Here is a 144,179-nt window from a genome sequence, read left to right on the forward strand (position 1 = left end):
CTGTGCCGCTTTGTCCAAAAGGAATACAGACCCTAGTAAGTGTGCCTGGTACCCCTGGAATCATTATACTGTGGTATAATGGTTAGTGAAATATACTCAGAGTCGAGGGTGGATTTCATGCTCTTTATTCAGCTCATAGTGGTGAGGAGGAATGAAAGTTTCCCCAAAGTATCTGCTTTATATACATTATTTACACAATGGGCTGCATGAGGGGTGTGTGTGTCTAATGACTTGCACTCCTGTCACATGATGGGCATTATATTATTTTCATGACGCTGAGACACGAGTCTATTGATAATCTTGGCAACTTTCATGCCACCCCTTCCCATGTAGACTCAGGTTCTTCTGAGGTTTCAGACCTGGGCTGTGTGGTGCCTAAAATCTTCTGTTCCTGCACATGGCGCCTAATGTTGAGTGCCTGTAGTTCCTTATGAACACACCCAAACTAACAACCTGCCATTTTTTTTTGTACTCTAGTTTTTAAAAGGCATTGCTTTTTTTAGTCCATCGCTTTTCCTTTCATTTTAAAAGTGGTACCTAAGGTTTAGTCCAGGATGAAGCGGAATGGCAAGTGAATATAATTAGAGGTTCAAAGATCCCGATTATACACTTGTGTACAATGTGTAAGTAATATTATGTTACCAAATAATGGAAGAGAAGGTAACATTTCAACCTGGCAATTATTTTCTTACGATACATCGGAGCCGCGGTGGAAGTGAGGCACTTAAAGGCAAGGAGAAAGGGTCAAAAATGTCTGGGCTGCAGGAATGTTCATTGTAGCAATTCAGATATTTAGGCACCATCTGCTGTGTTAGAGTTCCCCATTCACACATGTATGTATGTCGCTACCAAGAAATCATGCCTGAGAACTCAAGGCTAAATACTGTATCTGAACTGATTCCACTATTAGCTATTAGCTGATGTGAATAACCTGAGGTGGTTGATTCATGAAGGCAGTTTAACACGGGCAACTTATCTCCTGTGGAACATGCAACTGTGAGCTAAATGTGGAATGGAGAATAAATATATTTTATATTGTCTGGTGTGTTTTTAGTGTGTATCAGTTTTCCTCCATCCATCCATTTCATTTATTTCATAAAATGTATATATCACTTGATTGTAAAAGAAACCTCAAAGTGGAATACAAAAAGAATAAAGCAACAAAATAATCAGCAAAAAAGAGAGAACAATTTAGTAATTGTTGATCATTAAGCAAACAGTCTGTGAGCACCTAGAAAGGAATGCTGTGATCACCAATAGTCAGCATGGATTTCTGAAAAATAAGTCATGTCAGACTAACCTGATCTTGTTTTTTGACAGAATTACAAGCCTGGTAGATGAAGGGAACGCAGTGGATGTAGCCTACCTTGATTTCAGCAAGGCATTTGACAAGGTGCCCCATGATATTCTTGTAAAGAAGCTGGTAAAATGCGGACTTGACTATGCTACCACTCAGTGGATTTGTAACTGGCTGACTGACCGAACACAAAGGGTGCTCATCAATGGTTCCTCTTCATCCTGGAGAAGAGTGACTAGTGGGGTGCCACAGGGTTCTGTCTTGGGCCCGGTCTTATTCAACATCTTTATCAACGACTTGGATGATGGACTCAAGGGCATCCTGATCAAATTTGCAGATGACACCAAACTGGGAGGGGTGGCTAACACCCCAGAGGACAGGATCACATTTCAAAATGACCTTGACAGATTAGAGAACTGGGCCAAAACAAACAAGATGAATTTTAATAGGGAGAAATGTAAAGTATTGCACTTGGGCAAAAAAAATGAGAGGCACAAATACAAGATGAGTGACACCTGGCTTGAGAGCAGTACATGTGAAAAGGATCTAGGAGTCTTGGTTGACCACAAACTTGACATGAGCCAACAGTGTGACGCGGCAGCTAAAAAAGCCAATGCAATTCTGGGCTGCATCAATAGGAGTATAGCATCTAGATCAAGGGAAGTAATAGTGCCACTGTATTCTGCTCTGGTCAGACCTCACCTGGAGTACTGTCTCCAGTTCTGGGCACCACAGTTCAAGAAGGACACTGACAAACTGGAACGGGTCCAGAGGAGGGCAACCAAAATGGTCAAAGGCCTGGAAACGATGCCTTATGAAGAACGGCTAAGGGAGCTGGGCATGTTTAGCCTGGAGAAGAGGAGGTTAAGGGGTGATATGATAGCCATGTTCAAATATATAAAAGGATGTCACATGGAGGAGGGAGAAAGGTTGTTTTCTGCTGCTCCAGAGAAGCGGACACGGAACAATGGTTCCAAACTACAAGAAAGAAGATTCCACCTAAACATTAGGAAGAACTTCCTGACAGTAAGAGCTGTTCGACAGTGGAATTTGCTGCCAAGGAGTGTGGTGGAGTCTCCTTCTTTGGAGGTCTTTAAGCAGAGGCTTGACAACCATATGTCAGGAGTACTCTGATGGTGTTTCCTGCTTGGCAGGGGGTTGGACTCGATGGCCCTTGTGGTCTCTTCCAACTCTATGATTCTATGATTCTATTCTATGATTCTATGATTCTAGTACCTTCCCAAAATAATTAAAATCAATGATAAGCTGAAAACCAGATTAAAACACATGTCAATGTTCTACAGGTCTGGAAAGGCTTGCCTAAGCAAAACATGTTTTTAGCAGACGTTGCAAAGAGTACAGTGAAAGCACCTGCCTGATGTCAAACTAGGCAGGGAGTTCCAAAGTGCAGCTGCCACCGCACTAAAATAGCCCTTTCTTACAAATGTAGAGTATTATGTGATAACTGTAACCACATAATTACATAATTTTATTGTTCCGTGGCTGTGCCATGCGGAAATTCGATCTTACCTGCTGAATTGAAGCTTGGCTAAGCAAAATCTCTCTTCAGATTCTCTGCATTTCTGATAAGATTTGATTCAGCAGGTAAGATCAGAGTTTTGCAAGGCCCAGCCATGGAATAATGAGAAAAGCTCTTGGGCCTGAGAAAAAGTAATCGGTATACAATATGATCAAAATACAGATCAAGCGAAAGAGTGGATGAGCCCTTACCCCTCCTCCCTAGGACTCTATGATTCAGTCCAATAAGTGAAAGCAGCATAAAGCTGAGCTGAAGTCTCCTCAGCTACCTTGTCCCCTGTTGTGGCAGTTGGCACAGAAAATTCTAGATCTTCTCCCTTTGGCTCCATTGTGTAGGGAATTAGCATGCATGCCGTGCCGAAAACTAGTCTGGGCAACTCCTTGGCATCATTTATTTATTGTGAGGAAAATGAAAAGGGGGATGTAAATGTAAGCAGCAGGGGCAAGGTGGGTGGGGGGAAGAGAAGGGGAAACCTTTTTTAAAAAGCCAATGGGGAATAATGCTCAAGGGAAGATAAAACAGATTCCTAACTCATCCAGAACAAACTCAGTTTCCCGTGACTAGTATGTTGCTGTTTTTTACCCTCGATCCTCTTAAATACACTTCTACCTGACGTACCACATGGTTAGTAAGGGAGCAATGCCCCTCTGCCTGGCTCAGCGAAGCCCCATGTTGTGAGAGGCTTCAACCTCTCCCTCCCCACTTTCTTCCTCCCTGCCACACTGGTTTTGTCTGTGAGTGTCTGGGCAGCCAGTCTGCACTTTGTGGCAAGGTTCAAGCAGACAGCTAGACACGCAGGCGAGCCGTTCTTTGAGAACATGGCAGAATGCCATCTGCCGCTTCAGAGTATTTCCCCCCCTCCCTCGCCGTCCTTGCACTCCTTTCCAACTCTCACACACGCATGGTCCTGGCTTTTGGAGACATGCTTACCAACTGTCAATTAGCAGGCCTCAATACACTGGAAAAGAAAAGCAAGCTGCCTCATGACAATGATGGCATGTGGTGTGTGTGTGTGTGTGTGTGTGTGTGTGTGTGTGTGGACTCTGTCACCAACACATTTGCCATGAAACTCGAGCCTTAGAAGGTCCCTGACCTTAAAAAAGAATCCCAGCCTCTTGGTGCTTTCGATGACCTCCTCTCCCTCTCTGCTTCGTGCTTCATGAAAAGCTCCATTGTGATCATTTTACGCAGCAAAGAGATGGTGATGATCTCATAGGTCTGGGTGAAAAGGGACCGTCGCTGCTCAGTGGAGTGATCTCATTGGTGTGCTGGGACTAGGCAAAGGGAGACCATCTGCAGAACTTTTAAAAATAATTATTATTGGTGACCGTAATGGGGGATGTTGTGTGTGGCATTGCCTGGCTTTTCCCTAGTTTCTTTGGGCACGGGAAAAGCAGGGTGCTGTTGCACTTGGGAAAAGGTTCAGGTGTACAGGTGAGAAGTAGGCCAGCCTCTGGCCAGAGATGGCCCAAGGTATTCTGCTGCCTAAGTTTCCTCTCTCCTCTTTGTCCTTCATTGTTTCTCTGCTGATATAAAAGAGCAGCACAGGAACAAGTATGGGAGAAACTAACAAATGACAACTGAGGGCCCCTGGGGTTCTTAGCCGAAACAAATGAGAGAAAATAAGAGAAAATTTAAACATATGGACATTTTGCATTGTGAAGGATTGATTTGAGAACAGACACCCGAAGGCATTATGGGATGAGGGTTGAGGAAGGTATCATGCACCAGACCAACTCTACAGTCCAATTTGTGGGATGACCAGCCTCATATAACCAACATGCTTAAATCTAACAAATGCATTAAGGAGTTAAGATCATAGAGTAAGCTGTCCTGCCAGGCTTAGATTACTTTGAGAGAGACTAGGTAATCAAGCCTTTGTTTACCGCCCCCCCCCCCCCCCCGACTACCAGAGAAGCTCAATGTTTGAGGAGGTGCTAGCCAGTTTCTCCAAGCTCAGACTGCATGGCTCTCACAAGTCACTCTTGACTTCCCATACCAATAATTTAGGAAGCTTCACCACTTTGAAATTAAACGAAGTTTCACCGTCTGTGCAACCTTTCTGACTGATGTATGGAAAATGAGCCTGACCTTTGGAGATTTGGTAAGTAAACAGTTTTTAACTTACTAAATGTGTGGTCTTTTCTTATGTTGGGGGAAGAGGGTATTATCTTTGGAACTCACTTGGAAATACATATTGTAAAGGTCCATGCTTATTTCCATGCTTTACTTTGCTGTATATTTTGCGATTTAAAATCTCTGCTGTTGTTCTCTCACCAAAGAGTATTTGCCTCAAACTTGGATCTTGTCATCCAAGGAATTATCCTTTTTATACCTACTTTTTACTTTGCCAGCCAACACAATGTAGAATGGAGCTGATTTCAGTTGACTTAAGTATGTTTAACTTGCTTGGATTGCATCTTAGAGTCCTGAAAGTGACCTGCTTCTTTGTTCCACCAGTAGCAGAAGTTGATGGAGAGTGCTTTTTGGCAGACAAATCTGCCGCCCATCCCTTGACCATTATCCCCTTTTTTCCAGGAACAATAGAAGTATGTTTGTCCAAGATGAAATCTACAAAATGGGCACTTAATAAGATCTTCACATCTGGCCAGTTATTTTCTTTTTCTAGTTCAAGGTAACAAAAATAAAGAGATAGCCTTTATGTTATGTTATTATTTTTTTACTGCCAGGATTTGCTACTTTGTTTCCTAATGGTTGTCCTGATTCCTTGTTTTAGGGCAAGAAAATGATCTAAATAAATAGATTTTGACAGGAGGCCAATTCTGCTGCCAGAATTACACTAATTAAATATGCATAATTCTCTTAATTAGAAAAAAATAAAATAAAGACCAGATTAAGGTTTCTGCTTGTACAATTGGTTTTCCTTCATTTTGGAACTAGATTTCTTTTCAGGAAAAGATGTCTATCGGCTAAAGAAACATTTAAAAACCCAGCTGGAGTTGAGCAAAGTCCTTGCTCAGCAGAGTCCAAATGTGTTTATGTGCCAAAACATACGTTACCACAGGAATTTTGAGATCTAGGTCAGAGATTCAAGCTTCAAAACATGTTTCCAGAGTAAGAGCCCATCGGCTGATGTCTGAAGAACGCAGTAACACCAGGGTGAATGTGGTAGTAACTTTCCCAATTTCATTGCAACTAATTTATGATCAGTGAATAAAATGGAGGGCTGGGTTCCACCTGACATGCTCAGGCACTGTCTGAGACAGCCAAATCCATCCTCTTTAAACTCCAGACGATTTTAACAAACCTCTTCCAAAGGAGGATGGTGTGATAAAGATGAGCCAGCCTCAAGAAACGGACTTGAATGTTAGCCACAGAAACTGTTAGGCCAAGAAGCAATTTGACTGAAAAGCTTTTGTGGCTACGCCAGCAGCCACTTCAGCTACTAATTGTTTTTATTTTATTTTTTCCATAGTTGGTAGCCATTTTCACACATTTATAAGCAAGGATGGTCTTCCCCATCCCCATAGCCTTCCCCCCCTTTTAAAGTCTAAAGGGGGAGAAGGAAACCAATAATTAGTGATAATAGTGCTAAAGATGTATTCTTGGACAGAAGGCTTTTTGTGCAAGAAACTCTGCATAGGCATGCATAGATTTGGCTCACGTTTCCCCTGCTCTAAATTACAGCCATGTCCTCAGAGCTGGCACATGCTTCTTGGGAAGCAGAGAGGCATATAAACAGAGGGTTCCCTCGTATGGGATGTTGCCCTGGTTGACCTGCAATGCCCCATCCAAGGCAGTTAACGCTGCTTTTAAAGGGTGTGGGCATGCACAATTCATTGCCCCACAAAGCACTTCAGAGCCACATAAAGTATGTTTTGTGTTCTCGAGCTAAGGTTCTTCTGAGCAAAATGGTATACGAGTGGATGCTTCAAGAAATTTAAATGGCCCCCTCTGGAGTGCCATTTGTGAGGTACTTTCAGAGAGTTGTTATTGGGCACGGCGACAGATGGGGCAGCAGGACAAAAAAAATCTGAAAAGCTTCTGTGCCCTAGTTCCCAAGCCCACCGTAGAGCTTTCACATACCATGAGTAGTGGGTGGAGCCAAACTGGTGCCCTCCAGATACTGTGGACCCCAACTCCGCTCAGCCCCAGCAAGCATGACCAGTGACCAGGGAGGATGGCAGCTGTAGCCCACAAGTTCTGGAAGCCACCACATTAGCTGCCCTGTGCTACAGGACTCATCTTGGGCAAGCCCTAATGGTAATCTGGAACAGGGACCATGAGACCATCTATGGAGTATCAGTTCTATCAGTTCCAAAGCCATGTTTGGTTGGCTCAGGTGGGAGACTTTTGAACTCCCTACCTAGAGAGGTTTCCTCTTGTCCTTCTCCTTGTTATTAAGTATTAAGATCTTGCTACAGTGGTACCTTGGTTTTCAAACGTCTCCGTTGACTAACGTTTCAGAACTCGAACGCCGAAAACCCAGAAGTAAATGCTTCCATTTTTGAAAGCACCTTGGAAGTCGAACAGCTTCTGTTGAGTGTTGCTCAATTATCTCAATTACTGTATTTTGTTGATAAACAAGCCCCCCCCGTAGAGGCTGGCCCCTCTCACTGCTCTTGGAGCTTGTTTTCCGGTAACCACCTCTGGCTGACACCCCGGACAGACCAGGGAGATTTTGATAGGCGACATTTCCCAGTGTGGGTAAATGCACCCCCCCCTCCTTCTGCTTCCCTAGCAGGGAAAGGAGATAGTCAGAAACGTCTATTTACATCCTTTTATTTCTGACTTCACACCACTACAGAAATCATGTCTGACCACTTCAAACTTCATCTAGCAAGTGAGACAAACTTCCTGTACGTACGCAAGAGGAAGGTCTCAAATTACAAACTTCACAAAGACTTTTCCAGCCTGTGAACTTCCGGGAAACTTCTTTCCCACAGCTAGCCATATCACATGATGTCAACAAGCTGACTGTCTGCAGCTGCGATGTTCTCATATTGTAGCAATTACCGTATTTTTCTGTCTATAAGACATCCCCATGTATAAGACGCCCCCTATTTTGGGGACTCTGATTTAAGAAAATGGGGGGGGGGAGAGATACTATCCGTGTATAAGACAAGCCCAGATTTTGAACATTATTTTAGAGTAAAAAAACCATAGTCTTATACACGGAAAAGTACAGTAAATTTGCAGACTGCCCTTTGCGCCTCGGTTTTCGAACGTTTCGGAACTTCAGCGGTCTTCTAGAACAGATTACGTTCAAAAACCGAGGTACCACTGTATTCTGGAAGGCTTTTGGCCTTTATAGAGGCAGGATCCTATAGCTTCACAACATACATTAATTACAATCAATCTTGTATTTTACTCTGGTTTTCCACTCTGCCTTCTTAAATTATCATAGTGGGCTTTAATGGTTATTTAATTGCTGTTTCTGTCCATCACTGTTTTCAAAGGATTTTGTTATTTTTGTAAGGTGGCTTGTATCATGAAGAAAACCCAGGGTATGAGCATTTTCAATAAAAAATAAAAGTTCTGAACAGTAAATAAAAGTGGATACATTTTCCTATGGTATTATCTAGCCAGGGCAGACTTCTTGTGCTTAAGGTGGACAGTCAACCACCCAAGGTAAAGTGTCACTTTAAGACGGTGCCTCTGCCTGCTGATTTCAGCAACTGCATGCTCGCCTCTGAGGGAGACAAATTTGTGCAAGCCCTAATCACGACCTCTTTTTACTTAACTGTGTTATGCCATCAAAGTTCTGTGTTAAATGAAACTTGGCTTCCTGCCAGCATAATGCACAGAAAAGGAAGACTATAAAGTCAAAGCTGGGTTGGGACTCAAAAGGTCTAGCTTGAAGGGCTTCTGTGTCATGTAGAGGGGGGAATCCCCCTCCCCACACAATTATCTCCCTATGTTGCATCATGGTTCATCTTTTATAGAACTTAAGGCGATCCATGGTAAAAACTGAGTGGGATAAGGAAGAATTTCCACATGCAGATATCTATGTCAGCCTCTAAAAGCTACAGATGACAGAGAGGCTTGGCTTGCTACTACAGTGGTACCTTGGGTTACATACACTTCAGGTTACATACGCTTCAGGTTACAGACCCCGCTCACCCAGAAATAGTACCTCTGGTTAAGAACTTTGCTTCAGGATGAGAACAGAAATCATGCTCCGGCGGCGCAGCAGCAGCAGGAGGCCCCATTAGCTAAAGTGGTGCTTCAGGTTAAGAACAGTTTCAGATTAAGAACGGAGCTCCGGAATGAATTAAGTACTTAACCTGAGGTACCAGTGTACTACCTAGAGGCAGGCCCATGCAGAGCTTGCCTGAGGCCCGGGGCAGGCAATTTGTTAGACTAAAGTTATAAACTCAAACAAAAAAGCAGCCATTCCCTTGTGAGAGCCCCAGCTGGCTTAGTGTTGTGAGGTCAGGGGCAAGGAGGAGCGGAGCCTTCTGATGGCATCTTGTGCAACAGCCTCTGAATCTGGCACTGTATGTAGCATGCAAGCCATAGTCTAAGAAGCTGACTGCTCTGATTGTATAGTCTACCCTGGACCAGCACTTCTGTTCTATCTAGCGCATCGTCTCTCCACACACCTGGAATTATTCTAAGAAGATAATCCTCCTCCCCACTGAGCAAATTGCAAACTTCCATTGGTAGAAGACTCTGCATTTCTTTGTAGTGGTAGCTCTTATCTATGGGTCCTGAACTGGCAGTACAAAGGGGAGGAGGAAGAGGATCCTGGCGAGGGGTGTAGCCGGGACTGGGACACACCAGGGCAAGCTGGGGATGGGGAAGGAAGTACTCACAGAGTGACGGAGGATGCCTAGAGGATGGATGTCAATGCACTGGATCCAGAGCAGCAGGACTCATCACCAGAGCCACAAACACAGAGGGCTCAGAGGCGCAGGGAGCAGCGGGAGGGGTGCTTTTGGAGGCTGAGGCAGGCAAAAGCCCACAGCCCAGCTCCCTGGCTGGCCAGGTGGGGCTCACTAGCTCTGGAAAGAGGGCTGTGATTCCTCAGCTGGAGGAGGCTTGGAACAGGTGAGGGTCACCTGCCTCATCAAGCTCAGATGCTGCAATCAGCATGCAAAGTACACAAGGGAAGCAGAGCTGAGGTGCTGTGTCTGTTCAACTGCCCATGAAGCTGCTGAATTACAACTTATCACCAAACTTAAAACCATGGAGAAACCTGGTCTGAACAAAGACCTTGGATTCTTATCTCATTATACATGACAAAGCCATTTTTCACCTTTTCACCCCTTGCTTTTTCCTGTAAGACCTATTGCAGTCGTTAAGAGTCGTCAACAGGCTCATCACAGCTATCTGCCAATCACCCATTCCCACCACCCTTCTGAGTAATACCCCTCCCCACCTTCTCACTATATAGAAGGGTCTGGAAACTTCTGTTTCAGTGTATCTGAAGAAGTGTGCATGCACACAAAAGCTCATACCAAGAACTGACTTAGTTGGTCTTTAAGGTGCTACTGGAAGGAATTTGTTTTGTTTTGACTATGGCAGACCAACACGGCTACCTATCTGTAACTGCAACTGCCCATGTTGATGGACCTTGGCTTGGTTGCTCCTGGACCTCTATGGGACGGTACTTTGGGTATCTTGACTGCTAGAATTCAGATTTAGCTACTTTGTCGGAACTCTATATATATATATATATATATATATATATGCAGGTTTTGGTGTCCTCGGGTGTCTTCCCGTGTAAAAGTTGGGGTGTCTAGGCGACGTTTCGACGAGGTCTCACTCGTCAGATGACGAGTGAGACCTCGTCGAAACGTCGCCTAGACACCCCAACTTTTACACGGGAAGACACCCGAGGACACCAAAACCTGCATTCCTGTACCCGTGAAAATCTACGAAAGCAAATATATATATATATATATATATATATATATATATATATATATATATCCTTCCAATAGCACTGAAACAGAAGTGTGCATGCACACGAAAGCTCATACCAATAACTAACTTAGTTGGTCTCTAAGGTGCTACTGGGAGGATTTGTTTTGTTTTGTTTTGTTTTGTTTTGTTTTGTTTTGTTTTGTTTTGTTTTGTTTTGTTTTGTTTTGACTATGGCAGACCAACACAACTACCTGCCTGTAATGAGCTACTTTGATTGATCTTGGACTTCATTTCCTGACCTTTGCATGGATTGACCCCTGGACTTTGAACTTGGCATACTGACTTGCTACCAGGTAGGCCAGGGGTTCAGGACACCCTGTAGCAGAAATCCACAAAGAGTTGTGAATCTTTAAACCTTCCCTCAACTTTTGGTGTTAAAAATGACTCTAAAAGTTAGGAGAAACTGCGCCCACCATTACTGCCTTTTTGGTGCAATGCTTTCAAAGGTCCCTTTGTTAGTGTTACATCAAGGGAGAGCCAATAAATAAGTTATCCTGAATGAGGAACTGCATGGCATCAAAGCCTTCAGTCACTCAACACAAGCAGAAAGGATCACACTCGGAGTTCTGTCTCCCATCTCCTGCTGTATTAGTTACTGGCCCTGGGTGCTAATTTCATTTATTTTTCAGCTTTCTTCCATAACGGAACCTAATATGACATACACTGACCAACCTACCTAGCTTTACCAAATGCATGATGTGCTCACAGACTGTTAAGAGGCATCTATATCAAACAAGCAGCCACCTGAGCACAACAGCCATCTTTCCTGGAGCTGAGGTAGCTAGGCATTCATTTCTTTTCAACTTTGGGACCTTCTTCTTGTACTGGCTCATGTCTGGGGTCATGTTTCTTGACTTGCACAGACTGCTCAGTGGGCTGCCTTGCTCTAAATCAGGGGTCCCCAAACTAAGGCCCACGAGCCGGATAAGGCCCGAGGGACCCGTTTATCCGGCCCGCAGCGACCCCTGCCATCCCCCGCTCTTACCAGCGGCTGCCCACTTCCAGGTCGGGGGAGCACCACAAATGGCTTGTGCGCATGCGCGTTATTTCCGGTGCACACCCAGGTCGGAGGAGGCCCTGTGCACATGCGCACAAGCTATTTCTGGTGCTCCTCTGACCCGGAGGTGCGCTGGAAATACTGTGCGCGCACACGTATGGGCACACGCTCCCCTGCACTCCGTGTGATCGGCGCTGGAGACACCGGCCCGAGGCGCGGTAAGTTTGCTGACCCCTGCTCTAACTCAAGCCCTGACTTTCCCCTCTTGCAATGCTCATGGGAGTTGATCACCTGCTCAAATCTGACTGCATGCTTTTTGATTTCAAGTCCTTGTCCTTGTCCTTGTCCTTGTCCTCTGAACTTTGACTTTGGACTACAATCTAGCATTCACTCAATCCTGACTTAGGTACATAATGGTTCTTCTGAACTGCTTCTTCTGAAATATGTCTTATTCGACTCAATGCAAGTCAAGGGTTCCTTTCCCTTAACTGTGAATCTCTGAAAAACAAAGACCAAAACAAGACACCAGGTCTCAGTGATAGAAGAAAATGAAGAGAACCTTTGATCCAGAAGTTCTAAATATGTACAAAAAACCTTTTTTTTACCATTGAGTAGACAGAGCTTCCTTTTGTTTGACTCCAACATTCACTTTCCACAAAAAATGTTCACTGGCCAGGGTGCAACTGAAAACAGCTGGGTCAATGTAAATTCTCCTGCTTGAATGGGATACTGACAAGACGATCATCCTATTGTCTTCCTTTACAGTTAGGCACCTGGTATCTGAAGCTGTGGCCCTCCAGTCTTTAACTCCCATCAGCCCCAGGCAGCATGGCCAGTGGTCAGGGATGATGGCCACAGGTACCCTATCCCTGATCTAAGGAGCCTTTGTCTTGTTCATCGACTCTCACTCACAAACTTAATTTTCACACAGTGGAAATCATGATTAGTTTGGCCCAACAGAAGGCTGTTTGGGAAGCTGATTTTATACTCACTGCTGCAATGCTGTGAACAAGGGTGGGAAGAAAAGAGTGGGTGATCCTTCTGGCTTTCTGCAAAGCAGGTGGCTTCCCTACCCCACGTCAACTGCTGTCCTCGCGGTGTATTTGACACACATCTAACAGCAACAAAATGACTTTCACTCCCTCAAGCTTCTCTTCAGGCTATTTTTGAGTACGATCCTACGCACTTACCCTGTTGATGGCTGAGTGCAGGGGGGCAGGTAGTAGAAAGGTGCATTGTTGCCTCTCTGATGGCCAGCAGGCAGAGAATGCCAGCAGAGGAAGCAAGAGGGAAGCTCTCAATGGGGTCATTCAGGGTGGGCTACCGGTAGATCCAAGGCCTTAAGGAGTCTAATCTGGTTGGCCACCATTAGAAAAAGGACTAGATGGACCACTGGTCTGATCCACCAGGCTCTTCTTCTTTCATAAGAAATGGCTAGATAGATACAGAGAGATATGGATCATGGCCAAAGGCATATATAAATTCAGAAAGCAGCAGTGGGATTGTATAGGATGCAGAGTAAAGGGAAATGTATAGTCTCAGTCATGGCTGGTACAAGCTGACTGGGCGTGGAATGCAATGGTAAATCCCTGTCTCTCCTGCTCAGGTTCTCCATGAAGGTCAGTCTGCTCCTTCAACCACCCTATAACCACACCAATGTTTATTTGCTGCCCATGAGGACAGCAAATATTCAAAAGTATCTCCCCTTTTAATTAGCATTATGGTTGTATTATTTAATTAGCCATTATTGTTGCAGGACAGGCTTCCTTTTTTGTATTTTAAACTTTATTTCAAAACCAGATTCATGCGATTGGTGCTTGCTCTCTCCACACTGAGCTGCTTTTCAGCAGAGCCAAAGGACTGAAAGTCTCACTTTTATTCAATAGCAAAGGGTGTTTATTAATGTGTGGTTCACAGCCACCAGCCTTAATATAAATGCTAATAAATAACTGTCAGGGTAATGAGTGCTATTTGGCTTCAGGTATCACCCACAAAGCTTCTAGGTAATTTTTGTGCACAAAAAGGGGGGGGGGACATTCCAACTTCAAGAAGCTGCTGCCTGAGGCCCACTGAAACTTGGCAAAAAGCCTTCCTGGGACAGTTCACAGGGCAGGACCAGAGACAAAAATCTTCACTGCACAATTCACCCATGTTTTCGGGGGGGGGGGGGGAGGGAAAAAACATTAAGGCTACATACACAATTTTTCCTCTTCACTCCTTGCTGAGGATAGACCAATAGATACATCAACATCTGTAAGATATGTGTTCTATACATTTCAACAGGTTGCCTATTTTCTAACATTTCCTCCTTCAACAAGTGGCACCTGGCTGCATCCAATCTTCTCTTTCCCACACAGAGGGAGCGTGCTTGGCTACTACCGTATCCTGCTTGGTTAACATATCAACTTATTTTTCACCAGACAGAAGCTGGGGGTGGGGAATAAAGAGTGTAAAGCTAAAGGTAAAGGGACCCCTGACCATGAGGTCCAGTTGTGGACGACTCTGGGGTTGCAGCACTCATCTTGCTTTATTGGCCGAGGGAGCCGGTGGTACCTATTTATCTACTTGCACTTTGACGTGCTTTCGAACTGCTAGGTTGGCAGGAGCAGGGACAGAGCAATGCGAGCTCACCCCGTCACGGGGATTTGAACCGCCGACCTTCTGATCGGCAAGCCCTAGACTCTGTGGTTTAACCCACAGCGCCTCCCGTGTCCCAATAAAGAGTGTAGGAGCAGATAAACTTGGATCCAAAAACTATGACTGTGTCTACTTCTGTTTGTTCTGCATCCGGTGCATGCCCACAGCTGGGTAGGAAGAGTGTTCACACGTTAGCCACAATCTGTATCTATTGTGTCATTTCTTACGAAATACTGCATTTTGATGTGTCCCCGCCCTCTATCAGCTTGGATTAGTGTCAAGAAAAAGAACAGTGTAGTTGAATTTGAAGTTGGTAATGTGTACAAAGCCTGTGTTAGCCACTGTTTATCATCAGTACCTTATCCACTTGATTTGAATGGGACTAAAGTAGGGGTGACTAACCTGTGTCCCTCTATTTATTATTATTATTATTATTAGTAGTAGTAGTAGTAGTAGTAGTAGTAGTAGTAGTAGTATTAGTATTTTTATTAATAATAAAATGTATATCCCATTCCTCCTCTCAAAAGGAGCGCAGGGCAGCAAACAACAAGCAATACAGTGGTACCTCGGGTTACATACGCTTCAGGTTACATACGCTTCAGGTTACAGACTCCGCTAACCCAGAAATAGTACCTTGGGTTAAGAACTTTGCTTCAGGATGAGAACAGAAATTGTGCTGCGGTGGCGTGGCAGCAGCAGGAGGCCCCATTAGCTAAAGTGGTGCTTCATGTTAAGAACAGTTTCAGGTTAAGTACGGACCTCCAAAACGAATTAAGTACTTAACCCAAGGTACGACTGTACAACAATCTTTAAAACCCACTTTAAAACAATTCCAATACTAATGCAGGTGACAAAAATACAACGGAGATGGTGCCTGTCTAACATTTAAGGAGAGGTGCCATAACAAAGGCCCGATTCCTATACTGTGCAGAATGTACCGCCTGATAAGTTATTTGCAGGAGGCCCTCACCTACAAAGTTATCGACTGGGTATGTAAGAGGTGAGATGATTTTTCAGGTTCTTGGGACTGCAACCAGCCCTGGCCACTGGGAGTAGTTGGGAGACCAACAACATCTGCAGGGCAAAAGGATGACATAGTCTGAATCTAGTCCAAAAAAGGCAGGGGGAACCAATTCAACATTGACTAGTCAATTCTTTCATGGCTGCAATTTCAGAACATTCAGATCCACCGAATTCTGTGCCTCCAGAGAACATGCTGGGAGTGGAGGTGGAGTGAGAGGCTCACAGACAGAAGCTGTGCAATGTTTTCAGTCGCTAGATTTTTACATTCATCTGATGTTTACACACACGTTGGCCTGGTTGACATACAACTCTAAGCCATGATTTATTTAATCATGCAGAAATTATCTTGTGCTTAAGGAAGGGTGATGGGTTCACACATAGCACCAAGCCATTAAAAAAGCAAAAAAGCAAAAACAACAGCAACAACACAAGAGGCTTCAGAGCGTGTTTTCAGTACAGAAATCCTAGCTAAGTCACTGAACAGGGTTCACACTTAACACTAAGCCATGGTCTAATAAGCCATAGAGTAGCATTATGTGTGAACTAGGTCTGAACCTTGTGAGTAGAACCATTAGTAGTTATGTCGGCTCTACAGAGCATATGAAGTGTTAATGTAAGCCTTTGAGTTGCACACAACTCTTCTTTGTAGGTCATCAAAGCAGAAAAATAAGAAAACTTGTTCGAAGCTGAGGCAAATAGTGTCATCGCAGAAGAGCCATCTTGAGTTTTTCTGAGAAAGTTGCAAGGAGGCAGCATTGAGCAACCAGATCTGGTCATTCAATGCAGCTGATCTCTGCAAGATGCACAACACCCATCTCAAACGCATCTGTGGGAAGAACTGAAAGTTGAGCATGGAATGGTGCAGTCCCACTTAGGTGAATGCTGGCCCATGAAACTTCAGACCACAGTAAGTTTTGGGGCAGGCATAGGCAAACTCGGCCCTCCAGATGTTTTGAGACTACAGTTCCCATCATCCCTGACCACTGGTCCCGTTAGCTAGGGATGATGGGAGTTGTAGTCCCAAAACATCTAGAGGGCTGAGTTTACCTATGCCTGTTTTGGGGGGTGGGATGGGAAGAGACTTAAGGATACCAAACACTATCCATTTGTTTCCATGAATGGATCCAAACTTACATCATACTACAGTGGTACCTCAGGTTACGTACTTAGTTTGTTCCGGAGGTCCGTTTTAACCTGAAACTGTTCTTAACCTGAAGCACTACTTTAGCTAATGGTGCCTCACGCTGCTGCTGCGCCGCCGGAGCACAATTTCTGTTCCCACCCTGAAGCAAAGTTCTTAACCCAAGGTACCATTTCTGGGTTAGCAGAGTCTGTAACCTGAAGCGTATGTAACCTGAAGCGTATGTAACCTGAGGTACCACTGTAAAGATGTCTTCAGAAAGAGGACTGTTGATTTTTTAAAGAGGCCTTAATATTATGTGATGATGTATACAATAAATGGAGTATCCAAATAAAACAAAAAAGAAGGAAAGAGTCATAGGGTTCTAGGCAGTCTTTTGTTTTAAACTGTCCCAGTATGACGGATCCTTCTACTTGGAATACATTATAATATAAATAATCCTGCAATTCTTTATTTCATGTTATGGCAATGTATAGGAATGCTATACATGCTATAGGTCAGTGTTTCCCAACCTTGTGCCTCCAGCTGTTTTGGACTACAATTCCCATCATCCCTTGCCACTGGTCTTGCTAGTCAGGGATGATGGGAGTTGTAGTTCAAAAACAGCTGGAGGCACAAGGTTGGGAAACACTGCTATAGGTGATGCTACCTCTTAAAAGATGGTCTATAGCAGTGTTTCCCAACCTTGGGCCTCCAGCTGTTTTTGAACTACAATTCCCATCATCCCTGACCACTGGTCTTGCTAGCTAGGGATGATGGGAGTTGTAGGCCAAAAACATCTGGAGGCCCAAGGTTGGGAAACACTGGTCTATAGCACTCTCAATATTCAGCTCCATTCTGCTCCCGTTTGTTTTAAACACCCTGACCTAAAATGCTTTGCTTAACTGTTTGATGTGGAACCTGTATGTAAATCTAAAATGTGTGATTTGCATAGTTAGCTCTAAGATTTACATGCTGCCCCATGTGAATTTGATTTCAAAGCAGTTTATGATCACGTAACATCACATCATTTGCTGTGAGCATGTATATACAGGCATGTTCACCCAATGTATATGTGCTCGCAAGTATCCACTGCAAAGGGCTGCCCAGCAAGTGTGTACTACATGCACTTTCAGGGGCATGTATTTTATGCAGATTCTACATTAAAAATTTCAGTTAGTGTCTCCACCCAAGAACTTTGTATTGAAGCGGTCCTAAAATGGAGAGTAAATCTGCCTTGTTATATGTGATAGCTCCATAATCTACTCGAGTATAACATTCTAAAAAAAGATATATTCTGGTACCCAATACAGTTTGCAAAAGCAAGCATAATATTCTTAAAAGATTTTAAGGAAAATGTGTACATGTGTGTGGGAAGTGGGGGAAATCCTCTGAGATAAACATTCCATTTCTGGGTTTCCAACTGAGCTGATAAACATAGATGTCCAAAAAAGCCAGCTGTTCCCTTTCATCTGTTTGAAGTGCAGCTGGAATAATGCCCACAGAGCCTCCACCAAAATACTTTCTTTGAAAGCAGCTTGCTAATTGTCTTTCAAGGGATTAATTCCACATACACACAAAAATGCGAAAGGGAGCAGATGCCACCTAATGGACATTGGTAGTATAGCCTTGCTATACTAGAGTCCCATGGACTGCAAGAAGATCAAACCTATCCATTCTTAAGTAAATCAGCCCTGAGTGCTCACTGGAAGGACAGATCCTGAAGCTGAGGCTCCAATACTTTGGCCACCTCATGAGAAGAGAAGACTCCCTGGAAAAGACCCTGATGTTGGGAAAGATTGAGGGCACAAGGAGAAGGGGACGACAGAGGACGAGATGGTTGGACAAGTGTTCTCGGAGCTACCAGCATGAATTTGACCAAACTGCGGGAGGCAGTGGAAGACAGGAGTGCCTGGCGTGCTCTGGTCCATGGGGTCACGAAGAAGTGGACACGACCAAACAACAACAAGAAGTATAGCCTTGCACTGCGTACACAGGACTAAATCACAGTAATAATTATGACATTGACAGTATACGCTGCTCTGAATGGTTAATGTCTGTTGAGAGTGTATACACAAACAAGCAGAAACAATTGTGGATCAGTTGCTACGAATGTAGAAGTCATATTGCAACACAGTCTCCTTGTTTCAGACACTGCCTAATTTTTTTAAGTTTCTCTATGGACAAGTAGAAGTCTACAAACACGACTAGGGATATGCATTTATAATACTCTAGCCTAACAACCGTGTATATTATGTGATTACAGAGTTCTAGACCTTCTCAGGATAAAACTCAGTAGAGAAAAAATCACATATTTGTGTTTGCCGTATGGTAATTTTGGAGTTCATTTTCTATTTTCAAATAGAAGTTATTATTCTTAAACTATACAGCTCCTGTCTTCTGCTACATATGATTGCTTTAAGCCTACAGGTTATGCAGGTTGAGGAATGCTGTGAATAAGTTAGTTTCCAAAATCCATCTATTTAAAATACTGTTTATTTGTGATTTAACATTAATTAGCATTACATCTATGAGCAATTTCCAACAACATTTATATATTTTTTTCCACAGGACACAGAGTTGGCTGGCTCATTCTTTATGCCAAAGCAAGTAAATAGAGGCATTAGCAAAAAAAAGGTGCAAATAGTTCACGGTTGCATTTTTTAAAAAATATTTATGCACATTGCATTCATTTAGATATATTTTTTAAAAGTTATGAAAAGCATAGTTCACAGGTTACTGTTTCTACATATGTTGTAATACAACACAAAAATGTAGAACATAAACGAAGTTAAGCAACTTATAGATTTCCACTATTTTTTTTAAAAGAACACACTGATTCCAGTATTTTGAGATATCTAGAATATCGTTTCCAGAGTCACTCCAGCGCTGCATTTTCACACTTACACAGTCAAAGCTAACCAGCCCTGCAACATGCTATAGTCAATTTTTTTTCATGCCAAACCACAACCCAGCCATATTTTAACAATCTATATACGGTATATATTTCAACTGGCAATCTGGGAGTCACATTGATATTTGAGGTGTATTTGCTCTTGTGGCTACTGATGAACAAAGGCTAGTTTAAAGGCCCTAGGCAAATTTCCATGTTTAGCGTGTATTTACAGGTTTGAATTTTTCTTTCTGAAGTTTCAAAGCAAAATAAAGCTACCAGCAAAAAGGAGCAAGTGGCAGGATCAGCGCCTATAGCGCTTGACTAATTGGATCTAAGATTCCTTGAGAAGGCAAAACTCAGATTAAAATTATCCCATTAAAATCAATGATAGCAAGGGGAGAACGTGTGGCACTCCATATGAAAGCCTATACATTTTATATGAAACGGCCGTTCCATTAATTTAATAAAAAATACCCCAAAATCCATACCATATATTTTATGAAAAATAATCCACAAGCTACTATTCTCTTTACCTCCAACCCCTTATTCTTCCCATTTCACTTTCCCTTTTTCGGTTTTTGTCTCCTTCATTTGGTTGTGGGCTTTTCCAGAGGATCAGTTGATAGTGCAACGTAGATGCAGTTGCTTCTAAGCTGTTGCATAAAATCTAGACTCCATCCCTTGTGGAAGCACTTTTGCCATGGGCATTTTGCATTTTCCTGCACCTGGGTGGCAATGTTCACTTGAACAAGCAATCTTTGCCACTGGAGTGCTCCCGGAATGTAGCTGCATGAGTTTTACACTCTTCACCCGATGGCCTTGACATTCTGACAGCATGGTACCAGCACTCTATATCTGCAAAGAGGGAGCTCACAGAGGACTTACAACTGAGTGTCTCAAGGCAAAGAGGGAAAGAAACCCCTTGTGGCTTCATCTTGACCAACAAGTACCGTATTTTTCGCTCTATAAGACGCACCAGACCACAAGACGCACCTAGTTTTTGGAGGAGGAAAACAAGGGAAAAAAAATTCTGAATCTCAGAAGTCAGAACAGCAAGAGGGATTGCTGTGCAGTGAAAGCAGCAATCCCTCTTGCTGTTCTGGCTTCTGGGATAGCTGTGCAGCCTGTATTTGCTCCATAAGACGCACACACATTTCCCCTTACTTTTTAGGAGAGAGAAAGTGAGTCTTATAGAGCAAAAAAAACGGTAAGTCCTCAAGACTTTGCTCTGAGAATTTAATTGGACATGCTGCAGAAGTAACGCAGAATGGCTAAGGGACATACTTGGAACTGATCTCCTGGATAGGCCATATGTTAACAAGTTTATTTTTCTTCATTCAACAGCAATACCATGAGGAAAAAAATACAGTAAGATTTAAACCTGAATCCAGTTAAGTTTATACGCTTTCAACACCCAATAATCAGAGGTTCTGGATTCCTGAATTATATTTAAGTATACTCTACACCAAGCATCCTTAAATACATTCTATTGTTAAATGCTTGGTTTACATGCCTATAATACTTTATACTGAGTGGTATACAAAAATTTCAACGTATAAAATTCTTTTTCTGTTTTGCCATAGTTAAACTAAGTTATCAATGTTAAGCGTATAAAATCCCCTTTATTGAAAAATAAGGGCTTTCTCCCTGCCCCCCCAACTGATAGAATAAAAAAAGTTTTCAAAAATTATATCTTACTAAAATGAAGTATTTGGCAAAAGTTATTATCGATGAATGCAATTTTTACAGAGTCTGTAAAATTCCAAATGCAATTCCTTTTACAGTTTTCCCCTCTTAATATTATGTGCCAGTGTATCATAAATGACCTATGGTTGAAAAGGTGAGGTGAACAGCACCCTGTGAGGCAGGGGTAAAACAACTGCTATGGTCAAAATCACAATACTAAGAAGTATCATCCAATTACAGAGTGAGGCAGTAGATTAAAAAAACCAACATTATCTGATAACTCAACAGCTACCTTAGTGACACTGTGCTGAAGGTCTACTAATTGAGAAAACTCTCCATGTGTAACCATAAGGGTATTTGAGATTACAATAGTGCTATATTGGAACACCTGCCAGTGTTAGTTTGTGGTGGACCTATTAAGTATTTCAAACCCTCATAGTAATTCTTACACCAACTAATTAAGAGATGAATTCTTTGCTTCATTAACATAACATTGTTTCTATTTAATTTTATTTTCCAGTTCTGCTTTTAGGTTAAGGCTCATTTTTCTGCACAACCCTACCTAACGTGACTAAAACGTGAACTAAAACATGGGTTTGAAATGTGCAATGTAGCCTCGGAATGAACTGCACTCAGGCTTCCACCTTCTCCTTCTTTTTGTTCTTTTTTAGGAAAGATGGAGTACGGAACTTCTTCTTCTTCTTTGATGGTGATTTCGAAGGAGAGCCCTCGGGGGAAAGGGTCTCCTCAATTTTTTCAGAGGCCTTAATGGTGATCTCCACATTCTCTACAGTACTAGTGGTTAACTGGCTGACTCTGTGTGCAAGATCCTCGTCCACATCATGTGAATCTTCTTTGCCATTCATTACAACAGCCGGCATCTCCAGAGAGACGAGGTTAGCATCCTGTTGGTAATCATCATTTTCTGTAAAAAAATAGAGAAAGCGAACGGAGGCATTTTACTCTTTGTTATACTGATGGTTATGCAGCAATTCTGCACAGGTCTAAAATGCAAGCAGCATATCAGGACACTGAGAGAATAACTAGTAAAGCTCCCCTCGTTCCTCTACTAGTATCTTGTTTTTGTTTAGGTATTTATATCCCACTTTCCCAGGCAAAATAATCTACAAAGCGGTGTTTTCCTCTTGCCCCACGTTTTATTTGAACAAACAAGCCAGCATGTAACTCATTAGCTATTTTAATTGTAGGATGTGTGGAATCAAGGTTTTCAGCTTCGTCCTAGCCACAACTGGACACTTACAGACAGTATATCTGAATAGAATGTGATGCAGTGGCAATTCCAACAGAGCAACATCATAGACTGTTATGTTAGCCTTGTATTATGAGCCAATGCACACATATAATCCTGGGAAAGAAATGCGAGTGCTTTCTCCAAATGATACGAACACAAATTGTTGCAGGAACAGGAGATCAACATGATGTTGAAACTGTCTCTAAGTGACCTGTTCTGAAGAATGAATGAGATTATAGGTAAACCTACCCTATTTAGAGAGAAGATATTGGATTTAAACTTCTGATAAATCCAGAAGGATTCTTAAAAGTTGTAGCTCAAGAACATAAATCATAGTCTTCACATATTGGCAAGATGACTACATTTTCCTTTCCTGATCTAAGTAAATAAAAGTAATTGGCAAGGAAAGGTCTAACAGGCTCATGATACTGCATAGGACATTACATTGTATACCTTCTACTTTTTCAGGGACATTTTGTGGGGACTGAGTTTGAGAATTAATTTGTGAAACAGATGACCCGTCATCTGAGAATAATTCCTGATCAGCATCTGTAGGACAAGAGCTTGAGTTAGTAAAAGCCATGCCAAAATGAAATAAATGCAAGGAGATCAGTGTACATTAGTGCATACAAAACACAAGCAACTTCACTAGTACTGACCTGATTATACTAATGTTAACACATATAATTATACTAATTTCATCCTATTAGTAACCCAAATTTAGTAGATTATAACACACTCTAGATGGTCCCAATTATTTAGAAGTATTCCATGCAAACATATGTTGGTTACTATACAAAATAGACAGAACAAACTATGCAACGTTAGTGCTGAAAATGCTAGTGTTAGACAACAGCAAATTAGCAATTAAAGTTCCTTATCAGATGCTTTGAATGAAGATGGGTGGAAAAGCTTGTTGTAATGCAATATTTTTACCTTTGAATCTTTATGCTTTCAAAAATAAGAAATGGGCAAGTTAGAAGTTTGCTAGCAATAATATCAAGATTGAAGACAAGAGAAAATACTACTGTCAGACTGTTTTTTCTTATGATTTAAAGATACTTACCTTTTACCCTGCTGATTGTACTATTGTCCTGATACTAATTTCTAAGGCAAGGACACAATCCTTTGTTTTCAGATGCCGACATGCACTTATAACAGCAACATGAGAAAGCAATACAACTATGTAACAGAAGCCATCCTTCCTTTCCATATAAGCCCTTTTATAGGACTATGAAATTTAACAAGTGTCCAGTTTAAAAATTTACCCAAGACTATTAGAAGCAGTGAGAGTAAAATTAGGGCTGCCATATGTCTGGATTTTTCTGGACATTACCAGGATTTCAAAGGTGGAATTGACATCCAGGGGGAATTTCTGAAAGGTGGCACTTTCTGGAGGATCTTAGACAATTCTGAGAAAAGCTCAACAACTTTTGGGGTGTCCTGGTTTTTACTTTTTAAAATATGGCAACCCTAGTAAAATAGCATGTTCAAAGGGTTTGGTGGTGAAGGGTAAAAAAAGATGACTGGCCAGTCCTAAAGAAACTGCCCTGGCCCCCTTGGATTGGAACAACTATTGGCCAGCTGTAAATACTCTCCTCCTTGGGGAAGGTGGTTCAGAGTGCAGTGGCTGGGAAACTGCAAGCATTCTTGGAGGACAGATTATTTACATCCATTCCAATCTGGGTTCAGACTTGGCCATGGGACTGAGTTGTCTTTGGCCACCCTTTACAGTAAGACAAGGGGAGTGCAATCTTGCTCCTGCTTCTCGATCTCTCTATGGCTTTCAATACTACTGAGCACGCGTGGATTGGCTCCATGGAATGGAGTGACCCCTGATCAAGTCAAGATTAGATTCCCTTAGAACTACAAATCACATTGATTCATTTCATGTTTTAATATCTATTGATCCAAGTAGATTCAAAGGGGCAGCATAACATTCAATATTTTACTGGTCATAACACAGCATAGCACTACAGAGAAGGAAGTTGTGAGAGATAAATTCTTGCCAGAAGAGATTCAGGCCTTTAAAAAGTGGAGTTATTGAAGCTGCCATTGTTATTATTTAATGTAATGGCTCTTAGTTTAAAAATTTAAAATCATTTTAAACTTCACTAAATCTTTACCTGAATATTTTCCATCACCAGTTTATCAGAACACTCACCATCTACTCCTTGTTGCTTGCGTTCGATTGTCCGCTTGTACTCTTCCAGTTCCTTTTCAGTGAGATGACTGAATGGGTTGGGAGGGGCTGGTGGGGCATGCTCATCTTCTTCAAACTGCATTGGCTGGAAGAAAAAAATAAAATAAAGGGAAGAAAGGCAATACAAAAAACAAGCACATTAAACAATTACAAATGAGCCTATTGCTGTTGATAGGATCCTTCAAAGTAAGAATCTGAAAGGGGTGCAGCATTTTCAAAAACCATCAGCAGAACATAGAATTGTAAGTTGGAAGGGACCACGAGGGTCGTCTAGTCCAACTCTCTGCAATGCAGGAATATTTTGCCCAACATGGGGCTCGAACCCATGGCCCTGAGATCAAGAGTCTCACACTCTACCAACTGAGCTACTGTATTTTTCTGTGTATAAGACTAGGGTTCCCCCCTAAAAAAATAATGTCAAAAATTTGGGGGTGTCTTATACATCTCCCCCCATTTTCTTAAAACGGAGTCCCCAAAATTAGGGGGCATCTTATAGACAAAAATATACGGTAATTGCTTCAATTACTAGGTTAGTGAACTTACAGAAATGGTCTTTAATCAATACCAGGTTTTAGTCAAAACAAACTTTAAAGACGGCCAGTGTTGTTTTTTAAAGAATCCTACAAATTCCATAGCAGTTGTGCACCTGATCTCATAATACATGTATGTATTATAGTTAAGATGAAAACAGGGGAACAATCCTATCTTCAGTGAAAAATCACATAACATAAATTATTGCTTCTCTAAAAACTCTTTACAAATATTTTAAATAGGACTCATGGCTTTAAAACCTGCTTCTACTTTGTATGAAGAGTATTACAAAAGCAAGGAGAGAATCATATAAAATGTGGTGTGACTAAATGCTGAACATGCTTTAGATCAGGCTTCCTCAACCTCAGCCCTCCAGATGTTTTTGGCCTACAACTCCCATGATCCCTAGCTAGCAGGACCAGTGGTCAGGGATGATGGGAATTGTAGTCTCAAAACATCTGGAGGGCCAAGGTTGAGAAAGCCTGCTTTAGATGTTATATGCTTAACTCAGACAATGGGTAACACTTACAGCACTGGGCTTTTTATCCACTACAATTCCAGCAAGCAACTGAGACTGTGGACCTGCAGTTTTTAAGTCATACCGATTTTGCTCCCGAATCTGGAAGGGGGAAAAGCAGAAGGGTTTTGAAAAGCCTTTTCACAAACACACTGAAGTATCAGGAATCTCAAACTTCATATGGGTCACAGAAAACAAATACTATAGTTAATCTAGTACTTTACTGTTATTTGTTTTCATTCTAGTCAATCTGCTCTAAAATGGTTACAAAGTCATTTTAGAAAATGACAATGTCAAGTGTATTTACATTTTTGCTTCAACACACATGAAATATTATCTATATCCAAATTGTATGCCATTATTAACCTGGTGTTTTAGTCTTCCTTTCCACATACAGTAGTTAGATTTAGGAATCAAGAGTAGCAAGTTTGATTAAAAAGCAGGGAGTGCTCAGGAAATACATATACATTTACAGCGTTGAATTTTCTCTTAGCTGGAAAATTATCAGTCTGCTCTTCTTTAGTTCCAGAATATCTACTATGACCCAGCTTCAACGTCAAGCCTCAGCACTGCTGTAGTCTAACGTTATTTCTCCTCCTTTGTGAACTGCAATGCTGCTGATTATGTTGTCAGTAGAGTACGTGTAAATCGAGATAGAACCTCTGTAATGATTCTCTATCTCCTGTTGCACCAAGCTGCACTGACAATACAGCTCCACAGTGCACAACTAGGGACACAATGAAAGTTAACTGAAACATAGCTTCCCACTTTGACACTCCTCTACCTCAAGTTTGCCAGAGAAAGTTGCATGCCTAGAACAGATAATTCTTTTCTAAGCCAATGTCTGAGTGACACTGCCATACTGATCTTTTCCAAGAAAGAGTGATCTCTTCTGAACTAAGTTGACTTGCTCAAGATAGTGGCAAACTCTTTTGATTACAAGCAGATGTGAAGTAAGAAATTCCCAGAACTTCTGCACGAAACATTTTGTATCTGGCAGGACAATAATTTCCCAGGGTGGAGCTTAAATGAGTATGAAAATAGAAAAATGAATTGGGGAGTGAAAGCAGCCAATAGTCTGCATTTACAAAGAGCCTCTTGTCATTATTCCTCATTGCCATTGTTAAATACATTGGCTCACTGGGAAACAAGCAGGCAGAAGAGCGTGAGGTTTCTGGCTACCACAGCAGGCTATTTCTTGTGGAAACAGCTAGCTCTTTCTAAAAACTAAAAAAGAAGGAATCTCCAAAATAGTGTAATGTTAAAAATAGCACAGAAGAAAATTCCATCTTAAACATTTTTCTTCTGATCAAAATATGGTTTTCAATGAGAATTTAAAAGCAATTTTTCAGAACCAAACTAAGGACAATTTTAGCAAGTTCTTGTTGCACTTAAAGCTACTTTTAAGCTACCAGTAATATTGTATTATATTTTAGATGTTACTGAACAGTTTTTAATGCTTCTCAAACAAGCGGAGTAAGTTAGGTACTGATTATTTTCAAGAAGCAAATAAGCTTATGTCTTCAAGAAACCTGCCTTGCCTTGCCTTACCTTATTCCTCTTTTCCAGTACATCACTTGGATTTGTATTCATCGGAACAAACTGGTTTGGATCTTCAATTTTGATTGGAGTTCCTCCACTAAGCTTAGATGAATCTTCAGCTTTTATCCACTTGGAAAGAAAAATAAAAATAAAGAAGAATGTTATTGGAAGCGAGGATATTGCAATTTAGTAGCTGGTAAAGGCTAGGGGACATTTCAGGACAATGGGGTTTATATTAAATTATCCAAGTGACCTAATAATAATACATTGCCATGCCACTTAGCTTTTCAGTATATCATTTCATAAGGATATTAATATGTGTAATGATCCTTTAGCTTGAATAGAATTTAGGTATTTTTAATTAAGTACCTGAAAAGGACCGACATTTGAATACTGACGTAGCAAGGATACTTGCTACAGTACTTCCACTGCCAAAAATACTATGATGAAGGTCTGAACATCCACTGTGTTTCTTAATTACCTGGATAACTATCCCTCCTAACTAGGTATTTTTATCGTTCCTTTCAAGCAGGACTTCTCATAATGAAAATTGCTGATAGATAGAAACTACAAGGCATTGTTGCATTTGTTAAGCCACCACTGGGTGGAGCTGATCTTTTAAAGTTGAATTTATGTTGTGGTCGGATGCCTTGCATAATACTTGTTTTTCATACATGTGCTCTGGAAATTATTCATTTTATTTATTCATTTTATTAAATTTATATCCTGTCTTTCCTCCCAAGGACCCCAGGGTTGGAAACAACGAAAACAACTTTTTTAAAAAATCCAATACGGATGCAGACTGGGGAAGGCTCGCTGAAGAAGGCAAGTCTTCAAGCAGGGGCTAAAAACACAGCAGAGATGGCTTCTGTCCAATATTCACAGGGAGGGAATTCCAAAAGGTGTAGGTGCTGTCACACTAAAGGCCTAATTCCTGCATTGTGCAGGATGGAGATCCAGTGATAATGGTTTCTGCAGGAGGCCTTCACCTGCAGAGCACAGGGTTAAGACCATCTTTCATGTATCCTGGTCTCCAATTATATAGGGCTTTATGCATCAAAACCAGCACCTTGAACTTGGCAGGGAATTGAAGATAATAAAATACCATATCTGGACAGTGCACAAGAATACTATTCTTTTTACCACAACACAGAATCATAGAACTGGAAGGGTTCCTCTTTTTGAAGATGGAGACAACATTTGCCCGTCTGATTATTGACAGAACTGCTGTCAAAATATGCCATCTGCACTTCCTTGTTTCTCAAAGTAGGCTGGCTCTTTCAAAGTTGTAGCTCATTCATGGAATCCACCACAGAATCATAACTTCTATCATACAGGTCACTGTATGGGCCTATTCCCACCCCTTTTGGTATATTCTGTCCCCATCACTAGGGAGCTGCTTACTGTGGTTTTAGTCCGGGGACTTGTTTCTCCATTCCGGGATTCTTCAGGAACATCTACTTTCAAATATGTATTTGGAGAATTCAACCATCTTGTCTTCTCCCGCTGCTGCTTTTGTGCTAGGAATTTGAGAGGGGAAATTGGAACTGAATCGTCATCAAAGGAAAAGGCAGTCACGGTGGCTGGGATCTCAACATCACTCTTGTGCCTGGGCTTCTCCCTCACAAGAGGCTGTCGATAAGCATAGCCTGTTCTGTAACCCTGTGCAAGAGGGGAAAATTTTTTATACACTGTGCCTGGACAATAAAATCTTTGGCATGAAATTAATCCTAAAACATAATTAATTTTCAAGTGGAAATTTCAACCTTGCCCCCCCCCCATCCCAACTCAAACTGTGACAATATATGTTAACAGTTTCAACACCTTTGTATCCTAACACTAAATGCCAAACAATTATTTAAAAAGACTGCAGAACAAGTATGGTATGGCAGCACAGTAGCTCCACATCATAGGCCCCACAGAAAGTGAGTAAATCCTTATACAGAGATAGCAGAGACCGATAAATAAAAAGTGGGTAGGAGATCAGAGATTTTCTATTATAGACCAAACCACTGCCTCACTACCTTAGCCAATCAAGTGTGTTCTAGTTCACATGTAATGCTAAACAAAACTATGGTTAAGCATGGACACACAAGTGTGTGGATACTCTCTGGAAAACTCATTGCCACGTAGCTCCTCCTCAGTCCTGCTGCCAATGGGCTACTCAGAGCTCAACCATGGTTTAGCTTAGTGTTATATCTGAACCCAAGCTCCTGGTCTGTGTCACTCCAGAGAAACCAGAAGCTGTAGCCAAGGTTTGCACTCTGCTTACCTCTTGAGGTTTGTCTGGGAGGAGTTTGTCATGAGCCTGGATATAAATTGAACTTGAATGTTGGCTTATAAACCTACTTTATGTTGATATTTCTTTTTCAGGTGTCTTATTTACAGGAAAAAAGTGACAGCAGGATTTCTTATGGAACAATCCCATGGGGAGCAACTTGTTCAAAGTACTGAGAACTTATAGATTAGACAGATGAACGCACCAGGTTGTCCAGCATTCTCATCAGTGCTTCAAACTCCTGTTCGCCAACTTTCCACTTGAACTGAGAGGCCATATTAACTCCTCCTCCTCCAGATGCTACCAGATTGTGTGTGAAAGGTTTATACTTCTGCAAGTCTAGGATAAGAAGATTGTCTACGCCGCCTGCAGCCAGTGCATGTACCTGTGACATAAAGGACTCAGTAATTACAAATTTTTCCAAGTACTATTTGAAGGGTGAATATGTAGCCTTCTTGAATTTTCTGGAAAGAAAATACATGCTAATATTCTTCTTTTCAATATGTTAACATGTACAAACATGATAGCTATCTTGCAAAGTGTATTACCCACTACTAGATACTAGGGCAAGGGCTGTGTAACTTCTGTGTACAGCCCACTGTTGGTGTTCCTAGTATATGTTAAACATAGATTTCATTTTCTCTCCTGGATTTCCAGTAAGTAGCTGTTAGTAGCAAGCATCCTATTAAAACACACAGAGACAATATTTTTAAGAAGCCAGCATTTATATAGCATTTAAAGTGCTTCACATCTCTCTGTCTCTCTCACCTGTGTTTCACAAGCTATTTGCACATTATAGATGTAGTGGAAAGCTTCCTCTAATGTCTCTCCGAGCGCTACTACTCCATGGTTCCTCAAGACCAGCACCTAAGGAATGGAGACACTTGTAAGTGACAGAAACTGAGCCAGACTAGAAACCTTGAACAAAAACATTAACTAGAGTGGAATACCTTACAGCTTGGCCCAAGAACTTTCTGGAGTTGAATTCTTTCTTCTGGTTCATCCAGAGAGCCTTGATAATTGTAGTATGCAATATCTCCTAGAATGAGAGCCTCCTGAGAGATAGGAAGTATGCCACACTTCATGGAAGAAACCTGTTTCAAAGAAATAATGCTTGTGACATGGAACGAACGTGAAAACTCTTTAATTTTTCAAGTGACACTGAAAGTACCTGTTTAATAACTTTAGTTTGCAACTATTTGAAAATCAGGAGAACAAGGATTCCTACCTAGTTGATAACAGACTATCAATAGATTGTGGGACTTTTATGGATGGATTGCCAGCATATGGATTTTGACGCAAATGTGGACAAGGCAGATGGTTTCAGAATTAAATAGTTCAAGTAAATGGGGAGTTCTAAAAAAAGACCAAGGGTTGTATTTAATGGTGTCCCTCTACTCATGCAAAGCTCTTTCATCCAACAGATGTTTCTGCCAATGAAGGGTGTGTGTATGTGTGTGTGTGAATGTTGCATATTCATACTCAGCCCATAGGACCGATCATTCTCATCCCAAAACCTGTTCTTGAGGGTCAAAGGATACTTCAGAACAGAATAGAAGGTGACATAGAAGAGAATGAATCCCAAAAATAGCCTCCATCTCTATTCTGCAGATAGGAACCTCGTTGCCAATGAAAAGAAAACACTAGATACTAGTTATGACCATTTCTGGACTAAGATAACTTGCTCTCAGTTGTCAATGCTCTAATCACCTCCTATCTGGACTACTGGGGCTGCCTTTGAAAGCTGTCTGGAAACCGCAGCTAGCGTAGTACATGGCTGCAAGACTGGTTAAGGGGGGCAGCCTGATGGGACAATGTGTTACCAGTCCCAAAAGTGCTGCACTAGTTGTCAGTGAGTGACCTGCGCCCTATTCCAAGTGTTAGTACAAGGGTCTAAATACAAGGGTCTAAACCAGGCTTCTTCAACCTCAGCCCTCCAGATGTTTTTGGCCTACAACTCCCATGATCCCTAGCTAGCAGGACCAGTGGTCAGGGATGATGGGAATTGTAGTCTCAAAACAGCTAGAGGGCCGAGGTTGAGGAAGCCTGGTCTAAACTATCAACGATATTGGGGCTTTGTGGATTCTGCTTCTGCACACTGCTCAGTACTGATTGGTGCTGATCATACAGGGCTCCTCAGTTTTTGAATACTTTCCCTGGTTAGCTACATCTGTCGCTTTCATTTTAACATTCAGGGAGGAATTTTAAAACATTCCCAATTTACCTAGGCATTGGATGGCTGAAATACATTGTACCTGGAAACCTTGAAATTATTAGCTGTGGTTGTTTTCAAACATTTTAATTTTATTATCAATAGTATTGTTTTGTTGTTTGAATGTCTGGAAAACTTTGTACTTTTCAGCTGTGCTGTACATGCAGCTATTTGTTAATTTGATGCTTCTATAATAATTTGCTTGTTTCATCCAAATACTGAGTCTGGATGAGCCTAACTCAAATTAGAGAGGCACAAATACAAGATGGGTGACACCTGGCTTGAGAGCAGTACATGTGAAAAGGATCTAGGAGTCCTGGTTGACCACAAACTTGACATGAGCCAACAGTGTGACATGGCAGCTAAAAAAGCCAATGCAATTCTGGGCTGCATCAATAGGAGTATAGCATCTAGATCAAGGGAAGTAATAGTGCCACTGTATTCTGCTCTGGTCAGACCTCACCTGGAGTACTGTGTCCAGTTCTGGGCACCACAGTTCAAGAAGGACACTGACAAACTGGAATGTGTCCAGAGGAGGGCAACCAAAATGGTCAAAGGCCTGGAAACGATGCCTTATGAGGAACGGCTAAGGGAGCTGGGCATGTTTAGCCTGGAGAAGAGGAGGTTAAGGGGGGATATGATAGCCATGTTCAAATATATAAAAGGATGTCACATAGAGGAGGGAGAAAGGTTGTTTTCTGCTGCTCCAGAGAAGCGGACACAGAGCAATGGTTCCAAACTACAAGAAAGAAGATTCCACCTAAACATTAGGAAGAACTTCCTGACAGTAAGAGCTGTTCGACAGTGGAATTTGCTGCCAAGGAGTGTGGTGGAGTCTCCTTCTTTGGAGGTCTTTAAGCAGAGGCTTGACAACCATATGTCAGGAGTGCTCTGATGGTGTTTCCTGCTTGGCAGGGGGGTGGACTCGATGGCCCTTGTGGTCTCTTCCAACTCTATGATTCTATTCTATGATTCTAACTGATTAAGGGGATAATTCACTGGGACAACCGATCTCAGTGATCACGGGTAGGAGGAGGAGTTACGCTAAGACCAGACCATGTCATTACAGAGGAGGCAGGTTTAGTCGTTGTCTGAGGACTATCCCTGCCTCTGGGTCTGGTCCTGACCGGATGAATACTAGAATCAGCAAGGGATACCCACATGACCTGAAAGTGTTGCTGTGCAATGCCAGGTCAATGATTCATAAGACCACTGCCATCCATGACTTGATCATGGATGGAGGACTTGACCTGGCATGTGTAACAGAGACTTGGTTGGATGAAGCAGATGGGCCTGTCCTTGCCGCTGCTTGTCCACCAGGTTTCTCTTACGCACAGCAACCCAGGTCATGTGGGCGGGGAGGGGGGGTTGCAGTGATTTTTAGGAAGTCATTAGTTTGCACCAGGCGTCCTATTGGGAAGACCCAGTTTTCTGAGTGCATGTTCTGGAAGTTGGGCAATAGGGGCAGTACAGGATTCCTTTTGGTGTACCGACCTCCCCGCTGCACCAAGGATTCCCTGCCCGAGCTGCTTCAGGTCGTGGCGGATGTTCTCCTGGAGACACCTAGCTTGGTCGTCCTAGGGGATTTTAACATCCATGCCGACACGACCTTACAAGGGGCCGCTCGGGACTTCGTGGAAAGCATGGCCTCCATGGGGCTGTCCCTGAATAAGTCTGGCCCAACCCATAGCCGCGGACATGCCTTGGACCTGGTGTTTACCTCTACGGATGTTGGTGATCTGACACTAAGTAATAGCGAAACGAAAGAAGTGCCATGGTCAGATCACTTCCTGGTGCAACTGGACTTCTCCGCGACCCATCCCCTCTGCAGGGAGGTGGGACCGATTCGGATGGTCCGCCCCCGCCACTTAATGGATCCAAATGGTTTCCAGAGAGTGGTTGGGGATGCTTTATCCCATGTTGATGGCCTTTCAGCCGATTCCCTGGTGGCCCGCTGGAATGTGGAGTTAACCAGGGCTATTGACTGTTTGGCTCCGAAGCGCCCTCTCCGATTGCATGAAGCCCGGAGAGCCCCGTGGTTTTCCACGGATCTGAGGGCAATGAAACAATCGTTGAGACGGCTAGAGCGCCGGTGGCGGATAACTCATTCTGAATCTGACCGGACACGGGTTAGAGCTCAACGTCGAGCCTACCAAGTGGCGATAGCGACGGCGAAGAAGACTTTCTTCACCGCCTCTATTGCATCTGCAGAAAACAGCAGCAGGAGACTCTTTCAGGTGGTTCGCAATTTAGCGGAACCACCTGTAACATCGGGGCCCAGTACGGGCCACATGTTCTCCTGCAATGATTTTGCAAATTTTTTTGCAGATAAAATCGCTCAGATTCGGGAAGAAGTAGACTCCACCGTGGGAGCAGGGCCGGGGCGGGAGAGTGCTAGAGTCCTGTCTGGTCAAGTTGTGTGGGATCAATTTCAATCTGTTACCTCCGAGGATGTGGACAGGCTGCTTGGACGAGTGAAGCCAACCACCTGTCTCCTGGATCCTTGCCCATCCTGGCTTATAAAAGCTAGCCGGGAAGGACTGGGCGATGGGCTTCGTGGGGTGGTGAATGCTTCCCTCCGTGAGGGAGCCTTCCCAGACCCGCTGAAAGAGGCGGTTATTAAACCGCTTCTTAAAAAACCATCTTTAGATGCGGCCACGATGGCCAATTATCGCCCAGTCTCAAACCTCCCATTCTTGGGCAAGGTGATTGAGCGAGTGGTTGCTGAACAACTCCAGGCACGCCTGGAAGAAGCGGACCATTTGGATCCCTTCCAGTCGGGATTCAGGCCTCATCATGGGACTGAAACTGCCTTGGTCGCACTGGTTGATGATCTCCGGCGGGCTAGGGACAAAGGTGAGAGCTGTTTCCTAGTTCTGCTGGATCTCTCAGCGGCGTTTGATACCATCGACCATGACATCCTTCTGGACCGTCTTGAGGGGCTGGGAGCTGGGGGCACTGTCATACAGTGGTTCCGCTCCTTCCTCCTGGGCCGTGTTCAGAAAGTGGTGGTGGGGGATGAGTGTTCAGACCCCTGGCCGCTCACTTGTGGGGTGCCTCAGGGTTCTGTCCTCTCCCCCATGCTTTTCAACATCTACATGCAGCCGCTGGGAGCGATCATCAGGAGGTTTGGGCTGGGTGTTCATCAGTATGCAGATGATACCCAGCTCTACCTCTCTTTTAAATCAGAACCAGTGAAGGCGGTAAAGGTCCTGTGTGAGTGTCTGGAGGCGGTTGGAGGATGGATGGCGGCTAACAGATTGAGGTTGAATCCTGACAAGACAGAAGTACTGTTTTTGGGGGACAGGAGGCGGGCAGGTGTGGAGGATTCCCTGGTCCTGAATGCGGTAACTGTGCCCCTGAAGGACCAGGTGCGCAGCCTGGGAGTCATTTTGGACTCACAGCTGTCCATGGAGGCACAGGTCAAATCTGTATCCAGGGCAGCTGTTTACCAGCTCCATTTGGTACGTAGGCTGAGACCCTATCTGCCTGCGGACTGTCTCGCCAGAGTGGTACATGCTCTGGTTATCTCCCGCTTGGACTACTGCAATGCGCTCTACGTGGGGCTACCTTTGAAGGTGACCCGGAAACTACAACTAATACAGAATGCGGCAGCTAGACTGGTGACTGGGAGCGGCCGCCGAGACCATATAACACCGGTCTTGAAAGACCTACATTGGCTCCCAGTACGTTTCCGAGCACAATTCAAAGTGTTGGTGCTGACCTTTAAAGCCCTAAATGGCCTCGGTCCAGTATATCTGAAGGAGCGTCTCCTCCCCCATCGTTCTGCCCGGACACTGAGGTCCAGCTCCGAGGGCCTTCTGGCGGTTCCCTCACTGCGAGAGGCCAAGTTGCAGGGAACCAGGCAGAGGGCCTTCTCGGTGGTGGCGCCCGCCCTGTGGAATGCCCTCCCATCGGATGTCAAGGCGATGGACAACTACCTGACATTCAGAAGACATCTGAAGGCAGCCCTGTTCAGGGAAGTTTTTAATATGTGACATTTTAGTGTATTTTTTATCTCTGTTGGAAGCCGCCCAGAGTGGCTGGGGAAACCCAGCCAGATGGGCGGGGTACAAATAATAAATTATTATTATTATTATTATTATTATTAATACATGTATTTTATTAATTAATTTATATCAATCTGATGGGTCATTTTAAGTTAAATTTTTGTACCATTAACATCTTCTTTACTGCCTTGCTTTTGAATGGCCATGCATAGCATAATAGCTGAATGAGATTCCTTGGTGTCAAACTTAACAAAGGTTAATAATGCAAAACCGGAAAATACAGATTATTGTTATATTTACTGCTTTGATCCTATGCAGGAACAGCTTTCATCTTTAATCTCTAGAGTGTGCAGTATTGGTGTGTATCTGAAGTAGATCTGAAGACTTAATTTTGCTGGTATTGTATGCATATTGTATACATTTTGATGTATTGTATACATTATAGTTAATAGGAATAAAGCTACTTTCATAGGAAAAGCAGACTCAAGAATTTGAGAAATAAAAGAGCACAAAGTATAGCACTTCTATACAACTTGTGTTATTCTCAAGATGAATTAATCAAATGAAAACAACAGGCTGTTTTTGTGCCTGTTTAAATTTGTAAGCATCTGAGAAGATGTCAGAAGAGTGGTTGATCCATACCTTGAAGAGCAACAACTTATTAATAGACTTGCTGGAGCTTCGAGGATTCTCAACACAAATCAATCCTGAGCTTCAGTCAGTCCTGTGGTGTACTATTGGAACATCTTTATGCCACATTAAGAAGAGAACAGACTTACAGCTGCTGTTGCTGGAGTGTGTATGTGGATCACACATCGAACATCAGGGCGCATGGAGTAGATGGCTGCATGAGGGCTGAATCCTGAACTGTCAATGCTTAGATTGGTGCTTCCCTGGTCAACCACGTCTCCCAGTATGTTTACTTTTACCTGAAAAGCCAAGTCAGAGAAACACCACTAATTACATTTCAGCCTGACTGAGAGTAACCAAGGGACATAGGTTGGCTTTTATAGCTCCTCAGGAGAAACACGGAGTATAGTGTTAGAATTACTACAAGATTAAAATGAGTGTGATATGGTATTTTTAAAGCCATTTCAGTCGGCTCTGTTGTGCCTCAGCTCTCAGTTGTCTAATAAACATTAAAGAAAAAAGTACAAACCCTCAGAAGGAGAATAGTGATGCTGCTGTAGTTAGTAAATTACCTTGCTTGCAAATATGGATTTGGCAAGCTCTTAATACTCCTTTATATTATGAAGCAAATACTGTGCCTATAAAAGTAGTTCTTATAGCTCAGATTACTACCAAGCCTTAAGTGTCAAGCACCTGTGCTTCCCTGTCACCTTGCATGCTGCAAAGACAGTCTCAGGCTCTTTCCTTCCAGGACACTCCTCAGGACACTTGACATCAAAACAATGGACTTAGGTACCAACTTTCACACTTGGTTTGCTGCCATCACAGCATATAAAATGCCAGATAGGGAATGTAGCCTCCAAGAGACTTCTCTGCTGTTGCAGCCACCAAATAAGTAGGAAGGGAAGCAAACAGCTGCAATGAGGGAACCCATTAAGATTCCCATCACACTTCTGATTATGTCATTTTCAGTGTGATGCATGTTGAATTTCCTAACAGTGGCTTAAGCGAGGAAAAATACTATTTCCCAATAAAACGGATGAATTTGTTCAGTGTGCCAACTCCAAGCTCAAATTGTGTGGCAGGGATGGGTGTGCTACCCTTTTTCTAAAGGAGACTGTCTCAAATAAGAGTTGTTTTGCTTAGGGAAGTATTTTTTTAGGTATAGGGAGGCTTTCTGGGTCACTCCATCCATGTTCTTCCACTATACGCACCTGGATACAAACAGCCAAGTTTAATTTAAGGTACTTAAGAGGCACAGGATCAGACATAAACATGAGTGGGAGAGACAACAGAGAACAAGGAGGAGGATTATATGGTAAGAAGCAGCAGATAAATTTCGGCAGAGGACTGGTTAAAAATGCAAGTGCTTTTTCAGCAGATAGCTGCAGGTGAAAGGGAATATAAACCTAAATAGAAACCTGAAGATTGACACTTACAATTAAGTAGCCGCGTTTTAGCAACTGAGGAAAAAAAAGTAACCTTTGTTTTGGTTGTTTGCTCAAAGAAAAACATTAGGCACATACAGGCATCGGCCCACATGCATGTTCCAGGCCCCTGAGCGCTTAAGTGAAATCATGTAAAGTGTGAAACCCCCTTTAAAGAGACACTAAATGCCTATTCTCCCTGCTCTCTACCTCTCTGTCCAATCCAGTTGAATCTTTGGGGGTGGATGGAGGATGAGCAGTAAAGGGCCTGCTACTGCTGCGCTACCCCCCCCCATCAGCTGTTGGGTGGGGAGGCTAAGCAGCCGAAATAAAGCCCTGCTGCACCTCAGGTCTCTTTGGGGCTTCCTCCACCCTCACTGACGTCCTCTTTAGGCTCTGGGGAGGGTCTGCTTGTAAGCCACGATGACTCTTCAGCTCTCTCCTGCCATTTCCTTGTACGATTCTTTCTTTCTTTCTTTCTTTCTTTCTTTCTTTCTTTCTTTCTTTCTTTCTTTCTTCTTTCATTTCCTGGCTCCATGAATATATGTGTGAGTAGAACATGCCTAAGTGGGGGGGGGGTGCCTGTATGCCCTAAAGGTTCTGAAATGTCCTTTTGGGTCAACAGTAAATGAAACAGAACAAAACTCTCAACATAATTAAGTGCATAACATTATTCCCTATGTTAAGTACATACCAAATTGGAGGCAGAAGCTTCAGAAAACGATAGGCCTCTTGGAATGATAAGAATATGATCATGTTCTTTGCTTACTCTTACCTGGAAATTGAGAGGAAAAGGTTACTGTGGTGCTAACAAAACTATGTTTAATCCTGAGGTAATATGCAATTTATAGGGCTGAAAAGCTCAGATATATCCTTCCTATATGCAAAGAAGTAACAGAAATGCTGACTTCAGGGTACTTACTGTGATATATGAATTGGCCAGGTGTGCCCATCCGAACAGATCTGTCAGCCTATACAAACTGGCTAATTTACAACGAGTAAGTTTTTCGCCCTTTACATATGTAGTGGTATCTATCCCAGGAAGGTCATTGATAGGTGTAACCAATCCGGAGCCTAAATTGTATTATAAAAAAACCATTAGAACATTCTCTTCAAAGCAACCATATAGTCACATTTTAGAATGAACTGGAAACGGCTAACATTGCGGTTATTTCCATTACCTTCCCAACAACTTTTAGTATTTAAACTACTGAACTTTGCACCTGATAAATGTTCATTTTCTGACTTTCAAAAGAGAAGGCAGAACCAAGTTGGTGACACAGGCAGGTACTTGAAACACCACCTGAAGCTGAATTTCACAACAAAATGTCACTTTTTATATTTTCCTGCTACCTCAATTAACAATTAAATAAAATAAATAGCTGTTAATATAGCAGTTCTTTTTAAAAGAAAGCATTATATTTGCCAAATCTAAACTACAGGTTAAAGCAGGGATAGGCAATGTGGCCCTCTAGATGCTGCTAAACTACAACTCCCATCATGCTTGACCACTGTCATTGTGGCTGGGGCTGATAGAAGTGGTAGTTCAATAGCGTCTGGAGGACAGTACATTGGCTACCTGGGTTATAGGGAGTGGTATTGCTTGTATGCAGCAGAACACTGGATCTTTTTGATATCTCATATATACATGTATATGTGATCACAAACAGAAATCAGTAGAAGCAAAAGTGAATCTATCAGCAGTTTATCAAGATCAGGTTTTCCATAAGATAATCCAGGAACAAGGATAGGCATTCTCTATAAAGGTCATTTTAGCTATTAGAAAGAATTATTATGAATTACACTTACTTAGAGGAGATGAAGAAAATCCTGCAAAAGAGCTTGCCATAATGTAGTCGGCAATCTGCTGTAAGGCAAGCAATCCAGTTGGGTTATTGCCTTTCTTCATTTGCTCTTGAATTAGTGATTCCAGGTCTTCCCGAAAAGCCTGTGAAAATATAAGACATATCTGTCAAGAAGAATCAGCAGCTGGTTTGTTCTTTTTACCATCCAACATAGTTACTTATTAAAGAGTAGTTCATTTTTAAAACAAGTTCGAAATATTTTGGAACTGAAATCTCTGTACTGAACTTCAGAACAACTACATCAATTTAGCGTTGCTTTGTATGGATTGACTGCATGCACTTCTGGTTATTTCTGCTTTATTGTATCAGAAGCCAGGAGAAAGGGGAACAGAAGATGCTTAGCAGTTGAAAAAGAAGGGTACTATGTTCCCCATGTAAGTCATGGAGGTCAGCGACAAACAGATCACCTGCTGGCTATGTCAAGCAGCTACTCTAGCTAGAGGGTCATGCCTAGAAATAGCCTTGGGTCGCACTTTCTCTAGTGCCTGTTTGTGGATTTTTTTTAGAGCTAGGAAATTAAAGCAGCATGCATCCATGTGCACACACACACGTGCACACACACACACACACACACACACACACACACAAAATTCCCCCTTAAGATTTGAACTCAAGCAGAGTGGGAGTTGAAGAAAGATTACTCTGAGTAACATTTTGCTGCCATCTTCTCCCACTAATGCCACTCCCCCACAGGTTTGCTTCTTGCCTTAATCGTCCCACTCCGAAATGCAACACATTTACTTCAAAACTATTTTAACCAAGTATTGGTAACCATTAGTGCAAACCTAACAGCAGCTGATGAAATACTGGGGACATTCCTACCTGAAGCCATTCTTAGAAAGACAACTTTTTCAAACAGGAAGACTCATTGGATGTTTGACCCAACTGAGCTAAATTCCATGGTTCTTGTTGTGGGTGTGTGGGGGGGATCCAACTCACTATGGTTTTTACTAATTAACATGTTATTTGTTTCATATTAGAGCATCTAGTGTAGAACAGCTGAATGTCTGATTGTCTTTGAAGCTGACTGTGGCAGGACACTCTACAAAGCTTTTTGAGCTGAGCGCTATTGTGTCATAATACATATGCTAAGAGCTGCAATGTAAGGCCAGGAAGTTATTTTTATTCTTTATAATAGTACATAAGAGTTTCTGGAAACAGCAGACATCACCCTAGTCTCTCACTCTAGACTTAACTCAATTACAAAATGCTTTGGGGAAACCAGAACTGACAGCAACCAGGTGATCAGATTTCCCCCAATAAGGAATTTTATACATCAACAACCAAAAAAAGCACCCCAACAGTGGATGAAGCTATATATTAGATATTGTGATACATCTGGATTTAGTTTTTAAAAATTACACAACGTCTCCATAACTGGCTATACTGTATTATTACATAAAACTATGGGGAAACCACAAATAAGGGGTGGTAAGTGGAAAACGCTGAAGGAATTAATGGTTTGGGGTCTTAATTTATCTGCACTGCAATATCATTAAAGCTGCTAGACTATTATAAATGTGGGGAAGGTGAGGTTAGGAACATGGGGCGGGGGGGGGAGGGAAGCCCAGTGAATTCTTGCCAATAGTGTACCACTACATTAGCAATACTAGCCTCAAGCTCTGCATGTCTGGAAACTGCTGATAAGCAGCTCCCACTAGCCAATATAAAATTAGAGCTAACTGAAAGTTCTTCACTCACTATTTCATGCAACACACACACACACACACACACACACACACACAAATAGACCTTAACTGACATGATAAAAGCTAACAGGAACATTAACTACTTGCAGATGTAAACCATTTGCCATTTCCTTACCTTACCCCGAAATGTTTTTAATCTGTCTATTCACACATTGACCCAAGCAGAAGTATCTGTCCCACCCAGGGAAGTCTCTTTCTGCTCTACTACATTTGTGCGTATGATACAGTTATGCAATGATGTGGCTTACTTCTGCTATCTCTGACTCAATAGTTCTATGCAACAGTACCTCAACACACAGCAATCATTCTCTCGGTGCTACAGAAAGACTTCTCTCGATGGTTCAAATGCCTCTTCTGTATTTTTACCCAGAGCTTTCTGGCATTGTGCACTGCCTAAAGCAGCATCAGTTTCCCCATAATACCAGGTAAACAAAATGCAATGCTAGTCACAGTTGCAGAAACAATTCTAATATGATCAAAAGGGGACAAAAATGAGGTGCTATGGTCACCATGACAAGGCTAAGAGGAAACCCTCCAACACCAAATACCAAAAGGAACAACATTACTCCAATATCAAAATGAACAACACAAACTGCTGAACAAATTTCACCAAGAAGATCAGGAACACCCAGGAGACCTGATCAGGGATTTGCTACGTAGTACCAAACAACCAGGAACAGCATTTGACCTGTCAATTATTGTTAAACAGTGGTCAAGTGTCAGAACAATAAAAATACATTTTATCTTATAGCATTTTAATACCGTTATTGTGAAACATTTAAATTTATTTGTGTGTGTGTGTGTGTGTGTGAGAGAGAGAGAGAGAGAGAGAGAGAGAGAGAGAGAGAGAATATGAATAATAACTGCTAACAGCGTTTGGTGCTGTTTCTATTAATGTGAATGTTTCTTTTCTCTGGCTTTTATCTAGAATACTACGATCAACCATTGCTATTTTTTCTAGAAAATGTTTGCCCTGTTCTCTTAAAATGGCAATGGCCCACCTAAGAGGTGACGGAACAGAATAGTCAACAAAATTTGATCAATGTTAAACAATAGGTAGTCAACTGACCAGTGTGCTAAGCCTATTACAAAGCAGTGATTCCACTGCACTGGTCACTCATGCACTCACTGCCGAGTTTTCTAATTATGTGGATTCTGCCCTCAGGAGCTACGCCAGAAGGCCCTGCAACCTTCCAACAGTTTGACTTCACCCTGAAAGACGCATTCCTCCCAAGACAGACACTAACCAACGAGTACCATTATTATGGACACCTGGTAAAGTAGCACCTTTGAAATTAGTAGCACAGATACTACTAATTAAACATGTACTTATTTATACACAACAGTGAAGACAGTACAGTAAGCCCACAATTTGCAGACATTTAACTTGTGTGCTTTATGTGCATGATAATTAAAAATAAATAAATAAATAAATAAATAAATAAATAAATAAATAAATAGAAAAGAGGTGGGGTTCTGGGAAACATGAGTTTGGCAATCCTACCCACCTTTAAACCCAATAGGTTTTGATGACACACAATTTTGGCTTTAGCGTGATCCCCTGCGTAAGTTGTGGGTCTACTTTACTGTATAATATAAAAACCACAGTTCCTCCTCTTGTTTAAACACCAGCACAACTATCCTATTAGAGCAAGTTGTTTGCTGTAGTGATAGTTTGTGTTTTAGTGAGCATGCCTGAAATACTCCATGAAATAAACTATGTAACACACAAGCTGTATAAACAGCATGCATTTCCTAGTGTAGCATTACAGAACTGAAGTTGACTCAAGATAGGGGCTACCTATTTGTTTGTTTGTATATTTAGCAAGCACATGACAAGTATATGCTATGTCTTACACAGGATTTCTGTTCCACAGTGACAGAACTGGTCATGTCATATGTTTACTGAATTCACAAAGTATAATATTGGCTCCAGGCTGACACTGTATATGGATTAGCTTAGGGTCAGTTTTGGTCGCATGAAACTATTCTTGAATGATGTTTTTACAGTATTGACAGACATTTCACATAAAGGTAGAAAAAAGCAATACAGAAAAAAACAGAATGTGACAGTTTCACAGGAAGGCAACACTTAAAATGGAAAATGTAGAATCACATCTGAAATAGGTGCCCATGTTTTTCCTTTCATGTAGACAAATTCTACTTTTTTTAAAAAATGTAGAATTTTGCTACGACCAATTAAATGTAAGAGTCCTCACTGAATAGCACAATACATTTACTTTAGCTTTGCAGTATCTAATAAAAAGTATTTGACTAAAAAAAAGTAGTGTATACATTTCAGATATAGTCCAAACCATAAAATCCCACTGTAAGTGCCCACTCTTCGCACTAACTCACACATCATCACCTTCCCCTGGACCACTATTCTGCCTTTGAAGGACACAGCCTACCAAACACAGTTTCCCAATTAGCCCATATACAAGCAACTTTGTATGTGTTGTCTTCAGTTTATGTTCACTAGGAGCTCTTCTAAGCTGTATACAGCCTTTAAAAATGCTTCTCCTAGCATGCTGAGTCCTCTGAATTACAGGTTTGGAGCAGGATGAGTCTGTTACAGAATTATTCCATGGTAGGTTTAAGCCACTAGTTGTTTTATTTGGAACTTGCAATGAGGAGCACATAGCAAAGTCACCCTTTTAGAAATTTATTTGGAGCCATGAAAGCCAGAAACTTACAACTAATAGTTGGTTTGAATAATATAGAAACTGGAGGAAGCAGAACATATGCCTTTCAATTATCATTCAGGCATAAATCCTACACCAATCTTCCGTACAGGATTAACTTGTATTACTAGCTTTAGACGTTTTCATACTGAAGTTAAAAGTGGTGCAGACACACCTACACCTATCCTTTATCTCAGGACAGAAGTTTCATTTTCAAATTGTCTACATAGAGATGCTACCTTAATATTGCATTTCTAAACATATTTACACAAAAGCCAGTAGCATTTAGGATGCAATCTGATGAATATGGGTTTATTGCCTAAACGGATTGTCCATTGCTTTCTTGTAGACTGGCCCTGTTTCCTTGGCACACAAACTTATGAGCAGACATGGGTTATAAAAAGCAAAACTAGCTCTATTCTGGGTTGTTATAGTTTCTGGACAAATTACAATCTCCTTTGGACTCGTGAAGAAGTTTGACAGTTTTAACTACAGTTATGAGATGCACTGAACTCACAAACAAGTGTACGCTAAGCTGGTGTTCTAAAACATTATTTTAATGATATGTAAAATACAGTTTACCTTTTCCAACAAACCAAATCACATGGAGGCATTTGAGGCAGCTTTTAAGTACAGAATTCAAAATAAGAGCGGAATGCCGATCTGCATGTAAATGTCCCAATAGTTTGTATCTGGGCAGTGACTTCCCTTTTCTTCCCTGTGTCTAAGCAGCAATCAAATGCCATGTAGCTGGGAAGCTACTTTTGTGCAGTGTTAATGAAGCATAGCATTTAAAAAAAAGGAGGGGGGGTTGAGAGCCAAACTCTGCATAAAGGGCTGTTTGTTCACACATGAAAACTGTGCAAACAAATACTGTACAAACCACCCATCGATGATTTTCATGAAATGTTACACAGTCCTGAGTTATTCTTTCTCGCTATTATGTAGTCCAAGAGTTTCTCTCCCATGTTCATTATTTTAAAAATGAAGACATAACAATACAAGTCTCTGCAAATGAGGAAACACTGTTTTGTCTCTCCCCCCAACCCCATCCCTCTGAAATATACTCACAGGACTCTGCAGTATCTGGGTGACTCTTTTCCTTTGTTCCATCATGTTGAAGTCTTGCCTGAGGTCAGGAGACATGTTTCTTTCGCGGATGTAGTCAGGGTCATTTTCATTGATGCGGTCAAAATATCTCTCTTTGTGAGGCATGCTGGGGGGTGGAGGGGTTGTGATTACCCCCTGGCTGGTCTCGGCACTCATGCTTCAATCTGGATTATTCTCTTCACCTGGAACAATAAGAAGCCAGGAGAGATTTAATGGCATTTAAGAACAAGCCATCAAATTGACCTTACAAGCATGGACAATTACAGAGAAGACATGGATTTAGAATCCTGTGACATGACAAAGAGCAATCAAGGGTGGGGAAGAGTTGTACAATATGAACATTTTCATGCCTTTTAAAAGGATTATTAGCTTCTGAGTTTTTATTTTTATTTATTTAATGTGATTTCTTTAGGACATCAATCTGTACGATTAATCAAGATTTAAGATTCAGATGAACTTTTTTTTCAGCCTCTAGCCTTTTTTATATGTTATACTTATTGTCATTGCTTTATTGTTGGTTTTAATTGTATCTTGGGATTTCTGTAAATCTTCTATTCATTTTAATCAAACCACTTGGAGGGCATGCCAGATGAAAAATGCTCAAAAAATGAAACAACAATTTAGGACAATCCATTCACTTTCTACTTGCAGTATGGTTGGAATATAAAAGACTTAGGCATACCAAATGTTGATTATTAGGGTCATGAACTTTTTTGGCTGTTTGAAATACCTACTGCAAATTAGCAATCACTGAGAAGGGCCACCTCAGTCAATCTTGTCCTAAGTATCTTTCACATCTGTTTGGTTCTCAATCTAAAATCTGCATTTCATTGACAATTAGCTTTCTCCCCTCTGGCCTGGCACAAAATTCCCATAAGTTCTTTATGTATTGCAAAAAAAAAAACTCTGTAAGGAAGATTTTTGTTCTAGGTAAGCTCAGCACAAACTGAGAAAAGACCCTTGTAATTCTTCAATCACTCTGAATTTAACCACAGAATTTAGGGGAAGACTAGGCGATTGCCTAGTGAGGAAGCAGTGAGGAAGAGTCATACTACTTTTGCCTCTCTATAAAGCAGTGTTTCTCAAACTTGGGACCCCAGCTGTTGTTGAGACTACCAATTCCCATCATCCCTAGATAGCAGGACCAGAGGTCAGAAATAATGGGAGCTGTTGTCCAACAACAGCTAGAGACCCAAGTTTGAGAAACACTGCTTAAAGCCTAGTGCTAAGTGAAAGACCAACTCCACCACATCACTGTGTTTTTGAGGAGTGGGAAGGAGGGGACTGGTCAGTTGCAATCACAATTAACAGTCGGCTAGTAAATCAAGGCAACATTGGGGGACCATCAATGTACCATATTTTTCTGTCTATAAGATGCCCCCATGTATAAGATGCCCCCTATTTTTTGGGACTCCGATTTAAGAAAATGGGGGGAGATACTATCCGTGTTTAAGATGAGCCCAGATGTTGAACATTATTTTAGAGTAAAAAAACCATAGTCTTATACACGGAAAAGCACAGTAATATGTAATTTCTAATTGTCATGTTGCAAGGTACACACTTGTATAAGAATCATCACTTCTGAGTCAGATGTTAGCTTGGGTTGGTAACACTTTAGTTGCTTCCAGTAGATCTCAACAGACCACCAGGTGGTGTCTACCATATTTTTCGCTCTATAAGACGCACCAGACCACAAGACGCACCTAGTTTTTGGAGGAGGAAAACAAGAAAAAAAATATTCTGAATCTCAGAAGCCAGAACAGCAAGAGGGATCGCTGCACAGTTGTTCTGGCTTCTGGGATAGCTGCGCAGTGTGCATTCACTCCATAAGACGCACACACATTTCCTCTTACTTTTTAGGAGGGAAAAAGTGAGTCTTATAGAGCAAAAAATACGGTAAGTCCTGAAGAGGTCTTAAACTGAAAACAGTTCAGAGGGCCACATGATTAGTTCAGAGGGCCACATAAATAGGTTTCTTAGAACACCTTCATAGGGCACTTTCCTCCCCAGCTATGTATTTGTGACATAGATATTAAATATGCCCCCCCATGATAAAACTAAAATATAGCTTGAATTTTAAATAACCTATCGAGAAAGTGAGACATGATGTTATCAATATTGTTAAAGAACATTGCTCTGAACAGGAAAATGCGTTTCAAAATTCTTTTAAGTCTTGTTCACATATTTTTTATTTTCAGTTTGTGGCTGAATACCACACTGGATACAGTTCATAATAGCCACCTTGCAGTTTGTACACAAACAAGATCAAAGTGATTTTCTATACAAGAACCTGCCTGTAAAGTATCGTTGCACTCTATGCGCTGCATAGAGGAATTGAAAAAGCGACCACTTTCCAGTGACCCAATACTATTTCTAACGTAGCCGGATAATACACAGAGCTATCTCCCCTTCCATTGCTGAAAACGGGAAAACTCTGTATGTGTGGGACTGTCTTACTGGATTGCAGCCAATCTACGGTGGCATAAACTCCCTTGTAAACAAGAGGGTGGACACAAAGGCTTGAATAGTAATACTTAACTGCTTTTTCTGTTACATAAATAGGCAGTTTTTACATGGTGGTCTTGTCTTCAGGGTTAATACTTTGCCCTCCTGCAGCTGGCTGACCTACAAACATCAATAAATGAATAAACAAATAACTTCAGGGGCTCCCCAACCTGGTAGGAAGTAGAAAACAACCTGGACAGATTTGGATCCATAACCCTTACAACCTGCCTGCTTCTGGTTATTTGACTCCCAATATGGGCAAGTTTCTTTAGAGTACCATATGCCACAGCATATTAGTGGAATGGGAGGAATTAAATATCCCTTAAAGTCCGAAGCATCCAGAAAAACCAGCCTGTGTTTCTGCATGGAGGGGGATGGGTTTACCTCTATCTACCCTACCCCAAGCTCTGAACTGAAGTGAAATAATTTTTAAAATGCTTGCTGTTTTGAACACAGTGGCAAGGTAAGTTTTCATCCTTAACAGCATAGCAGTAAAGAACAATATTTTGTGAACAAGAATGATGCTCTCCTTTTGACAGTGTATATTCCTTTTACTCCCACCCGCCATTTGTGCTTCTTGCTTTGGAATGCAACCTGGTTATGATGAAAGTCGCTGGTTACTACAAGCTCCAGTGAAGTTCAGGGACCGGACAAATTGCACAGCATTGAAAAGGGGAGGGGGAATTGGAGGCAGTTAATACAATACGCATACTATTTGCAAAAGCATGATTGGATGCCAAATCATAGCAGGAAGAGATGTTCCACTAATTCTACATTTATATTTTGGATTTGTTACAAATTGATGCTGCTTGAGAAACTAAGGCTACTAGAAACTATAATCTGGAATTTTAAAAGCATGCTTTTCATAACTGAAGAATTACATTCCTTAACCTTTTAGAATATAGTATTTTAAAACTTACATTCACAATAGTCAACCAAGACTATTGGAATGTTGCCATTTCTTAAACCCCAGACTCACAGCTCACAGCCCTATTAGTTGTAACTTCATTGCAGAAGAACAACAAAGGTGCTTGTGGCAGCAGGGGACATAAAATTGTGCAAAAAAGAGAGTATCTAACAAAATCAGAGCTGATGCAATATTAATTCTTTTACAGCAGCACATAAACTGAACATTGTCAGTGATAGGTCCTCCCCACCCCCCCTTACATTTTTTCCTTCACCAACTTCGCTCCAGGGTAAAAATTTCCCTTTAAGCTTTGGTGCCTGCTGAGCAAACAAAAGCAGGCAAACATTTCCAACAATCGGGACTGCAGCACATACTGTTACAAAACAGCCATTAATCAGGTGACAAGCTTTCAGGAACTCTGTTCCAGCATCAACCATCAAAGTACTTTGCTCTCTTCCCAACTACTTCATGAAACTGTTCACAGAGACAGGTTAAGCAAAGAAGGGATGTGTCAGCAGGCATGTTTTGTTCTCTGGTAACCTCCTGTTTCCCTCATCTCCAGCTGGCACCCAAATAATAGAGATTCTTGATTTCCTGCATAATGGAACTTGAGTCTTACTATTTATATTTGGCTTCAGCCAACTAATCCCAACAAGAATCAATCGCCTTCCTAGCTCTACTACTACAAAGGTGTTCCATGTTAGCTGCTCTGCAAACACATACAGAACTACTTCATAAATCCTGAAAGCACTTGTTGCCTGATAAAAATAAAGTGGCTATTCAATTCCCTTCAAGTACACTCTACATAGTAGATGGAGGTTTATAAATAAGTCCTTTAAGATGCTATAGAAATGCTGCTGTCCTAAGCACAGTTACTAGGAAGCAGCTCCTTCACTGGAACTTACTACTTATCAAACATGTATATGTAATAGCAAACAAAAATAGTTTATTCTTTTTTACACATGAAAAAGCATGATAGCACACACTGACTTCATACTTTTCACTTAATTAGATTACCTGTGCTAGAAGAGAGATTGGGTAGTGAGACCTTATTGATTCTCCTGGCCCTCTCAAACAGCCATTGCTACCATAGATCTGACTATCCTCCTGGACTGGCTAGATTAATTGAAGCATGGTGATATTATGAGTCTGCTCCTCGTTGTATGGTTAGTCCCAAAGGGGAAGTTAGTGTGCCAACCTACAGCACTTCTATTATGGGTTCCATCTTGCACACAATATCATTTTATTATTTATTTATTAAATTCATATCCTTGCCTCCCTCCCAAAGGAGTCATGGGCAGCAAAGACATCAGTATTTTTAACTGTAAATTTTTAAACTGCATTAAGCGGCATTTTAAATAGTTGTAACCTATCCTAGGACCTTAAGGTGAAGGGCAGGTAACAAACTGAAATAATAATGATAATAATAATAATAATAATAATAACAATAGGCAGTTCATAACAAAGGTATGTATGGTCATGTAACAAAGCTACCCTTTCATTCCCCCAACTGAATTATTTCAGAGTTGACACTATTATTGTGCTTGATCCTCTAGCTCGCGTTTTTGGTTATTTGTTCATTTGCATTCTCCTAGAAAAAAACAAACAGATTGAGCAAAATAACAGGAATCCATTTATATATTATTTTACCATTTATTTAAAGAACTTGTAAACCAGTCACAATTCAAAAATCTTGTAGTGGTGTACAAAAAAAGAAATAAATACCATTACAATACAAAATTTGAACACTATGAATACATTAGAGCCATCTGTAAAAATAGATGGAACCATATGGGACTGAAGTAAACACTACCTCTTTTTCTGCTGATCTGAACAAAAAATGGCTTTTAAAAAATGGCTTTTCAGACATAATTTCACCCCTTTTTAACACCCCCAACAAGGCTAGCACAGACATCCTGGGTGAGAAAATCATGAGGGCAGTGCTATAGATCAGCAAAGAGCTCAAACTTATTTTACAAACAACAACATGGCTATCAATTCTGTGATGTGAGAGGAATATGAGGCATCTGAAGGTCCAAGAATGCTTATTTTGAAGGGGGGGGACTGGTTTGAAAAGCTTTTCACAGGTGACAGCATTTTTCTGTGCTTGGTCTGAAAGATTTTGCTGCAGTCTTGGCAGTCTAGGTACTGCTGCACTGAACTGGCAATTTCAATTTTGGTTTTCATGACCTAGCTTATCTTCACTATACTTAATTCAGCTTGGACAAAAGCAAACATCAGCTGAAAAGAAAAAGAAAAAAATAGACTGGGTCACCCCCTCCTTAGCAAGTGGGTAAAACCCCATGGTGATTCTGAATGTTACCAACTTGCTGCGTAGCATATTTGATAACATTTAGAACTTAAAACTGAAATATTCACATTGTTGTAGTACTTGACAAATATTTTAAAAAATACCAGTTTCTAATCTGACAGCATTGTGAAATTTCTCATCATTACAAAGCAACATAACTGGCCAGGGATATTCTTTATTTACTATAAGCTGGCAGTTGTGTGTAATTTATTGTATTCACTGTGGATCAACTTGTAGTCATGGAACTATTTTCTTTACTTTTTATGAGCTGTAAACTGTTTCTATGGTTCCACTGAGATAACCATGACACGTAAAAGAAACAATTGTACAATACATTTGGTTTTAATCATACGGAGTGTTCTTAAGTGCCAAGAGTTTCTAAGTTTGTAAATATTTCCTCTCTTGCAGCACCTCCTAGGCTCCCAACTTCTTTTGCACAACCAAGATTTGTTCTTTTGGTTTGCTCCAAAGTTTCCTTATGCAGCAGGAGAAAAGGTTTCCATTTGTTGTTGAGATACAAAAATGATATACTACTGCAAATACTAGGTGAAGGGAGTTAATCGGGAATTTATTCTTTTGCACATACACCTCTCTTTCTACTGGGAATAACTCTGAAGATCACGATTTCTCTGATTACTTTTAGCAGTATGGAATCACACACTGTATTCATATCATATCATAAGTCATTCTTGATTTATGGCAGTTTTGCCTATCCTTAAAAATGTCAAGAGGAGAAACAGCTGCCTCTTTGCTCTGAGTGTAGGTTCAAAAGTTGGGAAGGCGAGCAACTCAAGTGACAGACATGCAGCAACTGGTAGATTTTACAAATGTTTACATGAACAACTGATCTTGCACCACACTGCTGTAGTATGTGCCCAACCCTTTTCCTAGTGCAAGCCATCGCAGCTCCTCCTCTTTGTCCACATTCTATCAAGGCTAACCTTTAATTCTTACAAGTCAACAATGCTATTATCAAGAAGTCAAAAGGTTATCAAGTTGTCTGAAATTGTGCCAACTGGTGAGCACTTCCCATTATCAGTCTATTCCATCTTGAAGGTCAGCCATATGCTCTAGTGAGAAAAATGGAACTGATAATCAGCAGCAGAGACAGAAGTTCACAAAGTTTTAGACAGGACCTTGATAAGAACTAGCCAAAAACATTAAAGCCCAGCATGAAGGAACTGCCTTATATTATTCTAAAATTAGCATTAGGCAAAACCTTTATTAGGTCAACAAAAGTGTCACAAAATAGTGTGCAAGATTTCAAATTCTCCAGAACTCTGTAGAAGATCACAAGACGACCCCTGCTGGGTCATATCAAAGGCATCCTGCTCTTTGATAGATAGATAACCAGATAGATGGCTAACCAGATATCTATGGGAAGACAGCAAGGAGGACCTGAATGCACCAGCAATCTCCTGATTCCCATACTGCTTCTGACAGTGAAGGGAGAACATAGCCATGGTGGCTAGTAGCAACTGATAGACATAGCCTCCATGAATCTGTCTAATGCTTTTTAAAAAACCATCCATTTTGGAAGCCATCATGACATCTTGTGGGAGTGAATTCCTTAGTTTAACTACGCAACTGTGTGAGGTACTCTATCCTGAATCTTCCAAAATGCAGTTTTGTTGGCTCTTGCATTACAGAAGAGGAAGAAAAGCTGCTATTTATTTTCCCCACACCATGAATAATTCTATAAACCTCTATCTAGCCTCTATCTAAGCTCCCAATGTTTTAACCTTTCCTCATATGGGAATTGCTCCAACCCCTTAATCATTTTTGTTGCCCTTTTCTGAATTTTTTTCTAGCTCTGGAATATTCTTTTTGAAGTGAGCTTACCAGAACACTACACAATGTTGAAAGTGTGGTTGTATCATAGATGTGTATAGTGGTATTATGAAACTGGCAGTTTTATTTTGACTCTTTCCGAATGATTCAAAAGATAGAATCAACCTTTTTCACAGCTACTTCACAATGGGTTGGCAGTTTCATTAAACTATTTACTAATACTGCAGGGTCTCATTCCTGGTCAGTCACTGGCAGTTCAGAATTCATTAGCATATATGTGAAATCAGGATTTCTTGCTACAATATGCAAGCACTGTAAATTTCACATTAATAGGGTCTGCCTTAAGCCTTTGTGGCACCCAACTGCTGGCATTATGTCATTTCCCTTTCCATTGCTCAGCTGAGAGAGAGAAATGTGATCATCATCTTTGAGTCTTGGGCAGCTGTCAAACAGCTACTTTTTACCCTTCCCCAAAGAAAGCAACATCCATTCTCCTTTGTAGCTTTTAGTTATTTAACCCTTTTCTTCCACTCCTCCACTTGGCATCCACTCTTTTTTTTACTTCCCCCTCCTTCAAAACTATCAGTCAATACTGTGAATTTATCCTTTGATTCTAGGAAGCATAATGTATATTGCAGGCACCGCCACCTATGCTGTTAAGTAGTAGCAAGAGAAGGTGTGCATGTGTGCTTGCCAAGCAGGTGTGCTGCAATATCTGCAAGTCTGACTTATATCAGGACATCAGCTTCAGGAAAAGTGCCAGCAAGAAGAGCTAAGTGCAGCTTCTATTTCCAGCTGCTCTTGCCTAGCAACTCTGCTACTTTTTGGGTAGGTTGATAAAACAAACCACACTTAAACCATAGTTAAAGAAAAGCCTGCCTATGCATATAACACCAAGCCACATGTAAGATCAGGAAGCCAACAACAGACCTAGTTCCACAAACAAACCATAAGGCATAAGGTTTATTTAAACTGTGGTTTATTTGTTGCAAGGCAGTAACAACAAAATTTCTAAGAAAAATAAAATTTCTTTTGAGGACAATGAAGTAATGTAAAGTCTTGAATTGGCTTGTGCTCTTTGTAATTTGCTTGGAATGACCACAAAATTGAATAACCGTTGAAGGACTTTTTTACTGAAAGAGGTTTACTGGTCTAAGTTTGATGCTCAAACTTGAGGAGAGCAATTACACTGTATAAGTGATCTTCATTAATTTAAACTGCATGATTTCAAAGCATACTGATCTTGTTTACAATTCAAAGTTGATTTCCAGATAAATGTAGGAGGATGACTACTAGCTTCACTGACAATAAATGTCCATGAAGTGATGGAAATAAGAGATTTAAATGTTAATGAGAGTAAATATGAGTTAAGTCACTAAACTGGTTAACATCTGTATTATACATGGAGCCAGGAAACTGCTCATATCTCACTTGGCAAACATAAATTGTCTGAGAGATCACTACATCTTAATTTATTCATCTAATATTTCATTGGACGCGATACATAAAAAGTCTGTCTCCTAGAATGAAGAATGGGTGAAGACTATTTCGTAGTGAATGCCTCTAGAATCCTTTTGTTTTAAGCCAGTTTCCAATTGTACAATCAGGTTTTTTTTAAGAGAAAGAAGATAGACAAAACCCCTTTATATTTGTTGAAATGAAAAAAAGGAAGTGCTTGTCCAGGACTCTTAGAGACAATTAGGATTAAACGTTACACAGAGACAATTTTCATGGGGTAGGGATGTTATCACCTCACCAACTGATTAAAGTGATCGAGAACAAATAGAGTGGGTCCAGAAACCATAGCAGTGTTACCATATTCTGCAGAACAAGAAATTAGGTTTCCAGGTGGAAAAATCGAAATTAGAAACGGAATTGTTAGAACCTAAAACTAAGACACTGTCAAGAATGTACAACTTGCTGTTAAAATGGAATACTCAGGATGAAATGGTCAAATCAGCTATGATTAAGTGGGCACAAGACACTGGTTATAACATTATGTTTGCTGACTGGGAACGGTTATGGACCACCGGTATGAAATTTACGGCATGTAATGCCTTGAAAGAAAATATTATGAAAATGATTTACAGGTGGTACATGACACCAGTCAAGCTTGCAAAGATATATCATTTGCCTGATAATAAATGTTGGAAATGTAAGGAAACTGAGGGAACATTCTTTCACCTCTGGTGGACGTGCCCAAGGGTAAAGGCGTTCTGGGAAATGATCTATAATGAGTTGAAAAAGATATTTAGGTATACCTTTCTTAAGAAACCAGAGGCCTTCCTTCTGGGCATTGTCGGTCAGAAGGTGTCAAAGAAGGATAGAACTTTTTTCATGTATGCAACAACAGCAGCAAGAATACTCATCGCAAAGTATTGGAAGACACAAGATTTGCCCACCCTGGAAGAATGGCAGACGCAATTGATAGACTATATGGATCTAGCAGAAATGACTGGCAGAATCCGAGACACGGGAGAAGAACAAACAGAAGAAGAATGGAAGAAATTTAAAAATTATCTGCAAAAACATTGTAAACTATATGAATGTTAATGTGATGCAGGATATTGAGACAATGTGGCATTAGTGACAAAGCTGAAAGGAATGTGCAAAGATGTTTTATAAGTAACAAGTAAAAGAACCACAGTTAAGTTAACCTAAGGATAGGAGATTAGAAGATGAGTGGATAGCAGTAAGAATGGTTAACTCAAAAGAAATTAAGATACACCAAACCAGTTAAAATAGAGGAAAAATCTGCTGAAATTAAATTGGAAATTTGAAAACAGAAAAGGGAGATGTGAGGAAGTCCAGAAAGAAAGATGTATGAAACTAAGAGTTGAACTTTTATAATTTTGTTTAATTTTTGTTTTTTGTTGTTTATTGTTTGTTGTTGTGTTGTTTTGTTTTCTGTGTTATTATAAGATTTGTTGAAACTTTAATAAAAATTATTTTAAAAAAAACAAAAACAAATAGAGTGGGTCCAGAAACCATAGCAGTGTTACCATATTCTGCAGAACAGTCCAGACGATAACTGTTTACTTTTTTATCTGCAGCATGCAACATTTCAGCCTTGGATTAGGCTGCAACTGTGGTAAAGTTCAAAAGGTACACACCCCACCAACTTTGAAGACCCACCCAGAGGGTTTATGGGTTCCTGGTGAAGGTGTGATTTTGGATGCCCTGCTGCTGCTCTCAACAAGGGCCCATGCACGTGTGTACAAAACTGAGGGTTACATGTGAAAATTACTGTATGCACAGGCAATGAATTCTTGCCTGTAGCTCCTCCTTGCCCTGGGATCAGGTAAAATGATAGATGTGCTTCATTTTTTCTTACATGGGGAAAGGGAACAGAGATGTCGTTGCACTTTCCTGGAGTGCCTCCACTAAATTCCCTTTCTGTCAGAGCTTCTTTTTGCTTCTTCTGGTTGTGGCCTCCTGCAGGCAATGATGTCATTGTCCTGTGGCATGGGTGGCTCTCAAATGACTCTCATGCCATGGCAGGCCAATATTCTTTATGTTCAGCACACATACAGAGTGGTTCCTGTTGCAAGCACTCCTCCCTGAGCTGTATCACTCCCCAATCAGCTACAAGCAGTAGTCACTCTGTTGGGAGTGGCATAACTAGTCTTAAAGGGGCAGTATTAACCTATACTGTGGTCTCCAAGAACTTCTTCTATAGCAGGGGTCAGCAAACTTTTTCAGCAGGGGGCCGGTCCACTGTTCCTCAGACCTCCTGGGGGGGCAGGCTATATTTGGGGGGGGGGGAATGAATTCCTATGCCCCACAAATAACCCAGAGATGCATTTTAAATAAAAGGATACATTCTACTCCTGTAAAAACACGCTGATTCCCGGACTGTACGTGGGCCGGATTTATAAGGCAATTGGGCTGGATCCGACCTCCAGGCCTTAGTTTGCCTAACCATGTTCTACAGTCTTCTTCCCTTGCTTTTTTTAAAAAAAAACACTTTGAATGTGCCACCGCATAATAGAGCTGTAGTAATCATGTGACCAAGCCTAGCAGCTACCATATAACTTTTTGTTGTATTTTAGCTGTTTCACTTTTGCTGCAGAACATTCAACATCCCGGCAGCTCTGTATCAGTGGAAGCACAGAAAACTTGTAGTCCGGTAGATTTACAGTTGCCTTCACAAAACAACTCTTCAGTATTTTTTTCATGGTTGACGCTTTCCTTGGCACCCTGTTGCTTTCACACATGCCTCTGTTGGCCTCCATCTTTATGCACTCTTCCTTTCCTAGGTTGTGCTTATCTTCTATTTGCTGCTTTGTGCACACCTCACCTTGTTCTCTCTCATCTTCACATCCATGACATTCTGTTCCAATTGCATGCCGCCTATCAAATCCTTTTCCCCAGTTCCCAGCCTTGCATTCCCATTTCCTCTCAAGCCTTCTGTGATATAATAATAACCACTCAATCACTGAAAATGGGGAATAAATTAAAAGGCTCAGGTACCGCGAGTGAACAAAATATATCTGTCTAGACTAATAATGAAACAGCTTTGAACTTTTTAAAGTATCTCCAGGTATGCATGGGTTTAACTTTTTTCAGAAAATCAATTTATTGCATTGCTGATAGCTGAAGAGAAACAAGATTTTAAGCCTGTGATAATAGTTTGAAATGCATGCAAAAGATTACAGAAGTTGCTGCACGTAAGATCCACAAAGTATCACTTAACTTGTCACTTTCAGGATCATCATAAACATATTGTTTGCCATCTGAAGTTGCTCAACAGGAACTTTTATCTTGGCGTGATAATAGTGGCATGGACTTAAGGCTCATGAAAGGAAGGTGTGGGAAGTTACTAAAATGATTATCTACTCAGCTGAAAAATATTCGTGTTTTTCTTGCATTACAGTTTATCCACCCAGGCATACCAATGGTGAGCTTAGCTATGAGTTGAGAAGAATCCTCAACTTTTGCCATTATGAAATCATGCCTTCTGCCTGTTCACATTAGTTTACAAAGCTGCTATGGAAACTGGTTGCAAACATATGAATTTTCTAGCTATGTTAGATTCTGAACAGAAATTCTTTTGTGAGAACCCATGAGGATCAACAGCCAGTGCCAGCCACGTAATGAAATTCTAATTACTTCCATCGTGTCCAACACAGCGAAGGCCTGCCAGTCACTCATCTTCCTCAGCAACAAAAAAGATTTTAAAGAGAAAGATTTTAAACTTCAACACTTATATGTCACTAGGTAGCCATGGCAAGCAAATTAACGCAACAGATTGATTTGAACAGCCTTTGAATTAGGTTCAATAACAGAAGGGTATTCAAAGGGTCACTTTCCACAATACATGTTTTTCATCTATGCAAGCGGTCCTGAGCAAACTGGTGTGAATAATAATAATAATAATAATAATAATAATAATAATAATAATAATTTATTTATTTATACCCTGCCCATCTGGCATACAAACAAATATCCCAGTGACTCTAATTTGGTGAAGGTATCACTTTAAGTCACTGTAATCACTACCACTGATATCCATGCCTGCACGGTGCACATAGTCAAAATTCCTGCAGAATGAGACTTGCGTGGTGTAACCTAGAGCTTATTGACAATTATGCATACTACTCAGACATATGTCTAGGTATGATTCACATATACATGTACAGTGGTACCTCTAGTTACGAACTTAATTCATTCCGCAGGTCCGTTCTTAACCTGAAACTGTTCTTAGCTAGAGGCGTGCTTTCGCTAATGGGGCCCTTTGCTGCCGCTGCACCGCCGGCACACGATTTCCGTTCTCATCCTGGGGCAAAGTTCTCAACTCGGGGTAACTCTTCCAGGTTAGCAGAGTTTGTAACCTGAAGCGTTTGTAACCTGAGGCGTTTGTAACTTGAGGTGCCACTGTACATCGCATTAGTTAACACCACTATATTATTGAAAAATTAATGTCTAGAAGCAGTATTTGGGGAAATACTCCAGTGGAAAGTATTACACTGTTGTTAACATCAGATATTATGATAAAACATGAAACATGAAAGTTATCTGTAATTCATACATACAAGTTATTAAGTAAGGAAAATGCATGTATGAAGCAAAGTTTAACAGAAAAAGACAGACACAAGTCCCTATCAAAATCTAAAATCTGAGGCAGAGTTGGGAACTGCTAGCCTGAACCTGGCCCACAAAACATTTTGGGTGAGTTCACCCATCTCTCCTTTGCCCAAGCCCAAGTGCAAAAGTGCTCTCTTCTGCAACCACAACTTCAAGCAGTAGCTGAAGAAGGTGGGCAGAGTTTTGCTTCCCTCACCTTTCTTGTTGCATGAAAAGTGTATGCGTAAATGTAGAGTGTGTGTGCATGCTGTGCACATGTACTGTTTGCATGTACAGTGTGTGCTGAGAGAGAGTGTGGTGTGGCCCCACCTATTGTCTATACTGGCTATGCCCACTTTTGTTTTGACCACACCCACCATTGGCACATGGCCCTGGAAGGTTGGCCACAAAAAAAATGGCCCTCTGCCTAAAGAAAGGTTTCCCAGACATGGTCCAAGGTAAGACTAGGTTAAGGAGAAAGGACTAACCTGACACCAGGGTTTATCTTTTTTAAAAATTATAATATGTACAAAATGGTGGCAATCATGTAATGTTAGGAGGCACATTGTATGTTTTGAACGTTCATTCTGAATGGTTTAATTGCTAGAGTTTAACTATGACAAATGTATATTGCAGTAAAATACAATTTTAATACTGTACTTTGAAATTGGCAGACATTATATCCTTAAGGAATAGTAGATATTACCCAAAACACCACCTCAGAATTACATTTTTAGGTTCTTCAATAAGCATTTAGAGTGCCAAGTTTTCAAGTGAAGTGATTTTAGCATTCTGAATACGAAGTACCTTTAAAACTAGTACATTTATTTTTGTCTCTTTTACTACAGGAAACAGTGGCAGGAAGCTCTGCAGGTTAAGTATAGCACTATGCTTTCGGCTAAAAAAAAAATTAGAAAATAGCCAGACCCTAAGTTCAATACAACTGCCAATTAGTTAACCCATTCTAAAAACCAGCCAATACTTTCTTTTAGGACAGTACTGTGAACAAAATAAATATTGGCTTAGTTATGACACTTGTTATTTTAAAGCTTTAATAGCCTATTGTTCACTCATGGTTGCCTCAACAAGATAAAACACTGAAAACAGCATTTCCTGACAGGAAGTGAATTCCCACTGTGTATCACAGGATTTCAGCCAAGCTCTCAGTTCTAGAAAAGGAATGGGACTCCCAAGTCCAAACCACTGACAATTGACACAATTTCTCTCTTTCTCCTCCACCTTCCTTTTAAAAAGGTGATTTATTTTATTTAATTTATTGCCACTATCTTGCAATGAGATCCCATCTCATCACAATAATGCTCTTAACAAGCACACAATGACACTGAATGCAACTTTACCCTCTCCACCAATTGCCCAGAAATTGATCAGCAGTCTGGAAGAAGGCTGGAGGTGTTTGGCCACTGTATTTCTAAGCTGCCTGGCTGTGCAAAAGTCAAAAGAGCAAACTCCCTATGATAGAAGGAGACGGGCAGCTTCCTTTGTTACCGGGGACCCAAAGCACCTGGAATGTTGCAGCTGAAAGGGCAAGCTTCCTTGTGTCTTCCTTTCTCACAGGAATATGAGCCTTCAGAGAAAGGGATGCACAGGTTCTCTCTTACAATAAATGTGGGGCAGGTGACCATGATTTTTCTGCTACAAAAGATAGTCAAAAACTGTGGACTCATGAAAAAGTTCTGACAGCCCATATATCCCAGGATTCCAAAATAGCTTGGCTGCTTGCAAATAATTTGCAGTCACCTGGTACAATTAGTCAACTGAGTATTTCATCACATACCAGGATCATAGCTGATAAAAACTATGCAGAAGCCCTTCATTCTGGGCACTTCTCTTTGGCAATCATACATAATCAAATACCTCAATACAGGTAATCCAATTGGTTTTTGTTTTGTTTTTTTAAATACTATCCTATCCTTAACATTAAGTGAATTTCTGCTTCTACAACAATGAACATTTGCTGGCAGGATGGCAGGTTAAAGTTCATTTCTCATTCTGTTTCCTGGACATCACATAGAATTGTATGTCATGTCAATATATGTCATTTTCAGTATTCAATGAAGCAAGGAATAGGATTATAGGACTAAACTGTAGAAAGAGCACAAGAAAACATGCAAATTTTCAGCATCAATTGTCAATGCTTTGTTTTATATCAAAACTGAGATGCAGGTACTTTCAGATATCAAAATTTAAAAATGTGTGTTAGAAAAAAGGAAGATTTAATAAAATTTGCCAAAATGTAAGTGAAGATGAACAGAAAAGATCCTAAAGATTTTGAGCATATCTTGCTTTTATAAGGTTGAAAAGATACTTAGGCTGCAATCCAATCCTTCTGATCTGAAAGTAAGCTCTACTGAACTCAGTGGGACTTATTTTTGGGTAGGCATGCATATGATTGTACTGTTAGAGTCATCCAGCTCTGGCAATATCAGAGACTTAGCTCACCACTTTTTCATCTTTGGATAAAGGACCATGTTAACAATTACAGCGTCATAATCTTCAATATTTGAAGCTCACAATTCTCTATAGAAGCACAGTGTATCTATCCTAAAATAATTAGCAAGGAGGTACAACTGAAATGATTTCGGGATTACCTCTGAAATTTTGAACTCAGGATTCTTCCAGTTGTCCAGGAAGTATAGTGATAAGATAGCATGTCACAGCCAGGCAGTTTATAACTCCAACAAAACCGATGCACAACTGCCTAACAGAATTTTCAGGCAAGATCTGAACATGATGCCTGAATCTGCTTAGAAGACAGAAGTATTCACTTTACAGATCTGGATTAATTTGTGTCTATTTCTAGTTTTAGACATGCTTCATTTTCTTTTTACTATATACCTTTAGATTTAATGATTTATCATTTGTATGCCCTTAGTATTCAGAAGAAACCATAGCGTAGTTTACTGCTGAAAACACAGAACTGAAGACACAGATTTTTAACTGGAGGCAGCTATAGCCACATTGCTATTACTATATCATCCAGTGGCTAAAGCTGAAGTTGTTTCCAGGTACATAATGTAAATTAACACCATAATTGGTCATTTTATCACAGGCAGCCCATCCTAATACCCAAATATTTCATTACTGTACATAAAACTGTCATTATCTGTACAGGTGTCCACCTACCACAAATGCAGAAAATCATTAGCATGGATTACATACTAAAAGTTAAAACTTGCTCCAAGTCCAACCACATGAAACTCTTGACTAACTGCAAACACTTCAAAATTGTAAGATCTAATATCCCCTCAAGAACCCAATATGAACAATAATATAGAAGGAAAAAAACAATTTGCAAGAGAAGAGATTTGCATGGATAGAAACCCTGCCTGTAGAGGAAATAGAATAATTCACACAAATTTAAACTTACCATTCACATTGCTAAACCAAAGATGAAGGCATAGTTTTTAGCATAAGAGCATTGAAATATGCTTCAAAACAGTCTTTGGCTGTGTCTCTCCCCAATTGGTCCGTCAAATACACAGCAGCTACAGCACAAAGCATCTTTATGGGTGGAATAAAAGGCTCTTTAAATGCTCCTTTTTTTTATATTGAATGAACCCACTCTTATGCAAAGTTCATGCCACGATGTCTCGAAGAGCAGAATTACCAGATCACAAGTTATCATCCAATTCTGGTAAATTACATACCATAAACATGCAAGTATTTATTTGCTATACAGTTAGTAAATAAATGTTTAATCAATGCTTAGCAACATTTTAACATTTCAAAGTCTTATTTACAATGTCCATGACAGTGAAGTCTCCCTAAGGTTAAATTCAGGGTGGTTTTTTCCAAATAAAAAACTTCATTCAACATTTGTTTACTCTGGGAATTCCAAATATGTTTGAGCCATCCTTCATTACCTTCTTTCCTATCTTAAGTCACTCTGTAATTGTCTAAATTATGAACTTCATGCTCTGCCTGTACAAAACCAAAGATCATAGTGACATTTATTTTGGCAAGGTGTAAACAATAAGATATCCCTTGAGCAGAGGTTAAAACCTTGTGGACTATTGTTGAACTACAATTCCCAATCAGTCCCAGCCAGCATGACCAAAATATTTTTGCTAAATGTATGAAATCTACAGCAGAAAAGCACTATATTTTCTTCCTCCAACAGACTGTAGCAGCTGCCCAACTGCCTTATAAAAAAACCCCCTAAAACAGGAAACTGAAGCTGATCACATATGGCAATGCTGAAGAAATCTTGCCCTGGAGGTGACCCTTCTTTTTCATCATGTTCTTCATAATACATGTGGTAAAGATCAAGGGTGGAGCTCTTTCTGCGGACAAAATTACTATACAAAACTGTTGAAAGCATGTACTTTGCACTGGCCAAGTCTACAAATTCTGTTATCTGAGGGTTTGGAAGGCACTGTAAATGTTTTCCTTATCATAAATTCTGATAAATATGAATACAGTTTACATAAAAGCTACAATGATATGGGCCTAGAGGGACACACACAGAAAGGAAGATTTTGAGTTTTGGATGCAAGTCTATTGCATCCTGCCAACTGATGTTTTAAAGAGACCCATTGGAACATTAGCCTATTTGCTCTCCCACCAAATAGAGGAACTCCTGGCATTTAAGAGGTATGTATTCTCACTATTATAGGGATGCGGGTGGTGCTGTGGGTTAAACCACAGAGCCTAGGACTTGCCGATCAGAAGGTCGGCGGTTCAAATCCTCGTGACGGGGTGAGCTCCCGTTGCTCGGTCTCTGCTCCTGCCAACCTAGCAGTTCGAAAGCACGTCAAAGTGCAAGTAGATAAATAGGTACCGCTCCTGCAGGTAGGTAAACGGCGTTTCCATGTGCTGCTCTGGTTCGCCAGAAGCGGCTTAGTCATGCTGGCCACATGACCCAGAAGCTGTACGCCGGCTCCCTTGGCCAATAAAGTGAGATGAGCACTGCAAACCCCAGAGTCGATCACGACTGGACCTAATGGTCAGGGGTCCCCTTACCTTTACCTATTCTCACTATTGCCTTGCTTCAAATGGTGAATGAAAACAAATCTGGGCATTTGTAGCTGCCCTGGACTCACAGTATGACACATAGAAGAGATGAAACTGTCTAATGGTATCAACAAGTTGCTCTGAGATGCCAAACCTTGATATCCTTATAATTTGCCACTTGTTCACTCACCTCGAGTAAGCAGTAATTGGCTCTTGCTGAGCACCTATATGCAATGTGCCTTTTCTCTTTCAAATATCTGAAGTTCAAAACCTTAAAAGGGTTTAGTATTGGCTGATTCTTTATGACAGCCCCCCTCCCAATAGCAAAAAATAGGGTGGTCTAGACCAGTGTTTCCCAACCGGTGTTCCGCGGCACACTAGTGTGCCGCGAGACGTTGCCTGGTGTGCCGTGGGAGGGCACACTCATTGAAATTAGAATTAGACTTTTGCCCCCCGCCCGCCTTCAGAAGAGGTCCAGGACCTCTTTGCTCCCCCCTGCCTGCCTTCCTGGGAGAGCGGAGAAACGCAGCGTGTTTCTCCGCTGTCCCGGACAGCTTTTGAAGGCAGGCAGAGGGGAGCAAAGACTTTCGCCCCCCGCCCGCCTTCAGAAGAGGTCCAGGGCCTCTTCTGAAGGCGGGCGGGGGGGCAAAGGTCTTTGCTCCCCCGTGCCTGCCTTCCCGGGAGAGCGGAAAGTCTTTGCTCCCCCCTTCAAAAGCCGTCCGGGACAGAGGAGAAACGTGCTGCGTTTCTACGCTCTCCTGGGAAGGCAGGCAGGGGGAGCAAAGACTTTTGCCCCCCGCCAGCCTTCAGAAGAGGTCCTGGACCTCTTCTGAAGGCGGGCGGGGGGCGAAAGTCTTTGCTCCCCCCGCCTGCCTTCAAAAGCCGTCCAGGACAGCGGAGAAACACGCTGCTTTTCTCCGCTCTCCCGGGAAGGCAGGCAGGGGGGGGAGCAAGGACTTTTGCCCCCCGCCCGCCTTCAGAAGAGGTCCTGGACCTCTTCTGAATGCGGGCGGGGGGCGAAAGTCTTTGCTCCCCTCTGCCTGCCTTCAAAAGCTGTCCGGGACAGCGGAGAAACACGCTGCGTTTCTCCGCTCTCCCGGGAAGGCAGGCAGGGGGGAGCAAAGACTTTCACCCCCCGCCAGCCTTCAGAAGAGGTCCTGGACCTCTTCTGAAGGCGGGCGGGGGAACAAAAGTCTTTGCTCCCCCCGCCTGCCTTCAAAAGCCGTCCAGGATAGCGGGAAGCGCTTCCCTGCTATCCTGGACTGCTTTTAAAATGCTGGCGGTGGGGAGCAAAGCCTTTCGGCCCCCGCCGGCCTTCCTGGACCTCTTCTGAAGGCCGGAGGGCGGGGAAGGCTTTGCTCCCCACCGCCAGCATTTAAAAGAGGTCCCTGGAGATTTCCCTATAGGCTTTCTTCTTGCGAAGCAAGCCCATAGGGAAATTCATCTTGCGAAGTGCCTCAAAAAACGGAAAACCCTTTCGTCTTGCGGGTTTTCAGTCTTGCGAGGCATTCGTCTTGCGGGGCACCACTGTATATATAGTCAATATAGGCACAGAGTTAATTTTTTAAACATTTTCTAATGGTGGTGTGCCTCGAGATTTTTTTCATGAAACAAGTGTGCCTTTGCCCAAAAAAGGTTGGGAAACACTGGTCTAGACAAGAGTGATTATTCATTTTGTGCTCTCCTGCCTTGAATACTCTGTACAGTATTCAAAATTTCAACACTTGAATAAAGCCACATGGTGGAAATCCAGGGATGGGTGGAGCTTACAAAGTAATTTTTATCACATACAAAATACTTAGCTTCATTATTCATATTCACTCATACGTGTTCTGCTTCACTCTCTAACCTACTTTGTAAATACCATTACTCTCTCACTTATATGAAGTGGAAACAGACTGCTCAATTTCTATCAGGAATGTAGCAAAAGAGATGGGACAGGACTTTATAATTTTCCCTTTCCTCATGGAATTCTTAGATTACATAAGGGGAGGAATGAAGTTTCTTTCCCCTTACCTTCCAACTTCACTGGATTTTCCCTTTCTAAAGTTGTCTTTACATGCACAACCTTGTCTCCCACAATGAGGTGTGCTACGAAATGAGGCAGAAAATGTTTCATTACTTCACTACAGAAATAGTATAAAGGCAAAGGTACCACTGACTGTTAGGTCCAGTCGCGGACGACTCTGGGGTTGCGGTGCTCATTTCACTCTATAGGTCGAGGGAGCCGGTGTTTGTCCACAGACAGCTTCCAGGTCATGTGGCCAGAATTGTTACTGCAGTCACTGCAGAATTCACTTCTCTTGAGTATACTCCTCAGTGCATGAAGTCAAGTACTAACAACAGAAAGTGCTGTTGACACCTTCAACATACTTGGTCAATGAATGCATGCACCTGCAGGACCTACCCTCCATACATTCAGTAGAGTGTATTAATAATGCTTTTGTAGGTGCACTGTCCATTTCGCAGGGGCCTAAAAAAAGCTCAACAACTTTGGTTGGCCCTTATGCATGCTCACTTCATCAAATCTGGCCCTCTTTTAAAAAAGTTTGGGGGCCCCTGGCCTACACAGAAAATGAGAACAGGGTTATAGTGTTGGCTTATATATGTCCCAGTGTTATCTCATCATCATTACAACTTTGGCTGAAGACTTGCCAAAGCATGAGAAAATAGTTTAGGGAAAAGTGCATAAATTAAAGGGTGTTTTTTTTGAGAATCTTGCGTATATTTCTTGATCATTAGCAAAGATAGCAGTAACATACCTGCTGATTTCACATTCTTACCCATGAAATTTTACTTTTTCTATTATTTATTTATTATTTTAAATCTCATACAATGATATATGTGATTTATTTTAATCGGATTAGATTTGACAAGAACATTCATTAGGATGTGTAAGGGGACTGAGATACATGAGATAGTATCAGCCAGTATGGTTTGTTGTTAATTACTATTTGTAAAAGTATTTTTATAAACTTAAAACAAATTTGTTAATACTTAAAAAGGTAACTCCTCAATCCTCAAAACTTGCCAAAATTGAGTAACGTCATATGTATTTTTGTCCAAATTTTCATATCAGTCCCAGAATATGTTGCCTTAATCAGAGCAAATACTTCCATCATGATATCAGTTATGGGCAGGTTCTATTATATAGCTAATAGTAATAAGAAACAAAAAGTCATCCAGGCAGTAGTCCATCAACTGTAGCTGAATGAACTGTAGCAGAACCCTTTTTATCAAACCAGTAAAACCAAAAGAAAAACAAGAGTGCTTATATTAACTAAAGTGGATATTTGATATGTACATTTAAAGCTTAATCCAGTCCTATGATGGGTGTAGCACCTGTATTAGATCCCTATAGGGTAGGGGTGGAAAGTCTCTGGCCTTCCAAGTGCTGATGGACTACAATTCCTATTATCACTGACCACTGGCTATGTTGGCTGGTGCTGATGGGAGTTGGAGTTCAATAATACATGGAGAGCCACAGGTTCCTCACCCCTGCTTTAGGGCAAAAATAAGACACCTGCCCCCCTGCCTCCCATTTCCATGCTCCACAGTTTCCTATTTCTATGGTACCCATGTATACCAAGGGGATTCTTCTGAATAAACACTGCACACTCCAAGTATGATTAGATCAAACCATAGCTTTATTCTGTATTTGTATCCGTAGGAAATTAATGAGCATTTAAACTCCATTTCTACACTAAACCATAATCCAATTACATATCAGTACTGTATCACTGCCTGTCAGAATATTCTGAATGTGTTTGACCTAGTATTGTCAATGCTCAGTTTGACAGAAAGCTGAAAACTTATACAAGACACTGACATTTTTTCCTTGAAAAAGTCCTCTCCAAAGCAAATTACTTTTGTTTTAAAGCAAGGCTCTGCCCTTTATTTCCCAACCACCACCCACTCTTCCAAATAAACAAGTGAGACAATGTTTCATAGGAATTTTAATTGTTTCCATAACTCTCATTGTCTGCCAAAAACCACTTAATATGAGATAGCTGAGGGAGGACACACAAATACGTGCACGTAATTGTGTAATGAATGAAAGAACACGAGCAGTTTCAAACTTCTGCTTCAGTTAATCTTAGTTTGAAAAAGAAAAATAGACACACAAAAAATGTGGAGCATCATTTAAGATGCTCATCCCTGGACTCATATTCAGAATGTCAAATGCTGGTGGTCACGATGCTTTGGCAGGACGGTAAAGTAGTGTGGGACTGAAATGGAGTTGTGGATTATCTTAGACTCGTTACACTGAGACAGCATCCTCTAGAGTCAATATTCCTATTAAACTAGCCTACAAAATTATAGACTCTGAAAGTAGTCAGGTTATGGCAAGTGTAATATTAAAATAAAATGCTCAAGAAAGTAAAACTATTCTCAAAATAAAAGACTAAACATACAAAATCATCAGTTTAGCCAATCTAGGACAACATTGCTTCCAGATTTCAAAGAGGTAAAACTCCTGTTTATCTATACACATCCCAAGTATAGCTGATTCTTCTAAGGCAATATTTACCGTATTTTTCGCCCTATAGGGCGCACTGGCCCTTAGGACGCACCTTGGTTTTGGGGGGGAAATGAATAAAAAAAATTATGTCCCGTCCCCCCGCTGCGGGGCTGGGGTGGGGGAAGCCCGAGCTTCCCCCGACCCCAGCCTCCAGAACAGGCTGCTATCCGCAAGCCTGGCGGCAACTCCCGCCAGGCTTGCAAGGCTTGCGGACATCTGCGTGAAGCACGGGGCACCCTCCGGAGGGCGCCCCATGCTTCGGGCTGCAGGCTGCTGCCCGCAAGCCTTGCGAGCCCGGCGGCAACTCCCGCCGGGCTCGCAAGCCTTGCGGATAGCTTCCTGAAGCCTGGAGAGTGAGAGGGGTCGGTGCGTACCGACGCTTCTCGCTCTCCAGGCTTCAGCGAAAGCCTGCATTCGCCCCATAGGACGCACACACATTTCCCCTTCATTTTTGGAGGGGAAAAAGTGTGTCCTATAGGGCGAAAAATACGGTACTTAGAATTTTGACAGTCCTGTTCTATGTGTTGCATATTTGAAGGTCACACTGAACTCAATTGGCTTACACCCAAGTAAGCATGCATTGAGTTGAAACAGAAAGCTCAATATAGACCACCCTATTCTTGGTGGTACTTCCCCATCACCACCACAATTCCCTACAGTTTTCTTTCTCACTGAAACATTAACTTCAGTGTTTTTAAAAATCCATCCTCTGTTATTTTTCAGTCATGCCACTGTGATAATTCTTGCTTTCTACCTTTCTCCTGTACTTTTCCACTGAAGTATATAAGCTGGGGAGAACAAAGAAGGTGAGGATAAATAGGGATGGGGAGTGACGGCACAGCAAGCTCCTTTAGGTGGTGTGAAGCAATATCAAGTCCTTAAGAGTTTTAGTGTTTTTCACTTGTAGCTCCTTGGTGGACAGTGGAGTTTGGTCAATACAGTGGCTAAGAATGGACTGAATGAAACTATCATCATGAAACTGAACTGTGGTTCAAAACACTTAGCATTTGCTTCTAAATTTGTCTGCTGATAGCCATGCGATTGCAGAGCTTGGCAGGGATGGACAACAGGCAACCCAGAGTGCAGAATCAGACAATCAGTCCATAGTTGTAGGCACTCTTGCTACATTCCAGGTACTAGATGACTTCAACAGTGATATAAAGCCACATGATTTAGACACAGGCAGGAAGCTACAGGTACCTTGCCATAAACAAATACCAATGAAATAGGAAACCAGCAGGCTGAGTCTTGGGTGAGTAGCACTGAGGCCACTCTTCTAGTGTGTGGAGTCTGCTACAAAGTGGCCTCTTTAATTTCCACCACTGTAACCAAGGTATTTCTTCCAATAAACTAAGAAATATGTGGGTGGAGACAAAGTACTGTTAACACTGCAGTTTGCCTCTGGACATTAACAGTAAACCAGTAGGTTAACTGTCACACCTTTCAAATGTTAGAAATTGTTCTTGAATGCAGTTGATGATTTGTGATATGACGAAAGAGCAAAATTTGACATGATTTTGACAAAACAGCAATTCTGATCATTATAAAAACATGTACTTTTCTGTTTAAATCAACCTTTTGGGATTTATCTCAATGTTACCAATGGTTAAAAGCAATAAAAACAACAGTCAGCTTTGTAGGTGATTATTTTCCTTAATTGCAGGGGAATAAGCTTCACACACTAGAGGTTCTTAATTTTCAAAGTGTTGCAAACATAGACGGAGTCTTAATTTTTTCCAAAATAATTGCCTATCTCATATTGAGCTTTCAAAATTAGTATGTTTGCAGGAGGTATTTAAATCCAAATCTATAATATTTGTAACTTTAGACTACTACTGCTGGAAATGTCCATGCTGCTTTCAGGTCTAAAAACTTGCCTTTCACAGCTGCAAAGGAAATGACAAGAGAAGAAAAACACAGGCAGCAGAGATCAGCAATTAATTCCATCCACAATTGGCCAGATGTTTGCTCAAGGAGGAATCAGTCTGTTTCCTTTAGGGGCTGTTGCCACTGAAAACTGATCTTGTGCTTTCAGAGACACAAACTGTTTGTAACATGTTAGGAATGCATACTGGATCACATAGAGATGAAGAAATAAAATCCAGATCAGGCTGTCTGCAGCGTGTGTTACATATCTCGACTAAGAGGATCAAGTTATTCTATCCCCTCCCTTCCCCCACTCTCTTGATAACAATGGACAACTGCCAGCTCAGTCAGATTAAGTACCCAGAGTGGACGCAGTTGTGCTTTACTGGCAAAAGAAAGGTGAAACATTCTTAGGGCTCTATCTTTTGTGGCATGTTAAAGTCATCCAAGGCATTATGTATTTTAGGAGGTGCTTGCCAAACAAACAGAATCAATGGCACACACTATTACTTGTGCTAGCTGGTTTCATGAAACTACTTTGAACAGCGCAACATACCTGGTCAGGAAAAACACAAGGTAAATTTTAGTTCTCAGTGGTATGCTGAACATATAACTAACTACAGGAGCTTTCCACATTCTGTATCCCTACACTGTGACATAAAAGCAGAAGCTTATCCAGAAAAACAGGTAAAGCAAAGTGTGTGCATTTTACCAAATAGTGCACCACCCCCTAGTAGCTGCAGGCAGCCATTCAGCCCACAATTTCTCACATGCATTGCATCTTACAAGAACATGCATTTAACATGCCCCCGCTCAGATTGCTATCCCACGTAGCTCATGTACTAACCTTCAGTTAATGATTACTGGTAAAATAAACCCATGCATACAGTTGTTCAAAGGCAGTGTACTGTCCAGTTCATATGCTCCTGAACTTCAATTATTCATAGTCAATCAATCATGCCCTAAATATACTCAGATTAAACAACACCATATCTGATTTTGGTTATACAAACTCTGAAGATGAGGTGCTGCCTTCTGCACTCTCTCTTAGGTGAAAAAATGCTTCTGGTATCTTGCCAGCTCAAATTAGCACAAACAAATACTACAGCACATGCCAGACCTATGCCAAAATGAATCACAGAGCAATGCAATACACATGCTTTGTATATTTAAATAGTACAGGTGTCTGTCGATGCCAATGTTACGTAGTACTTAAGTGAGGAAGAAATATGGGATCAACTCACAATCAAGAGGTGTTTGTGGTTAGTGTTCTAAGGAAGGTATTTGGTTAGCACTCAAGGAGTTTTAAACTGTTTTTAAAAGCTTTCAGTGAATTGTTTTAGTATTGATATGTTTAATCCTTTTGAGAAAGGTGCAATATATAAGAAATAATAGTGGCCACTTCACACGATCAGGTGCACCTGATTTAAAACCCCAGATATTTGAAGGAAAGTCCTGTGTTGATGAATATGCAGAGATACATATATGTTTTACCTTAGTAACAGAACAGCTAGCTGTTTAATACATATGTCCCTTGTCAGTACGAACACAAACCTTTAAATAGCTGTGCAAACTGATCGTTCTGATTAATGGTATCTCTTCTCTAGAATAGATAATGGATTTCAGTATTCTTCTTGCGGCTGCTAATTGCCTTTCTGAAGTGTACATCAAAGCAGGAAGCTGCATTCATCACCCTACTTTAGGTGTTAAAAGTTTCTAATATTTCAGAAGAAACATTAGTCATGTTTGCACATAACAATAAGCTGGACTTTGGGGCTCTATTGTAGTTTATTTTGAATGAGCAACATCCCTGTACCCAATTGCCTGCACTTCACTCCTCCCCTGGTGTGAGTGGCTTCCCATTACCACTAAACTAATAAGACACAATCACTAGCCAGCCTTAATCAATGGTTTGTTGGCATGCTGATTTTTGGCTTGTTGGGAAGCAACAAACCATGACCCCTGGGTTTGGATGAAATGGAACGCCAAGGCTTCCTGCTTAGTGCTGGGGGGAGAGCAAAGCAGGAGCAATTAGGCAGCATGGCTTATCACTGCATGTGCGCACAGCTTGTAACTTCTAAGTACTTTCTGTAGGATTGAGATTCCTCCCCTCCTGCACCTCCGAATCCCTGCTATTAATATTTATTTGCTCGGAATCTCTTCAGCCTGAAAGGCCTCAAGGGTAACTAACAATCGAAAAGATACAAAATAGAAACACAATAAATTAACTATTAAAACAGTGTAATTGCATACTTATATACCAAGCCAAAACCAGTATCAAACTCAGTTTAAAAAACCAAGCTGAAACACTAGGATCAAAAGGCCTGTGAAAAGAAAAAGATATCCACCTGTTGCCAAAAAAGACTTTAGATCGGTGCCAGATGAACCTCCGTGGGAAATGTATTGCAAAGACAGGGTGGCACAATTGAAAAGGCTCTGGTCACTACCCATCTTAATTCTAAAGGTCTCAGATGAAGACCTCAACTTCTGGGCATTTTCATGTGGGAACAGGTGGTCTTTAAAACAGAAACAACTGCAAATGCTTTCTGACTTTTAAGGAAGATATGAGAGATGCACATTTTATAGCTGATCCATTTCTTAACACTAACTACTGCTGACTCAGCAGCAGAAGGCTTACTCAGATCAATTTCCTAGACTGTTATCTTGTTTTCCTTAAGAAATTCCTATCTGCAGCCTGCTAATTCACACTGGACTCTGGGAACCTAAATATACACAAGTTTTCTCTGTACATGCAAGCAGTAGTGAACTTCCTTAGGTATGGATTCACGTTGACAAAACAATGAAGGTCTGGCAGTTATCCATTAACATACTCCCCAAGAGGATAGGGAGAGAGATGGGGTCTTGACATTATTAGCAAATTAAGGCAGTGAAATTAATTCAGTGGTGTGAGTTGAGTCTCTCCACACTGGAGAGCCATGCTATTAGTTTGATATGGGCCATTGGAGCTATTGGTGTGGAGTCTCTTGTTGAATTATAGCAGGGTATGCAGCTGCTTCCTACTCAGGATATCTTCCACTTTACTTAGTGCACATTATATAATTTGTGTTTGATGTATCTGAGCTAATGGAACAGACAAGTTGTTTCATATTTTGTCTACATAGTTTTGTTTTTGTATGTATATGCAAAATGGTTTAAATCCATAATCTTATAATATGAAGCTCAAAGCCACTTTGCTCATTCCCATTACTGCTGTAAAGAGAGAGAGACCCTGTGCTGAAATCACAGTTGATGTTGGTTCTAATATCCCTGCAGACTAAATCACTAAGTGACAGCTCCCAGCATCATTACACAGTAAAAATGTTGAACAACATGGGGTATAACACTGAGCTCTGTAGGACTCCATAGCATAAATGTCATAGGTTCAAGTAATAGTCTGCAATAATAGTCCACTGACCAAGAATCCTAACACACAAATTTTCTATGGGCTTACTAAGAGTTTACTAAACTTGACAAGACACACTTTACACAAACTTTAGAGAGGAGAGAGGTGGGAAGGATGAGCTATAGGAAAAGAAATAAGATATGTTGAAATGGTTAAGAGTGTCAGGATAAAACAGTAGCTCTGGAGTCATTATGAGTTATTCTAGAATGGGAGGCCATGAGTAAGGGTTTGGGATCATATTGAAGACAAACATGAGCATAGTGAGCTATTCAAAAGTAAAGGTAAAGGTAAAGGGACCACTGACCATTAGGTCCAGTCGTGGCTGACTCTGGGGCTGCGGCGCTCATCTCGCTTTATTGGCTGAGGGAGCTGGCGTATAGCTTCCGGGTCATGTGGCCAGCAAGACTAAGCCGCTTCTGGCGAACCAGAGCAGCTCACAGAAATGCCATTTACCTTCCCGCCAGAGCGGTACCTATTTATCTACTTGTACCTTGACATGCTTTCAAACTGCTAGGTTGGCAGGAGCAGGAACCGAGCAACGGGAGCTCACCCCGCCGCAGGGATTCGAACTGCCAATCTTCTGATCGGCAAGTCCTAGGCTCTGTGGTTTAACCCACAGCACCACCAGCGTCAAAAGTAGTACAGGGCTATTATTCCTAAACAGTTACCCACTCATTACACTAACCTGGAATCACTGAGATCTTTAGTTAAGCCTAAGTTTATTGCCATAAAAACACTCAAAATACATACTGTCATTCTTTTACAACATGAAACTAGTTCATCTAACATTTTGACCCTTTTTTCAGTGACCACAAGGGTATTACAAGAAATGTGCACATACCTACACATCAGCTGCAAATGCAGATGGAATGTTTGCTCTCCTTTTAAAAATGGTAACAGGTAAGGGTACACAATTTTGGAAAAAAGGAAATAATAAATAGGTGGACAGGTCTTGCCTGAGCAGCTAGTCAAAATGTGTTTATAAAGGCAAATAAACTGACCAATACTGGATCAGAAGCACTGTGCCCCAAAATGGTTGTTTATTTATTTGATTCAATTTATGAATCACTTTCAATAAAATATCTCAGAGATTTCACAATAAAAATGTCAACAATTAAAACAATTACATGTGCAAAAGCAATAAAAATAATGCCATATATAAAACACTTAGTGGTGCACCCAAGGTTTCACTATCCATTCAGCTTAATTTATTTCCAAACTCTGATATAGACAGCATGAAACCAGAACAGAAAGGAAATGGGATGAAAAAAATTGCAACTTTTCAGAGGAAAAACCTCAGCAACTGTGAGGCATCCAGCAGTGACTAAATCTAAAGAATAAAGCTTACAAAAATGACATCAGTTTCAGCTGGCATGCCAATATACTTCACTAGCACAAATAATAAAGTTCTTAATAAGATATCATTTTTTTAAAGCCACATGCATATTTCAAATCCTCATGTTATTAAAACTGCACAATGAGGTTGATAAAATTGCTTGAGAATATATTTATACAGTCTCTTTTTGGAATATGTTTGCAATAGATATGTTTGCAATAAAAGTATATCAAAATGTTGCGAAGGACAAAAATGATATCCATTGACGATTTACAACTCTGCTGGTTAAAAAGTGAAGGCTTGTGGGATAAAAGTTTGTTTCCCAACAGTTACTTTTCATTTCAACGTTCCAACAAGTTTATAAAAACAAGAGAGAACCTATTGTTTTAAGTTTGTCTGAGTTGGTTCCTTCTAAGATAGCAAAGCAGGAGGCAAGTGCTGCGACATTAGGGTGAATATTTTCTTACAACCCTTTATTCTGGTTTATTTCAAACCTAATTTGAGAATTCTTGTATGACAGCAAAATATAACTCCCCACCCCACCCTGGTCACTTGCAAAACTAAAGAAAGTTTTCATGAAAAGGTTCAGAAAAAAACATGTCTCAGAAACTAAACATGCAATTCTCTTAAACCTGAACCACCCTACAACTGAACGTGCAAGGGAAAGAACAGATTGTGATGCTTACCTTAAATGAGGCCCCTAGAACTGAACTGGAAAACACTATCCATGTTGGGGGAGAGAGGAGAAAAACAGCAACATTTCAACTCCCACCAGAACTCACTCCTGCATAATTTATTTTAAAAGCCATAGCCAAGTTTTTCTTACCCATAAGTGCAATCAGAACTTTACATTAACCTTCTCCTTTTTGTGTTGTATGAAACCACTTTATCTCATAGCCCAGGAATCTCACAGGGAAAGCGATATGGAAATTTATCTGCTGCCAGAAAACGGCCTTCATGCTTGCGTATGGTACTGGAAAGAGGAGGGACCATTGGGCAGATAAGGAAGAGCATTTTAACACTCTGCAGACGCTGTAAGTAAAATAACAGCTACTTGATATATTTTAAAACACAAGATTTGTTTTCAAAAGGTATTCCTTAAGATACTTTCTAGGCAAATTCATTAATCTGCCCAGAAAGTATCTTTAGGAAACTCCCTATTTAGATACTTGTGAGGTAATAAGATTGTACAAAGTTGTGTGGAGTTAAGAGTCAGTTAAGAGTTAAGAGTCAATTTGGTATATTTGTCATCAAACAAATGTAGATTAACCTAATTAAATTTTGCAAGCTGGCTCATAGTAAGCCTCATGGACAAGGATGTTGACAATTTGAATCTGTGTCAAAAAGTTCATATTCTGGTGCAGGAAAACCAAAATGTGACACTAAAGTTATGCAAACACAGTTGAGGGCAGTAGCTATGTATTTCTTTATTTTAGTCCCACCTTGCATTATGTAGTCCTATATGTCTTCCTTTAAAACATAGGTTTAAGCTATGTTAGTCAAAAATGGAATACAAAAGATTTTTGGAATAATGAACGTAACACAACAGAGATGGTATATAGGTTGAGACAAAAACAAACCTATCTTTATAGAAGAGTCCTAATAGTGTTACTCTGCCAACGTTCTTGTTCAGCTGACTTGAGTTAGCTTTTCTATGCTAACTGAAAATGGAAAATCCTCATTTTACTGGTATTAGGATTTATATGGATTTTTAGCCTGCCCCATTATAAAAGCTCAGGACAGATTTGAAAACAAATACCTTCTCCAACAAAATGGATTAAAAACAGACAACAGAACTGAAGTTTGATACGCTAAGGGATTCTGCTGTGAATATTTCTCGCTCTATTTTCTGTTATAAGTGCCTACCTATTATTTTGAAGAATGGAAACAAGTTTTTTTAAAAGTGCAGAAGCAAGCACACAGCAGGTGGACCCAAGTTAACACCAGCGCTTTGTACACTCCCAAAGTCTGGCAGTTGTTGTTCTCTTTGACATCTGGTGGAAGGGCATTCCACAGGGATGGCGCCACTACTGAGAAGGCCCTCTGCCTGGTTCCCTGTAACTTGGCTTCTCGCAGTGAGGGAACCGCCAGAAGGCCCTCGGTGCTAGACCTCAGTGTCCGGGTAGAACGATGGGGGTGGAGATGCTCCTTCAGGTATACTGGACCGAGGCAGTTTAGGGCTTTAAAGGTCAGCACCAACACTTTGAATTGTGCTCAGAAATGTACTGGGAGCCAATGTAGGTTTTTCAAGACCGGTGTTATATGGTCTCGGCGGCCACTCCCAGTCACCAGTCTGTTACTGCTTAAGAGGAGGTAGAGGGGCTGCACTGCACTAACATTCCCCCTCTACCTCCTGGTTTGCAGCAGCAGCAAGAACAACAACGGTATGTGAGCACTGATAAAGCACTGCTGGCTTTCATCATTTCCAAAACTTTAATTTAATTTGTTCAGATGGAGTGTTAAGGTCATTACTGTACAGGATGCAAGTAAACACTATTTTAATCTACAAATGTCATGAATTCACACTCCTTCTTAAGTTAATTTTTAACTGGGAACTACCACGTTGCTTGAAGATAATATTCACATATTGTTTGCACTAGCATCTGGGCAGCATTCCAATATGTCATCATTTTAGTAAAAACTATAGTTTGATATATTAGCACAATCAGCAATGAAGAGTGGCTGGGAAAGAGAGAGAAGAGACACAAAGCCATTTCATTGCATGTTACAGCGCACAGTTGTGAACACTCAGGCAAAAGAGGGACTATCTTACTAAAGAGTTTCCTGTGATCAACAGGAAAAAGAAGTTACAGGAAAAAAGAAGCTACAGTGAAAACAGTACTTCTTTCCTTTCCAGAGTAGATAACACCATTAGCACATCCTGTTTTTACTGTGGTATCTGAAGTAAAGTAAAGCAAATCATAGGAATCATACATAACTATAGCAAATATACAGCAAGCACACCTTGGGACAGTATGATACTTAAGAGTGTTGGACTAGTACTGGGGAGATTTGGGTTCTGATCCCTATTCTGCCATGATGTTCCCTGGGTGATCTTGGACCTGTCATTATATAATAGGATTGTTATGAGAACAAACAGACAGAGCACAGAGAACGATGTGTGTTGTTTTGAGACTGCTGGTGGCAGGGTAGGATATCAAAGCAAACCAACAATATAGGAGAAAAAAAATACCATTGCTATTCACAAGTAATAATTCAAGATCCCACACATCACAGAATCAGTTCTAAAAATCTCTAATGTATATCTGTCAAGAGAGGGCCATAAGATTTCTGACTGGGATTTGATGAAAGATTTAGAAGACTCAAAAGAAGGCAACCCAGACACACAATTAGGCAAAAAACCATCCAATGGAAAACAGAACTTATCTGAAGATTCTTTCACTTCACTTGAAGGTACTTAAGTTCTACCTCTTAATCATAAACTGAGTTCCACATACAACAGATTCTGATTCCCAGACCTCTTTAAGATAGCACATCACAATTTTGAGCACATTAACACATTTCCAACTTTTTGTCTACATGTTCAGCAATGTCCTTTGCAGTTCTGATAAAATTTGCCTAAGATCAGAATGAAGAACAAAATGTTAGATTGCGACTTCTATTAGCCCTAGCCAAGATAGTCAATGGTCAGGGATAATGACAGCTGGTCCAACAATATCTGGAGAGCCAGAATCCTCATCCTTTGCTTAAGAGGACCAGTAGTTCCTGCTTTAAGATAGCATTAATACTTCAACCTGATTCCATTCTGTTCCTTCCTGGATGTTCCAAAAAGTACCATTAACATCCCTGTGTATCTGAATTGCTGGTTTATTTAGGCCTAGTTCCTGCTCCTCCTCTTCCTCACACTCCTCTTGCCCATGCTAATCCCCTTCCACTTTTCTCATTTCCTTTTTGTTTTAACAATGCATTAGTGGCAGCAGCACTGGTGGTCTCTCTCTTTCCCCTCTCTACCTTGCTCAGAGGAAATGCCAAGTGGATTGTCCCTCAGAGCCCAGTCTTCTGAATACGTTGGCCAGGAACCCCTGTGCTGCCACCACTTTGCTGCAGGCGCTGGACATTCTGTGTAAATCTAGTTAGTTACAAGTTTAAAAACAGAGCTAGGCAAGAGAGAGGAGAAGGTGGAAGAGCTCACTGGAGCCTCACTGGGTGAGTGGCCCGCAAGCAAGCCAGCAAGCAGAGAGCCCGGAGGACACCAATTCACTGTCCACGCTTCCAGAGACAATTGTCTCAGCTTGGCTCGTGGAAGTGCTGGCCCTGTGTTTATTTATTCATTCTAAGTGTTTATATTCCCACGCTAGCAAAAATTCACAGGGCAGCTTGCAAATCAAAATGCCAGACAATTTAAAAGACATACATCAAACAGAACCAATATTAACATGAATTAGGAGCATATAATCATTTGGCAGAGATTTAAAAACTAGATTGGACCTTAACAGATTTAAAAGCGTGAGAGAAATAAAATGATTTCTGTCTTGTGCCAAAATGATACGAAGTTCAAGCTACTCTGGGGACATGGTTTTAAAGATGCAGGGGGCACCACTGAAAAGGTCCTCTGTGATAATCTTTTGCTACATCTCACCTGTGGTGGCATCAGAGAAGGATTTAAGATGGTGGTCTTATTGGATAGGCATAAATGGAGACAAGTAATATCTAAACTACGGACAGCACACAGACCAGGGGCTCCAAATCATTTTCCTAGTTGCCACTTCACATATTACACATTTCTAAAACAGACCTCAGGTTCAAGCACATAATGGCATGCAGTTTTCCATGTGCACAAACTATGCAGAGCCTGTGTTCATACTGTAAAAGACACATACACAAATGCACCAGTGACACATAAGGATGTTCACACAGGATATATGCTGTTTCCTACACAGACAATTGTGTTGAAAATGTGTTGTGCTCAGCTACAGAATTTTATTTTTGTTCAGAAGCTAAGTGTTCCAACTTCTGATCTAAAGTGAAATCTTACTAGATATTTGGGTTTTACTGCCCTTAATATTTGCTGTGATTTTTTTGGCTAACAAGCTCAACCAAGGTTGTGGAAACCAAATGACAAGCCCTGACTCAACATTCGAGGAACATTAATTCAAACAAATCTCCCTGGATACTTGTCATGTATATGAAGACTTCTGTAGTCATGCAGGTGGGGGGATAATTCTCAGATTGCCTCCTTCCACACTGGCTTGCTAGGTTCAGATAAATTGACGGGCGGAAGAAAATAACCATTTGCTGTTTGGAGACAGTTGTGTGTTACTTATCAGTTTCAGTTCCAGGGTGACAATTCCCATCAAATTCCTCTTCCTTTGGGATATGGGAAATTCGCCTTTGAAATCTTTTTAGGGAATGAGCCATGACAGCTGGAGAGAAAGTGTTATGGACAACTGACAAACTGCTGCATAGCTGGGACAAGTCATATGCACGAACAGATTTTACCCAGGTGAACTGGAGAGTTCTGCAAATAGTAAATTTGACTGAATTCAGTCTACACTCAGCCTCTGACAGATTACCCCGAGGGAAAGTAATCCTAAAGAGAAAGTAGGTTGCTCACCCTTTGACTAGGGCAAAGCCAAGGTCATGCAGAACCAAATGAGATAATTTATGTAAGAAAGAGAATAATAATTCCCACCCACCCCCAACAATCAGGTAGGGTATACCTGATTTGCTTTTCTGGCAAATCATCAGCTAAAATTTGACAACAAAAAACAACCTATGCAGTTGACTGAAATTCATACACCACTACCCCAGCCATTGGTTCAGCTGCTTATGCATTATGAACTGTTTTATTAACTGCCCAGAAGTTTTAAAATTTGTAGACACACAACGTCTAGTGACAGATGGTTAGTAGAAAGGGGTGCAGAGAAGAGAAGAGAAGAGGCAGCAATATCAACAGTTAGTTATCTGTTCTGCTGAGTTACTGTGCTTGGGTAAATAGACAGAGATAAATAAGGTATAGCAAAAATAAAAAATAGCAGCAATGTCAATTATGTTAACAATATCCATATGGGATGGGAAAAGCACTGGAGCCAGATGGACTTACTGCAATTTATTATAAAAAGTTTCAGGATGCACTTATAGAACCACTTAAGGACACCATTAACAGAATTCTGGTGATGGGAGTACCAGCTTCAAGGAAAGACGCATTCATTACTCTGATCCCAAAACAATACAGTGATTTAACATAGACTAAAAATTACAGACCTATTTCATTATTGAACTCTGACTATAAACTATTTGCTACAATCCTGGCTATTAGACTGAAAACGACATGTGACTAAGTCAGTCCGCAGATTCCAGGCCAGGTTTTTACCAGGCTGACAAATGAAAGACAATGTAAGAAATGTAATCAATTTAATAAAGTACCTAGAAGTAAGAAACAGGCTGTGTTAAATCTTTCTAGATGCAGAGAAAGCTTTTGACAATAGTTCATGATCATTTATGATTAAGGTTTTAGAGAAAATGGAAACAGGTAAGTCTTTCCTAGCAGGAGTTAAAGCAATCTATACTGATCAATCTGCAAATATATTAGTAAACAACATTCTTTCAGACCAATGCTAAGTAGAAAAAGGAATGAGACAAGGCTGTCCCCATCTCCACTGTTTATTATGAGTTTGAAATATTGCTTCAGAATATAAAGTGAAATAGGGAAATTAAAGGTATTGAGGTGGGATGTAGAATCTATAAATTAAGGGCATTTGCTGAAGATGTGTTGTTGACATTAGAACAACCTCTGGAGAGTGTTCCCAAAGCATTAGAAAAATTAAAAGCTTTGGAGAAGAGCAATAGTGTGAGAGCAAGAGGAACATATATTTAAAGAAGAGTGGAAAACGTTTATTGTATATATGGAAAATAACTGTACGCTGGCAGCATTAAGATAAATTAAACACTGTAAATAATATTTGATTGATGTAAAAGTGGAAAACTGATTTGAATGGTTATAGTAAAATATGCAGGAATGTATGATATGAAGAATGAACCGTGGAAGGAGAAGAATGGAAGTCATTGGATCTTTTAAAGTTTCCAAATGTTTTTTTGAAATGTAAAATTGAAAACTTAATAAATTATGGAACCCCCCCCCCAATATCCATATAGAGTTGGTGTTAAATTCACCAATAATTTTCAGAAGTACTAACAATCTTTGTTAATGGTATAATCTTATTCTTAATCATCCATTAAAAAAATAAACACTCATTTTCTTGCTATTAATTTCCACAAAATCACATTTGTTACCTGGATGTTATTTTCACAGTTCTCTCTCCCTTCTGACCTGCAAACAAAAATAAAGCAAAGCATGTCAGCTCCAGACAGAACTTGCACAGATTGTAAATTTCTGTATAACTTTACATGAGCAAATACAGCCACTCAAACACACTGTATTTGTTGACTTATTTTTTTTTAAAAAAAACAACCAACCAGGTATTCAGAAAAGTGAACTCAACTTCTCTGGTTCCTCAAAACTGGCTGCAGCAGGGATGGACAACTGAAATCAAAAGGACTTCAGCACATTTAACAATATAATGGATTCTAGCCAATGTTTATATGAAGCTTGTTTTTTACGAATCCTTGATTACAAATCAAAATTGCTCTTAGAAAGTAAGGTTAGCTAGTGCCTAACTGGACATTCAAAAAGCACCGTAAAATCAGTTTGCCATCAAGTTCTAATTGCCAATACTTCTCAAATCAAATTAGCAGGACACCAAGACAGTAATCTCCTCTCCTCCTGAAGTTTTTCATAAACTGCAAAGAACCCTGAGGAGGAAACAGTCGACTCTCTCACCATTCTGACTTTGCAGAAGGCAGAAGCAGCACAACAGGTTTGTACGGTTTCTGCAAATGGCCGGTCCAAAGAGAAGCAAAGTCCAACCCCTCCCATCCATTTTATAGCACATGCAGAGAACAGTACTTTTGCAGGCTTCGTCCTGGTGGCCGCCATTTACCACCACAAAACATCCTGGCCATAGCATTCATTCTGACACATTCTGTGGAAAATTATGCCCACCCCCACTCGCAGTCCTCCCCGCTCCCGTCACAGAACGATACAGCGTAGAGGGAAATAGCAATTACCATGAAGCAACCCGAAATAAAATCTCTGCTGCCACCTGTACTGATTTAAGCTTTAAAAATTAAAAATGACATTGGCTGGGATCCAACTAATGAGTCCTGTCAGTGGATGCCCACACAAGGACTTGCGCAAAAGGACTTTCCCCTGCATGCCCCTGAAATTGGTGGTGGTGGTGGGGTTCAGGAGATTCCCCAGAACAGTACACAAGAGGAGGGTGGATCAAGCTGCCAGCGGTCTGACTGAAATGCTTGCTCTGATGGAACACTTGACATAGTGTGATGATGGATTTATTTCACTACAAAACAGAATGAATGCACCAATTTTTGAAGACTTATGTGCCTTACAAATATCCAGAAATACCCAAATTTGCCGCCAGAGAATGGTACGGGGAATCTGGGCACTATCTTTGATTCATTTTTTCTTAACACCATTATCAGGAAAAGAACAGCAAAAATTGTGTAGACTCCCTATGGAAGGGAGAAGTCTTTCCATCTCCTAAGCCCATTATGGAATGAGAATACAAACCATAATCTGCTGTCTCAATCTTACTGCTGTTTTGCAATATCAGACTGTCAGAAAGTTATTCCTGATATTTAGTCAGAACCCCCTTCCTTGTAATGTGAAGCCCCTGGTTTGGGTCCTAGCCACGGAGCAGGAGAAAGCAACCTTGCTCCATAAGCGACCACCATTTAGAATTTGAAGATTGCTTTCATATCTTCTCTCAGTCTCCTCTTTACCAAGCTAAACATACTCAATTCCCTTAACAGTTCCCCATAAGACTTGGTTTCCAGACCCTTTATCATCTTGATCACCCTCCTCTGCACACCACAAGCTTTCAATATGCTTCTTAAATTGTGGTGCCCCGAACTGGACACAGTGTTCTCACTGCCTCTAACATACAAAAGTAACCATGTATCAAAGGAGTTACAGTGCAGTACGTTCAAAGTTGCACAGCATGCTTTTTTCTGAAGCAAAAAAAAAATATTCTCTCACAGTTATTAGCTTATAATGTTTGATGAAATTAAGGGAAGCATCTCTGGTACAATTCATGACCTTGGGTTATAAAAATAAAGATAAAACTAGAATATGTTAACAAAGCTTGAGGTTGCATACTAATGGCTTAGAAACTAGATTTCTGTGTTTTCTATTTCACTTCCAACTCCCACCCCCAAGGCATCAAAGGATTTAGAAAAGAGATCCTTAGGGAAATAATTGGGAATTTTTATAGCATGATATTTCCTTATACCACAGGCCACAGGAATGCAAACAGCTTTACCAAGCAGTGATTTCCTCATTGGAAACAACTGACAATAACGCAACAATTCTTCCATCCCCAAATATTGCCAAAGCCTTAAGCACATAGAATGCAAGAAGTATAAAATAATTTTACAAAAATTCTCAACAGCCAGATGAGTCTCAAGCATCTTGATGGAAATGAAAAGTTAACACAGGAGAGACTTGCATGATAATTCTTATGACACATTTTCACTTTAAAAACAAAGTTTATCGTGTTGTAATTTATCATTTAAATGGGCCACAGCTACATTTCCTTGCTTCGGTCCAAACAATTCTGTCTTAGCTCACATACAGGATACTAGTGAGGAGCGTCCAGTGCTTACTTTTTAGTAAAAAAGTAATAATTGTGGGGGTTTTTAATGGATAGTTTTGTGAGTTTGGACCCAACACACCAAAAATTGCATGGTCACACCAATGTCATGTTTCAGTTTGCCATGTTTATTCAAAATGGCATATGGTGTCCAAACAGTGACCCCCATCCCAACCTCAGGAACCATTGTGCCTAAAAATGGCACCCAGTGTCCAAATGACAACAAAGACTGTTACCCTACTCGGAAACCATTGTGCCAAGTTTCACAACAATATAATAATAATAATAATAATAATAATAATAATAATAACAACAACAACAACAACAACAACAATAATTTATTTATACCCCGCCCATCTGGCTGAGTTTCCCCAGCCACTCTGGGCTGCTCCCAATCTCTTGATAGGCGTTCAAATATTTAGAAAGCAAACAGGAAGACAATCCACTTTCCAAAATATATAATTGAAGAGAATATGCAATCAACTCAACTGAAGTCAACAGAATATTCCTGTTTAGTAGAGCAAGTGGCTTGCTCTAGGACTTGCTCTAGCTTTTGAGTGCTTGCTCTATAGCCATGCAAGCAAAAACACTAGCAAAGACAGATCAAGCCTGGCACTGACTAGATATTAATGCTTGTTAACACCACATTTTCCTTGCTCTGCCATTGGCCCTCCCCTCCCCTCGTATCTCTTGTTTTTTAGACTGTTAGTCTATGCAGAGTCTTAGACACTTTGAGATGTGTACAGGACATGGTTAGTGTAAATGTTCTAGAAATCAAGTAACCATGCAATTACTCCTTTATGGTATCAGGTCAGGTAAAAAGAAGAAGATTGTTGGACAGCTGCAGTATGTGTCCTGAACTACTTAAGACCCTTTCTATTGATTAACTGATCTATGATACAGCTTTAAAAGGCATTGCTGCTTTTGTTCCAGGTCACCAAGGTGCTGGAATGAATATGTTACTATATAGTTTGGGACATTCCTATCTTCAAATCTCCAGTAATTACTAGTTTAATACTATTCTGTATTATATCTGTAATGCCTAATAAAGGTCTGGCAAAAGAAAGACTATTTCAAAGTAATATATTCCATCCAGTCATCATTCACCCACTTTGCCTTCTCATAAGGGGGTCTAAATATTCAAACAAGCAAACACCTTACATTTCAGCTGGATAAAATATTCCAATGGCAAAAAGCCCCAACATGAAACTTAAGCACACTATTGATGTATATTTAGGAACTAAGCCAAATGCATAATTTTAATTTGGAATCAGAATATGAGGATATAACATTTAAAAAGACTCCACCAAATCATTACCACATTCCAGTTAATTTGAATTGTTTCAAACATTTAAAAACCTGTCCAAGTTTTAATTTTTGAAAACCATTTCACATATAGAAAGTTTTTAAAGAGGCAAGAGCAGGAAGAACTTTCTGACAGTAAGAGCTGTTCAACAGTGGAATGGTTCCCTTGGAAGGTGGTGGGCTCTCATTCCTTGAGGGTTTTAAAGCAGAGGTTGGATGGCCACCTGTCCTGGATGTTTCAGTTGAGAATCCTGCACCACAGGGGGTTGAACTAGGTGACCCTTGGGGTCCCTTCCAACTCTACAATTCTACGAGGTGGTGTTTTTTATAACTGCATCTGTTTTCTGGGAGAGGGTAGAGGAAGAAGTGGGAAACTTAAAATCACCTCCAGTCAGAATAAAGGTATAATAAAACATGAAAACATAGTGTGTGGGGTGGGAATCAACAATCAGGTTTAACGTATTTCTACTTTATCACACCTACAAAGAAAGCAAAAAAAGGCGCAACATCTACATTTTTTATATTTATATTTAATAGTAGTAAAATAAATGCTTTGTGTTTTCTTTTCCACAGTCCTTCAGCTCATGTCAGTATTAAATATTTATTCTACTATGTGCCATGATCAACAAAATATTGTATAGCCTTTATTCTACCTAAACTGTGTAGGGCAATCCTATGCATGTCTACTGAGAACAAAGTTCACTGATACTTACTTTCAGGATAAGTAAGCTCAACAGCATAAATCTGACTGACTTAACACACCCAGTTACATTTTTCTTGCTATTGTGAACAGAAAAGAAAGCATAATCCTACAGCTTGCACCTGCTGAGCCTCTCACCATCCAGCAATCTGGCACCAGAAGGTGACAGCAGTAGTCCTGTGACTTCCACACCTATAGCCAATTTACATCTTCTGGCTGCAGCAGCCACTGCTACAACTTTTCTAACTGTTGTTTGCTTTTATTGAGGGAGAGGAGATGTGTCTGGGAGGAGAGGAGCTGGAGGGGGGGTGGGATTACAGTACGGTGGGAGTATGGTGGGGCAGGCAGGGTAAAGAGCACAAGGCACAGACAGTGAGTGACTGCCATGTGCCAGTCCCTCCTCCTCCTGGGAAACTGTGGTTATCCCATCAGCCAGGACCTCAGATCTGCGGCTGCTGTAAATTCTCCTCAACCTCTCAGCAGCTTTCAATACCATCAACCATGGTATCCATCTGGCAAGGCTTGCGTATCTTTAGGCGTTGGGTAAAAACATTACTCTTCACCCTCACCTTTGGCTAATTAAATAATCTATGTCCTTTTAAACTGAGGAATGCATATTGTTTTGTTTGTTATTATTATTATGGTATGTATTTTTGTGTTTTTATATTGTAAACTCCCCTGTGATCTTCGGATGAAGGGCAATATAGAAATTTTATCAATAATAATAACAACAGTTCACCATCAGGCAAAGTTTCCATTCCTTTCTTAGAAGTTTGCCTAATTAAGGGCTAAAATTTTGGCAGCTGGACAGACAAATGTATGAGATTATGGGAGGATTTTATAACAGATTTTAAGATTAGTTTAAGATAATTCTTTAGCTGCTTACTCTAAACTTTTGGAATCAACTATACATTATTATAACAAACTGCAGAGTTATTTCATTTCAGACCTAATACTCAGAGTTAACTCTACTTGCCTTAACAGCTGTCAAGTTCTTTCCAAGTGTTTAGTCAAAAAGGGAAGCTGATTCAAAGTGCTTCTAACTGTAAAAAAAATCCTTTGGTTTCAAAAGGCACACTTGTTCTTTGTCAAACATATCTACCAGGAACCAAAAGACCTATTACTTTTTCTTTGAGAGACAGATCTCTGTGTTTTATCTTCTTAATTTCAAAAGTGGCTTGCTTGGTGCAGAACATGAGGTGAAAGTCTTACTGGTAATTACATTTGTATAAATAATAATTTCATTTGTATAAATGGCTTATATGACAAGGTACTTTATCTTCATTTGCTACCACCTTTTAAAAGGGAGTATAATTGCTCTCATTTTACAGATGGAAAATCCCAAGTTTTGCCACCCAATGACTGGGAAGGGGATAGAGAAATACATTCATACCAAATTTTCAAGGCCAACTATTCATTTACCAACGCATATTCATTTTTCAAATTAGATTCCTTAAAATAATTAACAACCTACAGGTTATTATAGTATTGCTACAGCTACAAAAGCAAATAGTCTGCTCATTAGTCATGACGATAAATGTATCAAATCATCACAAGTAGTGTTTGGTAATCAGCAGCCCACCTACATAGTGTTAAAAGGTGGGTGCTATACATTGTATTATGCTGTTCTACTAATTGCTTTGATATAGTTTCCATTTTTTTTTGCAGTAGTGCTATATTGTCCAATCTCTTTTTCTCTATATACTATATCTGCACTAGATTGTCAACATCCTGTGAACTCGGCAGACTACATTGACAACAGATTGACCAGTAGATATGAAGCTCAAATAAAGGTGTGCACCAGATGGGCATTGCTGCCATGTGAGATTCACTGCATGAGGAGGTGAAGGAAGGAGAGGGATCCAAACGCTCACTATTACCAAGGGCAGAGCAAATGCAGGTGATGCTTCTGTTTTAGCCAGCTCCAGCTAGCACTCTCTTCTCTGCTCAGATTCAAACTGCAATTGTTTCTCTGCTCTCATACTAGCTGAAGGGTACTACCATCTAGAGATAAAAGCGATTCAGAACCAACAAGGAATACTGATTTAGAAAATTATTTTTGTCTAGCCATCCATTGCCAGATGATTTGCTCATTTACATTAACTTAGAAAAAACTAAGTAGATGTGACTACTACCAGTATTTTTACTGATATTTTAAACTAAATAATTCTTCAAACTTTTCTGTTGACATTTCATCTATTTCTGTGAATTTTTTCTTCCTTTTTGGAAAAACTACCCATTATAAAACAGATGGAGCTGAGGCAAGAAAGTAATAGCCTTATACAGAATCTATCTATCTATCTGTATGTTAAAAGACAGATGTTAAAAGACATCTGAAGGCAACCCTGTTTAGGGAAGTTTTTAATAGTTAATGCTGTATTGTTTTTAACACTTGACTGGAAGCCACCCAGAATGGCTGGGGAAACTCAGCCAGATGGGTGGGGTATAAATAATAAATTATCATCATCATCATCATCATCATCATCATCATCTACCTATCTATCTATTGATATCTAATCTATCTTATAAATGAATTTTTAAAATGATACGTTGCCTGTGGCTAATTTATCATCAGTTTCAGCCTCTTGTCCTAAACTGCATTTCTGGCAAGGTCCCTTGGGTTTGCACATACAAACTATTTCTAGTACAGTTCTGCCCTATGCAAGATGAAAGTTGAATTGTGCTACACAGCTCAATAATTTATCAATGCTAAGAGCACATAGCACTAGTTGCCTCAAAAAAATGGCAGACTCAACTAATGTGTTTACCTGCTCCTGCCTGCAGTAGCCAGTTGAGGACAATGGAGGAATGCATATAGTAAGGGTTTCAGGACATTGGAAAAGTTGTGATAGATATGGCAGGAGAGGAGGGAACTCAACATGAAAGATATTAACAAAAGGAGGTGGGTAGCACAGTGATCTGCAACTTTTTCAACTGAAATAAAATTCTCCTGGTCAAAAGCAGCACAAATTTACAAAGCTATTCAGTTTTATTATCTTTCACAATTTAAAAAAACAGAAATTTTCCATTTTAACTCAATATATACATCAAAAGAATGCAAGAAGAAAATAATAAATTCTACACAAACTCAAGATAAGTAGAGAATATAAAGTAAAAGAAAGAAAAGAATCATGAGATGCTCAAATGCTAATTAACCTGTGTAACAATTGTGTTTCAGGCAGGGGGGTGGAGGGGGGTGGGATCCAGTTTTCAATCCAGACTCTCATCTTCAGGCTACACTTGGTTAATGAGACTTTTTTCCACTATAAATTTTCTGTAGCAGAAGAGACATCCTTATCAGCTTGCAGCAACTTTTGCTCCTTTAATCTATCACTGGTCATTATTCACAAGTAGAGCCAAAAGTTCAGAAATTATCCTTCCCAGGAACTCCATTAGCTTCAAAATAGCATGGTTATAGAAGTTACACGCAAGTTTGTTCAGTGAGATAACTGCAAGCTGTTCACCTTTCCTTGAATGCAAAACAGACCTCTTCATCATTTTAAGTTAGCTGAGCCGGCATGAACAATAACTTGATTATGTAACTGAATATTCCATTCTTGCAACCACAAGCATTCTCCTGAGACATTCTGTAAGTTGTTAAAGTCACTGGACTTCTCGCCAAGCAATGACAATTCTTACAGTTCATTAGCTCAACTAAATATATGACTTAGATGAGATTCATTTAACTCTTCCAGAAATTGTATTAAACTACATAAATTTGTAGAAAAAACAGCCTTTCCTTTCCTTTAGTTAAATTATTGCACACCTTCCCAATCCAAAACAAAAATGAGCATCTGTAACTGATACAAGATCACTCTCAGGAAAACCAAAGGGGGGAAAAATCTAATTCCCATTACAGGAGCCTTTGAATATCATTAGCAAGAAGTAGGAAGGAGGAAAGTGTGAAAGTTTCTATATGGTGGGGGACGGGAGGGGGGGGGAATGGGGACGGACAACCAAAATGTTTCTACAGTGTTACTATTTCAAACAAGGATTGGATAAAAACATTATAGAAGATGGGGCTGATACTGCTATTCCTCCTGTTGCTTTTTTAGAGGTAGAAGATCAAAAAGTTTTTATATCTGACCCATATATACAGTGCATTTTTCTGGGGTGATGCAGGGCATGCATACCCCTAAACATTTTGTGAATCTTTGTACTTTTGTCAGTTTACTGTATTTATTTTTCCCGATTTGAACTATAAAATGGTGATTTTCTTCAGTCAAAATGAGAGTACCCCTAAACATTTTTTAAAGAAAAAAAGCACTGTATGTATATATAACAAGACATCAGAAAACAGAATTTTTGTCCTACAAAGATTGGTGCAACTGCTTATGCTAATTCACCACCAAAAAATGCTTCTGTCCTAAGTATGATATGTAATTTCTCAATTTTCAAGGTATTAAACTGGGGTACGTAACAAAGGTTCTGTCTCCTCAATAGATTTGTACCTATCATATTTTTGTTCTTTTAAAAAAGTTTTTAGAATCTGAGGGTCCCCCCCTAAAAAAAGTGTTCCTATGCATGCCCTGCTGTGGTGTCCAAAGTTTTTTATGGTTCCTCCAAGCTCCCCAAATTTGTGTGTTTATTTTTGCCATACTCATTTTTACATTTCATCCCACCCACCACTGAGGGTTCAACATGGGGCAATGTGGCTCTCAGATAGAAAAAAATTAACCATCTCTGTATTAAAGCAACCCATAAGACTGTCCAAAGGAGGAATAAACAGGCATCTTTACTATACTGTAACACAGCACAACACATCATAGAAAATCAATTCTTCTCAATATTTGAGGTTCTTTTATTTTAAGAGATGGTAAGATGGTCTGCTACATGACCACTAAATTCTACATTTTCAGTTTCTGGGATAGGCCGCTCAAGAAGGTAGGAATGCTGGGGCTCCAGCAACAACCAGCAGATCTGCCAGAAGTATAGCAGCATCTACATGTATATACTCTGTATATATGTGTCAGACATATACTCAGTGCTTGGAAGCAGAACCCAGCACAAAGAGGGCAAAAGGGAAAGTGCTGGAGTCATGATAGGGAATTTAGCAGAAGTGAATGGTGAAATAATAATCTCAGTTTGTTTCAGTGGAAGTAGTAATGGAAATGCGGTCTGAAGTGTTTTACAATGGTTTAAATAAAGCCTTTCTAAACAAAATAAAATGCATGGCTATTTCCACTCCAGATGAATTGCATTCCAAACCTAATTTCAAGTTTTTGTATTTGCACCCTAACCTCAGTGCTAACATTGTGTGGGTGGGATGAATCCTATTCATTCACACATTCCTAAGGAACCTGACAATGTTGGTGATAACATTCTATTTCCAGAAGAGTGGCTGAGAGAACAGATCAACAGTTCAAGACTAAGCCACATGTGCAGCTATTTCCCAGGGCTTTTCTCAGGATACTATTCCATTTACATAGCGGGATAGTTTGAGAATGTGAATGCACATTCAAGCTGATGACCTCCAATAATCTATTTTTAGATATTAAATGTCCACTTGATTTCCAACAACTAAGCAGATTAGCATAACAGCACAAATTGTCTCTTGATACAGTATAATTTGCCCAAAATGCCAAATAATATAGATCCTGGTCTTAATCTGAATGCAAATTAGAAAAATCTGTTCAAACAGGACAGCAATTTGTATATTATTATCTCTGCTTATGCTCAAGTGTGCAACATATATATTACAATTTTAAATATATGAAAAGCTTCATGTTCATTATCTTATTACGGAGTTTACAATGACCCTGCAAGAAAGAGGTGGAGAATCTGTGGTCTTTCCAGATGTCCTTGGATTCCAACTCTTTCCCACCTTCTAAACAACAACAATGAAAGCATGACCCGAAGGCAGGGCCTCAATATCCCCTTGCAGCATTGAAGAGACAACAGGACTTGCTGTGATTCACATAGCAAATTGGGTGGATTCAAAGTACAGTAGTACCTCGGGTTGCATACGCTTCAGGTTACATATGCTTCAGGTTACATACGCTTCAGGTTACAGACTCTGCTAACCCAGAAATAGTACCTCGGGTTAAGAACTTTGCTTCAGGATGAGAACAGAAATCGTGCAGCAGCGGCGGTGCAGCAGCAGCAGGAGACCCAATTAGCTAAAGTGGTGCTTCAGGTTAACAACAGTTTCAGGTTAAGTACGGACCTCCAGAACGAATTAAGTACTTAACCTGAGGTACCACTGTAATATGTTTCAATTTTCCTTGCCCATGACACCTCAGACACCTGCACCCCATCACTTGTGCATTGTCTTACAGTCTAGAAACTAAAAACAGATTTGTTAACTGAAAAGGGATTATTCTGGACCAGTATAAGACACACCAGTGGGCAAGACCAAGTATGCAGCCCAATGGGTCTAACTATGAAAACAGCTACAACTTCAAATATGCCAATGCAGCACTTTCATGAGAATGGGGAGGGAAACCTCTTTTTAAATGAACAAAGGCAAAAGTTGAAAGTATCAATCCATTTTAGCCATCTAGTTAGGAGAGAGAAAGATCGAGCCAGGGGTAAAAGATGATTGATTCATCAGCACCCACGTCTAATGTTTGAACTGCACTTTGCCTTTTAGATGTTATTGCTAGAAATAAATGGCCTATGTGTCTGACATGAGTCTTTGATGTTAAGCAGAAGATTGAACCAAACCACTAAGAACATGAAAAAGGCTTTTTAAAAAGAGATTAATTCCTCATCTCTTGGAATATTTTCCATCAGCAAGCACATAATATGAAAGTAAAACATTATGTCTAAGCAACACCCCATCCCTATTTACTTTATCTCTGAAAGAATACTCCAGGGGTTGAGGGTTTGACAGACATCTCTGCTCTCACAGTAACAGTATATCCTGATACTCTTATTTTTTAGTTTTGTTTAGCAAGTTTAGTTTTCCTTGATTCCTTATGGATCCAACAGTTTTTGAGCAATTCCAAAGTTGAGGACTCTTTTGTTAGATGAGCAATACATGTTCATGATAATTCAAATAGAGGTTGAAATGTCTTTATTTCTAGCTTGACTAGAGGACTCATTCCAAAAATAGAGAAACTTTTTTCACCCTTCCATTAGCAACCAGTACAAGAGGAAAGGGTAGGAGACTTCCAAGTCTGGTTTATTTACTTTTTGCCTTGCCCGAGATCAACTAAAAGCAGTTCTGAGTGTGTACACCACAAGAGAAGGAGGAATTTATTATGGGTGTGGCTGCTCTCCCTGGTAAGGTCTGTCTGTTCCCAGAGTAAGAAAGGAAAAACTGGCTGGCAAAAATTATTACAGCTTCTCCTTTCAGGGCAAGGTGAGCTCCGCTTAAATAAACTGATGGTGAAAGGGAGCATGCTAGTGTACAAAGTACTAACTATAGAAATGTTACTACTTTCAGTTGTCTGAACACCTGTTTGCATTGCTATAATATGTACACAGATTTTCTCTCTCTCTCAGTGAAATACAGAAGAAAGGCAAGACAGGTTTTATTATTATAGCTTCTCATTAATAATGAGGATGAATACTAGTATAACTTCATTACATGCATGTATTACAGAAGTACTTTTTTTGTGTGTGTGTGTACACACACACACACACACACACACACACACACACAGTTTATTTTCATAAAATTTATTGTTTCACTGTTAAAGAAACCTTCAGGGCAGTTTACAAAAAGATAAAACAAGAAAATCAAGAAGAAGAAGAAAACCTTACCTTATAACATACAAAAGTTAAAATACTGAAACAGATTAAAATTGTTTCTACTTTCTAAGCATTTAGTGCTGTCACACTAAATGATTAAGTTACAGTGGTACCTCTGGTTACGTACTTAATTCGTACCGGAGGTCCGTTCTTAACCTGAAACTGTTGTTAACCTGAAGCACAACTTTAGCTAATGGGGCCTCTCGCTGCTGCCGCGCCACTGGAGCACGATTTCTGTTCTCATCCTGAAGCAAAGTTCTTAACCCGAGGTACTATTTCTGGGTTAGTGGAGTCTGTAACCTGAAGTATCTGTAACCTGAAGCGTATGTAACCCGAAGTACCACTGTATTACGGGTTTTGTAGTGTTACTTCTGCAGACCAAAGCGGTCAAACAGATGGATGTGGGTATGGCAATCTTGTACATAAACCGGTCCCAAATTGTTAAGGGCTTTATATGCTAATAGTAACACATTGAATCTGGGATGGTAGTAAATCGGCAACCAGTGCGGATATTTGAGCACTGGTGCTATTTGCTACCACAGCCTCACTCCTGTCAGCAATCGTGCTGAAGCATTTGACACTAACTGCAGCTTCCACATCAAGTGCAAGGGAAGCCTCATATAGAGTGCACTGCAGTAAACCAGTCTTGAAGTAACCAGCGCATGAACTACTGTGGGAAGGCTTTCCCAGCACAGGAAACAATCATTCAATACTCCTGGGCTCTCACATATGGTTGCTCCTCAGCAACCATGCCATCCATCCACTGGTAGACTCTACTTTGGTCACAACTCGCATATAAATTACTACACTCATTCAACATACAAATCTTCCACTACAAAGCGTGTTGTACCGTTCCCACACATTATTCTGTATTGTTTTATTCAAGTGTTCACATACTACAAAAAAATAACAACGCTATATTCATTTATAGTAAATGCACAATTTTTGACCAGGATGAAAACTCTAATGCAGGGTTGCAGAATGTCTGGTCTCTCTCTCCCCACCCCCGCCCCCCCTTGTGCCCTGCAGCTCATCCAAAACTCACTTAGGCAATTCCACAGCTCTTTCCATAACATTAAATGGTGAGAATTCCAACACAGAGTTAAGAGAGAAGGGACACCAGGGGCAGAGAGCTGTGGAGCCTCTTCCTAGCATATGCTAGTCAAAACACTTAATCTTCATAACAGAAATCTAAAACAGCAATTGATAATTACAACAAGTGTTAATATTTCAAACTGTTGCATGAAATGTTGTTAAATAATAATTATTAATGTGCATGCAGTGACACTTCTTTCCAAGAAAAGCTTCTCATTTCAATAAACAGGAATTCATTACACTGGAAAAACAAATTCTTGATATAAGTATTGCAAAAAATAACTGGGTAGTCTCAAACCAGATATTCAAAGATAGATGCTCATAATATATCAACTACCACTGTAGCTCTTTTTCCTGTCTTCTGAGACAGTCACACTAATCTGACATTTTTGGAGACAGAATGTATACAGAATGCACAATTTCCATTCTTGCCCATCTGGTTTCAATCTGTCTTTCAATAATTGTCTTCTCTGAATTTTATTACAGAGGTGCTCATACCCTATACTATTGGAGATTAAATCCACCCCAGCAAATGGTGTTTATATACAAGGAAGTGTTACAGACAAATGGCTTGACACATTGTCAACACTTCTAAAAAAAAGTACACGTGTCTTTAGTAGGAAAGAAATGAGCCTCTGTTGTGGGTTCAATGAAATATTTCCAATTAACTCAGTTTCATTTGAAAAAAAAATTTAAACAACTAATTCTTCTGCAAATTGAATTCTTGTGCACATGCACATCAGTTAACATGGTCTTGTAAAGAAGCCCATAAAAGTTAGTAGCCTGCACACAAACCTGTCAATTGCAGGGCTGGAGGACATGACTGGAAATGCTACACCAGGTCTTTTGGTCCTGTGACAGTCAGTCAGTATGGTCAGCCTTTTTAACTGAATTTGGATTCAGTGGCAAATTATGCCACTATGTTAAAAAAATAAGATCCCTCTCTAGGGCTAGGTGGCATGTGGCCCAAGGGTTGGACCAAGTTGCTTATAAATGAATATTAAAATACAAAGTCTCACCTAAATAGTTTGGTCAAAACCATACTCAGGTTTGTTGGCAGTCCCTGCACAGCTCATCCTTGTGAAGTCAGTACAGTAGAACCTCGACTTACCACCACCCCTACTCGTGAACAATTCAACTCACGACCGCAGCAAACCCGGAAGTAAATTCTGGGTTTGCCACGGCTCGCACACATGCAGAATCAGCTTCTACTATCTGCACGTGCACAGAAGCGGCCGCCGCCGTCTGCACATGCGCAAAATGGTGCCGTGGCCAAATGCGCACGCGCAGAACAGCGCTTCTACCAGTGACCTGGATCAACTCATGAACAGACCTCCAGAATGGATTCCATACCTGAGTAGAGGTTCCACTGTATACTAAATTAAATTAATGTCTGGACATCCCCAATGCCATTAACTGATTATGAAGCTAAGAAATATTCCAAGCCCAGGTCAAATGTAGCCACTCCTACAAAATAACGACTCATTCCAAACACAGGCAACATACTCTACATGCATGTCTCATGTTTTGATTCAAAGATTATGCATTTAAGGCATTACTAATACAAGCTGTAACAATCTATTGTCCTGACACCGGCCATGCCTGTTTTGTAATACTGACATGCCAGTTGGATGAAATTGCAAATGGCTTTTAAAGAGTCACTCCCAAGAAAAGCTAGTATTTGGCTATCTAAGCAACTTATGAGTCATTTTGAATAATGATACTGTTCATATTTTATCTATCAGATGGAAAACAGTAAACTATTTAATCTGGCACTTAATTGACTGAATTGTAAAATAAGCATCCATAGAATTTTCTTGCTTTCAATTTTTTAAATCCTAAAACTAAAAACTTCTGCAATGCTCAAAACATTTTTTGAAAAATAATTACTATTTTAATTGTTTGAAAGAGAGGAAACTTTGGCTATATTTCTTGAGCTAATATTCAAGAGTCAAAATTAATAATGAAATAGGCATGTGTTAGTTGTATGGTTAAACTTTTCCTTGTGAAAATAGTAACAGATAGTTCTAAGTTCGAAGATGATGCAGCCCTGAATAAACTCAAACAGGGTGGGTAATATGTGTATATTAGCTGTGTGTAGAGAGTTGGCAGTATAACAATTCCAGTTAAATAAAGATGTGTGTTACAGTTTGCTGTTTTTGAGGTTAAAAAACAAACAAACTGATACAAAGATGTACAGCCAGATTTTTTTTGCCATATTTGCTTTAAAAGAAGATTGCTATTTTACAGTATTACTGCAAAAAGTGGTCTTTCTCATGACCAATGTAACAGAAACAGATTCTCTTAAAATGCTTCCACTATTATTCCTACCTTCAGTCCTACCAAGAGATGAATACAATGCTTCCAGTTGGAGTTGGAGAGCAAGGCTGGAACTGGTTGCTATTGGATAAACTTACTGGAAGCACCCATGCTGATTCAGTTTGAAATGACACTTAAGGGAAAAGAAAAAGTAAAGCCTACAAATAAATTGCTGAAAACACCATCTATAGCCAAACATGCCATTGCTTGCTTCAATTATGTAGAACCATTCTATCTACTCAATGCCTCTTAATTATACAATTGTTTCCAGCTGACTGAAGATTCCTTGATACTAGAAACTCCCCAAAGAGCCATAAATTCAGGGGAAGTACCTTAACAGGGTACAATGGATTGTGTGTGGTTGAAGCCAGTAAGTACAGATTTGGCTGAAGGAATCTTAATAAATTAATGCCAAGCATTCAATTTGCAACAAGAAGGGGGTGGGGAAGAAGAGAAAGTTTCCAGGCTCTATAAAACCACACATAAGCGGAAAAGGATTCTTCTATAAATGGAAAGGGACCACAGATGCTACTTGAAAATAAAGCATTAAGGAATAAAGCCTCTACAGTTCAGTCACATTTCTAAGACAGAAACAAAACACATGAACATCTAATGCATAGACTTTGTAGGATCTGTATTAACTTCCAAAAATGTCCTGCCACCTGCTTCCCAGCACTGGAATTTAGGACCGCTAGGAAAAGTACTCTGGAGTTTAGAGTAGGCACAAAGGTGTTTTAAAGGAGAAAGAGGTTATTTCTGAAGTGACTATTCAGGCATTAAAAAAAACCAAAAAACCCACAACCCACTCATTTTCTAATTTGCAAGTGCATTCAAACAAAACTAAAGCTCACTTAAAAAAATAAAATATTTGTTTTATATGACTAATTAATTTTCCTAATGCATTACAGCTCCTACAGAAGTAGTATTAAATTCAACATTTCATATATAAACAAGTATGAGTTATAATCCATGTATAAAAATGTACCATTGGAATAATTTACCGGTAGTTACGAAAATCTCATTTAAGTACACCATTACTGCACTGCACTGAGAACAATAATACGTTTTATACATACATAGTGAAGTTCACAAGCTTTACTGGCCTTAGCAGCTACAGTCAAAATGTGTGATTGTCAGGCTCCTGTCCTTACCTAAATGGTGGAGAAGTAGGGGTCTTATCTGACAACAAACTGAGCTTTAGACGTGCTCAGAGTACCTCTAAAATACACTGCAAGGTTAAGAACAATCTCCTTTTCTGAACGCAGAACAGTTGCAGCCTGTCCACGTCATGCTTTACTTCAGAAGAATTCTAAATACCTCCAAAGCACAGAGTGAAATAGACAAGTTCCAGCCCTCCATCTAAGCCTGGAGGAAGGAAGAAGAGGATTTTCCCAGCAATTGCTATATGAGTGCCTTGGAAGTGTAGCAGATCTGCCAGGAGAATTTTCAACCCCCTCCCCCAACTCCAGGCTTAACAGGAGGCCTGTGTAAAGCAGTGCTTCAATCTTTAACCGGAAGATTAAATCAGTGGGACTGTTTAAGGGCACACTTGCTTGTTTCCCTATTATGATTAAAGGAGAAAAAATAAATAAAAACAACCTTCCCTTCTAGAAAGAGTATCAAATTGCAACATATGCTGAAGTAGTCTCAAAAAAGGAAATATATTGAGAAACTCGTAATATCCCAATTAGTTAAAGCAATTGCACAGAAGCTTAAAAGCCAGATGATTCATCAAGTAAGAATCTTAGTGTAGAACCCTAATATCCAGAATTATCCCAGCTTAACAATTTATTATCAAATCTTTCAGACTTATTTTTATGAGTAGACTATAACGAATAAATATCCAGCATTCTGTAAGATTTATCCAACGGCCTGTATTGCGATGTTAATGAGTAAGGCTTATAATCCTAACTTGAAACACTATATTCCCATTATCAACTGTCCCTTGGCTGCTGAGAAACATTTTGCCAGGACAGTTTGGTGTGATACAAAGATATGTCAGCTCCACACCCCCACTGGTGAAAGCTCTTCTGTATAATTCTGTGACCTTCCACTGCAAATGAAACATCCGCCCCTGAACTTGGCTTTGTCAACATTCCCATGGCTGCATTCAATCAAGTAACCATAGCAAAGTCTTAATATCTTAGTAAAGTGTCCAGACTTCTTTTAAGAGTTCAATTTCAGTACAAAACAAAACAACCTAGTAGAAATAAAAGTCCAAGTAATCCCTCTAAAACACTTTCCAGCAACTATTATCTTACATGTATAGAAATCAAGGAAGGATTTAAAAATACTATAATAAAGAAAAACAGAGAAAACTGCATTATAAAGGGTATTTTTAAGAAGACACTGATAGTTTTTATTTTACTTCCTTTCGACAACAGTTACCAGAGCTAGCAACATACAGTATGCCACAAGATGAAGCATTAAACACATAGGTTTGTAATCACTTGATAAATTCACATTTGAAATTCATTATTAATCAAGTTATGGAAATGACCAACTTCTGAAAGTGTTTTTTTCCCTTTCCTTTGGATGCTACTGTAGGTAAACACATTTTTTTGTCAAGCATCAAGTCTATACAAAATATTTTCCCCTACTGCAGATGTTTGATGAAGCCAAGAAATCAAACCTGATCTTAAACAATTTGTACTGCAATCTAAATCTATGCATTTTAAATAATATGGATGCATTATAGTAACTGTTACCTATGAGACACTCTTCAAACAAGTGAATGGACCCCAAGATTATGTGACATTTTGTTTTCTTGAATGAGAAACTATACAGCAAACTCAACAAAAGCAAAACTGAAGGCCTTGAAGTAAAATGTATGTGTACATTAATCATAACTGATGATTTTTAAAGTGAGCATAGAAAGTGAGACATAGATGTAGGAATTCAAATTGGGCAGGGAATAACAGAAATAAACACAATCTCCCACAAAAAAATCTATCTCCAACCCCACACATACAATCATAATTTGTCTAGACTCAAAACTTGTCTGGCATTTATTCATCTCTTCATCCAACTCAAGTTGCCTTGGCTTCCTGCAGCCAATCAGAAGCCACACTTTGGAAGTTGAACGTTTTGAAGTCGAACAGACTTCCGGAATGGATTCTGTTCGACTTCCAAGGTACGACTGTATTTTGTTCTTAAGTGGAAGAAGCCAGCTCCAGAACCTGAGTAACACAAGACATGTTGTGGATCTTTCCAAGTAATCAACCTCCAGGTCAGAAACTGCTGTACAAGACCAGATGTTACAGTACAAAACTGGAATTTACTGGAATGGCATCTGACCTTGAGAAGGTGACAGATCTCTTAGTAACTGAAATTAAGTTTCCTTGCTCATTTGCACAGAGCAGCATTCTTACTGCAGTTCTTATTTCTACATGGAAGTAAAAAAGCATGCCTGCTAGTTAGCCTTGAGAAGGGCATGCAGATCAGAAAAGTAACTTAAGCACACAGAAATAACCAGAGTCAAGCTACATTGTAATCATGTCATGGTTTTGCCCTCATTTGACTCTCCCTATAATCCTCTTATGACTCTCACTTATTCAGTCATGGTGAATTTTGTTTACATGTCTGGAAAGACACTGTCATTGTTTTGTTTTATGGCAAAATTAGATAATAAATTTTAAATAATCAAACATTAAAAGTAGCAAGCTATACTACTTTTATACTTTTTTCTCAATTATTTATTTTCCCTTGCTACATATTAATTTTTGTAACTTCCCATACTTTCATTCCCACATTTAGAATCTTGTCATAGATTTACATTTGAAATTGAGCAATTACTATCTGTTTCAGTTTGAATTTCTAGTATGATCAATCCTGAGAGACTGGGATGAGTAATAGAAGTTTAATGGATTGTACAACATATTGAAATCATACCATGGCCATTACATACAGAGTTTAGCATGCATTCTGACTTTGAACAAAATGAGAAGAAAATACTAACCTATTCACCTCCTTGCCTACTCACCAGATTTAGTGGTGGGCACCAGAAACCTCTCAAAAAACATACTTCTAAAAAATGCAGGGACAAGTTTCAAGGGAAAGAGTAACCTTAATTTTGTGGCAGGTATGAATCCCAGATAAGTGAGGGGGTGGGAAAAAGGAGACATGTTTTGTTAAAATGGTTCCAGGCTGCAAGAAAATGGATCCAATGGCACATGTGTTGCTCATCATTGTACTTGATTATTATGTCAAGAAAGCATGAGTAATTGCTTCCATTCTCCTAACCCTCAGAAATTATGTATTTTGTTGCCACAGCACATATACTGCAGTCACCTATTAAGCAGCATGTGATTGGAGAAACTGTTTTTTTATCCAATGAGGACAATTTAATAGCTGTGAGAGAACTAAATGGTAGTCAGCAGGTTTTCTAGGCTTTGGAGAATAAGGATTCCCTGTCACCTGCTCTTTTCATTTTATAAAAGAGTTGCAGTCTGTATGCTTCAATATACTAGTTCTCAGATAAAATTCTCCCAACTCAAAAACATCCAGAGTGTCACAAATCTTTTAAGTTCATAAGTATCTCAAGCTTTGAGTGAACTAGTTCACAGCTTTACATTTAGGCATTAAACATGCACTGCTGAGAAGATGAAGAGCATGGCTACATCAGTTAGGATAATGATACCTGTAACAATATATACAATTATGTTTCAAAAGAAAGCAGCTTTTTGTATTTCCAACAGTAGTTACATTTTCTTAGCCTTGACTAGCACATAAAGTCTCTTCCTCCCACCTCAGTAGTTTTCAGCTCTGCTGCTCATTCCAGCTTGCCCTCTACCACTATAGTGGTGAACTGTGTTTTCCAGCCAAGGGAATACTATCTAGTATAGTGGTAACTTTGCTCACACTTTGACACTTTAAGCCCAAAAGGCAAATAACCTTTCGCAGATGTAACAGAACTAAGGGAAGAAATTGCTAATATTTTCATAGCTAAGTGTCATAATTTAAATGTCCCTGCATGCCACTGTCATGAGTTCTGTGGGGAAAAGATTGATTCAATAGCATCTGTGTGATTAGGTTTTCATACTGAATTTTACTATATAGTACTACCGAGTGTCCAAACAATATTTAATGTGTAGTGATCACAAACCCCACACCTGAGCCCTTTGGAATGTACAGAGAATTCTGGAAAGAAGACCTAGGGTAGACTTCATAGACTGCCAAAATTTGTGGCAGCCACCAACTCTGTCCTTTCTGTAAGGGGGAAGGAACAAGTCTTACTTGTAACATCACACTGAGTTCTGGGGTCACTCCAGCTTCACTGCAAACATTGTGAGCCATGAAGGGAGATATTTTACTGTTTGGAAGACTATTGGCAGCTTAGCAAAAGATGCGAGTCATTCCTCTAATTTCCAGAGCCCGAAAAAGGCAGGTGGGGGTGAAGGATATCTCTTTGATTTCTGATGAGCCTCAGCATGAGATCTGACCGATCCTGAGGAAAGTCACAAGGATGACAGATGCATTCACCAGGAGTGAGCACAACTGTGGTCCCTTGAACAAAGATGATTGCAAGTTGATAGCTCAACCCCCATCTTCAATTCTCTTTGCACATGTTGGGGACTTTGAAGGAGCTGAGGTTAGCCTCTTGCATTTATCATGATGCTGTTAAAGTTTATGTAACCAGGAGTGGGATTTGCGAGTAATGTTTATATAATATAATCCTATTTTCAGAAGAGGCCAAAATGTATAATATCAACGGTACCTGCTCTTTATTTCTTGTTTGGAATGTAAGATGAGGAACTATGATTACATCATCATGCAGACAACGCAGAACTGAAGTAGAAATGAAAATAGGTCATATTTAATGTTCCCGGAGGACCCTTTCATATTCAACTCCCTAAGAATGTAGTCGTGTTCAAAGTCCTATTGAACACTGTGGGATTTAATTCTGCATTTAAAGCATGCATAGAAGTGGATGTGAAATCTTGACAGCCAAAGATGAATACTAGCATATACATCTACTCATTCAGAACCCGTATCTTGTCCTCTTCCCCATACCACACAATATACATTACTGTATGGTAATGTAAAATATAAGCAGAAGTTTAGGTTGATTAATACTCCTTCTGCCTATGGCGTCTAGGTTGCGTAGGGCACACAAACCTAATTGGATATTGGGCATACCTCCTCAGCAGTGCTACATTAAACTTGCCTTCTTAACTTGCTTTAACACTTCCTACCACAGCCATTTTGTGTTTGCATTGCCCCCTTCCTGGTAGCCATTTTGTGACAGGCATGCCCAACACACCCTCAAAATTTGAAAAGTTGTCCACTAGTCTACAAGGGCTGGTGACCCCTGAAATAAAATATCATTAGCCCATTATCTTTTTGGGGGGTGTATTTAACTGAAGCTTAGAAAAAATTAGAAAAAATCTGGGTCATCTTGCGTGTCACAAGTATGGTTGTTTTACTCACAAACAAAATGTCAGTTTGAAAAACTGTTGCCAGATAATGAAAGGCTGCAAAAGTATATTTAAAATGATGCAGAATATATGAAAATAAATATAAGTTGACATTTTTGCAGAATAACCCTGGTATATAAAGCTACTAGTTTGTTATTAATCTATTCAGCCCACTACATATTATTATATTATATTATATTATATTATATTATATTATATTATATTATATTATATATTATTAATTTCTATACTGCCCTATACCCACAGTTCTTAGGGTTGTTCAAAGGATAAAAGCAGAATACAAAACCACAAAATACATAATCAAAACAAAAACAACCCAATAACTCCCCCCCCCCACCCAAAGGCAAGTGTTCAGAAAATACTTCTAGAAGTAATAAATGTCATAAATTTGGAAGGAAAACTGAGGAAGACTGTAATCAAAATACAAGATTAAAATACAGTTTTTTGTTCTCTTCATACAAGACTTTCACATGCTTGAAAACTGTAACATAATACATATTTCATATAGTATATGACTAAGCCATATTGAACAGCAGATCCACTGAAATCAATGGATTTAATTTAGTCATGATTAACTTGATTGATCTACTTGCAGGTATAAGTAAGTCACATACAACCTTTTTGCCAGTTTATTCTGACCTTTGTAGATCATACTCCATCATATTAAGACAGATAAAGCAAATATAAATTTACTGAATACCGGTTTATAGACATAATTACAATATTATAGAAATATTTGGTTTAACTAAATCCTGAAGGTTAGATCAGCTGACTGAGAAGTATACAGATGTTATGGACTGGCTGGATTCAGAAGAGTGGTGGGAGGCACCAGCTGGGAAACCACCAAGGGAACCCCCAGGGGAAGAAGGCTCAGAGTCAGGGGATTGGAGGTTCCCCAGCTGGGGATGATGATGAGTACTCAGAGGGAGAAGATGGAGCAGACTGGGAAAAGGAGCTGTTGGAAGATGAAAAGACAACAGGGTTTAGTGAGAAGGAAGAAGCTGAGGCAGAGAGCAGTTCTGATTCAGAGACTGGAGAGGAGGAAGGCCAGGAGACAGAGATGAGGCTGGTTGCTGAAGAGTCCAGGGAGTCTCCCCGTCCTGCTGCGACCAGCTCCCTTCCTCCCTGGTCTCCCAGAATACACAGAGAAATGAAGAGCGTGGAGCAACAAGAGGCAAGGCAATGGAGCCTTAGGCTGTTGGGGAAGGAACCGAGGGAAGCATCTTAGAGAACGGTGGGAAAGCAGAGACCTTCAGTCCTCGCAACTACTTAATTGGGGCAAGACCTACGGGGAAGGGTTACTATGACCAGTAGGACTAAGCTGTTTTGTTTCTTTGCATAGAGAGTTAACTTCACTGACATCGGGTGCTCTATTGTTTTATTGCTGACCTACACATGACTCCAGCTCCTGAGAACAGACCATGCAGGGCACAAAACAGACATCTCTCTGAAAAAATACAATTGTTTCTCTTAATACAGTATTCAATACTGTAATATTAAAGCTTAATTTAAAACTGATCAGACTAGTCAGCATTGCAAATATCTGTAAACACTATTAGTCCAAGAAATTTTACTAATCCAAGTCCCCCCACATATCTCCATTTGTCATTCAACACTACTGAAATGCAAACTAAATTAAAGCACTGCTTATCTCATGTTCATTAATATTTGTCCTTAATGTAGCAGGTTAATGAACAATATATGCCTTACATTAAGCTCTGTTGAGGGCAGAGTAATGACATTTAGAAGCACATTGGAGAAAATAAAGTCACCTTTGACATGCAATAATCCACCCTCCAGGTTTTGGAAGGCCTAAAGGTTCCTGCTAAAAACACACGGGGGTGTGTTGCTTTCTGAGCTTATAGAAAGATATATGAAACCAAGAGAGCACATAATCTGAAAAGGATTAATTAATTACAAGTAAAAGTCCTATGTTTACTCAAATGTATGTATAGCATGGTTGGGAAACCTGTGGTCCTCCAGATGTTGTTAGATTCCATCAGCCCAGCAACAGAACTCCATGATCAGGGATCATGGGTGCTTCAATCAAACAACATATGGATGGTCAAAGGTTCCCTACTCCAGTAACAGAGAATTCCACTGCTATATATCAAACCTCATGATTTCTAACAGGCTACCTTAGGAGTCTAAAAATGTGGGTTAGCAATACTTGATCTATAAAGGTCTCCAAGGTACATAACAACCAAGGTACTAGGCAGAGGAATGCTCACTATGGTATGCCAATTGTGTATGCAAATCAGCCTACCCTCTGGCTCTAATGTGGTCCTTGGCCACATTGCTCACCCCTGTCCTTGACAGTCCTTCTCAATTTAGAAACATATGCAAGGTACACATTCCTCCAAGTTAATCAATAAGTAAAGCACTCTTGGATTTATTTTTATTGTGCAATAAAAGGAGCTAACTTTGACAACTCTGTATTTAGTAAAATGTAAATATCAGGCAGCTTTTGCTCTACCAATCAATTGATTATAAAGAATTGTGCAAGTATCACAAGGTAAAAGATTCAATTATCTCCACTTTACTCGATGAGGCAACCATGCTTTGCTTTTCAACTTCAAACATGTTTTGACAATTAACCACCAACATATTATAGTCAGGTGAGGGTTGTAACCAAAATCTTTTACAACAGGTCCTTGTGAAACCTGAAGCCAAAATATATCAAAGGTCACCTTGTATAAAAGAGAGCCTTATTGTTTTTCTAAGCACTCTAACAAAACCTTTGTTCGAGTAGAAGGAACTCAAGAGAGTATTTTATTTAACCCTAGGCAATGGAAGCAGCATACAATTTATATTACAAAGGTGGAAGATGAGATTACCTGATGAAGTAAGGTTGTTTTATGTTGGAATACTGGGTGGAGGCCTCTCTCAAAAGTAAAGCTTCAGGCTATTTCACCTTTATGAATTAAACCAGACATTACACAATTCAGCCATCCTTTGTTCGAATGCTATGTTAAATGTTTTAATTAATGGTTTAAATATTAATATTAATGCACAGCCTTAGGCAAAGACCAAGGGCAAAACTGAAGGTAAATGTTTTGCTGAAATTCAGGAAATTCAATAGATATGTTGCAAACCCCTGAAAAAGGAGAAATGGTATGCAAACCAGGTTGGTTACTCTCTCTTCACTATCCTTCTATTCATGTTTTGAGGATAAAGATAATTGTCAAATCTGCTTTGACTTAATCAAATAGGTATGGAGAAAAAACATACCAGTTGCCATAAATTACACTAAAAAGGAAGTGTGTCATGCCTGAGTTAGAGGCATCTAACTTTTGCTCAACTACAACCCTGAAGGTTTTGAGCTCAAACCAAAAGCATGTGGGAAGATGTCTGTGCAAAAAAAAAAAAGTGTTTGAAACAGCAGGTGCCTCCCACAATCTTTCCCCTCCATTCAAGCCAGGTCTGTACTGGGGGAGGCAGAAGCTGGGTTACACTTGCCCCAGGCCTTGGAGGGCTAAGTTGGTGGAAGCAGCCGACTCGGACTGGCTGCCCTGGGCAAGCTCTCTATGGGCCTGATACAGGCTCAGTTATTTCAACTCCCAAAGTTCAAAGAGAGTTTTCAATGTGACAAATGCTGCTGCTGCTGCAAGCTCACATATGCAGATACAAGCACTCACACACATCTCATGGTATGGAATGAAGGCACATGAGGTAACCAACGTGGCAGTGCTAAGTGAATCTGGGCCTGGCCAGTGCCAAAGGAAAGTTACCTAGTAAAACATGTATGCTGCCTCGTATTTCATGACAGAAGGCAGGCTATATGTGTAAACAGATCAATACTCAAGTAAAAAAGGCTCCCTGGATAATGGCCCAGTGAGTTGATAAGTTTTCATCATATTATGACAACCTGATAGGTAATACAATACAATATACTTTGTATTATTGAAAGAACTACAGAAATAATTAATTACATATTGTGGATACATTGTGTGATAAAAGATTTAGACCAGTGGTTCCCAATTAGGGGTCCGGGGACCCCTGGAGGTCCGCGGAACGCACCCAGGGGGTCTGCGCCCCCATCCTTTGCCTCCACCCCAACTATTATTTTGTCATTTCTGCATGCTAATATTACAAATTTTATGGTCTGTTTTAAGTGCTGTGCGATTTTTCAATATATTGGATAAAATCGGTTTTGAAATCCCTCTGCAACAACAATTTTGACCCAGCAATACACAGCAATATTTCGCTCCTCACGTAAGTCAGCAGGAAAGCAGCAGCAGTCATAGCGGATGTCCATCTTCACTGGCTGCCACCACTGCCTGCCCTGCTGAAAGCAGCTTGATGCACCCCCAACCCCATCCCCTCCCACTCAAACCATGCAGTGAAGGTGACCCTGCTTCCTCTCCTCCCCCACCCACCCAACCTCTGCGACTGCTCCTTCCCTCACCGCCACATCTGATCTCCAATTTCAGACATTGTGATATATCAGAATATCACAATGTATAGCCACTGATGTATCACAATGTTGAAAACCAGGTATCGCTCAGCCCTAGTCTGCTGTTGTTTTTTAAATATACCTAAAGCCCTTTGCTTATTAAGGGCTACCCCACATTCTGTTCAAAAAATTGCTTTGCAGAGGTAACTACCATGGAGTCATCAAAATTTTCAAAAGTATGGGATCCGTGGCTTGGCTTTTGAAAAATAGGGGGTTCTCAGTAATTAGCTAATTGGGAACCACTTATCTAGACTCTATGCCTTAGCACAGTGGCAGGATGTAGGACTATGAGAGGGCACATCACCTGAAACATTCCTCTTCTCTGCCTCTGAGGTCCTATTGCCATGGGGGAAACACAGCGTTTCACTGAGCTCACAAATGGGCACTACGCCTGTACTCAACTGGAACAACATGATTCTATTTTTTTTCTTAAAACCTATGCAAACGGTTCTGAAAAGAATTTTATGATCATCCTTTCAATCTGTTATATGCCATACATGAGTCATACCTATTTTGAATGCCAAGCCACACAAAGAAAAAGAGTGAGATCAATCTTTCACCATTGGAAATCCATAAGGATTCTAATTTAAGTCACTTCCATCACATGGAAAACAGAATATTCTATGTGTCCCTCCCCCATACTTGAAGCAGATAGAGGGAAGAGAAAAATATTTTCTGTAGGATTAAAATGTATTTTATTAAAATAAGACATTTCAAATAATACTATGGAAGTTTTAAGCCAAGCCAAAGTTTCAACTGCAGAAGCATTTACTAAGATCCTTGTTGGGCTGCTTGTTTGCTATGTGTTGTTAACAAATCTTATTTTCTTTTTAAATTTACAAATACCTCTGTGGCTAGGAAATCACCTGTGCATGCAGAAACCTTATTTTGAAGTGTTTCCATTTCATTTACAAACTAATAAACATGAGATATACAAACAGAGTTAGATGTGGAGAGAAGGGAAAATAAAGTTTGATATAGTTCAACTATCTTACTGGCTCAGTATTTCAGGTACTGCCCAAACACACTATGATGAAGTACATACATTATACTAATAAACTGTGGCAAGCATTGGTAGAGAGGCTGTTGATTTGAGTTGAGTTGTTGCAGAGTAGGGCTGGGAGATATCCAGCTATATCACAAAGTCTGGAAAAAGGATGGAGCTATGTAGAGGCATTGGCCATCTTCATGGTTTTCCCCACATTGTGATTTTTGCATAGCACATGCACAGATCATTATTCACAATATATTGCCAGGTAAAAAATTAGGAAACCAGTATCATATGGACTTGAAACCTGTTTTGGGTTATTTATCACCCAGCTCTAACACACATCATGATTTGCAATGTACTGCCAAGTCAAAATCCGATATCATGATATGTACTTCAAACAAGTTTTGGACAATATATATCGTCCAGTCCTATTGCAGAGTGATCCCAGGTTCCTAACCTCACCTTGTCTGGAGTAACACTGAGTGGCTACTTGATCCTCCCTTATTAGATTGGGGTGAGAATGGGTGATAAAGTCGCCCTAGGCAACTTCAAGAAGCTCACACACTTCTGAGATTAACACAGTATACAAAATGCCATAGAGCATGAGGTAGAAATAGTCTGAAAGTAAGTAATCTTGTGATGCTTGAAAATAACCCAAGATACTAGAAATGTTACATCATGCGAGGTAACTAATAGATCACTATCTTAAAATTATAGACAATTTTGAAAGATTGAGATCAAAGTTCTGCATGGCAATCTTTGTAGACACGACACTGGCCATTATCAGATGATCCAGAGATTTTTGGATGACTTTATAAAAGACATAGTGCTTGAATCAGCATGGATGTTTTGAAGGGCAACTTGAATCCAAGGTGAAATTGGATGCTTCCAATCTCTTCCTTGCAGCCACGCCAGGGTTTGTTCGCATAGAACTAAAAGATCACTTAATATATTAAATGCAAGCACCATCATAACGGTTAAGCAAATAGATGTGGTGAAACTTTATTAGTCAGGTATGTATTCAAAGATGCCTCTCTTGGGGATCTACAGAAGTGCAAGTCAACAATACAAAATATGTCCCACTTATTATTTATGAATAATGGTTGTGTTCCTGCTGTCTGTTTAGATGCAGAAAGCACAGAATATTGTTTGAAGATTAAAATAGATTATTTGAATGATTACATTGCTGCATAATAAAAAAACCCAAAGTACAGGTGAAATTTTGGAGACTCTACTACTACCAGTGATGTATTGTTGCTGCTTAGTATTTGTTTATCTGGATTTTAAATATGGAAAAATTCCTAACCAACTTAATCAAGCTTTTCATAATTACTACCACATTATCAGCTTATAACAAAAACTTAAGTGCTGCTTCTAGTTTGTATACCTACAATAGTAGGATCATCTCTAACTATAGCTGGTAACAGCTTTATACAGAAGCTAAAGGTAACTAGAAAGAAAAGGCACTCACTGGGTGCATCTTTTAATCCTGAAACATTCGGAAGAGTCTCCAACTATGATCCTTGCTTTAGCTTTACTGTGTCAAAGAGCACCAGTTGTGCTGTGAGGAGTATTTATAGCTTTAAAAAGAAACTGCTACACAAGGCAGTCAAACATTTTCCATGTATCTTAAAAAATAAAAACAAATGCATGGCAGATATTATTTCAGTCTCTAAACTTCCTTTAGATTGCAAGCTATTGGTAACCAACTTCTAAGTCATGTTTTGATTTCAAAGATTCGTGAACGCTTAGAAATGAATTATAGCAGTTGGAGACCTTTTATGAAGGAATAGCGGTATAAATCTTATTTCAAAAAGCTGAATAATTTATGACATATTTTATATTATTATTTTGAGATGTGTCCTAAAAAACCCAAACTATAGGTCTAAAATATACCTCAGTACATTATACAGTACTGCAAACTTTCAAACAAGACCAAGATATCTAAATCAGTGGTGTGCAGTAGACAGAAATCTACCAGCAGATCCTCATCTGAGTGATTTGCAAGGATTTCTGCCTCTCAATAATGTCAACATAACCAATAATAAAATGACACCCATCCCCCCCCAAAAAGACTGCTGAAATGAAGAAAGCTTGAGGTAACCAGGAACTGATAATTGTGTAAAAGGGTGGTGAGCTCAGCTTGGTTCTGATTCTGAAAAAAAACCCCAGCATTTTTATTTATATATATTATATTATTAATATATATATTAAGAAAAAACCCAATATATTTTGGTACTTTGCTCCAGTTGGTAGATCTCATAGTTCTAGTGAAACACAAGACACATCTCACAAGTCTAAAGTCTGCCCTCCACTGATCTAACACCCGACATAATGTATTTTAATTCACCTTCATAAATCCAACGATTGGCATTACACAACCTCACTTTGAAGCTTGCACTGCTGCTTAACTATCCATTTATTTTCTTTTAGCTTACAGCAAAGTACCAAATAGTACCAAGAAACCTGGCAGGAAAACAGAACAATAACAGAGTGATTCATCCTTTGCCATTCAATCCCAGCTTCCATCAATCAGAGGCTCATGGACACCTGCAGAGTAAGGATGAATGCCATATCTTGGCCAACAGCCACTGGCATGGTGTCTGAACATCTGCATGGCTGTGATTGCAATGCAAATAACATAAAGAAGTACAGAATACTGGAGGCTTAGAACTATAACACATTCTTTTGAAGAGCAGGTTTCTCCTTTTCATTGTTGCAGAGAACTTGAAGATGTGTTAACACTGGCCAGGATCCAAAAGGGGCATATGGGGAAATCCAAATTAATCCTTCCTTCAGAACCCTTATACCACCTCATCTGTACCCCAATACACACACAGCATTTCTGGATATTGTTCTTTAAAGGACTTAGGAACTAACCATGTAGGAAAGGAATATATAGCATTTCCAGCAATCAAAGGAGAGAGAGGAATATAACACTGAAATGAGTGAAAGAAATGGGACAGAGTTGTTTCCCTGTAATTTACTGTGTTGCTCTATAATACCAATTTCTTTCAATTGTCCCAACGTTCCTCAATATTTACAACAGGACACAAAAAGAATAACATTATTACAAAAACCATAAATTTGTTTGCAGCATACCAATTACTGAATTTCTGGAAATTGATTTGATTTAAATTCTGAAATTTATCTTAGATTTTTAAATATCCAGCAACATCGCAAAACATATTAGTAGTAAATTATCCAGGGGGTTGGAATATTATTTGCCAATAAATATCTCACCATAGGTCCACTATGAACTATAATACCAGTACTCTTTTCCTCTTATACCAAGAAGAGTATGGTTACATAAAATTGTTAATTAAACAAAATCATTCCCCTTATTAAAACCAGTGTCTCTAAGCTGTAAGCAAATGCCTCCAAATTCTGGATTAGGGATTAGTTTGGTCTCCATTTTTAGTTTGATCTATTTTGTACAGCCTAGACTAATACGTAGATTGGAACCTGGTGGTCCTTTGAATTTCGTACTTCTCCAAATTTTGCAATGCAGTTCCTGATTCAAACACACCAAATAGCATTTTAAAAACACAATTGAGGGTAAAATACATTTAGAAATGTGTAAAGAAATATATTTAAATTCATTTTTTGTGATTTAAATAGTTACTATAGCTATTAATAGTTATTTAAATAGTTGGGAGCCATTAATGATGAAACAGAACAGCTTATAAATGAATATATGTGATGTCAACATGGGCCAGAAATAGACTAATTCATCTATACCTACCCAAGTTCCATTACTAGACATTATTGATATGATCCCATCATTTTAAAAACAAACATTCTCATTTAGTTCAAGCTATAGATGTTACATATTGCTCTGGATACGTAACTTTCGGGTTATGAACGTGGCAAACACAGAAGTGTATACTTCCAGGTTTCGCCGCCCACGCATGCGCAGAAGTGCTCGATCACGCCACGTGCGTGCACAGAAGCAGCGCCTCTGCCTTCAGACTTTTCGGGTTGTGGATGGACCCCTGGAATGAATTTAATTCGTATCCGGAGGGTCCACTGTAAACATTTCCCCCTTGCCTTTTTCTCAGGAAAGAACCGGTATCAAAATTCATGTCTTTACTTTAGGAAACTTAATGCATTATGTAAAACTCTGTCTACCAAAGAAACATCATATCTAGTTTATAAAACGTACAGTTTCTTCAGGCAATAATTATAAATTGAATATATTCTTTAACGTTTTGTTAAACATGGAGCTAAAAACTACTGAATTGTAAGGAACCTAGCATCTCCTTAGTTGTGCCAGTTTATAAGGACCAGGCAACAAATAATAACAGGAAGCAAAAACATTATAGTAAAACAAATTGTTCTTTATTCTGAAAATTATTGTGTTTTCTCTGCAGTGTCAAGCAGACATAAAACACTCATTTCCATAAAAAGAGATGAGAAAAATTCAGATTTTGTTTCTTCATATTTGTCCAGATTGAAACAAGCTTCTACCCTTTCACATGTCAGTTGCTCTTACTGGTGTGAGAATTTCCAAATATAGACCAACTTCTTAAACATGATGCAGAAGGCGAAGGAATCTGAAGTAGCCAACAAATAACAAAAGCTGGAGGCTGTGCTGTGCAAAGGCCTTGCCACTCTGTTGCATGAGGCATACGCTTGTGAGAATCCCACAATGTATTCCTTGGCCAAATACCTGAAGGTGTTCTGTACCCTGCAACATTTGAAAGTACCTTTCTAACATCAAGCCCTAAGTGCACTGCTTGTTTTGTAATTCAGTCAAATACAAAAGCATCATCACTTACATTTCTGCCTTTGAATCCTCGATGCAACAGATTCGCAGCAGCATCAATTGGGTAGCAACAAAATTATGTTGCCCTGTACTTTCTCCCACTCCCAGTACAGTGGTACCTCAGTTTACGAACTTAATCTGTTCTGGAAGTCCGTTCTTAAACCAAAGCATTCTTAAACCAATGCGTGCTTTCCCATAGAAAGTAATGGAAAATGGATTAATCCGTTCCAGACGATGAAAAACAACCCCTAAAACAGCAATTTAACAGGAATTTTACTATCTAACGAGATCACTGATCCCTAAAATGAAGGCAATAATCAATGTACTATACTACTGTACTATAAAATAAATAAGAACGTATTATAGATGATAAAAAATAAAAAATAAAAAATTCTTACGTGCACTGATAGTCATTGTTTGGATGGGGGGCTTTTATCCATTTCTGCAGTCACACAATCAACCAGTAGCTGAACTGGGTTCTACACAGACACAAAAACAAGTCACAAAAACGAAATCACAAGCCACAGTCACAAGTCAATCCCATAAAACAAAGAGCAAATCACAGTAAAAAAAACCCACAAAAAATATATAGCAAAAACAAAATATCACCTCTGTGTTGCGTGGGTGCTCGGGACTCAACAGCCAACAGACACAACAGGAAGCCTCTAATTAGCAGCGGGGGACTCAATTTACAAATGGAACACACTCAACAGGAAGCCGAACATGTTCTGCTTCCAAGGCAAAGTTCACAAACCAAAACACCTACTTCTGGGTTTGCAGCGTTCTTAATCCAAGTTGTTCATAGACTAAACTGTTCTTGAACCAAGGTACCACTGTACTGTAAGGCCTAGTAAAGAGAGCAGAAACAGATTCACTAACTGTGCCAACAAGAGGAGACCACCAAGCAAAGAAGGCACTGAATAATTGCGAGGAGAAGGGAATGTGTGTTTCTTTTAGCTCTGTGGAACTCCCGATACAGATAACTGCACTTCAACCTGTCATGAAACTAGAAAGGGAAAACGAAAAGCAGAAATTTATCAGTGAAGCACTTTAATGTTCTACCCTTCTATGCAAAATGATCTCCCCCACAGGTTTAAGCATCATGGATATAATATCTGTATATTTCTGCATACAAATTACTTTCACTGGAAAGCCAGATAATTCTGAATGGTCATAGAAACCTATTCTTCTCTCTACCTACAAGTCCTCTTATGAAATTTCATCCAAAGAAACAAGCCACCAAATACAGAACAAAGTAAATAGAATAATATGTGGCAGATATAGGCACAGACAGTTGAGGAATATCCTATCTGCACTGCCAATATCCACGAAAGGGTGCTCTCCAAAAATATAACAACATTAATAGCAGTGTACACTTTTAAAAGACAAACAGCACAAGCAATCTGCTCCGTGTTTACAAGCAACAGCAGTATGAACACCTAGTATGTGTCAGTGTAAGATACCAAAGACAGTCTTTGGGAGATGGTGGAAAACACACCTCAGTGGGGAGCCACAGAAAACACAGATGATCAACTGGCAGAGTATCAGTGCAACTGGACCGCACACAAAGTGAAGGATGCAATGGCAATTAGCTGGAGGACAGAACACTTAGGAAACTGACTAGTTTGCACAAGCTGCAAGTAAGCAGGGCAGCCATTCTGGATGCAGCAAACCATTTGGCTACAACTCACAAAGGTGAGCCCAAGCCTCATTAGCCCATTCAGCGTTGTTCACCCCAATGAAACAAAAAGTGTCAGCATGGCCCCCAAATCTAAATGGCTTAAAAGAACTTTTGAAGTTTCAACCCCTCCCCCGGTCTGAATGAGCTCTCAGATGACACTCAACAACCCCCTCCCCGCAGCCCAAAACAAGGTGAACGTGAGTATTCACAAATTCACTTTGTGAGGCGGTGTTACACACCTAGTGCTCAGATGTAGGTACAGTATAAGTAACTCCGAAGTTAGGATGAGCAAAAGGCCCTCCTTCCACGGAAGGTTCAGTGGTGGCGCCCCACCCCCTACACGGTGCCCCAAAACAATAAACGGAGTGATATCTCGTATCATGAATCGGGGTGGGGGGGATGGGGGTGAGGCTGGACTCTCTTTGAATTAAACATGGCTCAGGATGTGGGCGGAACTGGCGGCGGGAGACGTAAAAAATCCCCCCCCCCCCAGAACACCTTCCCTCCAAAAAGAAAGTGTGCGCGAGGGAGGAAGGAGAGAGAAATCCCCTCAAGAGCAACAGGGACACTTTGAATCTCCCACCCCTGAGCGAGAAACGTATGAGGGATAAAGTAAATGAACAACCAGCCGCCCTTCCCGGACTCCCAGCGCTCAGGATACCACCCAGTGCACCCCACGGAGGAGAAGGGTGCGAGGAGCCAGCTTACCTCAGCAGCGCCCGCGCCTTTGTGTTTCCCTCTTGCCGCCTCGGCTGCTCTGGCTGGCTCGCAGGAGGAGCAGCACCTCCTACGGCGGAGGAAGGCGGGGCGGGCCTGGCCGGAGTGACGACAGAGGAGGGGCGGGGCGTAGTCGCCTCACTATCTGGCAGGAAGGGTCGCGCGGGCTCCTCCCCGCCGCGGCCGGAGTGAACGGCGCACTATCTGGCAGCGCCCCTCTCTTGCCCTCAGTGATTCTCCCGCGCCTGCCCTCCCCTAAGCCGAGGGGCGCCGCCAACGTTCGTCCAAGTTTGAATCCTCCCCGCCCCCACCTCCCCCCTCGACGCCCCTCGGAATAGCGGGGAGGAGGGGGAGGAGGTCAGGTGGGCCGCCGCTGCCGCCGGAGCTTCAGGGTTGCTATGCGGCAGGCAGGCGCGAGGGGGGGGGGGAACTTCGTCGCTCCGCAGCCGGAGGGGAACCGGCCAAAGGGGGCGGTTTGTTGTTACCTCGCAGCGGCTGCGGGCGACGCCTGAGGGGCGGAGGCTCCACAGTGGCCGGGCCCGAGGGGCGGGCCTGTTGGCGAGCGAGGGCCCGGCCAACCGCCCGTCATCATTGCCGCCGCCGCCGCTGCCACCACCGCCACCTCTCCTCTCGCACGCCCGGGTAGGTCCGCGCCGGGCCGCCCCACTCCCTGCCCTCTTTCTCCACGCAGAAATATTGGATCTGCTTCCCGCCCCCCATATGCACCCAAGAGGGAGAAGAGCGGGGGCTGTTGGTCGGTTTCCACACGTGACAGGGTTTTTTTCTTGTCGCGTGTCTACTTTCGAAGACCAGGATCTGCACGCTCACATTGACGATTGCCTGGATTAGGAACACCGTCCACACGTGGCGCACGCAGCCCAAGTCCCTCACGCAGCCGCCTTGAGTTGTTTTTGTATTTTTACTATATATTTTGTTAAACCTAAAAAAAACAACAACGGCGGGCTTTCGCAAGCAGCTTTGGATGTTTCCCTCTGCGTTGTGCTCCCTATCCTACCCAGGCTGCGGCGCGCGCCTTCGCGTGTGTGTCTGTTAGCACGTCTGCAAATACCACGCCTGGGGGTAAATAAGCCCCCCAACTGCGCAGTTCAGTGCAAAGTTACGGGGCAGGACGAAATAATTTGAGAATAAGCGAGATCATTTCTAAACCCTTTTTTTTTTTTTTTTTTACAGGTCCCTGCAGCCCTTCGGGACTTGCTCGATTCCTTTCCCCCTTTCGTTTTGCAGTCACCTCTCATCTCAGTTGAGTTCTGCTGCTCCATATTCCCTTCACGTTCTCCACACAACTCTTCCATTCTCTACATTGCATTACAAATTCCAGTTTATCTCCCCGATTATGTTGCTGCAAAGACAACGTGTAACTTTAGCCTTGCTTCCCGCATTCCTTTAAATTCACATTCCAGAACCAGATAGGCTGCAATCCCTAACTAGCTGCTACAAACTGACTTCAGTAGGACTGCTTTGGTATGGGGTTTGAGAATCAGTCTGCTTCAGTATATATTATCGTCTCCTGTGTTTCTGAAATAGATTGGCCACTCCTTTCAAACTCGTACCTTCCTTCATTTCAGACTCTCTCCCATGGCTGCAGACACCTGTTTCCTCCATGACAACCCGACCCTATGCATGTTTGCTCAAAAGTCCCACTGTGTTCAATACGGCTTACTTTAAAGTAAGCATGGGAAAGAGTGCCGCCTTAAAAGAGATCTCACTCCTTGCTGTTCACAGCCCAATCCTTCTCAGGTTTACTCAAGAGAAAAATCCAGTGATTTCAGTGGGTTTTAATTGCAATTCAATATGCTTGGAATAACAGATTTTCTCTCCTCAAAATTAAATCCATGACAGCCCTTTTTACAGACACATATTTTAGCTCTGATTTCCAGCCCTTCTAGTGTGCACACACTTAACATGCTTTCCATTTCTCTCTCAAGCTCCCACTCACCTCACTCAGCCAGACACACCCACACCTCCTACTACATATGTTCAGTATTCCCTTCCTCCCCCCCCCCATTCCCTCACATAATAAATATTTTTACCTAACTGGAAGGTTCTTCTATCAACCAATATGGCTCTTTAAAAAAAAAAAGCCTTAATAATGCTTGCAAGATCCAAGACTGCAGATTTCAACTATCCATGGCTCTCCTTACTCTCCGGGATTATTTCATCACCATGATATGCTTTTAGATTCAAAAGTAGTCTTGTAGTGCTTGAGGATATGAGGATTTTGCCAGCTCCATTATAGCAATATGTCATCTGATATTTGCTGTAGTTGGATCTTCAATATGGAAGGAAGAGGTTGCATATTTCTGTCATTAAAGAGAGAAAATGCAATCCTAATTACTTCCCTTCTTGCATGAGAGTTTATGTTAATTTACTGTACAAAAGCACTCTGAGGGCAGGGAAAGGGGAGGTGTCTCTTGCAGTCAGACCATCAGATCATCATCCAAGTCTGCAACCCTTACATAAAAAGCATGCAGCAGAATAGATACCAAGAGTGGCTGAGTATTCCTTCGGCTTTCCATACCACAACTTAAATATGTTATAAAATAATAGAAGATTGCTTACCAGATAGTGTCCCTGGTTTTCTTGTGCGTATGCCTTTTCCTTTTGTAGGAGTGTTAAATTGTGCAATGCTGCATAGAGAGAGAGTCACAACACACACACTGCAGCGGCTCTAAAGCTAAAAGGACAGGAAAGTATGTTACTTCCTAGAGAGGCTCTATATTGCCACTAGGCGCTGGCAGAAGCAAAAAGCATTCCCTCTCTCTCAAAGCTTATTGATTCTTCCCCAACTGTTTCCTGCCATCTAGGGTACAGGAAAGCTTATTTAAAAAAATGTACTGGCAAAATTGTATATAAAGTTCAAACAGAGCAGGGGAGGGGGGATGCAACCTGATCTTTAGCAAAACGATGGACAAACTTCCATGTTTCTAAAGTTTCTAAAGTGGAGAGAGTAGAAATCGACATTACTCCCAATGGAGGGTTGTAGGAAGTGGAGTCCCCCAAGGATTGGTGTCTGAGCCTGTGATTTTTAGCTTGTTCATAAGGAGTTAGCAGCTAATGATCCCAAATCGCTTAGGGGTGGTTAAAACAAAAAAAGATTCTGAGGAGCTCCAAAAAGATCTCGAAATTGTGTAATGGGCATTAAAATGGCAAATGCAATCCAATGTAAGCAAGTGCAAAGTGATGCTCATTGGGGCAACAAATCTTAATTTCACATATACGTCAATGGGGGAGTAAGAGACTTTGGTGTTACATTGGATAGCTTACTGAAAATGTTGACTATGTGTGGCAACTGTAAACACACACACAAATTGCCTGTTAGGCGTCATCTGAAAAGGGATTGGGGGGGGGACTGCCCCACATTGGGCAAAAGATTCCTGCATTGCAGAGGGTTGGACTAGATAACCCTCATGATCCTTTCCAACTCTACAGTTCAATTATTCTAAATCTATGATGCAACCTCAGTACTGAATACTGTCAGAAAAAATATTTTAAAAAATATATACATTGCTTGATTGTTTTTTTAAAAAAGCCTCAAAACAGTTTACAAAAATATAAAACAATAAAATTATCAATAAGAAGAATTAACAAAAATTTAAAACATTTAACACAATAAACTAAAAACAAACGTGCATCAGCGTTCTAAATATCTGGGTAAGACTGATAAAACAAAAAATGTTAGGCACTGAAAGAGTACAGTGAAGGTCTCTGCCTCATCTCTATAGGCAGGAAGTTCTGAAGTCTAGATGCTGCTGTACTAAAAGACTGGGTTCTTACAATGTGGAACAGGTATTATATGGCACATGTAACAGTACCAAATCGAACAGTCAAGTGGGCATATATGGGGTAAGGCGCTCTCACAGGTAAACAGGTCCCAAGTTTATATACTTTACTAGTAGTAACAACTTAGACTTGGCCCTGCAACTAATTGGTAACCAGTGCAGCTCTCTGAGCACAGGTGTTTAATGCCGCCAACGTCTCCTGTCAACAGTCATGCTGCAGCATTCTGAACTAACTGCAGTTTCTGGATCAAGCACAAGGGAAGTCCCACATGCAGCACATTGCAGGAATCCAGGATTGATGTAATGAATGCATGAACTACTGTGGCCAGGCTTTCCCAGTCCAGAAACAGCCATATCTAAAAAACCAATTACATTTGGTAAAAGGCAGTTCTAGCCAATGAGGCTACCTGAGCCTCCAGTGACCGAGCTGAATCCAGAATAACCCCCAAACTCTGAACTTGCTCCTTCAGGGTAAGAACAACCCTATCCAGGGTAGTAGGGTAGCCATATCTTGAAGAGGAAAAAAGAGGACAGTGGGAGCCGCTGCCAGCCTGAGCCGGGGAAACAAGTGCGTGGGCGCGCCTCTTTCCCTAGCTTGGACTGGCAGCAGCTGCAGTGTGCAGAGCAGCCTTAGCCTGAGCCGCTTGAGGGCCCCCCAAGAAACCCAGACATTTCCTTTAAAATGTAAAAATCCACCCAGATGGGCATGTTGGCCCACAAAAAGGTTTTCCCCAGACATATGTCAGTCAGAACTTAAGCAGATAATGCACTGAAGATGACAAGGGAGTGCTTTCTCCCTATTCTTAGTCCATCTCTCATCTCATTTGGGACAAGGGTTACATCAAGAATGTGTCGGGCTGATGACCATTTGAGAGAGACCCATAGTTGTCATGGAGGCCATGAAGTCTCAAGCTGGCCCAGCAGCAGCCTCTTAGACAAAAGAAAGTACTTCACACAGTAGAGTTAACCTGTGAGATTCGCTGTCACGGGATATAGTAATGGCTACCAATTTGGATTACTTTAAAAGAAGATTAAACATGCACCAGCCATGATAGCTATGTGCTACCTCCAGTAAGTGCACACCAGATTACAGCCCTAGTTGTATAGCAAGAAACTTTAAAATCTGCTTCATGCAACAGTTTCATATTCTGTGTGAATACATGTGGTAACTGCTAGTTAAATGTGCATTGTAGCTGGGTTTCCCCAGAGTGACTGGGGAAACCCAGCCAGATGTGGGGTATAAGTAATAAATTTATTATTATTATTATTATTATTATTATTATTATTATTTAATATGTAAGTAGAGATACTGTAAAGTAGTTCTGGGAAATATTACATTTAATTACTGTATATGTTGTATTTAATAGTATTTTTAAGGAGGCTAAGAAAGACATGTAATTTAGACATTAGCTTATGAATACCAGTGTGATCTGCAATATTTTCCTGAAAATCATGAACAGAAGAAGAAATAATAATAATGGGGAGAGAAAAAAAATCAAGCTTAGTCCCACTGAACTCAACCATAAGATTTCTGTTAGTGTCTATTAATCAGAGAACCTCAAATATCTGTAGCTGATAATAAAGAGGGAGTAGGATGCTGCTCCAATTAAGAAGTGTGAAACATGTTTTTCTATTAATGACGGCAGGAAATGGAATGTGTTAAATATGCTAAATATGTAGGAATCTGCATAAAGAAAATGTTATTTGTATATACAGTAAATATTGCATGCTAATCTTAAAACTAAACATCAAAGTGATTTTGAAAGCTTAGTTCTAGTTTCATAAGTAACTCATAGTGATCTAGTACTATTTAAGCCCACTTAGTACCACATGATCATTAGAAGCAGTAGTTATCAAATCACTTTATTACACTATGCACAGGATAACACTTTTATAATCTGTGTTAATTAATCTGAAAGAACTATTACACTCCCTTGTTCTGCATTTATTTCACATAACAGAGTGGCTAACATGGCAAACCTACATATGCCTAAAGGTAAAGGTAAAGGTACCCCTGCCCGTTCGGGCCAGTCTTGCCAGACTCTAGGGTTGTGCGCTCATCTCACTCTATAGGCTGGGAGCCAGCGCTGTCCGCAGACACTTCCGGGTCACGTGGCCAGCGTGACAAGTTGCATCTGGTGAGCCAGCGCAGCACACGGAACGCTGTTTACCTTCCCGCTGGTAAGCGGTCCCTATTTATCTACTTGCACCCGGAGGTGCTTTAGAAGTAAATTCCATTAAGTTCAATTTATGCTTCAAAGGTCAACACCAACACCTTAGATTCATGGAAACTAACAGGCAGCCAATGTAACAAGTGTAGGTTAGATGCATCGTGAGCATCTTGCTCTGCACAAACTGTAGTTTCCAAACCAACTATAATGACAAGTGCGTAGAGCACATTGCAGTAGTTTCATCTGGGTGTGGCTAAAGCATGCATCACAGAGGCAAGACCTGCCTGCTTCTGATAAGGCCACACTTATCATTTGGTTGCATGTCCATGTACTTAATATGTGCTGTAAAATTCATGGCACATTGGGCAATTACTCCTGACATTTCTAAAGAGAAGACTGACACACTATTGCCTCATGCTAAGAAGCTGGGTAACTATTTGTACACATCACAGAAAGCTAGACAGATCTGCGTCATTCTCTTTCTTATAAAAAAGTAATCAGAACATGATTTGTGCTATCAGTTTAATCACTCTAACTTGTTCAATATCAATAAAAATTACCGCAGTGTTTCCTGGCACAAGTTCCTTCCCTCCCACCACCAAAAAAATTAAGAGCATTATGCCCTCACTTTACTCCTTAATTTTCTGTTCTCTTTTAAAGCCATTTCAGCGTCAAGAGATAGGGAAACCTGCCAGATTGCAATGTTGTAAAATGTGTTCTCGCGCAAATGATCCCAAGAACTTTCCGAGAATGATACATGTTGTGGCTAATGGCTATATGTTCCTAAGGAACATCAGGTTGCTAAAAAACTATCAGATAATAGCTCCAGGCTTTCACAATTTGCTGCATTATCTATTAGCCAGATCAAGATTCAGCTTCTCAACTCAAGTAAGTAGTTGTAGATAAGGTCTCTCCTCTCCCGCTTCCTCATCCTTGCATAATGGCTTTATAGCTTCCCAACAACTCTGTATGATTACCTTCTAAGGCTTTAAGATTAACTCTTCATATCACAAAACATTTCAGATTTAGCCCAAAACACGGACGGTGGGATTTTCTGGAATAAGCATGCATTTGGGAAGTGAGCAAGGTAAGAGAAAACAGATACAATCCTAGTCACTTGCTCATCTCCCAATCATTCCATCACCCCAGATTTGTATTTACTTCTTGTAAGCGTGAGCCTGGACATGAGGCATGCATGTTTGGGGTTGATTCATGCATGTTTGGGGTTGATTCTTGGATAATGTAAGTGTGAGCCTGGACATGAGGCATGCATGTTTGGGGTTGATTCATGCATGTTTGGGGTTGATTCTTGGATAATGTAATGAAGTCAGTATGAAGTCTGAAAATGGGGTTGCACTTGCAAATCCCTGCAATGAGCACAAAAACATAATGTAGTATAGCTACTTACTAAGCAGATTTTCATTCTGGGGCCGGATTGCAGTATCTGGCAGCTTGTCTGCTGATATCTCTTTCATGATTCTGTGAGGGACTAGAGAAATATGCATAGGCATATATAAAAACCAACAGGAGAAGAGGAAACCTTTGAAAGAGCAATAGGAGAAGACTACAACTCCCATCAGCCCTAACCATAGGTAATGCTAGCTGGAAATGACAGGAGTTGGAGTTCAACATTTAGAGGACCACACATTAGACACCCTGATGTAGATTGTGAGATCAATAAATAATGGTGATGATTGGTGTTTATACATGCCAACCAACATTAATGGTGGCATTATTTGAGCTATACAAATGTTATTGTGTTAATGGTTATTAGAGGAACTTTTCTCATGAAGCCTACCAGGAAATCTGTAAGAACTTCATCCTCCAGGGATAATATGTTTGCAGGCATGTCCAAAGCCCATTTTGGGGGCCTCATCCGGCCTGCCGGTCGGTTTAATCCGGCCCCTGTGGCAGTTTATTTCCTGGGGTAAAATCCTAAAAAATCCTCAACAACTTCAATCCTAAAAGAAGCTCAACAACTTTGGTCGGCCCTTTGGTCGGCCCCCATGGCCCTTCACTTTAGCAAATCTGGCCCTCTTTGAAAAAGTTTGGACACCACTCTATGACTACCGAATATCTAGAGCCTAAAACTGACCCTGGAGTGGTCTTGAGCTCAAAAGAATTTGGACATGCAATAATGCACTAAAACTGTATGTAGAACAAAATCTTCTTCACTGGAGACATACAAATAGCTGCACTTGTTTCATATACAGTAAACGTGCAATAGTTTTCTGGTCTGCGCTTGAGCCATGCAGTTCTGTACCCTCCAGTCCAGTGTATTGACTTGTTCAAAACTGCTGCTGCCCTTTACAGCACAACCCCATGCTGTTTGCTCAGAGGTGAGTCCCACACCATCCAAAACACATTAGTCCTTAGTAAGTAGGTATAGAATTGCTGTCTTGGCACTTACTCCAAAGCAACATCAATAAACTTAGTGCAATGAGTAAAGGCCCGTGGTTAAGTGACCTTATATAAGCCATTCAAAAATTGTATGTAGCAGTCTTTTCCCATGCATTAAAAAGTAAAACTTCCTGTGCAGATGACTGTAAACAGGGTCAATCAGTGTATGCAGTAATTGCCACTTGATGGAAAACAGACCAAAATGTTCTCATTGGCTACTCTTTAAGTATGATTCTCTGTATTCTAAGGCTCCTCTAACCATCTTTTACTGAGCAAGAAAAATAATCTGCTATCTTGTTTGAAACTTGTAAGGAGTGGGGAATCGGTCATCAGCCCTAGCAAGCATTGCCAATGGCCAGGGATGATGTGAATTGTATTTCAGCAGCATTTGGAAAGCCAAATGTTTCCCACACCTGTTATAAGTAGTTTCTAACTAAGCGACAATTTGAATAGTTCTTACTTGGTTACCATAAAAGAAATGAAAGTAAGTCTCCTATTGTGTGGTCCTGAACATGCCTATTTAGAAGTAAACCTCCCTGAGGGACGTGGGTGGCGCTGTGGTCTAAACCACAGAGTCTAGGGCTTGCCGATCAGAAGGTCCGCGGTTCAAATCCCCACGACAGAGTGAGCTCCTGTTGTTCAGTCCTTGCTCAGTCTCTGCTCCTGCCAACCTAGCAGTTTGAAAGCACGTCAAAGTGAAAGTAGATAAATAGGTACCGCTCCGGCGGGAAGGTAAACGGCATTTCCGTGCACTGCTCTGGTTCACCAGAAGCGGCTTAGTCATGCTGGCCACATGACCCGGAAGCTGCCTGCAGACAAATGCCGGCTCTCTCAGCCTATAGAGTGAGATGAGTGTGCAACCCTAGAGTCATCCGCGACTGGAACTAATGGTCAGGGGTACCTTTACCTTTACCTCCCTGAGTTCAATATACTCTAGAAAGATTGCAACCATCATTTTCCCATCACAGCAGAAATGAAACCAGGCTCACATTCTTGGGATTAAAACTCCAGGATTACAAAAATAATCAAGCAAACATCTTCCTCTTATGTAGTACTAATATTGTCCCAATAGTATTACAGCTCATATCATGCCAGAAAACCTAGTTCTCATTTCCTGCTAGTCCCCTCGGGGCAAGAAAGAACATCCTGTTCTTCTAATAGCATGAGCCAAGCAACAACTATTTTTTAGGGGAGAGGGGGAAGGAATCAAATCAATTTGAAAGTATATGAAAAGACAAGACAATGCTAATCCTGGATTCAGATTACATAAATGTAATAAGAGCAAAACAGATCTTTTCGAATCCATTATTTATAAACTCCAGCCTCACAGAAGCTTAGCAGGGAGTTCATATCAGTTCAACAGTGAAAATATCCAGGTGTTATCATATGAGCAATAGCTTCTGATGCAGAAGGAAGGAAACACCCAAAGTTGAGGGTGTGTTTTATGCAGTCCTTCACCCAGGGACCCGTTTTTGTCTTTTTGGAGAGGGAGTACATTACAACTTTAAGTGGGGTGAAGTAGGTGATAACAAATACTGTTCCAATGTGAAAGGTTGCAGGCTGGGTAGTCAAATTCATGCTATTTCAGTGACTTCACAGGGGAAGTGTTAAAGTTCAATTTAAACACTTTTGTTTTCTATATGTTTGCAAAGAAAAGGGTGAATTCTTTGGAGGCTACATACAGTGGCGTAGCGTGGGTTGTCAGCACCCGGGGCAAGGCAAGTAATTTGCGCCCCCTAACCCATGGATTTTAGTAGGGGCAGAGAGCTGCGAGTGCGAGCGCCCCCCCATGTTGCGCCCGGTGCGGCCGGCCCCCCCTGCACCCCCCACGCTATGCCACTGGCTACATATGTCTCTCTTACACACAATATGATTCTTTAAGGGTACTTCCAGTCACGAGTTTATTGAGGGAAACACGCTACTCAGGCATGCAAGTTTTCCACAGTGTCTTCACAATGTTGGCAGCATAAAAATGACAACCCACACCGCATTTAATTTGGATTTACCCATTCCATGGACAATCCGATAAGTTTTTTTTATTAAAAAAACCTGTTGCCATGTACGAGAAGTATGCTAGCTAAATGGTCTGTTAGCGATTTTATGCACCATCTGGAAGCACCCTAAAAAGATGGACTAAATCACTCTTAATTTTTGCCAGCTACGTACTGGGAGGGTGGAAATAAACTCTTCAAGGAATAAGTCATCTGGAGCCTCTGGCCAGTTCTGGCCTCACCATAATTTGAGGGTGGAGGTGATTAGCTATTCCTGGTTGGGAAAATGCTCTTCTAGGAGTTTGCAACAAGGTAAGTAGCATGGTTTGGAGGTGAGGGGTTCACGGCACCTGTGTAAATATGTGAGTAATGTTGGATAGAAAATGGAAGAGAAGTTTTAAATAATTTACTATTTGAGCCATTATGAGATTTACATTCAGATTGCATAAGCATGAAATTCAAAAAGCATTTCTAGTATCATTTGTATACATGCCCTGGAATACAGCCCCAAGCTGCTTCCTTGGGAACTCAGCACATTGAAAGCACTGGTGTATACTTCTACATATTAAGTTCAGGTGGCAGACTGCAAAATGAAGTTCTAGACTATTCTAAACATAAATTCCAAGTTGGCAAATATTTAGATTTTCTCCTTAAATATGCTTAAGTATTTGCACACAATCTGCTAATCTAAGTATATTTATAAATATACATGTAGAGAATCACTGAGAGAATAATTCTCTGTCTGTCTACATACTGCATTTATAAAGAAATACCATTTTTGTTTATCTTGCTGGATTTCACTTCAGTCAATAAGGCTTTTCTTCCAAGAAGAAATTACCTCACGCCCTACTATAAAGCAACACTTGCTGTGGATTTTTTGCCTCTGTAACATAGGAGGCATGGTGTACTTCCATGTTGAGTTGAGTTGGATTCTCTGGGTGCTTTCAGGTGAGCGGTTTATTGAGCATTCATCCTGATGTGTTTGCAGGGAGATTAGATGATGTGGGCTGCCTAATGAGCCTAGTCACTCTGGTGTTTTGTTTTGTTTTCCAGGAAGGCTAGACAGCCATGTATCAGAGCAAGTGTTACCCTACACTTTCCAGTGCATTTCCCTATCAGTTTCATAATTGCAGAAAGACCAATATCTTGAGGGAGTGGATTTGTTGCACAAGACCTCCCAATCAACTATAACTGTGCAACCTTAATTTGCTGGTACATGATTGAATCCCACCCCAAAATAGCAACAGCCTACAAGAGTCCTATTATTATTATTATTATTATTAATGACTACCGATTATTCAGTTAGCAACAAACCTTCAACTCTTGATTCATCAAATCATTTGAATACAGTGTAAAAGTTACTCTTTATGTAATCATAAACCTTGGTGAGGCAGGCAAGGGTCCCTTCTCTGTAAAACTGACCAGTATGAGGAGGAAAAACATTTAACTGCACAGATTACTAACGGACATACCCACTGCCACTGTGAACCTGGTTATATGAATCCTGAGCGCCTTGTGTACCAAGCTGAGATTCTCTTATCTTCCATTACTTTGGTTATTTCTTTGCAGAATCTAGTCACATTCTTGGCTTTCACCACAATATCTGTCAACGGGTCTTAGAGATCAGTTTTGCTCCATATGAAAACACACTTTTATCTGTTCCATGATTTCTTTTTCTGTTCATCCCATGAGTTCTAGTCAGGGGTCCAAGGGGTAATATTTTTGTCCCATCGCTTTATCCAGGAAAACTTGTGGAATCAGCAGTTTCAGACCTAGCGATCCAAGTTTGCTGTGTATTCTAATACTGCAATCCATGTTTACCTGGAAGCAAGCCCCACTGAAATAAATGGGACTTACTTCTCATTAGATATTATAGGATTGCACCACAACTTTCAGTTTAATGTCATCCCTTGCTAATTAAAACTATATTGCTTTTCTCTACTGATTGATCTACAGACTGAACCCATTAAAGCTTGCAGAATGTGTTTATAGTTAGCACACAGTATGACATATTTCTTCCAACAGGATCCATGGAGCTCCTTTCAATACCAATATCATCTTTCCAGTTTCAAAAGTTACCACATTTCAGACTAATGAGGAACATTACACATTTTCCTTAAAGGGTTTACATCACCTGATATCTGCCTAGTCTCTGCTTTCTTTTCTCTCTTGATAAAAAATCCCACCTCATTTCCTCCTCCCATTCCTGTTATTGCTCTCTTTTGATTACTACTTCTTTTAACACTTCTCTTTCCAGCCGGCTAGATGGTACTGTCACAAGCCATCTGTGGTATTCATTTCAGTCAGGTCTAGCCTTCTGTTGCATTGCCTTGGCAACAAGATTTTGCAGTGAGGCAGCAGCTTTGAAGTTGTCCAGGTTTATAACAATATGCACCCAGCATGTTTTACTCACTAACACATCAGGTTGCCATGACGACTGTTCACAATATAACCTCACCTCCCTTGCTGCAGCATTTACCAGTTAGTACTGAGATGATCTCAGTCTGCAGACTGTTAGTTCTGAGTTCATTAGTCTTTTCTAAATGAGACCAATTGCAAAGTTGCTAGAGAATCAGGAAGGAGCTAAACATATAATGTGGTCATCAGTTCAGCAGATAGAAAAGTAATGCTCATAGAAGAGGAATGAAGAGTGGAAGGAGAGAGCAAATATTTCAAAGTCTAACTGGGTGTTCAGATGACAGAATGTGGATTGGTTTCTTTACCTTTACCTTCCTGGCATGTTTTAAAGGGCAATCCTTAAGCCCCATTGTGTCCAAACAGGCTTGCTCTTAGATAAGTCTGTATAGGGTTGCAGCTTAAGTTTCCTTTTAGGGAACACTCTCGGGGCATTTTAAGAGTCATGAAATATTGGATTTACACCAATGGATATTCATTAGCTTATGGCTGCAATGGTAAATTTAATATGTTATTTTAAATATGGGAATTGTGCTTATTTATTCAGATTGATCAATCTGGAACATGAAGATGTTGATTTATGGGAAAACTCCAATTGCCTTTCAGACAGATATAACTGTGGTCCAATTTCTCCAACCATGAGACCCACTTCAATTTAAAAACAACCAAGCAGCTTTCTTCTCTTTCTCCATCTTTCTCCTACTTTCCTTCTTACGCAGTTTAGCCAAGATTTACACATCAACAACAGACACACAAGTCTCCAGCAGCATCCACATTAGATCTGATATGTGAATGATCCTGCTTTGCTTTGTAGCATTAGCCCTGATAATGGTCTAATCCCCCTTGTGCCTTTGAACCCATAGCTGCATCTAGATGGCAAATCCTTCCAGGCTGACTCACCACTAGCTTTCAATCTTTTTTTATTACCGTATATGAAACTCTATTGACTTCTCTGCCTTGAAATTGCCCTTCATGTCTGCTATGCAATCCTCATGAATTTCAATGAATTATGGGAATGTTCTAGGAGAACTTGTCCATCATCCCTGATCATCTATTTGTGGAGTTCTGAAAAACTTCAAAGCAGCCTCTGGATTCCCTAGAACCCAGAAAGCCATGGCTTAGAGGATAGAACAGGTGTAAACAATGTGGTATCGTCCAGATGTTGTTGCACTCCCAACTCCAATCAGACATAGGAAACATTGTTGATACATTGTCAAGGATGCTGGGAGCTGTAGTCCAATGGCATTTGGAGAGCATCACATTGGCTATCTCTGGTATAGAGGATATACAGAAGTGGAACCTGAAACCAAATGTTGATATGTGGAATGCTCTTGGTCATAGTTTCAGCCAGCTGTAGACTTTTCTCAATTCCACCTCCTCCAGTTTTCTGTCCCTGCTCCAGAGACATTAGTATTCTATGGTCATTGAGGCTGTTCAGTCTTCTCTCAGCTGTTTTGAGAGGTGGGGTGGTTTTATATGCCCCATTAGAAATGTTTTCTACTGCTGCAAACCTTAGGTTTCCCCTCTTGTGCGCTGGTGGTACTGTTCTGGTTGCATAATAATTGGCACTCATCCTACCTAGAACACCTCCAATAGAAGAAATGATGGCTAAGGTTCAAACTGGCAATTCCATACATTCCATGCATTGGAGGTTTGGGGAAGTACTTATTCCCTGGCAGTGGCCAACAGCAGAAGCACTACCCTACCTGTGGCCCCAGTTTTGCTGTATAAACCTGAGCACATACCTCTCCCTTTCACTAGGAAATAATAGCTCATGTATGGCTCTAGTCTTCTGCATCACAGCCTGGACAACAAAGAAGCTTCTTAAGCTCCCCCCCCCCCTCTCTCTCTCTCTCTCCTTTCATGGTCTTCCTGTGGTTTTATTCACTTGAGTTGTATAAAATAATGCTTTCACTACTTTTCATAATGGCTAATCCTTATACTTATTTTCCATCTCGATGACCACAGTCAGACTTTTCTTCTAGGGAACATAATTCAAAGGCCAAAACGTTGAACAATGGGGAAGTTTGTTTCAAAATGTAAGGCACTAGCAGAAAGACAGGATGCAGCATGTTTCAAGTGCAGCTTGTGCTTGCAAACAGGAACAGGAAAGAAGCTACAGTTTTTCCTTCTTAGTGAACTACTGTAACTTATCATCATCCCCAAGGCAGGAAACATCCACAGCAATGGGATAATTTAATGTAGGTTTATAAGGACAGATTTCCATGTCAGGCGTATTGCCTATATGAGCAGAAGTATAGGAGCAGTACTTCTAACATCATGAGCCACAATGTATCTACAGTTGTACCTTGTTTTGCGGCTGGGATCCGTTCCAGAGCCCTGGCCTCTAGCCGAAAAGAACGCAGGGCAAAGTGCCACATCTGTGCACATGCGTGGAGCAGTTTGCGCTTCTGCACATGTGCGAGTGGCAAACCCGAAAGTAACCTGTTCTGGTACTTCCGGGTTTGCCGCGGACGTTCATCGGAATGGATGGTAGACAAGGTGGACGTTCGCAGAGGTATTACTGTACTTGCTATAGATGTGAATGTGCCATTGAATTGAATAAAGCTGAATTCTTTATAAATACAGTGGTGCCCCACAAGACGAATGCCTCACAAGACGAAAAACTCGCTAGACGAAAGGGTTTTCCATTTTTCGAGGTGCTTCGCAAGACAAATTTCCCTATGGGCTTGCTTCGCAAGACGAAAACGTCTTGCGGGTTTGCTTCCTTTTTCATAAAACCGTTAATACCCGGGGAATCCGCGCTCTGCAAGACGAAAAAATCGCAAGACAAAGCAACTCGCGGAACGAATTAATTTCATCTTGCGAGGCACCACTGTATAAAAGAAATGAAGAAAATTAATGGAGAAAAATCTTAGTACACTAACTTGAAATGTATGAGAAAGCCAGTGGGACTTACATTTAAGTAAACATGTTAGGACTTAGTAGATGGGATTCCCTTAATGTGTATAAAAGTTAACCCACCCTAAACTTGAATGTACCAATTCGATCCATATGATTAAAATTATAGGTGATGGGTCATCTCTATCTGCAATGGCCATCACGCACACACACGTGCATAAATTTCTCACCTTCAGATGTTCTCATTCACTTCTGCTTATTCTTTCCATGTGAATCCTCACAGGAGATGAAGGACTACAGACTAGTTTTGATCTCACATTTTCCTGCTGTAGAAGAATATCCATGGAAGACTGCAAAACCATATGGGCTATGAAAGAAAGTGCCATGAATAGAACTTGGAAATCATGACACACAAAGCAGTGTCACATAATGGCAGTGTGACAGAGACAGACCAAAAGAATCAGGTGCTTTCGGGAAATACTGAAAGCAAACTAGCACAGTGACAGTACTTTTGTCATGAGAAATGCTAAAGAGCTATACTTAAAAATTACATACACCTAAGGATGGGGGAGAAATTTGATTCAATTCATGTTTAAAGCCAAACCTACATAATCCACACTTTCTGAAATAAGTGAACCAAAGCATAGGCAGCTTTCAATATTCACACTTCACCAAAACTAGCGTGTGCAAACATGCATATGCTGTGGTAAAGTGTGCACTGAAATTCATATATTAGTGACAATAACATATAAATGCATTATTTTATGGAGAAAAATATTTCCAAACTTAAAACCCTTACCATAAAGGTATGATGATCTGAGGATGTCAGGATCTGAGGATGTTTGAACCTATTGTCTATTTTAGCTTTCTACAAAGTGCATGGTTAGCATTAATGACGTGTTGAACAGCTGTTTAGCTTTCAGTGCTAATCCGCTGTTCACATCTGTCAGAACTAACAAGTTAATTGGCCTTGAAAGCTCTAAACAGGCTATCATTAACAATATTGCAGGTCTGCCATTCTGCAAAATGACATTCTCTCTAGCTGGGCCCTTGATAGTGCGTGCTAATGCAATATGAACAAATGTATCAGGAATATAAATCATGGCCATGTACTCAAGCCAGGTGGTTTGAACCACTTTCTTAGCTGGTTAGAAAGCGGCCAAGGGGAAAGTTGGTGGACAAAGCTTGGATTTGGGTAGAGTGCTGATGCTGCTTTTGGACTTGCAGCCCTTCCTGCCTGAATGCTCACTTCTGCATCCTCATAATACCTTTTCTGCCTCTAAATGTGTTACTGAACAGATTGTCCTGGCTCCCACTCTTGAAAACAGCACTCAGTTTCTCTGCTTGAGGAAACCCAAAAGCTTTATTCATGAGATCAGCAAATGAACTAAGCATTAGCCCAGAGTACAAGATTTGTAAGACTACAACAGAGTTCCAAGATACATGATGAAGAAGCAGCTAAGACAATGTCCCAGTACTTGTCATGCACCTCCCACTCCCTTTTAAAAGAGCAGGGCAGGACCAGCCTTCATGATAGTGAGAAGACAGTGCTTATAAGTGTGTACTTCTAGGGGTGGCGGCAGCCAGATCTTTCCCTGGTAGCAGGACCTGAGTCTATTTCCTCTGATTCTGCCAGCCCTGCTGGTTTATCAGCCACCCCCTTAGATTCCTCTCTGATGTGAAGCCTTATTCATTCTTGCTGAGAACCAAGGGCTCAGTATCATATAGTTATGGATCCTTTATCCTCTACTTTGAAAACAGTCTTGAATGAGTTGACATACAGAACGGCTTTTGAACTTTGACAGTTCCTCATCAACCCACAGTGGTGTGATAAGACCATGACAAGCACATACCTAGCAAGAGATCAGGGATCTTCCTCCATAATAAACTATCTTAAGCTCCGTTTTGCTCTTACTCTGAATCATTTACATTTTCCAAGTTCTTTCCCTTTCCCACTCCTTTGTGTGAACAATAACAAAACAAAATCCACAGTAGGTCAACCCAATGGGAGTGTGTGTGGGGATCTTAACCTCAAAACATACAATTTCGATTCAAGATTTTGCTTTATGTTTTGAACAGATGAAAATCTGCCTGTGTGCTACAATCCTATCCCAGAGGTTTTGTTTTGAGGGCTGGGGTTCAGAGCTCTAAGTATCCTGATATGGAGACATAGAACAGAAGCAGGTTCTGCAACTCCTTTCAACAGAATATACATACATACGTACATGCACTCCACTGTGGCAAGGTTCAATTTACAGTTGGCAAAAGTCCAAAATCAGCTTCCAAAGATGTGTTGATAAGCAACTGCATAGAGCAAGGAATTGCTTGTTTTTATTCACACAGTGTGCATTTTAAAAAGAGCTTGCAGGGCAGAATGGAGTGATGGCACAATGGGTCAAGGAGGAGGGTGTATGTGATTCAGGTGATCAAAATCCATCACTTGAAGAAGGGCTCAGATGGGGAGCATCTGCTTTCTATGTGGAGGGTTCCTGCATCTCCAGGGAAGGCTGGGAAACCTGGAAAAGCCTCTGATAGTCACTAGAGTCAATACTGAGCTGATGGACCAATGGCCTGATTCACTGCAAGGCAGCTCCCCATGGTCCATACTTCTGAACAAGTCACACTGCTTTTTCTTTTTTTTAAGGTGGCTTGGTGCTATGTTTTGTGTCTCATGAACAAAAAGGAACTGAAGGCTAATAAAATTGCCTGGCCTCTTTGAATGCAGCTTGAGCATGGTCACCTAGCAGTCTGGATAGAGGGCTTGAGTGTTTCCTTGAAAAACAATATACAGCAACCAGATGCTGCCCCTCATGGGAAATAATGCTTCTGAGGCTTATCTGGAATGAGAAGGAAAGGAGCTGATCTAACTCCTTTTTTTTTTTTTAACAGAAGCCTATTAAAAAAGAGGACTGGAGATACTGAATATATCATTATTTCATTAGACATCCAAGTTGAAGTTTTTGGATGGATGAAGGCAGAAACGACTTGGAAGAATATAAGGTTTCTCTTTAATATATGCTGCGGAGAGGAAAGAAAAGTAGGAAGAAATCTTGAAATTATTAATGGCATAGCAAACAGTTCCCTCCCCCACACCGCCCATTAACTTCTTGTTTAGTTTCATGCATTGCATAGTAAAATCTCTTCCTTTGCAGTTTGGAACAAATGGAAAGAAACAGGAAGGTTATCTTGAAACCCTTCCCTTTTAACTTTGTATCTGTAATGATACTCTGTAGTGAAAAAGGTTAGGGTATTGGGCTCATTTAACTTATAGGAACATGGCAAGTTTATAATATATGAAAACATAATCTAGGGCATGACTATTGTTTCTTAATAAAAGGTTGTTTTAAAATAGGAAGAAAATATTTGGGTGTGCGATATCTTCAAGCTTGATCGTATTGTAAGGTTGCTAGGCAACCAGGGGAAAAAATAACACCACAAAATACAAGTGCTGCCTGGGATTTTCATCTTTTTTACTCTTTTTCTGTAGAAATGAGGAACAAGCCTTTCCCCATCTCTCTTTACCCTGACCATTAAAAAAAAAAGATATATATCTCAAGTGATTTTTTTTTTTGTTTTAGGCTGTTTCCCCAGACCCAACCAAAACTTCTCAGCCCCACCTCGTGGACCTATAGAGAGAGCAGCAGCAAAGTATCTCCACTTCTCAGTGCCAAATTGGCACCCCTTTCTTATGCATCTATAGCAGGAATGGTGAACCTGTGACTTTCTGGGTGCTGTAGATCTCCAACTGCCATCAGCCCCAGTCAGAATGGGCAAAAGTCAGGACTGAAGAGTGATAGTCCAGGAACACTTGGAGGCCACAGTGTCCCCACTGCTTATCTACAGAAATCAAATAAGGTGAACAGCTCACTCTCTGATATTGAACATGCACTACCTAAAAGGAAATGATTTTATATATTTAATATTTTGTGTGTGTGTGTGTGTGTGTGTGTGTGTGTTATTCGATCAGTTGGGAAGAAGCACATGAACAGCAGATAGTTTGAAAAGTAAATGAGGGATAAAAATATTTCATCCTTTAATAGTTCAGTAGTTGTGGGGTGAAAACCCATAATAAGGTTCCAAGGCATACAGATAAATCATAGGCCAAGAATAAGACTGTTATTGTACCCACATCCTGGCAGTCACAGGCATCTGATTGGCCACTGTGAGAGCCGAATACCATACGAGATAGGCCTTCGGTCTAACCCAGCAGGCCTCTTATGTTCTTGAATATGTCTCATTCACATGAATGTGCTTCCAAACAGAATTGTGTTTTGTGTAAGCTGGGAAAATTACCCTTCACAATGGTTTGCTCTAGCAGCAAGCAATGGGATTTGTTGGTGTTGGGTTCTTGTGAAACAGGTAAGACAAGACTCTGGAAATTCATGACATGATCACATTTCAGGAGGAGTGTTATTGTTCAGTGCATAAACAGAGCTGGGTAGGGTACTTAAGGGGCCTGCCATACCCCCCTCCCAAGCTTCACAAATGGTAATTTGCTGTGATGAATAAGCTCCAAACCTAACCAGTTAACACACCACTGACTAAATTGTCTCCTCCCTGCAAATTGTCACATAAGTGTGCTCTCACATTTCACTTTCTGCAGTAGAAAATATTTTTTCCATGAAAAATAAGTTGACAGGCATTGGGCAGCTGACAGTCTTTCAGTCTAATTCTCCTCAAAGGGAAGTTGTGAGGATAATGTGAGGTAATGTACTCATGCTGCTTTGAGCTCCTTAGGTGGAAATAAATAAAGCTACAATCTTGCAAAGCAGTGGCTGCAAATGGGGAGAACTGCATATGCAGCTGAAGTGATGGTGGTGGTCTTTGAATTTTCCAAATTCCACAAACTATTCTGGAGTTTTGGCAGATCAGAATGGATTTATTGCTAGCTCTGTTAAACTAGTGGAACATCCTGCTCATCCCTAATTTATTTATACCATGCCTTTTACAATGGAATTCCAGCTGGTATACAAAGGGTTGTTTTCAGGCTAGAACAACCTTATGAGGTAGATTAGGGTGAGAAACCATGATCTGCCAAAGGATAGCATGGTCCCATAGAATTCAATATGTTACAGACCACACACTGTGGCTGGTACAGTGTAACCAAGTGTCATTTCATCCTCTTTTGCAATTGACAATCCTTGTTGCTTTAGTGGTCCTTGCAAGGAAGTGATATTTTGCTGGGACACAGTTTAGAAAGGGCAAACAGGCTAGAGGCCTCAGGGGATGGAAGCTTAAGGTGCCATTCAACTACCATTCAACTTCTGTCTCAGAAGTGCAAGCATTTCCAGCTTCACAATGGGACTCCCCCCCCCCACTGCATGCACCCCAAACCTTCCCCATATCTGCTCCAGGTAGAATAGATTAAGGGGGGGAAGAAGAGGAAGAGAATTGTCCATTGTACAAGCAGAAATCCTTGCACAGATGGGAGAATTTCTTTAGTGCTACACTGGATTCCACCCTTAGCGTAGTAGAGGCTGAATATGCACCTATCTCCCATACTACTTCATTGAACAGGCAAGAACATCTAGAAAGAGAGAAGTCCTGAATCTGTTCCCAAAGGGCTTTCGAAAATCCCAGCTAGAACTCATAGGTCTGGCCTCAGCTGAGATACAATTCCACCTCAGTCTCACATTTGTTATATTACTGATTCACCTTACAGGTAGGATAACGAGACGATGTGTATGATGTTATTTGACACTCTAAAAGGACTCTTTAAATGCCAAGTATTGTGAGCAAATAAAAAAATCCTGGCAAATAGAAGGGGAAGAAATGGAGGCAGTGAGAGATTTTACTTTCTTGGGCTCCATGATCACTGCAGATGGTGACAGCAGTCACAAAATTAAAAGACGCCTGCTTCCTGGGAGAAAAGCAATGACAAACCTAGACAGCATCTTAAAAAAGCAGAGATATCACCTTGCCAACAAAGGTTTGTATAGTTAAAGCCATGGTTTTCCCAGTAGTGATGTATGGAAGTGAGAGCTGGACCATAAAGAAGGCTGATCGCCGAAGAATTGATGCTTTTGAATTATGGTGCTGGAGGAGACTCTTGAGAGTCCCATGGACTGCAAGAAGATCAAACGTATCCATTCTTAAGGAAATCAGCCCTGAGTGCCCACTGGAAGGACAGATCATGAAGCTGAGGCTCCAAAACTTTGGCCACCTCATGAGAAGAGAAGACTCCCTGGAGAAGACTTCCTGATGTCGGGAAAGATGGGAGGGCACAAGGAGAAGGGGACAACAGAGGACGAGATGGTTGGACAGTGTTTTCGAAGCTACAAACATGCATTTGACCAAACTGCGGGAGGCAGTGGAAGACAGGAGTGCCTGGCGTGCTCTGGTCCATGGGGTTACGAAGAGTCAGACATGACTAAACTACTAAACAACAACAACAATTGTGAGCAATGACCATGTTCACTTCCGTAATTCTCCCGGCAAATTGTAGGCATTGTAATGAACGGTAAAAGGAGGCAGCAGTTTTAGAAGGGAAAGAGGATGTAAATACTAGCCTGGAGGACAGTGGAAATATGTGGGATATAATGGGATATGATGGCAGACACATTGGGTTAGCTGTGAGAGAGGTCTGAAGACACATGACTGCAACCCGTCTGCTGAAGTCTGGCCTTGGGCAGTTTCTGGATGGCAGACATGCAGGCAACTGAATGGAAGCTGTTCTGAGTTCTTTGTAAGAAGAGCTGTGCTCAGGTGTAATAAATAATTAAGACGGCATGACAAGGATCTGTGTGGAACACCAATTCTTTTTACCCTCTGGCCCGGCGCAGCCCTTAGTCTGGATTCTGCATATCTCTAGTGATATCACTGGTTGCATGTTTTCAGATCTCTCTTTGAAGTAATAAAAGGGCTATAAAAAAAGAAAAGGGAGTAGTGTCAAAGTCCATCTGGATAGATATATACAATAGACATATATAGCCTTGCTACATGATAAATCTTTAGTGATTTCTCTCCCTAGCACTTAAAAAAATATTTGTGAATTCTCTCTCTTTCTCTCTGTTGACTTTGGAGGGTGGTGTTTGGAAACAGCCTGCATCAGATACAGAGATAGGGTTGGGATATATACATATATATTTTTAAAAACATATGTTTGGAAATGTGGGAAATGAGATTTGGAATAGTGACGAAGGTACAACATTTAGGAGTCGTGATAAGGGGGTGTTTATTTCCTGCTATGGGTAGGATAACAAAAGGGTAACATCCTCTGTCATATGACAGGCATTAGTACCTTCTGATGTCATATCCTGTTTTTTTAAATAATATGATCCAAATGAAATGGAAAAAGTGCAGCTCCAGATTCCAAACCCATGTTGCAAAGGTGAGGAATCATGTCTTTCAATTACTGAACTAAAGAAATAAAAAATAAAAATGAGCCATCAGGGATGGTCAAGATCAAAATGCTCTAAGTAGTAATTTCCTAGTCTAAATATTTAAATATAATAGGTTTGATAAATTAATTATTAAATATTTTACATTATGCACAGAGGATGGCTTTTAGATTATTGAAGCTCCTACTAAACACTCCAAAATTAATATCAAATTATCCTTGGCTTCATTGCAAATCTCATCCCACACTCTGGTATTTAAAACATTAACCATACATTATTCAACTATAACCAAGAATAAGGTCACCAGGAAGAAAATTAATCCAGCAAGCTTTCAAATAGTTCTCATTTACAGCTATACTAATCATTCATGCCAATTCTAAATTTTGCTTATTCTAAATAGGACTGTAGATTGAATGGGCTCTTCTGCTCATTTATTTATGTTCGTGCATCTACTGCTCCCAGTAGGTGCATTCCTTTAGTTAAAGCAGAAAAATAAGGAGGACAATCCAAAATCCAATTTAAGTGGTGTGTGTATACCATGTTACATGATTGATTATGTGGAGCAGGTATAAATATATTATTATTATTATTATTATTATTATTATTATTATTATTATTATTACAGAAGGAAAGGAAGAAGGCAAATGGACAAAAGAGCTCTGTCGCTCAAACCTGACCAATCCTAAGCTATTTACTTACAATACAGTGTCCTGGCCTCTTCAAAAGCAAAGCAGCAAGCATAATCAGTTGCAGGCTTCCTGGTGGTCAGTGATGGATGCTGGACCCCAGTGGTAGGATGGTAGGAAGGAGACGGCAGAACCTGATGTGAGAGTCTGGGACAAAGGCTTGTGTGCCATTGTTTTCTTTGAAGGACTCTCCCACCCACATTGGGTTGAGTGATACCTGGGTCCTTCTGATCCACCTTCTGAGTTCCTCTCATGTTTGGCAGGTAAAAGAGAACTGACTCCTTTCAGGGAGTGGAGGGTGAGTGGTAGACACCCTCCAGGATCAGAGGAAGATGTTGATGTTGATGTTAATTAATGCCTGGATTTTCCCTGAGTTTCTGCAAGATAGAATCTATTGCTAACTTGTGGGGGTTTGATGGGAATTATGTACTGACCTCACGTGAGAAAACTAGAGGACAGGTCTGGGCCTCTCTCAGGCTTCAGGGAGGGCAAGAATCACCTTGCTCAAGAAAATGGAGGCTCAAGAGACCAGACTTTGGTCAGAATATGAAACAGCAAAAAGGTTAGTTGTTCCGAGTTAATACCCAAGCTACACATACCTATGTTGGCTGGACCATTAGCTTATGTTTACTCAGTTACTAATACAGAGATAGAAGCAGATGGAGGGTGAAAAGTTGCCTTATCTGGAGCAGGGCAGGTGTGTGGAAACTGGCAGGATTGCTGATGAAACCTAAACACACAAGGGGGAATTTCTGTATGCAAATGACTGGGGATTAGATTATGTGAAAACAGGAAAATTTGAGAAGTGAGAAAGGTACAGAAAGGAGCAATGAATAAGAAGCCAATAATTACCAGTCCTGAGGAAGGGAGACTAAGGAGGTTCTTGAGTTTCACTGTGACCTGCAGGTGTGATGTTATGGCTGTATATGGGTTCCTGGCAGCAGTTTAGTTGATTAGATGGTTGGCTCTTCCAACACAAAGAGTTGGTTAGTGCTGCCTCTGTTTTCTGGGAAATACCCACAGGGTCAGGCCCTTAATAAGGCACCCATTCAGCCAAATTCCAAGGAACACCCTGGGTGCTTTAGAATCTTTCTCATGCAGTTCAAAGACAGAAAGAGCTTTCCTCATAAAAGGGGTAACCAACATGGTACCCTCCAGATGTTTTGGACTACAACTCCCATGATTCTCGAGTATCAGCTGCACTGGCTGGGGCTGATGGGTCCACAGCATGTGGAGGGCACCACATTAACTACCTCCGCCTTGTAGGACAACATATTGGCTTGTGCTCCCTGCAAGATCCTGACTAATATGAGGAAAACAGGAAATGTGGCTGAAAAGGATAGGGAGAGAAGACAAGGGAAAGGAAGCTGGAGAAGTCTTGCTCCTACAGAAATCCACAGGGCTGGGGTAGGCTTGAAGAAGAGAGAAGTGGGGACATAGGTCAACTAGAACCAAATTGTGCATATTTAAAAAAAAAACTGTTTCCAATAAAAACCATCGCCTGATATGCTGGTTCGAATGAACTGGAGACACACAGGTCACAAGAGGGAACAATATCAATTTACTGCTTTCAACTGCACTGACCAGAGGAGAACTATCCAAACAGCTTTATTTCTAAGTATTTGATGCACTAGGGACATTCCAGTTTTCTTCTAAGCAACAAACAGTGCAGACATTTAAAAGAAACGTCAATTTTAGGGTGTGTATGCAGCTATCTGTTAGCCATAAAGGCTGGCTACAATCCAGCAATCATTTAGAAGCTTCGATAAAATCTAACATCTGATTTGACCAGCTGTGATGAACATTTCCCTAAACCATGGAGATCCAGAATTCCTTTCACTGAATCAAGGTCATGAGGAACATGTCAGAAGAATAAGAAGAGGGGTAATAATGATGAGCCACAAAGGAAGAATAAGAATAAGAATAAGAATAAGAATAAGAAGGAGGAGGAGGAGGAGGAGGGAGGGTCAGCTACATTTATTTTAAGTGACAGTCTTAATGCAATGTTGATATAAAAGGCGGAACTCCACATTAACTTGCATATGCAAGTAACAAAAGCCAGATGGCCACAATTCCAGGAAAAAGCAGATTTAGGAGGGGGATTTAGGCTGCAATCCTATACCCACTGGAGAGGTGTGTGTGTTTGAGCTGCAGCACTACACACACGGAACTCAGTGGGTATTTTTAGTAGGCAGAAATAGGATTGTATTGTTAAGAGAGGAGAAATAGTAAAAGAATGTGATGCTTTGCCTCCCTTGCCTCTTATCAACTCCCCTCATCTCCAAATGCATTTGTGCCATCTTTGTTTTTTGTGCTGTGTATTTCTTTGGTGTGAATTTTTTTTACGAAGCATTGATTGTGTTTTTGTGCTGAATTTTCTTTTTTCTTTTCAGCTGCCTGTCTTGAGCAATGTTTTATTAGAAAGGCAGGGTGTGTGTGTATTCTTAAAAACTAAGTACTATACGTAAGAAGTACATTGTAGTTAAGCCCTGCTGTAACTGTAGGGCCTTGGGCTGCAATACTCACCTCACTTACCTACTGAATTCACGTTACAACAGACAGGGTTAGGCTTGTGCTGGAAATCTGTAGTGCATCCTAATATAGTTCACACATTTCTAGCTTAAAGTAGGAGAGCGTGCTATTACAAATCTGACAACAAGACCACAGCGGTCCGCAAGGTGTTTTATGTATGGTGGGTCACAGGGAAAAGCTAAAACTAGCCAGAAAGAGGTGGTGTTTGCCATGTACCTTTTCCTTGCCATTCAACACTGCAAGAGCAGAAGAGGGCCTCCCCACACATTCTCAGCTTCCTGATTTGACCATCATGAAAACTGATCTGAAGGATACATTAAAGAAAAACTTGAACTCCCTTCTCTATCCCCTAGAATTTGAGAATTGGAGATTTAACAGGAACTGTTGCATCCTCCTTTCCTGGCCATTACCACCTGTTGTGCTTCTGGATCTGTTCTGGAGAGAGGAAGGCTTCCATGCATGGGAAACCACTCCTGTTTATCAAGGGGAAAACAGAATTTCTACAGGCATCATAGAGGGGCTGCTGCTATTGTAGACAGCCAGGATATGCATGGACAGAACTATATAACTGCATTAATAAGAACAGTAACTTGAACTTGAGCTTTAGCTTGCTTTTCCTTCCTTCCTCCTCTTCCTTTTCCACAAGGCTTTTGTCTGTTTTAGATTATGGACTTGATGGAACTGCTTTAGAACTGATATCCAAAGAGCCTTTTTGGCTAAAGGGCAGCATCTAAATGCTTTAAATAAATAACAGCCAATAGGCAATTATGGAAATCTCACTTCCTGCAAGGGTCTTACAATGCCAATTGCCCTTTGCTGCTGTGTGGGAGAGGGACTAAAACTAAGGCCCTTCCCTTCACAAATAGCAATGGGAGCCATGGCTCCTTTTATTGCTGAAGGAAGGAGAGAAAACAGAATGTCCTATCCATCTCTCCCATCTGCTACAAAGAACTCAGACCCACAGCTCCCACTTGTGCAAATCCAGCTTGTGACCTTCCGAGTGTAACTGTAGACTTGCGTAAATAGCATTTCTGTTTAGATGAGCAGTTAGATTTCGGAATCCAAATGTTTGAGATGTCCATGAGACCATTAGATACATTGCGGTCTGCATTATTTATAGTAATGTGTAAGATATTTCCATATTTGTTTGGATTCCCCGCCCCCCCCCATCCGGAGAACATGAACTCATAACATGGTTCACTGGCTGTTCCAAGGAAATGGGCTTGCATACTAAGTTATTTGCTGCACAGAAGTGCTGTACATTGAGAAAATGAATCACATTGAAAGCTGCTTACAGATGTTGTAAGTAACCTTTTGTATCCATATCTATTTCACTCCGTTTTTATTGTGAATTCTGTTAAACAAAGTTGTAGAACAGGGATG

The 144,179-nt window shown here is 40.5% G+C and overlaps 1 protein-coding gene and 2 long non-coding RNA genes across 10 annotated transcripts in view; 1 reads left to right on the top strand and 2 right to left on the bottom strand.

Annotated features, from left to right (window-relative positions):
* LOC309342675 overlaps positions 1-3,760 on the bottom strand; it is a 15,272-nt gene extending 11,512 nt beyond the window's left edge. Inside the window, exons 1-2 of the long non-coding RNA XR_014156980.1 lie at positions 3,456-3,760; positions 2,828-2,958 (exon numbers count right to left, since the gene is read on the bottom strand). This is a non-coding gene — a long non-coding RNA (uncharacterized lncRNA). The remainder of the gene's footprint in view (positions 1-2,827; positions 2,959-3,455) is intronic.
* A 985-nt stretch (positions 3,761-4,745) lies between these two features.
* LOC309342671 lies at positions 4,746-5,699 on the top strand. Its single transcript, XR_014156957.1, has 3 exons — positions 4,746-4,941; positions 5,376-5,472; positions 5,575-5,699. It is a non-coding gene; the product is annotated as an uncharacterized lncRNA (long non-coding RNA).
* A 15,390-nt stretch (positions 5,700-21,089) lies between these two features.
* On the bottom strand, positions 21,090-119,327 carry ADD3 (adducin 3). 8 transcript variants are annotated; one of them, XM_081863421.1, is made up of 18 exons: positions 116,591-117,010; positions 114,600-114,680; positions 81,995-82,031; positions 75,427-75,451; positions 45,021-45,241; positions 39,501-39,639; positions 38,614-38,765; positions 38,386-38,466; positions 36,414-36,563; positions 30,363-30,506; positions 30,181-30,279; positions 29,618-29,797; positions 28,539-28,796; positions 27,144-27,263; positions 25,605-25,694; positions 24,506-24,629; positions 22,795-22,890; positions 21,090-22,014 (listed from the first exon to the last, which is right to left on the bottom strand). In XM_081863421.1, the coding sequence occupies exons 5-18, from the start codon at positions 45,213-45,215 to the stop codon at positions 21,722-21,724; spliced, it is 2,121 nt and encodes a 706-aa protein (XP_081719547.1). In that variant the 5' UTR covers positions 45,216-45,241; positions 75,427-75,451; positions 81,995-82,031; positions 114,600-114,680; positions 116,591-117,010; the 3' UTR covers positions 21,090-21,721. The 8 variants fall into 8 exon arrangements, with proteins under 8 accessions (XP_081719547.1, XP_081719546.1, XP_081719545.1 ...); XM_081863420.1 differs by lacking the exons at positions 114,600-114,680; positions 116,591-117,010 and adding an exon at positions 119,180-119,327; XM_081863419.1 differs by lacking the exons at positions 75,427-75,451; positions 116,591-117,010 and adding an exon at positions 119,180-119,303.
* Positions 119,328-144,179: the final 24,852 nt, after the last annotated feature.

The sequence above is a fragment of the Podarcis erhardii genome (assembly GCF_964252035.2).
Source record: "Podarcis erhardii genome assembly, chromosome: 5".
Taxonomy (NCBI): domain Eukaryota; kingdom Metazoa; phylum Chordata; class Lepidosauria; order Squamata; family Lacertidae; genus Podarcis; species Podarcis erhardii.

Bases quoted from the DNA above. Each gene is read 5' to 3' on its own strand.
- ADD3 (XM_081863417.1), bottom strand. From the start codon at position 45,215: ATGAGTGCCGAGACCAGCCAGGGGGTAATCACAACCCCTCCACCCCCC. The intron at 30,280-30,362 runs GTATTCCACTCT...TCCATTCCTTAG, and splicing joins TTCTTGGGCCAAGCTGTAAG to GTGCTGGTCTTGAGGAACCA. The intron at 22,891-24,505 runs GTGAGTGTTCTG...CTTGTCCTACAG, and splicing joins CAAGCAACAAGGAGTAGATG to ATGCTGATCAGGAATTATTC.